This window comes from Ceratotherium simum, chromosome 1 (genome assembly GCF_057802395.1).
Source record: "Ceratotherium simum simum isolate JZ-2026a chromosome 1, ASM5780239v1, whole genome shotgun sequence".
Classification (NCBI taxonomy): domain Eukaryota; kingdom Metazoa; phylum Chordata; class Mammalia; order Perissodactyla; family Rhinocerotidae; genus Ceratotherium; species Ceratotherium simum.
The window spans coordinates 6,459,212-6,590,090 of NC_141900.1; the positions used below are offsets into that span (position 1 = coordinate 6,459,212).

At 44.4% G+C, this 130,879-nt stretch overlaps 1 protein-coding gene across 3 annotated transcripts; it reads left to right on the forward strand.

Moving 5' to 3' along the window:
* Window positions 1-20,893: 20,893 nt before the first annotated feature.
* Window positions 20,894-117,187, forward strand: IKZF1 (IKAROS family zinc finger 1). 3 transcript variants are annotated; one of them, XM_014793656.2, is made up of 8 exons: window positions 20,894-21,022; window positions 35,152-35,205; window positions 43,277-43,396; window positions 89,247-89,507; window positions 95,380-95,547; window positions 100,141-100,266; window positions 104,379-104,513; window positions 112,726-117,187. In XM_014793656.2, exons 2-8 carry the CDS (start codon window positions 35,166-35,168, stop codon window positions 113,433-113,435), a joined length of 1,560 nt encoding a protein of 519 aa, XP_014649142.1. In that variant the 5' UTR covers window positions 20,894-21,022; window positions 35,152-35,165; the 3' UTR covers window positions 113,436-117,187. The 3 variants fall into 3 exon arrangements, with proteins under 3 accessions (XP_014649142.1, XP_087288200.1, XP_004438412.1); XM_004438355.3 differs by lacking the exon at window positions 20,894-21,022 and adding an exon at window positions 24,930-25,089; XM_087432074.1 differs by lacking the exon at window positions 89,247-89,507.
* The last annotated feature ends 13,692 nt before the right edge of the window (window positions 117,188-130,879 follow it).

The window sequence follows — 130,879 nt, forward strand, 5'->3', positions numbered from 1 at the left end:
GAGGACAGCCAACGCCATCTGTCACTGGAAAGAAAATCACAAAGCCCAAGCACTCTGTATCATCTTTGCTTGTAAAGGTGAAACAAAAAAGTACATTATTACGCGGAAGATGGATGACAAGCAGAATATAAAGCCATAATTATGTCTAGATTTCAATAGTATCTTAATTCAGCAAATGCATTGTCTTTAGTCCCTTTGGGCTCCTATAACAAAACACCACAGACTAGGTAGCTTGTAAACAACAGAAATTTATTTTTCACAGTTCTGGGGACTGGAAGTCTGGGATCAGGGTTCCACATGGTCAGGTGAAGGCCCTCCTCCGCAGACTCCTCACTGCATTCTCACATGGTGGAAGAGACTAGGGAGCTCTGGAGGCGCTTTCATGAGGCACTAATCCCACACATGAGGGCTCCACCCTCACGGCCTACGCACCTCCCAAAGGCCCCACCTACTAACACCAGCACATCGGACATTAGGCTTTCAACATATGAATTTTGGAGGGACACAAACATTCACTCCATAGTGTGCATTTGTAAAGAAGCCCCTGACTTCCTTGGGGCTTTCAAAATATTCATCTCCTCTTCTACATAGCATTTATCATCCTGAAGGGCATTTGATTTCATGTTTGTCTTCCTCACTAAACATTGGGGTTCTTGAGTGAAGGCCTCATATCTTAGTATGTCCTAGGCGTAGGCCCAGCCTAGTATTTGGCACGTAGCAATAAACAGGAAGCAACAGGTGGATGAATAAATGATGGATGGAGGAAAAAATTTAGGAATCGAAGGTTGGAAAGAAAGGAAGGAGGAAGGGAGGGAGGGAGAGAGTTCAATAACAAACGTGACACCACAGTAAGCATTGGTGGCCTGCATCCTGTGGTTCAGCTCTCCAAGAAGGAGTATGCCACCTCCCAGACCAAACAAAAGATCCACACAGAGCTGCTATTTGGCTTCACCCAAGAAGCTAACAAGCTGGACCCATGGCTAGAAGTTCTAAGTGTCATATTGGTGGTGAGAGTTCTCTATCCCTCCTGTGTACCCCTTCCTCTACTCAGGCATAATGCCTACAATAGCATTCTCCCAGGATCAGATGGAGAAGACACTACCACTGGTCATTTGCTCTTGTGAGGTTCTACACTTTAGTGTGAATGTGTTTGTCAACTTTAGCCCAGTGGTTCTGACCCCTTTTGAGGGGAACAAGGGGCAGCTGTCTGGGTGCATCACAGGCCTGCCCTGACATCCTGATTAAAGCTATGGATCCTCTCCTCAGGAGAGTGCACCACCACTGTCCCTCTAATGCACAAGCTCAGACACTGTGGCAGGCAGTTTCCAGGATTCACAGCCGTGAGATCTATGATCAGGGGCTACTGGCCTCTATTATTTGGCTCAGTAGTTTTTTCTTTTTAAATTTTAATCTTCTGCTCTCTAATTGGAGAAGTACTTTACTTAGATGTTTATCAGGCACCAATAACCAGACAGGGAGAAAGACACTTCTTTGATCAGAATCAGACCTCAAAGTACACAGATGGAAGCCGTGTTAGTCCGCTGGGAAACTGGGAGAAGATAAGGTAGCAAGGTGATGTAGATGCCCATCCCCTCAGCTCCCACTGATCCTATACACACACACACACTCACATACACATGTGTGCACACAGGCACACATATACACACATGCACATACACACACACATACACACACACTGGTCACTGGATGGAAGTGCCAGAAACTCATTGCCTCTGGGGAGCAGCTCTCCATCAGTGACTGACATGAGTCAGTGGCTTAAGCACCAAACTTCCTTGCTTCACAGGTGGAACAAAAGTATGGTGTATGCTATGTCATGCCCAGAGGTCTCCTTTGGGGTTCAGCTCCAGGAGCCCACAGTGGTCACCTGCTCATTAATGCACCAGCACGGGCTTCTTCCCTTCCCTGGCTCACCTTCCAGCTCTGCCACCAAGGCTTCCTGGGATCATCTCCAGAGAAACCACCTACACACAAATCCTCATTTCAGGGTCAGCTTCTGGACGGACACAACCCAACAAAGGTGGTCATCCAAACTGTGAGCAATCAGATACAACCCTGAAAGGCCTTTATAAGATGGCAAACAGAGGCGAGATTTCATCATCGTGCTCAGTATCTGGCCTTCTGAGAAGGCTGAACAGGAAACAGATTAGGATGTGGCTGCGCCTAGAATTTTAGGAGGAAGAGAGGGTGTTAAGAGCTCACCTCAGTACACTGGTGATGTGGCCCTGATAGGAAGTGAGGTGTATCTTAGTCAGCTTGGGCTGCCTTAACACAATGCCACCAACTGGGTGGCTCAAACAACACACATTTGCTTCTCACAGTTCTGGAGGCTGGAAGTCCAAGATCAGGGTGCAGGAAGATTCAGTTCTTGTAAGAACCCACTTCCTGGCTTGCAGAGAGCAGCCGTCTCACTGTGTCCTCACATAGAGGAGAGAGAGAGGGCTCTGGTCTCTCTTCCTTTTCTGTTTAGGGCACTAATCTCATCCTGAGGGCCCCACACTCATGACCTCATCTGAACCTAATTACTTCCCAAAGGCCCCACCTCCAAACGCCATCACAGTGGGGTAGTTAGGTCTTCAACATATGAATTTTGAGGGGACATGAACATTCAGTCTATAACAAGGTGTATTGCTTATTTGAAAATCTTAAATTCTTTCAATTAACATTTAACCACGGTTTTCAGATAGTGTTTGCTGTCCAGTTTGTTGTTGTTGCTGTTGTTTGAAGTAGTGGTACCACATCTTCAGATGTCTAATCTTATGAGCTCATTTTCTAGGGGCACCGGCTGCTGGAGTTATGTGTGTTTAGGAAAGGCAGGTGCTGGGCTGCATTAGCCCCAAGAGTTTAAGGGGTGGGGAGAGAGCCCAGAGCGACACCACCAAAGGCCTCTTTGCAGATACTCTAGGTTAGGGTTTCACCTTTAAACACTTAGGAAGTGATTCTCGAAGGACATGCCCCTAAGTATCAGTGTCAGCAGCTCCTGGAACTTTTTAGACACCAGATTACTGGGCCTCACCCTCTACCTACTGCAGCAGAAATTCTGGAGTGGGCACCAGCAATCTGCATTTCAGCAAGCCCTCCAGGTGATGCACTCAGATGCGAGAATTGCTCCCAAAGGGTGTAGCAGCACTGAAGGGGCCGGCCTTGTAGGGATCATTTTCTAGCTTTGGGGGTTTAGAATCAGAGGGACGGGGAGTTGAATGCCTAAGGGTAGCTGGTCATCCCATCTGTCCATCTGTTTTCCTCAAGACCTCACACAAGGCCTTATCTCTGCCCCGATGTCACCCAACAAGTACTGGTATCAGTGATCTGGACCCTTGCTGTAGATTTATAAAGTAAAGAAAAGAAGCAGTAATTGCCCCCAGCCTCGTGGGCAAAAGGCAAGAGGAGAGGTAAAAATTCTTTCTGCCAGTCTGTCATCTCGCTGCAGTTTCTGGCCCTCCTCTCCCCCAGGCTATCGCCACCCATCTCCCCCTTACACACGAGTTCAGGACGGTCCTCAGTCTCCTGAAGAGATTGTCAAGCTTACTGTTGTTAATTTTTGTTAATTCCTATAGTTTTATCAGGTTTAATTTGAGGGTAGGGAGCCAAAACTGTGTTGATAAGCCATTTCGTCACCTACCCTGGGAATTCTAACCTTATAAGTTTCAAGACCCAGTTTTCTAGAATAATCTGCCTGTGGCATTCTAAACAAACCTACCACTTACATGCTCTTTTTAAATAGACTTTATTGTTTAGAGCATTTTAGGTTCACATAAAAATTGAGCAGAAGGTACAGAGATTTCCCTTATACTCTCCATGCCCACAAACGCATAACCTCTCCTACTATCAACATCCCCCACCAGAGTGGCACATTTGTACAATCATTGAACATACAGTGACACATCAAAATCACCCAAAGTCCATACTTTACGTTAGAGTTCACTCTTGGTGTTGTACATTCTGTGGATTTTGGCAAGTGTATAATGATGTATATCCACCATTATAGTATCATACAGGGTAGTTTCACTGTCTAAAAATGCTCTGTTCACAGCCTATTCATCCCTCCCCACTAATTCTTAGCAATCACTGATCTTTTTATTGTCTCCCAAGTTTTGCCTTTTCCAGAATGTCATAGAGCTGGAACTACACAGTATGTAGCCTTCTGAGCTTGGCTTCTTTCATTTATTAACATGCATTTAAGATTCCTCCATGTCTTTACTTGGCTTGATGGCTCATTTATTTTTAGTGCTGAGTAATATTCTATTTTCTGGGTGTACCACAGTTTATCCATTCACCTACTGAAGGACAGATTGGTTGCTTCCAAGTTTTGGCAATTATGAATAAAGCTGCTATAAACACCCATGTGAAGGTTTTTGTGTGAACATAAGTTTTCAACTCATTTGAGTAAATACTAAACAGCGTGATTGCTGTATCATGTGCTAAGAGGATATTTAGTCTTGTAAGAAACTCTCAAACTGTCTTCCAAAGTGGCTGCACATTTTGTATTCTCACCAGCAGTGAAAGAGAGTTCCTGTTGCTCCACATTATTTCCAGCATTCAGTGTTCTGATTTTGCCCCTTCTAATAGATGTGTGGTAGTATATCATTTTTGTTTTAATTTGCAATTCTCTCTTTTTTTTTAATTTTATTTATTCTTTTCCCCCAAGCCCCAGTAGATAGTTGTATGTCATAGTTGCACATCCTTCTAGTTGCTGTATGTGGGACGCGGCTTCAGCATGGCCGGAGAAGCGGTGCATCGGTGCGCACCCGGGATCCAAACCCGGGCCGCCAGCAGCAGAGCCCGAGAGCTTAACCGATAAGCCATGGGGCCGGCCCTAATTTGCAATTCTCAAGGCTGGCCCTAATTTGCAATTCTCAATGATGTGATGTTAAATACCTTTTCATATGCTTATTTATCATCTGTATCTCTTCTTTGGTGAGGTGTCTGTACTTTCATGCTTTTTATTCTACTGGTAATGAAGTTTCTGACAGCATACTCTGCCATGCTGTGGCAGCATCCCATATAAAGTGGAGGAAGATGGGCACGGATGTTAGTCCAAGGTCAATCTTCCTCAGCAAAAAAGAGGAAGATTGGCATCGGAAGTTAGCTAAGAGCTAATCTTCCTCACACACACACACAAAAAAACAAACTCTGTAAGGATGTTTCTGTGTGGAATTATTGCAGTGCTTCCATGTTGGTTTTTATTTTGGCTCAATTTTCTCCAAAACTAAGATTGCATCCCATTTTATAAAACTAAAAACAAAATGAGCTCAAGTATTTGACTTCTCACTAGTAATCCATCTGGTTACTATTCTTATAGTCTATGAATTGATATTAAGTTAATCATGGGATTTTTAGAACCATCCTGAATTCCTTTTTAAAGTTGAAGACTATGTTTTTATTTCTTTTCCTCAATGAAGAGTGATGGCTTAGTGCATAACCTCTTCTAATTTCTTAAGCATCAGAAAATATAAGCCATTGGATCCAATTGCACTGAATAAAATCATCTTTCAAGAGTACTTTTTGGTCAATTTCTTCCAAATTCTAGCATATGTTTCATCTTCCCAACATAGGAACCTCTAGTTTTTAGGTCATAATTTTTTTAAGAAAACTAAGAAAACCCATGAAAAGTTCCCAACTTCTTAATTTTACAATAGAGTTCCATATTCACCAAATAGGTTAAGAGCATGTATTTTTTGTTTTTTGTTTTTTGTTTTTTTTTGTGAGGAAGATCAGCCCTGAGCTAACATCTGTGCCAATCCTCCTCTTTTTGCTGAGGAAGACCGGCCCTGAGCTAACATCTATTGCCAATCCTCCTCCTTTTTTCCCTTTTTCTCCCCAAAGCCCCAGTAGATAATTGTATGTCATAGTTGCACATCCTTCTAGATGCTGTATGTGGGACACGGCCTCAGCATGGCCGGACAAGCGGCGCGTCGATGTGCACCTGGGGTTCTTGAACCTGGGCCGCCAGTAGTGGAATTTGCGCACTTAACCGCTAAACCACCAGGCCGGCCCTAGAGCATGTGTTTTTTAAACAACAACAAAAAAATGAGAACAGACATTTTTATATGAAATCCTTTGAGGAAAAGAAAATATATTTAAGTAAATAATCATGGATTATAAAACACTCCAGGGTTCCTATAATAGATAAATTTGAATATCTCAAAATGCAATGAAAATTACATTAAGATATGACACCAAAAGCACAACCAACAATAGAACAAAATAGATAAACTGGACTCCATCAAAATTATAAACTTTTGCACATCAAGAACACCACCCAGAGAGTGAAAAGACAACCCACAAAACGGACCAAAATATTTGCAAAGCATATATCTGATACAATTCTGGATACTAGAATATATAAAATCTAGTATATAGCCAGAATATATAAAGAGCTCTCACAACTTAACAACACAATGGCACACAACTCAATTAAACAATGAGTGAAAGTCTTGAATAGACCTTTATCCAGAGAAAATGTACAAATGGCCAACAAGCATATGAAAAGATTTTCAAAGTCATTAGTCATCAGGGAAATGCAAATCAAAACTACAATGAGATAACACTTCACAACCACTAGAATGGCTATAATCCAGAAATTAGAAAATAATGAGTACTGGTGAGGATGGGGAGAAATTGGAACAATCATACATTGTTGGTAGGAATTTAAAATGGTGCAGCTGCTATGGAAAACAGTTTAGCAGCTCCTCAATATGTTAAACATTGAATTGCCATACATAGTATACACTCCTAGGTGTATACACAAAAGAATTCAAAAAGATGTTCAAACAAAAACTTGTACACGAATGTTCACAGGAGCTCTATTCACAGGAGCCAAAAGGTAGAAGCAATCCAAATGTTCATCAACAGATGAATTGATAAACAAAATATCCATACAGTGGAATATTGTTCAGCTATAAAAAGGAATGAAATACTGATACAACACGATGAACATTATGTTCCAAAATATTGCGCTAAGTGAAAGAAACAAGACACAAAAGGCCACATATTGTATGATTCCATTTATATGAAATGTCCAGAATAGGCAAATCAATTGAGATAGAAAGCAGACTAGTAATTGCCAGGGGCTGGTGGAAGGGGCGAATGGGAGTGACTGCTTGATGAGTGATGAAAAAGTTGTGGAAATAGATAGTGGTGATGGTTGCACATTTTAAATGTCTTAATGCCACTGAATTGCACACTTTAAATTGGTTATAACATAAATTTTATGTTATGTATACTTTACCACAATAAATAAAAGACAATAAATGCTTCAAAAGCATAATTTGTTTGTTTCATTAGTTAACTTTATTTCAGAAACTAGTGCTTCCATTATGCAAAAACAGAATTTTTCTGTGTTTTAAGCTTCTTCTCTATGGAAGTGGGGAGTTGTAATGTTTTTCACCTTCATTTCATGTTCTTAAGGAGTATTTTATTCATTATAGTAGTTGAAAAGTACATCTACTTTTTTTTTCAGTTAATTTGGCCTCCACAAGTGTGTGCTAAATCTTTGGGTTCAAGTTGTGTGATAGATTCATCTTCAATGTTTTTGGAGACATATTTAGGTGTCTTTCTAAACTCTATAGGTCTGGATTTTACTTGCCATTGTGCAAGAAACTCAGTCTTTCACTTTCCTGATAAAGTCAATAATCAGCCTATCAAAATATCTGCATCCAACACTGACTCATTTATCTCTCACATTTAAATTAATTTTCAAAACAGTCTTTGCTTATTATGTATTTTCTTTCCCCTTAAGAATGAATCAATTATTATATGATAGTTTCCAACATAATTTTGACTCATCTCAGGTTCTTGTTATACTTTTTTAATTCAAGGAAGCAAATCACATGAGTTATCTCCACTGCATTTTTTTAATATACATAGCTTTATTGATAATATCAAGTATTACTAATGAATTATAATGCAGTACAGTCAAAGAATATAGAAAATCATCAAGATAAAATTATCAAGATAAAAAGATTTAAATTATCAAGATAAAAATCTCTCAAGAACCTCTCACCCACAGGTAATATTAACATTTAGTGAATAGTCTTCTAGATACATGTACGAAATACCTGTGAAATACTTAAAACTATCCTGCAACTTGAATTTTCACTCAACTATGCATAGTGGATATCTTTTCATCTCAGAAAATAGATATACATCATCTTCGACAGCTCCAAACTACTCATTCATATGAGTATATCAAATATTATTTCACCTTGTTATGAAAATTTAGTTTGTTTTCAATTTTTGTTTCAGAAAACCTCATTCTAATGAACAACGTTAAACATTCACACGCACACCTATTTCTTGAGCATGCATTCCTTGAAGTTGCAAAGTAAAAAGTCTTACACATTTTGCACTTTGATTCATATTGATATGAATGCTAACCTGACCTCTAAACCATCCTAGGAATGCCACCAACAAGCCCCAATTTCTTCAACCCTTAACAACGATCTTTGAGGAGTGGTAAACAAAAAGTCATATCTCACAATCTATTTTAATTTTCATTTTTTAACCTCTACTAAAGTTGAATATTTTCCTTGCATTAGTGTTTTTTGCATTTATTTTGTAAATTGTATAATTAAGTTCTTTGCCCATTGTTTATTGACATTTCTTTTTATTATTTTGTTAATTTGTAAAAGCTCTTTGTATATTAGCAAATGTAACCCTTCTTTCATAGTCACTGCAAATATTTTCTCAAAATATCATTTGTATTTAAATAACAGTCTTCTTGTCTTCCCTTTCTTTCTTTCTTAAAAAACACTATCAGAGAAATGTTCAAACATATGCAAAAGCAGAGATAATCATATAATGAATCACCATATAGCCATCACTCAACATCAACAATTATCAAAGTTACTACCAACCTGACTCCATCTCTCAACTGCTCTTTTTATTTATTATTGTTATTGTTGTTGCTTTGCTGGAGTATTTTAAAGCAAAGCTCATTTCACCCATAAATACATTAGTATGCATCTCTAATAAGGACATTTTGACACGCCATTTTCCCAACATATCCATCTTTAATACTAAGAAAATTTCACCTACCATGTAAAACCCTTTTGGACGATGCATATCTATTTCAAAATATCCCCCAGGTCATTTCCTTAGGGTGTGCTGCTTATTTAACCAGAGACAATTTCATCTACTTGCTTTGCATAGTTTGTCGAACATATTTTTATAATTCTTATTGGATTCTCTTTTCCTACAAAGGATTTGTGCTTCACTTCGATGTTCCCTACACATTCATCACATTCTCTTTTCTGAGCATCGATGATCGTAGGCCTTTGAACCTAAAGTCAGTTGTAATTCTTATTTTTACTGCCTCTCCCCAGTTGCAGCTCAATATTTCCAATTGAAGTGATAGTGGGTGCTGAGATCTCAAGGTCTTCCTGCTAATTTTCCATGTTGTAGGCATTTACATAGGCATTTGGGGAAGTTATGGGTTTTCCCCAAAGCATTCCCCACTTACCCAACTGCCTAACTCAAAGCAGAGTTTAGGATTTCCCCCAGATCGATATACTTATTTTAGTCCTCTATTAACTCATCTTCCTTAAATCTCCCTTGTTTATGCAGCAAGCAGCCTTTCCCAAGAGTCCTGGTCTTCGCCAGGTGTCTTTCTTCTTTTACTCAGGAGGACTTTCCAAGGAAACTCCTGTCACTGGCAAGAAACATAAAACTTCTCTGTGAGGGCACTGCACAGATCAAAGTCAGGTGAATCTTTATCTCCAGCATTCATCTGTTTTATTTGTGCTTCACATTAGGAGAATTCTTAACTCCTTCACTCCTATTCACACAGTCCTGAAGTCAAAACATCCAGGTTTGGCCAAAGGCGTTAATCACTATAGATTGGTAGGTGATCGGGTTGGTGGTGTTTGTGCATGTTTGAGGGTGTAATAAGTTCTGGCTGCTTTTAACAGAGTTAGCCCTCGTGCTTGGGGCCTTTTGGGATGGCATGGGGCTGAAAGGCAGAGGTAGAGTACACTTAGAGAAAATGGGGCAAGAGCCAGCAGAGCTTTTCCCCCAGGCTGTTCCCAGTTCCATGCCAGCCCACAGAAATATACTGCCAAAGCCAAAACCAAGACACAAAGTATCAGTTAGGAGACATCATCTTGTCAATTACCATCATCTTATGAATGAAGAAACTGGAGCTTAGGAAGGTGAACTGAATGACTTGCCCAAGGTTGGAGAGAGAAGTATGACCAAAACCAGGTCTCCTGACTCTTACTAGTGACCCTCTCCATCTACCAAACCATCTCTGGCTGGTGACACTCTCCATCTACCCAACTCCCACCAAAGCTCAGAAGGCCAGTGATGCCTCTCTAAAGCATCTCGTGTTATGGCTGAGCCTCAAACCACCTCAGTACGATTGACTGCCATTATCAAACTAATTCCAAGGGACTTGGAACATAACTTGTTCAATCTGGAGTCTAATCAATTGCAATTCTAGAATCCCTCATCTTGGACATCAGGAAGATGGAATTAGATATGGCCCTGTTGGATGAACTAAAGTCTACTTAAACAAAAGGGAATGGTGTGCATATGATTAAGATGAAAAATGTACTTCAAGTGAGAATAGATGACTAACACTGACGTCCTCAGGAGGCCCCGATACAAAGCTTCACTCCCATCCTACACTTGACCTGCCTTAGTCTTTAAATTACTTGGTCTTTTGTCTGTGAAAAGACAACAGGATTGAGTCTTTAAGCGAAGAAATAAATAGTAAGTAGTTCTCCAGGTTTTCTGCAGCTATGTCTCATATTTGACAACCTTACACTCACCGATTTGACAGTCTGCTTTCATTAATCCATATGCATATAAGGTGTATATTACCCCCATGTCTACGAGATTCTCACTTAGCCAACGACATCTGTCTTTGAACTGTCATGAAATGCTAGAATGATTCTTTTTCTTTTGTGGTGTCAATTCCTCTTTCTGTCATTATTAACCTTGCTAAATACCCTCTTCCCTCCCCTTATGAAAGGCATGAACTGAGTGCTAAGTTTCAAACATACCCCCTTAACACATCCAGATGGGAAAAAAAAAGCACATCTAGCTACTTACTTAATCAAACATCTACTTTTACTCCATCAACGGGGAGTAGGCCCTTTTGTACATTTAACAAATTCAAGCAATTTAGCAACTGGGTTAAAGTCTATGTAAAGTACTTCAACAACATGGGAAATAAAGACACTGGTCTTCTGTCTTAGAATTGGTTAATGGAAGATGTGAAGTCTCAAAACGTGCACAACAGTGGGTTCTTACAGAGCTGCCTAATGCACTGCTGGGAAAACCTTGAGAAGTTTTCCATCACGGGGGGAGGCGGGTTGACAGTTTTTGCCTTTGCTGTCAGCTCCACTGTGGGAGGCTCCTAAATTTATTATACCTAGGAAATGATTCTAGTGCAAGCCTATCCTGGAGGAAGGAAAGCAGCAAGGCATGCAGTACGCCCTTCTACATTTATTGTCAGGTATTACTGTAAGGCGACGGAGGCTGAGTCTTGGCAACTCCAAGGGCAGTGACCATGGGGCACTTCTCCATCTAACTCAGTCAAGGGGAGGCAGAGCGGGAAATTGGTCCCATTGGCCTTTCTACATCAACCAGCTTGCCAAGCCTCGGCTAAAAGAAAAAAAAATATTGAGAGAGTAAAATAGAATCATCACAGTGGGGCAGCAGTGTTTTCCACTGGTGAGCATCTCCATAAAATGCTATTTCTGCCGAGTAGTCAAAACCCTCAATACCACCTGCTAGAAGATCAGATGTCAAACATTATTTTCAGGTTCTCAAGAAGTAGCTTTATTGCTCTTTTTTCAATCTCCTCTTTGAAAGGCTCCTTTACCTCAGTTTCCTCAGCCACAAAATACGAATAATAATGTGGTCCAACTTCCTGGGGAGGAGAAGATTGATGAGCACTTTTTGCTGATTAGCTCAAAAGCCACACAAATATAAATCACTGAGCACTGCGCACGCCGCTGCACTGCTACCCTAGGCACCTGGAGCTCTCACTGAGTCAACGGGAGCTCCAGGAACGTACAAGAAATATGTGCTGGGAGAACTGAGTCCGGCGTGTTTTGGTGATGATTACTGACGCACTGGTGTAGTGGAGTAGCAACTGCTAAGTGTATGATTATCGACCGCTGCACTGGGATTGGCTCTGAGAACTCTGCTGCATCAGGTAGCCAGGCTCCAATGGCATCAATCATTTGGTACAACACTCTGTGTTTTATGGCCTTAATGGCATTGGAATCCAAAGGGCCAAAAGCTGCCATCAGAAGTGAGCACAGGGCTCTTCACAGGCTGGAGGGGTAAGAGCAAGACGGAACCAACTTTTGCTTTACAAATAATAATCTAATAATAAGGTAATTAAACTAGCATACAGGTTATGTTGATCTATAATATTGATTAAACGATCCATAAATGCATACTTGTGCTTAGCTAATGGAGCCAAATCCCTTGGTCCTATCCCTAGGTTAGTCACTTGGCTTGTCATCTTTTGATGACCATGGAATGTGTCCCCAACTGTAGTCAATTGTCTTATCAACACATACAAATCCCCTATCTTAACTTGCCCCAAAGAATGGGATCCTCATTCCACATGCTCTGTTTTCAAAGGTAGCCTTTGCTATCATCTGTAAATCAAGACAACATTATTCCTTCTCCCAGAATGCAGGGTCATTCAATACAATGTATTGGAAACATGCTGCTCAGCAGAAAATGTTTATGAGATATAATCATAGAAAATAAAGGCATATTATAATGAGAGGTCAATCCTTCAGTTTAATTGCAAAACACTGTTTAAGCTAAAGGAAATTGTGTCTTTGAGCTCTGAAGTAGAAATAAAGTTGCCAGTTCCTGAGATGCATATCACAGAAAATAAGTTCTTTTTCTTCATTAGAAAAACATATCTGCAAGTAATAAGAATATTATGAGTAAATATTAAAAGAATACATAGCCATTGGCCTGTGAGTAGCTACAGAATATATTATATCTTTAAATAATTTCTAAATCACCAACTTAGAGAAAAACTGACTCCTGGTCTTACCAAATTATAATCTGTGCTTATCCTGCAGAAATAAAGTGGTATCAGCTCACTTAGGATAATTGCCCCATACAACCAGAACAGGATTAGGGGAAGTTCATTATGATTCTGAAGTGCTGCATTTTTAAATTATTCTTTGCTTCCTTTTTGGAAAATGGCTTGAAAATGAACAGAATAATGCATATATAAGGATAGGGTGAACTAAATTGTCCATTTTTCTATAGACCCAAGAAGGAATGAAATGTGGAACATTCTGTGCTGAAGTCATCATTGCTAAGAGAGCATTAAACAGGTAAAGAAGCAACACTGCCACATGCATGAGCTTGGCACTCCAGACGGACAGAGAACAGAAAGAGAAGGTGGCTCCTTCCAGCTGTGAGGCTAGGAAAACACAGTTCCTGTACAGATTGGAAACACAATATGACAACTTCTGGTCATATGATTAAACAAAATAGTTTTTTATGAGCTAAAAAACGCAGATGAACCCTTCTAAAGTAATACCAACAAATGGAAAATATCTGCTGAGTGTCCCGGTTACTGTTCCAGGCACTGAGGAAACAACACAGGCAAAGAAAAAATCTCTATCTTCATAGAGAGTAAACAAAATAAGTGTTAGTTATACAGCATGTTAGAAGATGATAAGTGCTGTGGAAAAAATGTGAAGAAAAGAGGAGAATAGGGATGCTTGGGATGGTGTGGGAGTCAGGGTTGCTGCATTTTATGAAGGGTGGGCAGTACAGTCTGGGAGCCAAGATGACGTCTGAGCAAAGACTTGAAGCAGGTCAGAGGGCAGGCAGGCAGGTATCCAGAGAACAGCGAGTGCAGTGAGCCGTCCCGGGAGCTTGAGGAATAGCAAAGCAGAGCAAAGTGGCTGAAAACGGGTGAGCAAGGGGGACAGTGAGCAGCTGGACGCGAGTTGTAGAGGAGAGAGGTGAGGAGGAAGAAAACCTCATACGTCCTCATAGGACTTCAGCTGTTACTCCAAGAAAGCTGGAATGCCACCCAGCAAAGAAGCGCATGTTCTGACCTAGCTTTTTTCAGGCTTTCCCTGAGTGCTGTGAGGGACAAGGACAGAAGTAGAAAGCAACTATGAGGCCCCACAGTTTGCAGATGAAGATGACCGTAGTTTGAACCAGTGCGGCTACAAACAAGGTGGGAGGAGGTTGGATTATGGATACTTGTTGGAGGCAGGGCCAGCAGCAGGTTCTGACGGATTGGATGGTAAGAGAAAGAAGGTTTTTGGCCTCAGCAATTTCCAGTTGCTCTTGAATGAGATGAAGAAGGCTGCAGTGAAGCAGGTTTGAGGGGAAAGATCAGGGCTTCAGTTTGAGGACATGGTAAATAGGAGATGTCAATTAGGCCTCCGGGTGACAGTGTCGAGGAGGCAGTCAGACACTCCAGAGTCTGATTTCAGAGGCAGGTCTGAAGTGCAGATGTCAGTACAGAGATGACATTGAAAACTATCTTCAGGGCCTCGTCTGGGGAACTCTTGCATTTTAGGAAGGAGACTGAGAAGGGGCAGCCAATGACAAAGGGAAAAACCAGGCCAAGCTGGCCTCCTGCATGTCTACCTCACTGACATCATCAGGTTCAAATGAAATGTTTATGGAAGTTTTTTGTAAACTTTAAAGCCCTAGATAAATGCTCACTTACTACTCCTGGAACCAACCAGACTTTGCTTCGACCACTTTGAGATAATTTTGCAAGCTCTCTTTCGATAAAGAAATGATCTCCTTGCAGCTAGGTAAAGGTTAGTCCCAACTGTGAATCTGTGAACACCTTTCAGGTACTCTGTCTTCTTCCTTACCTGCTGTCTGCTAGATGTCACCTTCCAAGAATCTACATGGACATCTCTAATCAGGGGAATGGAAGGAAAGAGGAACCAAGACTGATTACCAGGTATTAGGACTAAAGACTTACAGTCACACTCCATTCAATCTTTATGCCAATCCTATGAAGCAGTATTGACTTTCCCTGTTGTAGAGATGAGGATGCAATGCTCAGGGAGGTGAAGTAACTCAACTAAGTGTCTACAGTGACCTTGTATGGGGCCGTCGATGGGGAGAGATGCCAAGATTTTTAGGACACTTGCCACTGTAGAGTCCCATAGCTCAATCCCTTCTCCAAAACTATCCCACTTCCTTTAAAGACTGAGCAGGAAAGACTTACAATTTAGTAATGCTGAAAAGAGAAAGTTGCTATAACAATACAAAAGTAACCAGACTAAATGTCTATGTACTGTACAGATTGGAAAGCCCATTCACGAACTGTAATCTTTCCTGGATGGGCCCATCTGATCCCTTTTCCAAGATCCGTGCCTCCAAGATTGGCGATTTAGCCTTAGGGGAAATACAAAATTGAAAGACCGCAGGCAGGAAACACTTTCCACCAATTGGAAAAGGATTTCTTAAAGGAATGAATCCTGGAAGGGATCTCAGTTCTCTGCTGGGAAACAGGGCATTGGCAGGGGCCACAGCTGAAGGAACTGACCAAGATTTGGATCCCAGCCCAACCACTTGGAAACTGAATACTTCAAATATCGAACGCTTATTCAGTGCTTAGTATCTGCCAGGGATCCGTCTAAGTATGCCTATGATGCACTAACTCCCAGACCGGGAACATTCCTGAGGAAGGTGGTCTTGTCGTTTGTTGTTATTATTATTACTACTGTTGTTGTTACTATTCCCATTTTACAGAAGAGGAAACTGAGGCACAGAGAAGCCTAGTAACTTGTCAAGATACCAAATCTAAATAGTTTGGCTCCTGAGTCTGTCACTTAACCTTCAACCCCAGGCAAGCCATCCTCTCTGAGCTTTAGTGTCCTATGTACAATTGGTACCACAATGCTGCCCTTGCTGCATTGTTAGATGGGGAAACTATGTCTGGAAATGTCCTTCACAGACCTGGGCTCAATAGTGGGCTTACTAGAATATTACCATTCGTCTTTGGTTAAGTCTGTCTTTTGAAAAAGCTCTTTTTAAGTCCCCGCATGTGGGGAAGATCAGCATTCCTTACGCCTCCTCTATGTTCTTCCTTCCCTTCCCTCCCTGTGTCCACAGAGCCTCTCCCACATCTGGCAACCACTTAGTGGCTTCATCCTCTGTGTTCCAAAGGCTGTGTCTAAATTTACCATGACACGTTTCCCACTGAAATGCAATTGTTTCTACTTTACTGGATTGGAAGTCTCTTAAGGGATAAGAACACATCTTATGCTTTATTGGGACTACTTGTCTCTCCAACGGCACCCGCAGTGGTAGGCTCTCAATGAATGCATGCTCCTTGAATAAATGAATGAATATATGCCACCAAAAGTTTTTATACCTCCACAAATAGTGTTCTAATCCCATTCCTACACAGTGTAATCAACTGGCGGATGACACCCACCTCTCTGTTTTTCTTTATTCTGGTCTGTTCAGGTCAGTCAAATATCTACTTTCCCTTTACTCACTCAAAGCATTTTCAAAAAGTTTTCATCAGAATGCTTGTTGGGTGAATCTGTCTTCTCCAAATCACTATGACTCAGTTTGTTTTTCAGTCTCTTCTAACATCTCTAAATCTCTAATCTCTTCTCATCCTCTAATTTCTTCTAATACCTCTGAATGATATTGATAGAAGTCACCATTTTGAGAATCTAAGTGTATTCTTCTTACAAATACCAACGGGAATAAAGTGAAAGAATTATCAAAGTGGGAAGAATTTGTTTGTCAGCTGCAGCACATCCTTAATTCAAAATCTAGAGGCAGAGATGTGAATGATCAGCAGAGCTATTGAATTTCTGTGGGTTTCAAAACCAGGATCCACCAAGGCTCTGTAGAAGGCCTTATAAATGTTGCAGGAAACGGAGTACCCTGAAGGGTCTCTTTCCGGCTCACTGGGCATTTCCCACCCAGGCACTGCCAGCTGGAAGTGCTGGCTCCAGGTGAGCTCCCCACCCCTCCCTGTGTCCTGTGGCTTCACCTCCAGAAGTAGGTGGGAGCCAGTGGTCTGTGCTTAGAAAAACCAAACCCAAGGAGTGAGCCCCAAGGAAAGGAGTTAAGAACCTTGCCCCAGGCCAGCAATGGCTAGTTTTCAAAAACAGCAGAAGCAGAAGCTGGAGATGGTGGAAACTGGGAAAAAGAAACCAAAGAAGCAGAGTCTTGGTTGCAAAAGTTTCATCCAAGTTCTAGGTCTTTCTCCTCAGGTTCATGTTCCTGTTCAAACAAAAGTACATGAGTTCTGCATTAGTTTAACCCTGTATAAGTTAACAGAAAAAAACTTTTTTAAAAAAAACTTTTCCTATTACTTAAAATTATTCTTGCTGTTTCCCAACTGCTGGAGGAAATAAAGGATGCTCCTTTATTGCTGTTTAACAGATTTTTTAAATTGAAGAAAAATACAATTATAATAAGAACGAATTACATGCATCATCTCCTTTAATTTCACCTAATTCTATCAACACCATTGTAAAGCAGGTATGCTCTGCAGATAACAAACTGAAGCTCAGAGAGGTTAAGTAACTTGCCAAGATTCACACAGCTAGTAAGAAACAAAACTATTCACCAGATCATATCACCTCAACCATCCTTCCACTCTACAAAGCCCCCTTTCCTTTAAAAATTCCGTCCAGTCTCTGCCAGAAGTGCCAGTAGCTGACTCTCTTATTAGAGTAAGCTTCGAATAAATAGCGTTTGATTAATTCTATAGATGCTCTTTATTATTTTGATATCATCTCAAAGAAGAAAGATGGGTAATTTAGCAATTATTCCCTGAATAAACTAAGCTAGACTTTATTAAACACTCTATTAAACACATTATGAAAACAGCAATATATATATATACATATTTGCTAAAGAAACAAGATAACTTTAGACTTACGATTTTTTTAAAGTATCACAGATGTTTCAATTGCCCCTGATGTTTGCCTCTCCAATGTGCCTACCCACAAACCCCAGGTTGTAACCTGAATTCCTTCTGCACCACCTGTTGGGGGGAGTGGGATGTGGAGCCTGACTCTACTCAGCTTACTCCCCGTCTCAACAGGACACTGGTAGTTATCAGGGTTAATAATAAGGAGTAGTTACTACTCACGTGTCCTCCTCTCTGCTAGGCATATGGCAACAGCTTTCATATGTGATCTACATGATCCACAAACAATCCTGTGAAGTACTTTATATTATTACCACCAATATATGCAGAAACTGAGGCTCAGAGAAGTTAAGGGCCTTGATCAAGATCGTACAGCCCAAACTGTCTGGGCTCTAAGTCTCATGCTCTTCTGCCTCAGGAGGATCTGCCTTGGCTAGAGGACCATGCCTGAGTTCTTGATTCTCACTCCTGGGGAGCACAGCACACATTTAAGGAGACACACGGCGGGCCGAGGGTGCTGCATGCATCCGGGAACCAGAGGTGCCTCATGACCCCTCCACTACATTTTTGGTCTCCCTAGGCCTTGAGCCTTGAATTTATTGCCTCGTTTAATCCTGACAAGGACTCTTTAGGATGAAGTAGCATTTATTTCTTTTGCAGATAAGGAAGATGAGGCTCAATAACTTGCCCGAGGTCATACAGGTAAGGGGAGGACTGTGAGTTAAACCAATGAATCTTTACTAGTCCTGCCCCCTCTGGCCTTTAAGCAGGGGGTTAACCGGCTCAGGCTCAGCACAGAGGAATTTCTTTCGGGACCAGCTGAGTAGTAGGTGTTTCATAAGTGGTCCAGGAAGAATTTGGCCAGATGCTGTTTTGGTTCATGGAAGGTAGAAGAGACTTCTCCTAGGATGGCACCAGGCGAAGCTGGTCAACCTGGTGCCTGGGACTGCCCCCAGCAGCCTCCTCAGCCAGGCCACAGCCTTCTCTGGTGGCTGCTGCCCCGGCCACACTCAACTGCTCTGAAGCGACATTTTCCGCACGTTACCTTTGTCCCCTGTCCTCTCCACCTGGAAGGCCTGCACATTGTGTCCCCCTCACGGCCCACAGTCCCTTCCTCACTCTCCTCGCGGGAAGTCACCCCGTCTTCCCCCAGCTAAGCAGAGGTCTTGTCTGTCCCGTTCACAGGGCCGCGCTGGCCTTCCCGATGCGTCCCTGAAAGTCCTGCAGGGCGGGAGCCGCGTCTCCTTCATCCCAGTCCCTCCTTTCGCGCCTGAGGGGCTCGGGACAGATCTGTTGAATTCATGATTCCTCCTCTTCTGCTCAGATTGAACACTCTTGCCTGGCTCCTGCTCGGGTGGGGCCCGGCTAATCAGAATGATGGGCTCCTTGTAGAGTGTGAAGAGGTGCGCTGTCAGAGCCGGCATTCCTGTTGTAACTGAGACACACAGCGCCATACACTCGCGCTTCGGGGCTCAGGGAGGGAGAGGTCTGAGCACAGCGCAGCGGAGCAGGGCTGCAGGACTGCCTTCGGTGTCACCTCCTCCCGCTGCCGCCCTTTCACACTTGCATGTGCACACAGGCCGAGATGGAAGGCGCGATCCTAACTTCTGCCGTGAGCAAGTGGGAGGGAAGAGAGACGAGAGGTATTCCATTGGTTGTCTGGGAAAATGAATCGCACCTTCCCTCACTTACGGAGGATCAACTTTTCCCACCTCCCCCCTCGGGTGGGCACTCATAACCTGGGGTCGCAGCCAGAACCTGGGAGCCAAGTGGCCCCAGTTCGAGGGAAGGGAAGCTGGGCTGGCATTGGACGCCCCCAGACACTGGGGAAAGTGCTTCACAGTGTCCCGAGTCCCTCGAGTCGCCCCAGCGGGGCGAGCATGCGGGTGCCCGGACGAGAGGCCTCGGGCGCAGGGTGGCTGGGCCCGGGGAGTGCGCACCCCCTCCGGTTGTCCCGCACGCGTCGCCCGCGCCGGGCCCCCAAGGGTTAAGCGCGGGTCCCCCAGCGCGGTGGTACACCCGGCCACCCGGCCCAACACGCAGAGCGCCGGCCACCGCCTGCCGCGCGGGGCTGCGGCGCGATGCGGCGCTGGAATGAGGAAGCGCGGCGGGGAGGGGAGGGTCCGGGCGCGCTGCGCGCGGGGGTGGCGGCGGCGCGCCGAGCGGGCCCGGCGCGGGCGAGCGGGCTGCAGCCGGCGGCGGCGCCAGCAGGTACGGCCCGCGCCCGCCGCCGCCCCGGCGGCCGTTGGGGGCTGAGGTCCAGGCCCGCGCCGCGGCAAAGTTTGTGCGCGCGGCCTCGGAGTTGCGGTCGGGACGGCGCCGCGCAAGCGGGCGACCCGGTGGTGGAGACGGGGGCGGCGCGCCCTGCTCTGTGTCCCGCTCCAAGTCCCGCTCCGCGCCTCGCTCTGCGCCCGGATCCATGTCCCGCTCCGCGCTCCGATCGATGTCGCGCTCCGAGTCCCGCTCCACGCCCGGTTCCACGCCCCGCGCCCCGGTCGAGTCCCGCTCCCGTCCCGCTCCGTGTTCCGGAGCAGCGAGCCCGGCGAGAGCCCGGACGTGCACGCGGGGCAGGGGGGCTGCGGAGCCGGTCGAGCTAGGACCCGCAGTGTGCGCAACCCCAAAGTTTGTGGAGCGCCGGACGGCGGACGCGCGCTCGGGCCACCGCTGCTCCGGGCGGCCGCAGGTGGCGAGGCGCTGGCCCGCGGGGGCGCGGCGCGGAGGGGCTCAGGTGCGCGGCCCGTGGGCGGCGCTGTGCGCGCGGGGCAGCTGCCGGCCGGGAGCGCGAAAGCCGGGTCGGAGCCGGCGGGGGGTGGGGAGTGTGGCAGAGAAATGGGGAACAATGCGAGTGAGCAACTTCAGGAAGTCATTGTGAAAGAAAGCTGGGAAGAGCTCGGCGGCCAAGTTAGCAGGGCACTCTAACAAGTGCCTGCGCGGCCCGCGCCCGGGGCGGCGACTGTGGCGACAGTGCCTGGGTCCCCGCGGAGCGCAGCCGAGCCGGGCGGGACGCTTGGCCTCGGCGAGGCGGCCGACCCGGGCGAGCCCGGCAGGGCAGTGGGAAACCCGGCTTCGAGGTTGCTCTTCGCACCCGAGGATCAATCTTGGCCCCCAAAGTGCGACGCACAAATCCACGTGAGTGTTTTCAAATTGAATTTCAGTAGGAAAACTTGGAGAAGCTGGTGGATTTAAAAAGAGTGAGAAAGAGAAGGAAAGAAAGAAAAGACAAAGCAGTAAGATTTGTAATTCCTGGTTTCGCTCAGATTCGTCTGTCTCTCTGGGAACAGCGTGAGCGTTGACTTTTGTCAAAGCTTTCGCCACTGTATGCTGTGACCGCAGGTGCAGGACCAGGCTGGCGGTGGGGCACTTCTGAGGCGCCCCGCTGTCACCGTGAGGAGGACGGTCTAGCTCCGTTCTATTTAAGTTGATATATACTTGTATAGTGAGATCACGGAAGTCAGCTTTTATAGTCATTCATAAAGAGCTTTGTTTTCTTATTTTTGAGATGAGAGCTTTTTGCTTATCCTGTAGAACAATTAGATCGTGTCTGAACTTGCTTTCTGCAAAATAGGAATTATGCCGGTTTGAAAAGTTAGTAGTACTTTTGCTGACTGCAATTTTGGCTGTCAGGTTACGAATCCCCTCGGTAATAAGGCATCAGGTTACTTGCGACTGTTTTTGAAATGTGTTTTAAAAATTTGTCAGGGATCCTTGGTGATTTATCAGGGATCCTTGGTGATTCCTCAGGAATCTTGTGAGGGTGTGATTATTTTTCTTCTAAGTTGGAGGCACGGAGTATGGCATCTAGAGAGTGAAAAGTGTGATGATTCAATAGGGTCTGATCAGGCACAGTCTTCAACAGCAGTTTCCCTTCTCTCTCTCTGGCTAGAGCCCGCCCAGAGTGAGTCTCAAGGCAGTGTGCTTCGCTCAGGTTGCACACTCATAATTTCCCACCCTGCTCCCGACAGTGTATTTCACCTTTGAGGTAACTAGTTTTAAACTTGGAGAGACAAACTGGTGTTGAAGAAATGTCTCCTTACTAGTCAAATCAACTTCTGTTAGAAGAGAAAAATTTATGGAAGTTGAAAATATTTAATATGCATAATATTTAAACTTTCATGGAAATTTAAATGATTTAAGGATTGGTTCACTTTGGTTATGAGTTGAGAGGAGAGAGAAACCTACAGGAAATGGTCTGAGCCCCTTGAATTTATTTCTTTGTTTGAAGATGTTTGATGAAGTTAGTTGGACTCATCTTTTATATGGGATTTTAAAAGTAAGAATTTAAGTATTATTTATATTAAATATATCAGAATTGTTTCAGTGACAAATCAGATTGTGTGGTACATGGCTTAAAATTTAAACAGTGACAAATATGTGACAAGAATATTACCTGCTTACTCCATAGAATGCTTATGGAGTAAGCATACTCCGTAAGCATACTGCATATTCTATGCTTAGTCCATAGAATATGCAGGACGTGTGAAAAAATAACAAGTACACACAGATGTAAATAATGATGTCACATTTTAAAATCCTATATGATTCTGGTTTGATATAATGTATCTGATTTCAAAACTTCCCATGAACATACATGTTTATATCTTTTTTATGTGGAAAAAAATGTCCTTCCCGGTCTTGAAGTCCACCAGAGCTGATGACCAAAACATTTTATTAAGTTAAATGGTCATGTTTCCCTCCCCTTTTGTTTCATGGGGATAGTTGAAGGCAGGAGTTTTAGAAGCTCCCTCATGCTTGTTTGTTTAATTCATCAGTATTTTAATTAAAGTGCCACATCTTGGAAAACCACCTGTCCTGCACAATTCAGGAGCATCAGCCCATCCCCCTGGTCTCGTAGGAGGAGCCCACGGGTCTGTCAGTAAAAGTGCCTGTGTCATGTTTGACCCTTTTGAGAAGTTGGTTCCCAGTCTCCTGAGAGAATGTAAAGTGTGGCTGTCCTTGAAGCCATTTATTTCCTCTGTTGAAAATTTAAGATTGTAGCGAATTTCCTGGCTGGGAGGTCTGAAGCCCAGCAGTGCTGCTGGCCACTGCGTCTTCCTCACTTGACTAGAGACGTAGGGTTTGAGGATGGTGGTTCTTTGCTTTGGGGATTTTTTCTCCTTGATTTGGATTTGTGTGTTTCATGTTTGGTTAATGTAATAGCATATTGTCAATATAGATGTCAAACTTTTGAAATTTGAGAGAACACTATGTGTATATGTGCTGTCTACTATGTGTCCTGCTATGAAACGCCCCCACCCCACACACGCACGCATTATATATATACTTCAAGCTTGCGTGTATTAATAGATAGAGGAAATAAAGAATTCTATGCGTGTGCTCACACACACAGAGCGTGTACACCGTGTAGAGAGAGATGCATGGGGACAAGGTGGGAAAGAGTTTTAACATTAGGCAGACCCAACCTGGGTAATAAAGCCCTTCCTTTCTGGTTTTGTTTATTTTTTACCTTTTACTAAAACAAGATGTACTTTCCTATTTATAATGATGAGTTTAGGCATAAGTGATGTTAGTACTTTGGGTGTCTGCCTAATACTGTATGTGCGTGCAGTGTACTGCAGTTAACCCAGAATTTGTCAAGGATAACAACATTTAGTGGCATTTTTCCCCTCCTCAAATCTGTGTAATTATGAAATAATTTCACTGTGACATAAGTATTTGTTTTTGTTGGCTTATTCTAACAGAGATTCATGTCAGTGGGTCCAGCTCACAGAGAGCAAACCAAGACCCTCTTGGGTTCTCTGGCAACCCTTGCTGTTTCTAAGATGATAAGCATTTTCGGGCACCGTGACTCCTTCTAGCCGCGAGCTGCTGCACCTGCTGCCCTGCCCATTAACGTTACTCCCTGTCCGGTGCTGGTACGTTCATATTTGCAGAGCCCTCAGACATGTGTGTGTAATGATTCCATTGCATAGGAGCAAATAGAACACGTAAAAGCCACAAGAAGCCCATCCTTTGAGGCTGACAAGAGGAGAACCATTGATCCAGTTTACGCCTTGAGACAGATCATTCTGTTTTGTTTAAAGCAAGTACATGTACATGTGCCATCTAGATCTTAGGAAGATTGAGTTTCGGAGCGTTGGCATTATACACACATGCCTTGAAGGTTCAGACGAGGAGGGAGTTGGGAAAGGGGTTCGTCAGGGACTTCAGCACCCAAACCAGACTATAGCAATAGCAACAAAACTGTTTTTATCATGGTGTCGACTAAAAGCTCGCACTGGTTTCTCCACGTAGACCTGTGGCGTTCCTGTTGTGCTTTGAAGTTTAATCTATGACTTCACACCTCACGTTATCTTTCTGCATCTCCTGTAATATATGTTCACGTCCTTCCATTTTCAGCGTCCTTGCTTCAATGGGTTGTGTGTGGCGTAGTTTTTAAGTGCTTGATGATATTCTAACAAATGTTATGAAACATTAAGAGTGAAGTGCTGTGTTATTACCCGTGAAACACAGCAAACAAGAGAAGCTTTGAAGGAAGTTTCTAAGTGGAGGAGTGGGCAGGGCCTGCTCTGCTGCACCGTGTGTCGCTGGGGGTCACTCCTGAGAAGGGTCTGAAGGGAAAGCAGCTGAAGTCTACACTGCAAGCAGGGCCCTGCTCAGTTCAGTTGACTTTTTCCTTCTTCTATTTTACTCTGATAAGTAGGTGGATGCCATGGGTGCCTTCAGTGACCTGCCTGGTGATTAACTGTTAAAAATGGTGAACACCCAGAGTCCCCAGCGTGGGGGCCACTGTCTTCCCCGTCACAGGCCTGGCCCTATTTCCCTTCTCCCATGGCCCTTTCTGCCTTTGGGGAACTCACAATTCCTGTTGACTAAAAGAGCTCCCTCTTCCACCACAAGCCTGTCAAATCAGACGTCCTAATAATCTCTGAACCCACTTTGGTCAGGACAGGAAGCACGGGCTCCCTTCCTGCCTGTGTTTTCCTGAGAGAAAACTATCTTCCCTCCTTTTTTGCATATTTGGCAAATGGTTCCACCTTTCTCTCCGCCCCAGTGGAGTGTGAAGGCGGTGGCGGAGGAGACAGACCCGCCACCCGGGCAGCAGGGTCCCTCCCAGGTGGCTGAGTCGAGAGGACTCTGGGCGGGCGGCCCAGGGTCCGAAGACCCCAATCCTCAAAGGCAGGATTTGTGTGGGAAAGGCAGCACCCCTTTGGTCTCTGGGAGGCACAGGCTCACTGGTGAGTGCCACACGGTTTCTTTGCTGTGCTTGCGTAGATGGGAATAGCCAGTGTGCCCTCTCTTCCCGGTGGCATGGTGTCTTGGCAGCAGGGCGGCCTGCGCCCCAGCACCTGCCCCACACCCCTCCTGGCCGACTGTCTCAGGGTGATGGAGAGCATCATTATGCTTCATTTGCACTCTCTGCTTTCGGGTTGTCCCACGCTCCACCTCCTGATAGCTCATGGCGCGAGGCCATGGCTTAACGAATGGCTGAAAATGGGGCCTAATTAGTGGGAAAGTGCCTTCTTCATATTTTCTCATCCAAGTGTGCAATGATTCATTTTTCTTCAGCAATCAGCTCACTGCTGAAGGAAATCTGACTCTCTTCCTGCCATTTTCGCGCCAAAAGTTAGCTATAATGGAGATACAGTTGATGCAGAGCTTCTAGGGTATGGTGAGAATGTGGAGGGGGACCCAACATCGTTCCTTCATCCTTCCTCCCCTCCCTCCCTCCCTCCCCTCCTTCTTTCCTTCCTTCCCTCCCTCCTTTCTTCTCTTCTTCTTCTCCTTCTCCTCCTTCTCCTTCTCTCTCCGTCTTCCTTCTTTCTTTCATGTGTGGGGTTTTTAAGAGCCGATTGAAACAACTAAGAGCTGAGCTGCATAAAGTATTTTTTAATGGCCTTATACATACTGAAATTGATTTTTATGCTCCATTTTTAAGATCATATACTAAAATCACATTCTAAAGCATTTTCTGTTAGTTTGAAACTGTTTAAAATTGAACAATATGGTTTGGATTAGAGTCCTTTTCTAAAGCTAGGAATTCTACTATGAATATTGATTCATTGGTTTTTGGTAATTTTTTGTTGGTAAATCAGATTTTCACTGGCAAACTTTGAGCAAATGAAATAGCACATAAGATACCTCTGTAGACCTAATGGGAAAAATGTTTAATTTAGAATCTTTAGGAGAAATGAAAATGAGGAATTGATCTTTTATAAGCTTACTGCTGAAGCACTCTGAAGTGTCCTCCAGTGCTTTTAATGGAAACGAGAGAGCCAGCGACCCCCTAGTGCAAACCCCACTTTTAACCTGAAAAAGTGACCTTTTCCTTTCATTTGTGCTGAGTTTTGTGTAGGGCAGAAAATTAAAGTGATATTCAAAGAGATCCACAGTGAAAACATTGATAAATTGTATATCCTACTTCATTAAATTAAAATCATAGTGCTAATTATCTCAGGTTGTTAGAGATAAGGCAATTAATTACCATTTAAAAATGGTTTGGAAATTTCTAGTGCTTTTCTACATGTGTTTTCTTGCTTCTGTCTGGAGTTGTATATGTTTCCCTGAATTTAAAGAATTTTCAGTTTAATTTAGAGTAGAGGAGGCTTTTATCAAGGAAATGTAATTTGCTAAAAAAAAAAACCACTTAAAACATTGAAAATAAATAATTTAAACTTATTTAAGGGCTGCAGAAAAATCTGACTATAATGTTTAAAGTGAATTTTCCCGTAATTTGCTCTCTGATGGACATGGGCATTTTGTCCCCGATTATAAATAAAGACATGCCGTTTTGTAGCCCTAAAATGAGGAAGTTGTAAGCTTCTGTGAGGCTCAACTGATGACACCCCCTCCCCCTTGGTTTGCATGAGGACATTGTAGGCTAAAGGTTGTGGGTTACAGAATGGGCTCCAAGCACTCCGGGTTGGGCCTGATAGTCACTGGGATGTTGTATCCATACGGACCTGTTACCTGTTCTGTGGTGTTTGACATTTTATCTTCAGGATCCTTCGAGGTTTGGGTTACAAGACAGCCAGTGCTGAGCTCTCTGTCCTTCATAGAATGAAATGGAAATCTGGAAATTTTTTTGCTAATTTGATCCAACTAAAGAGCCAATTCAAAATGTCAAGTGATATTCTTTTCTGTAATTATTTGGTTTATTGCCCATAGCAATCCTTTTTACCAATAATTGATACATTTATTCTTCCCTCTACCCTTGTCAGACACAGCTGAATTTGGCTTCAGCTGAGCCATTTGAAGTTGGGGTGAACAAGGTGAATTTCCAAAGTACTAAAGCTGCCAAGAGATTAAGCTATGATTTAAGGAAACCGATTTTTTAATCCATATTTGGTACACTGTGCACACAGTTTAAAAATGTGAACGTAGATGATTTTTTAATAGTTTTTATGAAAAGTTACCTCATTTTAATTGACTATAGTTTTCTGAGTGTTGTAAACAGAACTGAGCTCAGAATCAAGTCCTTCAGGGAGAATTTCCCGTTAGCCTGGAAACTGTGTGGTCTTAATACGGAGAGTCAGAGTCATCAGGATGTCTGCACCCTCCTCTCTGGAGCTAGGACCAAATATTCCATATTACACGTTGAGCCAAAGCAGCCTTGTTTATTGCAGGGAGTAAGAGGTAAGTAGATATCTGGGTACCAATGAATCCCATGATGTCTTTGCTCTAGAACATGTTTTCTCTCCGTGTTTGTATCTAGATTTGTAGATCTTGTCTCCCCAACAGCTAGACAGTAGATTTATCTAAATAAAATGAAAAAAAGTTACAGTACCTAAGACAGTGTCCTCAGTGGGCAAATCAACAATGGCTTTTCAGTTATTGTTAATAAATATATACGTATAAATATATACGTATGGATTTGTAAACAACTGGACATGCCTGTGAAGATTTGCATAATTTTACTCCTTGGATCTAAATAAAATACAGCTTTCGCCAAAGAATCTCACGCAAGCCCTTCTTTAACTACAAGTCCAGTGGCCTTGTAGAAACCTCATTATTACAGGTGCATTTTTTGTAATGATATGGGTATACAAGTGGATTTTTCTACTAGGTACAGTTTTAATTGTGACTTTTCACATGTCCACAGGAAATGATCTACTGGTATCTTAAGATAAATTTGCTGCGAAGAAGGCAAGATAAGATGCTGTATTCTTTGTGACAGCATATTGCCTTGCTGAATGAAGAACTTAGTTAATATTGTAACTTTGTATTTATCTATTTTTTTAAAAAATGAAAAAAAAATTGAAAAGCATAGAAACACAAAAACTGATCCTGAGGTCCTCTGTCTCTTCATTTTTTAATAATAAATGACAAGATATCAGCACTTTGGGGAATATCTGTGCAAGTCATTATTTTGAGGCAGTTTCTACCTTTTTCTAAGATATAGGTCTCATTTTTATTGCACCTCGTTTTGTTGCACAGTTGCTGGCCATGCATGAAGTCTTCTAAAATCGGGAAGAAAGTAGAAGAAATTGATTCTAAATTTAGATTTCCTTACTTAAGTGATGAAGTGTAAAAAGCCATTTATATTTAAGGAAGCTACTTAGGAACTGGCCTCTGATGATGGTCAAAATCAGGAAAAGTCCTATAAAAGCGTATGTAAATTTTGAGCGTGTGTGCCACCAGCATGGTGTGAATAAACAGGAGTTACTGTTAGTAGTTTGGGAAGCAGTGGTTTTGTGGTGCAGCAGGTCTTCGGGAGGAAGGCCCCTCTTTCTCTGTGAGAGATGCACGTGTGACAGAGCACAGATATAGCAGGTGTGCAAGGCCGGGACATTCCTGGGCCCCTGAAATCCAGCCCTGGACCTGTTGTGAGAGCAGGTGTGTGAGCACAGAGAACTGTCTCCAGCTCCATTTTCTCTAGTATTTTAAAATTTTTAGTACAGTATCTCGCATTTTTTTATACTTCACTTTGAGAAAGGTGGCTCCATTCTGGCATTTAAAAATATTCTCGTGGTTCTTTTCCTTCTGTATTAAATACCTCTTTCCTAAGAAGGTTTTCAAACAGCAGCGTTTCTGGCTGTATTTTGAAAAGGCTTCCTCAGTTCCCTCTGACCCTTCTTCTTTTGCATATCAGTTCCTGCCCCTAGAAAAAATATGAGGACAGAATTGCACATCTGAGCTAATTTGCCCTCACAAAGCAGGTTCACTGGAGAACCAACTGCAGGAGGAGTTCTCTGTGGCTCAGATAAATATGGGGGGGTGGGAGAGTGAAAGCCAAATTGGATTCCCTGCTGTCCTGTTTAAAGCTTATTTTTCTTTGTTATTTGTACCAGCAATACTCTGTGGAATAATCATGAAAACGTGTAGATTGGCAGCTAATTTTTGAAAACTGAAAAGAATTAGAAATGAAATGAGTGCTCCGAAGTTTTCATGTTCTCCCGACCTGTTTTGTCAAGTTGTTAGGAAAACCTATAAGATCCGTCTGACTAGACACAAAGACCGTGCAGATTGCCTCAGCTTTCTCTTGGAACATTTCTTTTTTTAAGATACAGTGTAATTCGCAGCGATATGATAGATTTGCAAAAATAAAATCTACCAGTGTGAAGATGAAAGAACTTTCTCTAGCAGGAATAATGGGTTTTATTAAAAAGGTCTGAGACCTCAGGCATTTTAAATAGATTATGGGTTTGGCCCACGTTCCCCCTTCTTACCCGCCCCCTTCAAAATAAGCGTCATTGAGTATATAAGGAAAAAACACCAAATGTAACGCTGGTGCAGCCGCATTCATCGGGGAGGAAAAAAGCCAATAGCATACGTTTGACCAAATAGCCAGAATTTAGCTATCTTGTAGAAGTGTTGTGATACAGTTTGCCCTAATTGCAGAGTATTACAAAGAGCATGCTTATTTTCTGTTAAGATCCAGGTAACATCCATTCCTTGTCTGTTATACATTTGAAATTTGGGGCCACTGCACTGGGGTGTGAAGTTCTAACAGGCAGGAGTGGTACTCCAGTGGTCATGGGTTCACCTCTCAGCTCTGTTGTCTCTCAGATATGTGGCCTTGGGCAGGCTACTTCTTTCTTAGCCTCGGTTTTCTCATCTATAAAATGGAAATAATAATACAGATTATGTGTAATAATAATACAGTTTAACTGTGAGGGTTAAAGATACACATTTAGCAAATGGGTATTGAATACTAGATCTACCTTGGACACTGTACCAGGCACTCAAATAAGATGGTGGACAAAGTGGACGACATTCATGGTTCTTTGAGGCTTACCAATTAAATGCCAGGTGCGTAGTAGGTTGCTTCAATAAAGCTAACTAATACCAGCATCCTGTCCTGTACCATCTTTTTCTGACATATATAAAATACTCAAGAAATGTTATAAAATATTACTGGACAGAAAATTCACCATACACAATAAGGCGAGAGGAAGGCATTTGTTAGAAAAAAAAAAAGATAGTGGACATTGTTTAAACCTCAGAGAACTAACGTTTTGTAAAGCTTGTAGAAATGCTCTGTGCTCCCAGTGAGTGGACTAATTTTGAGTGAACCTTAGTAGTTCGTTACAGCAAGTTTGGCTTGCTATGTACTATGCTTATGTTGTTAATAGCCATTAATTTGGGCAGCTTGAAAAGTAATCAAGTTGTGGTTCTTGACAAGCAGCTGGCTTTGAATTTTGACTTCATGAATCTAGACTCACCTTTTCAGAATTATGGAAAAGCCTGGGTATTTCAGAGCAAGTACTGTGAAGAGAGTTTCATCATAGAGACAGAGAGGGCACATGGGGAGGCTAAGGAAGGTCTGAGGACCGCCACCCAGCCCTTCCCACCGACAGTGGCCCTTGAAAGCTCTGGTGGCTCTCGCCGAGCTGTTCCTTGAGCCACTTGCTCACTGGCAGGTGGAAATGAGGACACTCCTGGAGCCTTGCCTGGACTCCTTGCTCAGAAGCCACAACTGCCCAGGGCTCTTGGATGTTTCTCCCCAGGAGACAGCCAAGTTCCAGTCTTGTGTGGGTGTGGAAGGAGGAAAGGAAAGCAAGGCCAGAGAGAGTGTTCCAAAAAGTCCACTGTCCCCAAGGAAAGCTCCGAAGGGTCAGCGTAGGCAGTAAGTCCACGTTTGTCTGGCCTGGCCGCTGGAGGAACGTTCTCACAGGCAGGAGTGGCCTGTTTTGGTATGCTCTGGACCTGCTCTGTTCCTGTTTCTCAGTTCTTGATCCTCAACATACCCTGTTCTCTGAAGTCATTGATATGCCAACTTCATTGAACTGAAACTAGGAAAGTCCTGTTTGATCAGAAGAAGGAGAGAGAGACATAGAGAGAGAGACAGAGAGAGAGAGACAGAGAGAGAGAGGGAAGGAGGGAGGTGTGGGGAGGGAGAGATAAAGGAGATAGAAGGAAAGACAGAGAGAGCCTTTAGACTTCCAGATCAGTGACCAGTCCAGAGTAGGAGAGGAGGGTGAGTCGTGATTATGACAACAGGCTATGTCCTCCTAGAGGGACGGCCATCGACAGCCTGTCACGTTGCCCTTCACTTATCTCTACATCTATTTCCCCTTGTGCAAGATTCAGAACTGCTCGCTCCAAAGAAACAATAAAAGCATTCATGGTTATAAGAACTGCACAGGTGACAGTTATTTACTGATATTGGTGACTTTCTACGATCAACATGTTGAGCTCTGGCCTAAAATTGTTTGGGTTTCCCATGCAAAATAGAAAATCACACTTTGTTTCTGTGAAATAATTATTCCCTGCAGTGTCTCCCTTTACAGGCTTACTGATCTTGGTTTTCGTTTAGGTGAAGGTTTGCAAAAACAAGTTATTAATTTGCTTGTGTGATGAACTCCTCTTACTAATTATAAACTCCTTTATAGCTGAGACCATCTCAAGCCTGAATTCCATTGTCTACTTGACACTGGACGCTGCTTCCACATGGGAGAAGAGGGCTGTCTGAAAATACAGAGCGTGGCCGTGCGTGTATTAAACGGGGGTAGGGTGGTATTTCACTGCCCCTTTTGAGACCCCCCCAGGGCTGCCTGGTCTTGGAGAGGGTGGAATTTCCTCTCCCTCAGTTTCCCATTGTTGCATTATTCCTTTGGTCTTTGCCTAAAAGCAAAGTCACTTTTACAAAAATGTCACTACTTTTTTATCCGAAAAGATGCAGATTCGGAGTTTGGGGAAGTTTGAGGGAGCTTGTCAAGTCACCCCCAGTGTGACATCAGACCAGAATTCCCAGGGCCCAGCGCAGACTGGAAACACGGGTCCTGTTCCTAAATTATTAAGAATGTCGAAACAGTGGTGACAACCAAAGATTAGTCCAAGCAAGTCCTCTGTGCACGGCCCCCAGCCACTGCACTGGCCGCACCCCCTGCGGCGGCCCTGATGTCAGAGTGGGGTTTTGAGAGTGTGTATGAAAATCTATCTAAGTGAGCTGATTACCTAACAAAGTTCTGGGGCGGGGGGGGTAGTGGTTATAGACATTTAGTGAAAATGGAAACAGGCCAGTTGACACAAATCCAGAGTCCTCTGGCTCGGTGTGGTCGGCTCCGTAACACACCCGCTGTCCTGAGTGTGCAGATGGCTGCTGAGGCAGGGCTGGTTCCAGGAAGGAGCCCTCACCCTTGCTCCCTCGGGACACGGAGACAGACGCGCTTGTATCTGTGAGATGACTGCCCAGGGCAAGGGCTTTCCCACCGATCCACCGATCGGAGCCTGCTCTGGGCACTAGCCACGGGCCTGGGCAGTTTTCTGCTTTGTGAGGCGTTCTCACCTCTCCCTGCCTGAACAGACTGGGGACTCGGTGCTGATCTATTCTGCCCCTGACGGCAAACCCAGAGGGTACCCCGGCGGCATGCAGGAAGGATGCCTTCTCCGGTAGTGCTTGGGTGGGGAGTCATCAGCTGGCCTTAGGAAACAGTATTTTTCCTTTTAATTGGAAATAACTTGAGTATACAAGAGGGTATTGGTTAAATCAGTTCCTACAACTGAGTAGCGCATAGCCATTAAAACACGGGTATTGATGTATATTTGTAAAATAAAAAGATATTTGTAATATTAAATGAAAAAATATTTTACAACAGTATATTTGGAATATGTTTAGTAGTGTATTTTTTTAAAAAGCTCTGTGTGTGTACACACACTCAAACACACACCCACACCCACATGGAAAAAATTTGGTAGTCCTAAGTGGTGAAAATTGTGGACATTTTCTTACCTTTATAAAAAAGTTGTAAAAATGTATCACTTGTGTATCGTAAAGCTCAAAGTCAACATTATAAAATTTTTGTGTTAAGAGTAGTACTTGTTGCAACAAGATTGGAGCTCTGTTATGTGTCTCAGCAATCAATACGGGAGACTTTTAGGACCGATTTGTGATATATCACAATAAAATACTGTGCTCGTCTTCAGAAAACTGAATCTCGTATTAATGCTGCACAGTGAATACCAAGATTTTTCTCATTTGAATCTGTCTTATTTCTTTTTTTGTGTGTGAGGAAGATCAGCCCTGAGCTACCATCTGATGCCAATCCTCCTCTTTTTGCTGAGGAAGACTGGCCCTTGGCTAACATCCGTGCCCATCTTCCTCTACTTTATATGGGACGCCGCCACAGCATGGCTTGACAAGCAGTGCATCGGTGCGTGTCCAGGAACCAAACCTGCGAACCCTGGGCCGCCAAAGCGGAGTGCGCGCACTTAACCGCTGCGCCACCAGGCTGGCCCCGAATCTGTCTTATTTCTTTATGATGGTTTTGACAGTTTCAGAAGAATCATAGATTTTTGCCTTTTTTACACTAAAAGTGTGTGAGACTTTGGACACATTGCATTTTGGTGACACGGGTGCTGGTTTGGTGTTAGCCTCTGGGGCTGGTGTGTCTGGCTTTGGCTTGCTTGTGGACCTTCAGTCTTGGGGCTGAAGCACATGTGGGCCGTGGGGCCTTTTTCCCTTTTGTGGTCACCTGCTTACCCCAAGCCACACACTAGCCTTGGAAATTTATGTCACAACTCAGACTAGTTCAGTGGCTTTCAGAAATAGATGAAAACCCCTACTATCCAGAAAAAGTGAGTGATGGTCATTCATGTCTTCATGACTGAAATTGAAACTATGTATTCCATATGTACCATAAAAGCTATTATATATATATATGTATATATGGCCTCTGCCCACAGTTTTCAGCCTAACTGGAGGGGGTAAGGTCCATCCATCAGTGTCCAGGTCTTTGCTGAAAACAGGCCTCACAGCTCAGATCCACACATCTGAACCAAAAAGACTGAGGTGCCCCCCCCAGAAAAAAGTGACCTGATTTAGATTCAACAAATAGACTCAGTTTGCTGGTCAGAGAAGGATCTCTTCTGAAGGCTGTCCAACAGAGCATAAATGAGCAGACTTTGTTCAGGCCACAGATTTCTCATCCATGGAGCTCCCAGATGTCATCTCCCGGGGCACCTGGGACTTCCAAGGTGTAGGCCAGGACCCGCAGTGCGAACACACATACCCCTTCCTTCTGCCCATCTGACTTGGGGCCTCTCCATGGTGTTCGTGGTGGCTGGCAGTGCAGTGTGCAGGCCGTTCACTGTCGCCACCCAAGGGCAGCTCTTCCCAATTGGTTTTCTCTTTTTAAACCAATCTGCAGAGCCCACCATCTGTCAGCAAAACAAGAAGGTTTGGGTGCTCTCTCAGCCTTGTTTTGCTGCCATCATGAGCTTCACTTCTCCTGCATAAGAGTGCTGGCAAAGTCTGCAAGGGCCTTGAACGAGTGGGGGACAGAGACGGAAGCACCCGTGTTGCCCATCTGCCAGGCTGGAGCTGTATTCATTATTGATGGAGGGAGTGCGGTAGCTGCTCAGATATGCAGCCCTGCCTGGGTAAATGAGACATTCTTCAGCAAATTGCTTCGTTTTTTGATTGCTGATTGTACGCGTGTCACCAAGCTGACTCAAGGTTCATCGATGCATGCTCAGTAAATTAGAAAGAACATAACTATGGATCAGCCAAGAGAATGAATTCTGTGCCTACAATGACCCAGGGCCATTTAATTTTCTGCTTAATTTTGTTGCAGTCAGTTTGCATTTTGGGTTATTATGCAGTAGGAAATTAACAATAAATAACAAATTTGGTCCTCCTGTGCTTGTAATGATATTTTTATAAATCTTTGTAATGCTGTTTTTAAAAGGATCAAGGTCTGTGCCAGTCTGATACTCCAGCAAGTATGTGAGGAGGAAAATGCATTATTCTTGGTAGATAACCTTGTTGTTAAATACATAGGGCTTCTCTCTCTCTCTCTCTCTCATATCTTATTAGTACTTTGCTTTAAACTAAAATCCCTCCCTCTCTTTCTCAGATAACCTGAGGACAATGGACGCTGATGAGGGTCAAGACATGTCCCAAGTTTCAGGTGAGACCTGTGAGACACCTTTACGGGGGAGTCCGTGAGGACTGCTCCACTGGGGGCTAGAAGTCAAGGTGCTCCTTGTGTTCCTGGGGGAGGCAGAAGGGCTGTTCTGCAAAAGGAAATACCAAGATGGAATTTGTATCGATGGTTAATGTCAACTCTTAGAGGTTATTCCAATTTGAGAACCTGAACAGAAAAATGTCCAAGATAAAATTATTTTTACTGTTAAATCTTGAGAGCAACTTGGAAAGGATTCAATATATGTTGGTACTCGTGGGGAGAAAATGACTGATTGATCTGCTCTAGACCCCAAACACATGCCAATGATGGGTTTAGAAGAGAGAGAAAAAGAGGAAGGGAAAGAGGGAGAGAGAGAGAGAGCAAGACAAAGAAGGAGAGAGAGGGAGGGAAAGAGGGAGAGGGAGAAAGAGAAGGGGAGAGAAGGAGAGACAGAGGGAGGGAGAGACGGGAAGGGAGAAAGAAAAAGAGAAGGAGAAAGAGAGAGAAGGAGAGGGAGAGAGAGAGGGAGGGAGAGAAGGAGAAAGTAGTTTGAAAAACATAGTTGGGGGCACAGTTCAGAATATTTGTTAAGTGTGCGAAGAGCGTTACTCCCCTTCACCATGTTATTCAAGCCGTATTGGACATAGCTTTTCTCATCATAGGAGACCCAGGAAGTAGACAGTAAGTATCAGGAGATGAGCCTAAGGGTGATCACAGACTGTCCCAATGGGTGATGCTGAGGAGGATGAACCACCAGCTAGTGTGGCAAAGCCTGCACAGCTCCCATATTCATAGGGGTAGGAAGCCCACCTTCTGTCTGACCATGGACCCAGAGGTGACAGCAGCAGTAGCAGCCTCCATGGGCTTTGGGTTTTCCATACTTTATCTTTTAGAGCCTCACAGGCTCAAGGTCAATCCCAGGCTGGCCTCAATGCAAAAATGGCCTGTCATTGTCCTCTGGGCTTGGCCCTCCTGCCCCAACTTGTTTACAAGTGTTTATTGAATTCTGCATCTCTGTCGGAGTCAGTCCTCATGACGAAGACCCAGAGCAAGTGAGTGGCTGCTGCCCTGCTTGGTGGCTGCTCACTGGAACTGTGCAGGAGAGGAGATGCAAGTCCCATCCAACTGGAGGCAGACGTGCTGCATATCACACATGTCGTCCTCCTGCTCTGTGCCAGTTACCCCTGCCATTTAGAAAGTTGGGACTTAAACTCTCCAGGCTGTAAAGAACAAGCCAAAGGCTAGCTTTTCCACTGTTACACTTAAGCCCTTCATGTACAGTTGGTGGAAGTGAAAATTGGTCCTCAAGGTTGGCACATCTATATAAACTAAAACTGTACTGAATGAGTTGACCATAGAGATACCCTTTCACGAGTGTGCAGAGTATTCAAGCAGATGCTCACAGCAGCATTGGTGCTAATAATTGAAAACTATGGTACATCCACGCACTTGTTCATTCAGCTCTTAAAAATGAGGATGATATAAGGGGCCGGCCCGGTGGTGTAGTAGTTCAGTTCACGCACTCCACTTCGGCGGTCTGGGGTTCTCAGGTTCGGATCCCGGGCGCAGACCTAGGCACCACTTATCAAGCCATGCTATGGCAGGCATCCCACATAGAAAGTAGAGGAAGATGAGCACAGGTGTTAGCTCAGGGCCAATTTTCCTCAGCAAAAAGAGGAGGATTGGCAACAGATGTTAGCTCAGGGCTAATCTTCCTCACCCCCCACCCCCCAAAAAAAGAGGATGATGTAAATATACTAGTAAGGAAAGATGTCCAAGATATATGTGAAAGTGACAAAAGAATGTTTCGGGATGGTCTGCAAAGTGTGATCCCATCGGTGAAAATGAAAACAAATTATGCACATACTCACACACTTTCTACATGCATATAAACTTAGGAAAATTCTGGGGTGATATTTATCAACCTGGACTTCCTCTCGGAAGCTTAGTGATAGAAAGAAGGGATGGATTAGGGAGGAAGGGGAGGGAAACCTTTGCTTTTCATTTTCTTCCTTTCAGCACTATTTGAATTTATTTTCCTTAAGCACATACTTTGTTTCTTAAACAGAAGTACAACAACACAACAACAAAAATACTGTTTAAGTGAAAAAAAAAATGTTGGCTCTTTGAAGCCTCTCATTTGGCTTGACTGGGGTTGGGTCACTGCTGGCCTGAAGAAGCCTGCTCTGAAGGAGACGTGTGGCCCTTCCCCAGGAAGCAGGTCCCATCCCCTGGGACCGTGGTTGGAGGTGATCAGTGTCAAAGCACCAGATGTTGAAAATTCCAAATGCAAAAAGAGACCCTTCCAGGAGACCACCAGCCTGGTGGTGTAGTGGTTATGTGTGCGTGCTCTGCTGTGGCGGCCCTGGGTTCGCAGGCTCGGATCCCGGGCGTGCACCGACGCACCACTTGTCAACCTGTGTTGTGGCAGCGTCCCATATAAAGTAGAGGAAAATGGGCACAGATGTTAGCTCAGGGCCAATCTTCCTCAGTAAAAAGAGGAGGATTGGCAACAGATGTTAGCTCAGGGCTAGTTTTCCTCACAAGAAAAAAAAAAGAGAGAGAGAGAGAAACCCTTCTACTGTTTCTCCTTGTTGCTTGTGGTTTTCCTTGTTACCTTGGGTAGCTTCCAAATAGGCATTTTGCATGAGGTGTTTGAAGAATAGGAGACCCCTTGGATCAGTTTGGAATCTACGCTCTGATGTCCCAGAGCCAAAGCTAAAAGCCCTAGCTGAGGCAGCATCTCTGTAATGTTTCATATGAGGAAAGCTGGTCAATAATCTGATCTCATATCTTGGTAACAAAAATAACAAAAGCCTCATTTTCTTCTCATCTTTTTCTTGCCCTTAACATTATGCTAGATACTCCACTTGTTCTGGATGCTGGCTTTTCAAAGGGGAGGGTAGCTGGGGGTGGAGACAAGAATGAAGGGAGGCCACATGACACAAGACTGCCTGAACAAGGAAACTCTTCTTTGTTTGAAAAGATTTAAGGTTTGGTCTGAAATTTAGTTTGTATACACTTAGTGAAGGAAACACTACTTCTGAAACATGACTAGTAGTTTGGGTTTCTGTTAAACTTGAAGCATTCTAAGCAGTGATTAGAACATCTGAAGAGTTGTGCCATTTTCACTAGAGATTTGAAGAATGCTTTTCTACTTCCTGTTGCTTCTCCAGTTAACACCTAATCACATCCCTTTTTCCTTTTCATTTCTAAGATTGAGGGAAGTGGCAGTTAGTTATGGAATAAGGATGTACGTTTAGCCAAACAGGAGTTGACATTCTTGATATGAAATCTGAGGAATATGCTACTAAATCATCCTCTTTTCCCATAAAATTGTTCAGTGCTGTCCACAGGAAAGAAAAAAATAGATTTTTCTAAGTTGAACCCTCTGAAATTGCCACTTTCATATGTAAAGAATGTTCCAGTATCAGCAATTTCATAGGGGTCAACCTGATAGATGTGAAATATTCACTTGAAAAACAGAGAAATACCCAATATCGTCCCTTTTTTTTGCAAACCACCTGGTTCTTTCTTCCTTGGGATTTATCCTAAATGTCGACTGAGCCCTGGTGAATAGTGTCTTTAGGGTAGCAGACACTCAGTAAATTTTACTGACTTGCATCCACTGGTTTTGGACAATAGTATTGAAAGCTGTTCTTTCCTTTTGGGCACATCTCATTCATTCTTTTGGTAAGGTTTTTTTTTCTTTCTCTCCTTCTTTGGCAGTCTTTCCAAAATACTTTTCACGCATGTGTGTTATTTTTTGTTTAGGTTGCCAAAGGAAGAGTCAGCCTGTGGGAAGAGAGAGGGATATGGGAGTTGAGAGACCTATATCAGCCTCCCATCTCTGCCCCCAGCTGTGGGACCTGAGATAGTTTTCTATGCCTCCTGGGCCACTGTAATGTCATCTGCAAAATGAGAGACTTGAGCCAGTTGACCTTTAAGGATCCTCAGACCCGAAAGCTACATTGGATGTTTTCTTAATGGTATTTATAATATTTGTGGGAACATGGAAACAAGAAATATGCACTGTAGACATGCATAATCTGCTTAGGGAAATGAAGCTCATCTATATTGACGTATCAATGGAAATATTTTCTCTCTAGTTAATCATAGTAAATCACATTGATTAAATGCTTTATATTTACCAAACATTGCCCTAAGAATTTTTCTCATTTCAACTTTACAAGCACCCAATGAAGAAGATACACGTACCATCCTCAATTTGCAGGGAGCTGAGACTCAGAGAATTTCAGTAACTGACCAGAAGTCCCATAGGGATCCAGACATGGCACTGGGATGCGAGCCCAATTTGGACCCTGGATGCAAGCTTCTCCACCGTTCTATAGAGCTGAGATTCTATATTCTGAGTTTTTATTTACCCCCATGAATTATGTTCACCTGGGTAATTGTGTATAATAAAAACTCATGCTTTAGGAAGATAAGGAATCACAGAAGTTTGCTGGGTGAATTATAATCTACCTGAGAAATTATTTACTTTCTGTTGATAAGCTAATTGTACAATTTTCTCATCTAATTTGCCCAAAAAACTTCTCATAGGTAATGCTTTATTTGAAACATAGGCAGTAGGTAAATGAAATGTAAATTGGTAAGAAGTTTCTTTCACTTTTCTAAAAAAGTGAAAATGTATTGCACCTCCCAAATTGTTCTTTTTAAATACTGGATTTCTGGCTGTCTGCATTTCTGTGTGTTGCTTGTCGTGGTACATGAATTTACGGAAAATATGGACACTTAGTGCTACACATCCCATATGTTTCGACAGTGTGTTACAGTTTACAAAGTAATCTCATGAGCTTATTTAGCATATTAGCATTCACACACATTATTGTTATTTTATCTTCACAACAATCCTGTGAGCTAGACCAAAATCATGGTTTTTAGCCTCATTTTACCATTGAGGAAAGAGTCTTACAGAGGCAACTTATTCCTCATTTCTGTCAGTCTTATAATTGGTCAAAGCAGAACTATATCCCAGGTCAACTGACTTCTAGTCACAGTGTGTTAATATTTGGGGTGTGTTGATTTACTAATTTTATTTTTTTTTATCTTTTATAATCTTTCTATAGTTTTGCATTTTAAATGGTTAACTGGGCAAATTTGTTTAAAATCAACACATAAAAATATTTTTGCCTAACATGAAGGTTTTCACGAAGTGGTAAATGTTCATCATGGAAATATCTCCAGCGCTGGAAGAATCCAGGGGTCACTGAGTACAAGGCTCATGTGAGCAATTAATGTCTCAGCAGCCACTGCTCCAACGTTGGGGGCTTTTAGGCAAATCAGATGACCTCTTAAAAACTATCACTGAGTGAAGGCGAGGAAAGGTTGAATTAAAGCAGAGCTCTTGGAGGGCACATGAATATATATCTAACTCTCTCTCTTCTAGTTCGACTTTCTACTAGATGCCACTGCACATGCCAAGGCTGATTTTTTATTCTCTTCTCCCCGTGTGTTTCTTCCGCATAAGGAGCTCCTGTTGATCAGTCTGACCCACGACATTTTAGAATCGTGATCCCTACTGTTTTCATCATTCCTTTTTCTCCCCTAGGTAGAAAACAATAAAAGTACTGAGATACAAGACGAGGGACACTAGAGAGGTGGCACTTAGTTCAAGTCAGGAGCCAGACCACACTGATAGAATTCTGAAGAAGCATGTCTATTATTATAGGCATCCTCAACAATTTGTAGTTGGTCTTGTTCCCTAATAAACAGGTCAGTTAAATTTTAAAAAAGTAATCAGGAGTTATTTGGGTGTATTTTAGCATGAACTGAGCAGAGAGATGGTATTCCCTCATCAGATAAGTCCTGATTCTTTGTGATCCTCCCTTGGTTTCAGTGTGCCCTGATGTCTAAATTGGTCCCACACCATCATGGAGTACTCCAAAGTTATCACAGGGAGATCATAATAAGAAAATATGTTCATAAAGTTTAATTTCTCAACCTCCCACCCCATAATAATGACAGCTGGTTAATCCCCAAGACATGCGTGCACACGGCCACACTCTATGCACATTTCATCACTGGATCAGTTTGTTAGGCCAAGGGTCTCTGCTGTCAATTCTGTGGAGGTTCTTCAGGGGGTCTTCGAGAAGACTGGGGGCTGGGTCTCTGATCTTCTAGCCTCTCCACCCTGCAGTGTCCCCACTTTACACAGAAGACTGGTTTTATCTGTTGAAGTTCTGTGTAAGATTATTCTTACAAAAAAAAGAAAAAAAAAAGACTCCTCTGACCATCTCCCTGAAGTCCTTGAAGTTTGAAAACCATCATTCTAGGCAGTCATGAGAAAAAAAGAGTTGTCAGTGGTTCATAGACTCCCTGCATTCTCCTATTCAGAGATTTTCCCCATTTATGCAACAGGAGAAAACTAACAACGGGGAGACATTTAGCTGTTGTTACTTTTAAAGTCTTCTACTTAGGGCAATGAAAATATTCCTGGTGTAACGTACATTTACAAGGCTTTAGTGTAACATGAGCACTTCAGTCAATTTCTCTCTGGCCTTTTGTTTTTCCTCGGGAAATTCTTATAATCCTGCCCCATCTTTAACTCTTCATCTTGCGTTGACTATCCAAATATACCCAATGATATTCTTTCCGAAAATATGCCAATTGTGGTAATTACCACTAAGCTGGAAGATAAATTTCCAGCCCCGCCAACAAACATGCAGTCCCAGCCTGCCGATTTTCTGTTAACCTCCCTTTAGGATCTTAATCCCAGCTGGTCTTCCGCAGCCGCTCTGAAGGCTTATTTGCATCAATTTAGGACCTCACCAGCTGTTTCTTGCGTGTGGTTTATGTCGTCCCCTAACTCAATTTCAAGTTACATCTAGAAGGTTAGAAGATACAGGGGTTTCAGTTTCAAAGGAAAAAGAGCATTTTCTACCAGTTATGGCTTCCCAGTGTTGGATTCCTGGGAGGGGGAGTGACTTCCCTATTGCTGGACCCTCTGGAGAAACTTAATTCTAATTTAGTCAAAATAGATATAGGCATCCTGTAGAACTGTATTTCGTTTGGTAGATCCTACTTTGTGAAGTATAAGCAACTTTTGTAGTTGTGTGGATTATATTTTGTTTTTATATTTCAAAGATAAGAATTCATGTTGGCAGACTCGCTGTGCATGTGAGGAGGGAATCATGCTCCTGGGAGGCGTGGGGGTCCCTGTTCATTCTCCTTCCAAGCTTCCTGTCCCCAGCAAGTTGAATCAAGTTAGGCAGCCACCAAAATATTCCCTGAGCCTTGAAAAGAAAGTGAACAGACCCAGAATGTGTAGTTCTGAGCAGAGGGCCCAGTCTGATGACCTTAAAACAAACTAATATGAAAGTGTGGGGAAGCAGGCTTATAGGAGGGTAAGCTGGAACAACTTTATAGGCGAAAATTTTGGCATAACACATGAAGAGCCTTAAAAATGTAGATGCCTTTTGACCTAGGCATAAAACTTCTGGAGATTTATACTATGGTGATTATTAAGAACATGTGCAAAAACTGACTATTAGGATGTTCACTACAGTGTTGTTTAATAATAAAAAAGATTGAAAACAATGTAAGTTTAAAAGTGGAAAAAGGATTTAAATAAATCCTAGTATACCCATGCAATGGAGTATTACCCACAGACATTGTAAATAAAGTTGTGAAAGTATGGTCACTGGCATGGAAAAGCATTCATGAGAATATCTAAAAACTAGTTTATTTTGATAAAGAAAATATATCACCATATGTTATCTATGATATACAAATATATATATGTGTGTGTACACATTCACACACCCACGCATACACCATCATTTTACTAGTGATAATCTCAAGGGGATTTTGATCTTTTTTCGTTTTGCACATCTATGTTCTCTCATTTTTTGGTGTGGTAATGGGATTATTTTATAAAAAGGAAAGTAGATTTTAATCCCCGCAGAGAAGCATTAGCTCAATCCAGTAACTGCCTCCTCATGCTGTCCTCTCAAGCCAAGCAAAGGTGAGGCCCAGGCACTTGGGGCCTCCCTGCTGGTCCATCCATGGTGACCATGCCCCCAGAAACTCAAGCTCCTACTTGTCTCCTCAGGAAAGGAAAGCCCTCCAGTAAGTGACACTCCAGATGATGGTGATGAACCCATGCCTGTCCCTGAAGACCTTTCCACCACGTCTGGAGGCCAGCAGAACTCCAAGAGTGAGAGAGGAGTGGGTGAGTTGGGTCATCCCGGCATCCTGTTAGCAGGCTGTTGCATGCTCTATTCCTATAAAACCTTTTCCCTTTGTATTCTTCCAGAGACGGTGATTAGAGGACATGAGTCATTTTATCTGTTGTGTCCCCTCAGCCACCGCGTTAAGGAAATACAGAATAAAGCTGAGCAGGATGGGGCCCTCTTGTATGAAGGAGGCTAGACACTCACAGCTCAACTTGGCCGTGAGACCCACGTGCAGAGCAAAATGGCAGAGTTGAGAAGTACCCCTGCCATGGGGGGCATGTTACTAGCATTGTCCTCTGTCCTCAGTGTGCTTCAGGAATATCCAATTTTATGGATTGTGGATAGTGAAAATTATACATTTTATGTATTATGGCAATAGGACTGTTTATTTTTAGAGCTTTGGATTAGAAGGAGCCAAATATGGCCATTTTATGTCATCCCTTTCATCTCTATTTCTTAAATGTCAAATTTAACTGAAAATAGAAAATTTGATAGAAATTTCTAAATGTTAAAAGTAATCTAGATGATCTCAGTTAGCATATATTTACATACCTTTTCCATGAAGAGGTGAGTATGGAAGTATCATCAATCTCTCCCCTGATTAACTTACATATGCTACAGTTCATCTTTAGGAAACCTAACCCACCCTGTTTATTATAAGAAAACAGAGGGCCAGAGATGTTCAGTGAATTAACCAACGTCAAATAGCAGAGTTCAGAATTAGACTCAACTTCTGACTCAAAGACTAGTTTTTACTCCATTATACCATGTTCTCATGAGATAATAAGTCAACAGTTCCTTGGAATACCTATTTTCTTGTTCTTTTTAAAGAAAAAACCATGATATTGAGAGCCACTTATTTGCACAAAAGAATGGCATGAAGGGTACACAGGTCAAAATGAGGTAGAATGGATCACATGTAGATCAGCTGCATAAGCTCCTGCAGGCAAAGAGGGCAACATATGTGAAGCTCTCAGGGTTATGAAAATCACACAGCTGTCTTTCTATAGGACATCCTGATGTAATAACTAAGAAACATATTGTATATGTTTACGTGTGTCTTAGGAGCCAAGTAGATTTTTGATATAATGGTTCTTTTGCTTAAATTTAGCTATACAATTAATTGTACAAACAGACAAGGATAGTGGCTAAAGCCATTTGATGTAGATGAACCAAGAAAACAAATTTGTGAATTCTTTCTCCCTATTAGAATATGCCTACTATCTGTGGGAGAGCGGATGGGAAAAGAAGCATTTGTGGATCTTCCGCTCTCTTCTGCACACATCATTTCAGGGTTTCCCAAAGCTGAGACACAGAAGAGCATACTGTACTGTAATTGATGCATTTACTTTCAAGATTGTCTTCTGTTTATTGCAAGTTATACTGGTTTATCATACACCGTACTGCTACAAAGGTTCTTTTAAAAACACATTTACATAAATTAAAAAGTTAAATTTAAATAAAAACATTAGGCCAGTGATGGTGCATGTATATGATAAAGATTTGCAGAGGTGGCATATGAATGGCTAATGTTGGGGCGACCATGCATTGTCTCATTTCTTTAGTCCCTGAAGCAACCAGTGAGATGGGTACTGTTCTCTGCACTTTGCATATTAATGAATAGATGCTCATAATTTACCCAGGACACAGAAAGAGGGGCTCAGGGACCAAGAGCAGAAGAAATTGTACAGAAACATATCCACTAACCATTTCAATGAACCGAGAGCCCAGACATCAGAGTTAGGACACTTGGGGACATTACGGAGAAACCGGGGAGCTCTCCCTGAAATCCCCACAGCTGCCCTGCAGCCTGTGAGCCATAGTCGCCATGGGCATCCTTTAGAGAACTGAAAGTCAGGCTGATTCCTGGAGAGTAGAGAACAGTGCACAGTTCACTTGGTATAGGTAAATAAACCATTGTTATAAACGCCTTCACAATCTTCTAAATATATCGCCCCTTATGAACTTCAAATTGTTGGTGATTTTCCTCTGGTAAGGTCATCAAGCCCTTGGCAGGCACTTCTGACTGGTTCCCAGACTGCATTCTCTTGGTTGAGATTTGAGCTCTAGGTCCTAGCAGGCGCCCCATGCAGGTGTGGCTGGGGAGCCAGGGCTGCTCTGTGGTTTCCTGTAGTCTCCTCCCAGTGTCCTCTTGTTTTCATGTGTGACACGATTCATTCTACTTCTCCTTTCAGGATAAAGTTTATCAAAACTGAATTTCAGAGTTGTAAAATTTAAAACACCTGAAAAACCTCTTTGCTCAGTTTGTAAATAGCTGTTGACGTAGCCATATGGACAGGCAGGGAAAGCCGTCTGAAGTGGGTGCTGAAACGCTGTTTCAGAGAGTAAACGCCCTCCTGGGGGGCTGGATCCAAAGGAGCAATGGCTCACTCCGGGGAATGCCAAAGCACAGATGAGAGGGGAGAGGTGTGAGGAGAAAAGTTGGTGAGCGACAGAATCCCAAGAGAACAAACAGTGGGAAGAGGCATCAAGGAAATCGACTACTCCTCATGGCAACAAAGTTTTAGAAACCATCCTTTACGATTTCTGAAGGGAATTAGTATGTGGTGATGGGTTGCTTGTTAAAGTAACTTGTTACATGTAGCAATATACAAAGTAATTATGCAGACAGCATTAGGAGACAATATAAAAAGACAAGAGACTCAGTAGATTGAAGGAAAAGGAAATACATTTGAAGCCGTATTTCATCAGCTCCACGGGAAGAAGCCAGAAGAGCAGAGGAGCGTCAACAGGAAACGAGAAGAAGCCCCTCCCTGCAGAGTGGTGAAGCAGGAAGAGGAAGTGCTGCTGATGGATATGGGGCAGGAGGCGCAGAAGGGGCGGAGAGGCCCTGTGGGGCACAGAAGACACATCTTAGAGATGGAAGGGCCACGTCCAAGCCCCTCCCCTAGCTGCCTGCCTCTCAGCAGGCTTTTCCTTCTCTGAGGCTCAGTTTCCTCGTTTTCAAGTGGCAGAAGTAACCAAGCACGTCTCACAGAATGGCTTTGAGGGTTGAATGAAAAACGTAAACATGCTTTGCTGAAGACAGAATAACACAGACATAAAGTAAAAAGGACAGTAAAAGGCAGAAAAAGGATGCAATTTGTGCAAAGCAGAGCTTTTAAAGATTTATGAGAAGGGTAAGGGAAGTTGCTGTAGCTTCGCTTGAGAGAGGGGAAGAGAATAGCAACATTTGTAGCACCAAGGATGGAAGAGGGACTTATTAATTAAAAGGAATTGATCCAAGGACTAGGCAGACTGAAATAGAGCCAAGAAGAGAAGGGAGGAACTAGTTAGAACAGGGCAAAACCAAGGGAGAGACTAAGGTGCTGGCCACCACCAGACCCAAGTTAGAGTCCAGGGTGCTCGCTGCTACTGTTGAAATATCAAGGAAGAATGGTGGGAGGCCAGAAGCTGGGAAAAGGCAGGAAGATATTTGGTAATAGTAGAGCGCTGGGCTATCCGTTTTAGGAGGAGGGAGGAATGCCTTTGAAAAGCCATGAGCCGTCATTACCAGTTTGACAAATCTAATCTCAACCAGGAGAACAGACCATCGTAATGAAAAGATTGGTGGGAAGTGATAGAAATCAACCCCCTAAGATGGGGGAGGCGGTGTTTATACTGATGATTGGGTTGTTCCCAGATGAGAAAAGTAATAACTTCACACCTCTTTGCTTCACCCAGTGTTGAAGGAACACCTACAGGACTGTGTAGAAATATGGTCTCCTGGATTTAAAAAAAAAATATATGGGAAAACAGATGTCAGAGAAATAAGGTCGAGTCCAGGCTATAACCCTTATTTGGCTCCAGTTCCTTCTAGGTCTGAATAAGAGGAAGCAAGGATTTGAAGTGCAGCTTGAAGAATTTAAGTTAGATGCAAAAGAGGACTTCCTGACTATGAGGGATTTTGTCATCAGAACAGTCTATTTAATGAGATGATAGCTGGTTCCTCTGAAGTGGTCTCTTTAAAAATAAGAGAAATCTCACCTCTCTGAAGTGGTTGTGTATGAAACAGCTTACAGCAGAGGATGTGCTCAGTGACCTCTTAAGGCAACCCCAAATTCACTCAGTCAGCCGTGGCATGCATACTAGAGCAGTGGAAAACGGGTCGAGATTTCTTCTGCCAGCTGTGGACCAGGGGCTCTTAAAAGTGTCTCCTGTAGGAATTGTGTTGGAATTGGCATCTAAAGAGCAGATAGGCATTTTGTATTATTAAAAAAAAAAAACCTAAAAACTTAGTTATTGTCTTCCTTTATTCAATAATCCTTAGATTTCTTCCTTCTTTGTAGCCTGAATTCTTGCCTCATTACTGCTCTGCCCTCCCTTCGCTTGTATTCCATGTTTCCATGTCCTAAAATTGAGGAGGGATCCTGGAGCTCTGGAATGCTGTCACTGAGCTCGCCGCCCGGAGGTACATCTCCCACTCTGAGAGGACAAGATGAGAGGAGGGACTGAGGCTGTGGGTTGGCTGGTTCCAGACACAAGACAGGCTGTGAGTGAAGGAGGAGGCCCCCTCCCCTGTGAATGGGGATGGCTGGCAGGGAAGGAGGCTTGGTGGGCTGGAGCAGAGGAGAGAGGGAGGAACCAGATATAGAGAAGAAAGATTAGAGACGGCTACCCCTGGGAAAGATGACCAGCACACTCAGTATTTGGAGTAGAATGAAGGGGAAGACCCAGGGGCACAGTAATGCTGTAGGACTGAACTGGCAAGATGATGTACACAGGCACAGAGAGCAGTTGAATCAGGGAAGGGCAAAGAGACTGGAGACTGATGTGGGGTTGAACAAGGCTCAGCAAATGGCTTGGCTCCGTGAACGGATAGTCGGGATGACCTTTTATGCAGTAGTTACTCTATGCAGAGGCAAATGTGCGGGTTGCGTGAGTTTGAATATGGGGTAATAACGTGTATTTCTACATGCCTGGTACGTCCTAGAACATGCTGCTTTTGCCTCTGCTCACTTACATGCCCTCCTCCCAGAGTTGGGAGGAAGTGGTAACCATTGTTTCATCCGTAGTTTATGTTAGGACTTATTTACTGTAGGTCGCACCTTGCAGTGTGGTGTTTAGAGCCCACGGCTCTGCGCTCGTGAGGTAGTGTTCTCAAAGCTGAATTAGCACACCTTGGGTCCTTCCCTTTGAGTAGTTTGACCAGGGTTTGATTCACCTTGGCAAAAATGGAAGGAAAAAAAAGTTGAAAAAATCTGGATTTTTTCCCCTCGAATCCAGGGAAAAGATTAAGTGTGTAAAAGCATAAATTTTCTTTTTTGATCCATTCACTCAAAGTAAAAATTGCTTTAGTCAGTCTTGAGTTCGAGGACTGAGGGAGTTGTGAGAGGATTCACATATTTTTAATTGGTTATTCCGGTGCCAAATCTCACCTTCATTTTAAAGTTTTAGGCGGAATACCCGGAGAGTCCTGAGAGATGGGCGAGTGGCTGCAGTGCTTCTCCGAAGGCTGGGAGGGGAGGGATGCTGGAAAGAGAAAGCGGTGGGCTGTGGTCTAATTGGAGATTGGGCAGCCAGCTTCTGAGGACGGATGCTTAGCCCGCTTATCTACTCAGCAGTTAGAGGAAGTCGTTTTTATCTGTGCAATGCATCTCTTCTGAACCGATAAACCCCATTTTAGCTAGGGAGAAATATTATCTAGCAGCATCTGAGCATTAGCTGCAGCTGAGCTCAAGCCTGTTCAGATGGGATGGGCTCTGTGAAAGAAGTCTCAAAGCAGAAAGCTGCTGAACTTAGGTGGGTGGGTGTGTTGGTTTTCGGTTTTTTATTTTCCTTTGTGGAATAACTAAAAGCATATCATTTGGATTCTTGTTCACCTCTGCATTTCAGTTCCTTTCTCCTCTTCATAGCTGAAGTAGTGTGCAATGGTTGTGATGGGGCATATTTTGAAAATTCTGTATTCTTCATCTTATATTCACTGTCTCTATCTTGGAATGCCTCGTGAAGAGAGCAGATATTGTCACCATGATGTATCCAAATCAAGATGATTCCAGTTGGAAAGACTCTTATTTTCCTGAATTTCCAAACATAAGACATAACATTAAAAAATTATTTTGCCTATCCTTTAAGTCTTTCAGGTTTTGAAGAGAGAGGCTCTTCAAAACTTCGTTGTATCCCATTTAAAAGTAAATGTTAAGTTTTTTTATTACATCTACTTTGTAGATCACTGCAAAACATTTGGAAATCATGATCTTTGCAGAACATCACGAGGTGTTGGTCCATTAAAATTAAAATAAGTGATTGTGTGCTGCATCAGGTACCATCTTGTACCAGGTATTGGAATAGACAGATGGGACCAAACAGCACAGGTTTAAGAATATTCCTTGGAGAAAACTGAAACTGGTATGTGTGTGTGTGTGTGTGTGTATGTATGTGTGCAGTGTGTATGGTATGTGGTACATGTGTGGTGTGTCTGTGTATACTATATGTGGTGTATGTGTCTGTGTGTATTATGTGCGGTGTGTTTATGTGTGTGTGTATGTGTGGTGTGTCTGTGGTATGTGTAGTGTGTGTGTATCTGTGGCATGGATGGTATGAGTATATATGTGTGTGGTCTGTATGTGTGTGGTGTGTGTGGTGTATGTGTGATGGTCCGTGTGTATGTGTGTCCTGTGTGGTAGTTGACAAGAGACCATAGTTGGTTGCTTGGAGGAATATCTCTGTGCCTGGGATAGGGCTGTAGGGATATTTGGTCCCTGGCTCTGCTGTTCCCTCACTTGCTGGCCCTGGCAGGTTGCTTCATGCTGTTTCCATCCCTGTGCAGCCAGGGGAGTCACCTTGCCCATCGCTGTGATATATGGAAAGCACCAACCGGGTGGGTCACAAGGTGGACAGTCACCCATGGCAGCTGCTATGGGTGTTATCATCATCTCCATCTGGTGTGCTGGCTGTAAGATATTCTGTGGCTCTGGAGACTGGATGCACATGTGCCCAGGGCATCTCCTAGCAGGGGACTTCAGGGAGAAGCCCTGATACACAGACCTAACAAAAAACCTAAAATTCCTAAGAAATAAGGCATACAGAGGAAGCAGCGCCTGGTCACTGTGGCAGAGCCTTAGAGTCTGAGCAAGCGTCAGGTCCTTACCAGCTGCTGAGACTGGGACACGAGGAAGAGGCCGGCCTGGACTGGAGGGCAGAGGCGTCATTTTGCCACCACTGGTGAAGGCACACCCATCGGGAGGATGTGCATGGGGACGAGGGACTGTCGCACTGCTGTGTTCTCTTCTGTCATATACAGGCCGGTATGTCCTTGCCTGCTTGTACTTGGAGGCTGATGACCACAACGTTTGGAAGTTTTCAACGTATGGCCCAAAGCAGAGCCACCGCTGAAGTCCCCCACCCTTCCCTCGCCTCCCCTTCTGAGTTCGCTTTAGAATTTGTGCAGATACCATTTATGCTGGCTTAGTGCTGTGTCCAAGCTTGAGTTTCTCCGACTCTTAGGCCGTTAGGAAATTCCATTCAACAGCAGTAATATCGACCAAGCCCTTCACTGTGCCGGACTGATTCAGTCGCTGCCTGTAAAACCTTAGCAGCTAAAGCTTCGAGACTAATGGCCAAATAACAGTAACGCACAGCAGAACTCACTCGCAGGAACTTAGTGAAGTTTTTTTTCAAGAATATAGAAAAGGCAGAATTGTTCCTAGCTGGGCTGGGGAGAGAAGGATTGGGAAAGATTTAGAGTTGAGGCTTGAGCAGGGACAGGAAGGGTGAGTCACATTTTGACTTGAGAAGAGTGGTGGGTGGGTGGACGGGAAGAGGGTGGGCAGAAGGACAGAGATACGAAAGGGCAGCTTGCTCTGGGAGTGAGGAGTGGTGTTCGGAGGGGATCCCTCAAAATGTTTCACCTGGGGAATGACCCTTTCAGATCTGTGTGCTGGAAAGATCACTCTGGCGACTGTGCTGATCCCAGAGGGCGTGGTGGGAGAGGAGGCAGGGCATGGAGATGTTCCCTGTAGTGGCCATAGCATTAGTCCACTTAGTCACTGTGGGCACGTGAGTTCAGTGGCTGCAGCTTCCACCTTGGTGATTGAATAAAATGGGAAATATACAAGGAGTTGGGGGTAACTTGAAATCCGTTCACAGTTGGTAGCCAAGGAGCTGTCTGGAAGGCAGTACGCGTAGGAGGTGCAGAGAGCTAGTTCTAGCTGTGTGGTGATATCACCAGGAGGGACAGCAGACCACCGAGGGCCTTGCGAAATAAATTTTCATAATTGTCTAGACGAGAAAGCAAGGAAGGAGGCAGAGAATGAGTTGTTTGATTCAGGTAAAATTTCCAGAAATAAATATGGCGTAAAAGCCACCAGAAAAGAGATTTTAACGAAGGCAAGAAGAGTGAAAGGGGAAGTGAGATGGTGCTGGGGAATGGGGCCTTCGGGAGATCAGCGATGAATTTCCCAAGACTACCTCCGTAGCGGTGGAGGCCCAAGTCACAGTGTAGAAGGTGATGTGAGTGGGCAGAATGCTTGGAAGGCAACAAAGTGGGGGTAATAGAGACATTAGGGATGACGGGAAGGAGAGAAGGAAGCAGGTTGAGGGGGGTGTAATCTGGAGCATTTTCAATTTGATCTTTGTAAGAGGAGAGTACTCAAGTGTATTTGAAGGCCTATAGGAAGGAGCTGGTGGAGAGAAAGGATTAAAATATAACAGCCCAAGTGGAGTTCCAGGGGAGGCAGGATTAGCCATCCAGGAGCTGGGTTTGGGGCTCTGCCTTGGCTACGTTAGGGCCTGAATGTGTCCCCCGGGTGTCCTCATGGCCCTGTCCCTCCTTGCATTCAGTCTCCATTCAGAAGGCCCACACAGAGGGGCCGTCCTTGACCACATGATCTAAAATCCCAGTGCCATCTTCTGGATCCTTACCCTGCTGTGTTTCTCTTCACGGCACCTGGCACCACTCACATAGAAGGCGCTGCTCTGGGATTTGCTTGCTGCTGTGTCCCAGCACCTGGGTGTTGCCAGCATCCAGTAGGTGTCCAGCACATGCCGACTGAATGAATGAGTGGAGTGGTGGCATTTCTTTCTCAGGTGGAGAGTTGGTAGGACAGTAGAGACAACTTCAAGTTCAGAGGAAGGAATTTAAGGCTGCACCTGAATTTAAAGTTCATCATGTGGATTATTTTAGGTCCCTGTTTCTCAGTGGGCACAATTGGTATTGGGGGAAGAAGCCTTTATTGGCTGAGACTGTCCCTCCCATTGGGGGATGTTTAGCCACCTATGTCACACCTTGCCCCGGTCATCAGGATGCCCCCAGTGTCTCCACATATCTCCTGGCTGAGAACCACATTGAAGCACCACCATGTAACCCGAACACCTTCGTCCTCACATGTTCATTCCATCCCACTCACAAGAGCTTTGCACATTCAGAAGGGCAATTTGTGGCTGATTATTTAAGATTTTTTAATATAGTCAGTAGTGTTCCAGAACCTGCCATATGAATTAAAAAGAAAAGGAATACCTGTAGAAAAACTGGGCCAGAAAAGTTTGAAAAACTCCAATTCTGGCATTTCCAACCATGCTTCCAGTTTTTACTTCATGTCTCCAAAGGTGCATTTAACTTTGAAAAGTTGTTTATTTTTCCAAACTGAAACCAGTGTTCATCTTATCTTCATTTTATTCTGACAACTTAAATTCAAGATCACGCTGAACCTAATTGGTTTACTAAGGGAAATAAAGATAGATTTGTATCTGTCAGAGTGGATAGATAAACAGTATTTCCTGTTCTAGGTTTTTGGTCCCAATTTTATTTTCTGCTTTGTTCCATCTGTGTTGAAAGAATAGTTAGCTCGGTGCGTAAAACAACCAACCGACATTTCGTTAACTTTCCTTCTACATGGGGTTTCAGAAAGAAATGGAAAAAAAAAAAGGTTTTGAGCTGTGGTCGCCACCTGTCCTCCTATCTGGTTAGGACATTTTCTGATTTGGGAAGTGTAAATATAACCCAGAAAAAAAAAAGCTTCCCCTCCTTTTATGCAAAAGTAGAAAGGTTGAAGCAGAGCGGAGCGCTACCCATTGCCCTGTGAAGTTTCCACAGAACCAGTTCAATTAGATGAAAACACTTGCCTGGCGGAGCCGGCCGCCCCAGGAAGCCGCGTTGCTGGCTTCCACAGCTTGGACGCCTGGTTGAGGCCGGGCCACTGTACCCGCCAGATAAGCCCAGGTTCTTCAAGGTCTTAGCAGGAACTGGAGTTCCCACATTACCGCAGATCTGCTCAAAATTTTAAACTCTTTGCCTGTTAGGATTTGGAAGATAACAGAGACTTATAGGGAACTCAGAAAAGTGTGTTTGAGTTGATGGTGGGCTGAAGCCAGCAGGGATCGGCCAACCGTTAAAGATTCGGAAGAGCTGCCGGGCTCTGGTTCAGCTGTTGGCAGCTTGAAGCCAACCACAGTTGGAAGAGTATACACTACAGAATTCGGTCAATGCTACAAATTAGGGCTTTTTTTTTTTTTTTTTTTTTTGAAAGCTGGTTTACCTGCACATCACTTGCTTAAATAAAAGTTTAATGTCTTGACAGCTACAATGAAATTTGAACACAGGAATTATTTTGTGGATAGCAGTGTGGGTGTGGGTGTGGGTATGCATGTTTTATGGAAGGGGTGTTGTGGAAGAGTGAGCCTGTTGGGAATACCGTGGGCAGTAAGGGTAAAGATAGGTTGTCCAACAAAAGAGTTGATTCCCAATGACTCTGTTGTCGATATCAAACACTGGAAATGTCGGACCAACTAGACGCTGTATTAGTAAATAGAAGCCTTCTCTAGCGTGTTAGTTTTGTTGCTGGGGTTATGATTAGAAAAAGATTCTGTGTTTTATGAGATATTGTTATTATTATTAGAAGAACTTTAAAATGCAAAGCGAGACTTGTCTGCATTACGTTAATAGGTTACTAAGTTACCATGATATTTCCGGGAAAGCATTAGCCTCACAATATCCTTCAAAACATGGGATTGAACTTGATCTTCTCAAAATAATTTTTTGTTGAGTTCCTTGGATTAAATACAACCCTGAGATGTGTGTACAAATTAGGAGGTAACTTCTTCAGTTGTCCCTGTGTATGCAGTGGCTTCATTAGGACACTTTCTCAGCAAGGGCTTAGCAGTATGCGAGTGGCTGGGGGAACTACCAAAAGCTAACTCGACTGTTGAAGGGCTGGAGAGGCTCTCCCATGTTCCTCCTTCAAGGCATCTGACACTTGCTGCACTGGATTCACTCACTGAAGGGCCGTTGCCTGCCCTACTTTCAGGAGGGAGTTAAGCTGCAGGGATCTTTGAGTGGCAGGTCTTGGGTGTGTCTTTGCAAGGCTGCCTGCCAGGAGAGTACTTCCCCTACAGGGGATGTGGCTGCAGGCTGTCAATTTCCACTGAAATCACCCGGGCATGATTCCGGCGAAGCCCTGAACGTCCGGTGTCTTTCCCCACCGGGTGGGGTGTGATGGATGGAAGGCCTCCCACCCAACCCAGGGTCCTGGCTGCAGTTACCAGGCTCGTGGCAAATGCAGCCATTCTCTTTTTCAGAATGAAGGACTGTCACGTTAGAGGCGAAATCCTGCTGAAATGAGAAGAGAACTATTATTACAGCCCTGCAGGCAGCTATATGATTATTATTATCATTCCTGGAGTCAGGCAGAATTTTACCATTTTCGCAATATTGCTACACTCTCCAGTTGAACACGATAACAGTAAAAATATGACTCCGCCAGTGCCCCCAGAGCATGTCTGTTGGCTTCTGCTCCCACCATAATGTTAAATAAGGACAATTAAGTATTATCCGGTGTGGCTACTACTTATTTAATCTTAGCATTACAGTTGAGGCAGTCTTTGGTGAAATTCGTGTTCAGTAGAGAATCCTGTGGTTTTAAGTGAAGTGGTTTTAGTCTTGAGAAGGTAAGAGTTATTTTGCCGTTATAAATACTACATTTACTCACAATTTAAAAATAGTACTATTATTACTAATCTATGGTCTCAATACTGATTTTTATATTGGACTTCGTAGCTGTAGATGTTAAAAATTCTGTTAAGGGTTTGTATTTGTTCATTCATTTGGTTTTCTTATTTCAAGAACTATTTTTTATTACTGATGGAGTATATCCTAAAAACTTACCCTTAAAACCAGCCTGCTCTGCGTCTACACACTGCTCGCATGCACACTCTCTAAGTGTTAGGTGTGGAGTCTTTCCAGTCAGGTCCTAGGCGGGCAGCCCTGGCCTTCTGCCCTATGAGACACAGCAGCCATGAACAGTCCTGGTTGAGGGACAGAGGTTTCATAGATGAACGATACCAGCATTTCTGGAACATATTTGCGAAATATGGGAATCAAATGTGCTAGGGTAGTACTGTGAATGGGGAACTACAATGAAAATATAATGAGACCTGCATAAGTAATTCTCAATTTTTTAGAAGCCACATTAGAAAAGAAAAATGGCACAGGTAGAATTAATTTTAATATATTTTATTTAACTCAGTGTACCCGAAATACTACTATTTAAACGTGCACTCAATGTAAACAATTGTTCGTGACTATTTTATTCTTTTTTCGTACTGAGTCTTTGAAATCCAGTGTGTATTTTATGCTTACAGCACATCCCAATTCGGACTGGCCGTGTTTCAAGTGCTCGGAAGCTACCTGTGGCTGGGGGCTACCTGTTAGAGGGGCAGATGTAGAGTTCTGTAGAAGAGTATGTCACTATATTATTGAAAAACATTTTAGATTAATCCTTTCTGGAATTTATCTAAAAACTAGTCATTTATCAGCTCTCTTTCAAAGTAGTTTTTAAATCAGTGTTCTCTTCAAAACATTTTCTCAATTGTCATGACAAGTGAATGTGAAAATTTGCTTTTTAGTTCTCCTTTATTTGGCCACATTTGATTTAGAGAAAATCTAGGTCCAGTTCACTTTTTACATCATTTGTATTTATTTTGTGTAGCTCTGTTATAGGTCTTGTAGCCATTTGATTAAGTACAAAGTAATGAGAATAAAGCAAAATATAAACGTGTAAAACAAATTAGTTTTCCAAGGTGTAGTAGCTGAATTAAATACAGAAATATATTATTTTTAGTTTTAGTTTTCATCTAGTCACGTTCTTCTCATGCACTCTCTATGGTAATTTTGGGGGGTTGGGAAATCCCTTTGAATTTTTTGAAAGAAGACAACTGCTTTATAGACATAAAGCACATTCCACGAGGACGCCATTGAGGACAGGCACTAGGAGAATCGAGCTTCAAAGATGGGCACCATCACATATGTGAAATTGTTTGCAAAAATTGTGGAGAATGAAGCTTTTTGATAACTTCCTAAAAGATGCTGCTGCAACCTGATGAAGCAATGGAGCAGAGGTGGTGAAGGAAAGGCTTTTTTTTTTTTTTTTTCAGGGGAAAAGGAAGCAGCAAGCTACCTGTTCTGCAGCCTGAAAGCACAAGCCTCCAAGTCCTGATAGCCTGTAGTAGCCCATGCATGAGGCACCCTGGCACTCGACCCAGCTTAGCTGTGTGCAACCCAGACCCCAGCCTTCCTGTCTGAGGGATGCCGCGTGCTTACTAACTGGTGCTCGTCTTGCATTTCAGGAGACAGCATGTGCTTCTGTGGCTGCTATATTCCTGAGCACACCATGATCCAAGTCACAGATTCAGCATTGTGGCTTTGATTGTGCCGTTATTGTCTTTTGATCTTTTTTCTTCCTTTACTCCTGTCTGTCTGTCTTCCTTCCTTCCTTCCTCTCTCCCTCCCTCCCTTTCTTTCTTTCTTTGTTTTTTTCTGTTTCTCTCTTCTTCTTTCTTTGTTTCTCAGTCTCTCTCTCGCTTTTCCTTCCTTCCTTCCTTCCTTCCATCCTTCCTTCCTTCCTTCCTCCCTCCCTCCCTCCCTTCCTCCCTTTCTCTCTTTTTCTTTCTTTCATTCCTTCCTTCCTTCCTTCCCCGCATGTGTTTCTTCCTTCCTTTTTTTTTAATATTGATCTTAACTACAGTTTCATCAAGATTAACTTGGGTCCAAGGACCAGTAACTGAAGCCTTTTGCCCAGAAATAAGCCATTTTTGGAGGCATAAAGACAAGGCTGCCCCAGTACCATCAGGTACTGCACACCTGTGCTACAGGTAACCTGAAGGAGCGGTACAGATAGCAGTGATGGGAAGAGTCAGAGCCACACAAGCCTCAAGGTCACGCTCTTACTTTTTGCTGCTTGTTAAATGAATTAGACAGGGATTACCTAGTTCAGGATTTGTTGACAACAAGAACTACTTCTTCGTACAAAAGAGTTGTACCAGGACAAAAGCCACTGTGGTGAAAAGGTTGCTGTCTGTAGCTGTGAAGAGCACACCTTCCTTAGCTGAATGTGTGTGCAGTGTGATGCTATGTAGCAGGACTGGGTTTCAGGACCACTGCACCTGAGCATGTGTGCCCAGGACTTGTCCTTGGGGGTCCAAATGGACACTCACACTTACTCTGCAACTCCCCACTATGGCTCCTTGCAGAGCCCCAACCACATACTTTTGAATATTTGAAGCTTGGTTTTTGTTTTCTTTTAGAAATAGCCAAAAGTCCATTTGGAACCTAGACTTTTACGTAAAGTGTTGAATTAACCTGGGGAATGCTATTTGTTCAAAAACAAGGCTTCATTGTAAAGTAGTGAGAATTGTTTTCTGGACTGACTTCTAAATTCACCCTAAAAATACACCTGTGGAAGATGAGTCCAGCTTGTAGAAGATTTTGACGCAGAAGTTTTGGGTTTAAGTGTGGCTCTCTGCCGTACTACAACCATGATGTGGGGCAGACCTCCCTCGGAGCTCCGCTGTCTTCATCTGCAGAATACACTGAATGAGAGTGTGCATTTCTCCTAAATGCGTACTGTGTAAAGTGGTATTTAAGAAATGCATTAATTTGCCTAATTGGGTTGGAAAGGATAAACATTTTGCCGTGTGTTTACTGCATGCATTTCTTCATGATGGATAGACAGGCCACATTCTTTGCCGACCGCTGTGTTCATTTCTTTGTCCCTTCCAATGAGTCCTTGATGAAGTCATTTGGCAGCATTTATAAGTTCCTTCTCTTTACACATCACCAACCCGTAATGGCCAGTTGTCCGAATCTCACCTTTACATTCTTTGTGCTCTAAGAAATGTATCCTGTAGCTTCCAGATTATTTACCTAAGTTCATGTGAGCACATCTACAATTCTTACACTCCTATGTATCAGCACTAAAAGTGCAAAAACAGCGTAAAGAGACTGAAACCTGTGATACACACACCTAGCAGTTGGATGTGAGCTACGGCAGGGTGCCCCAGATATTTTGTACCTGTCCGTTGAGCACAGCTAGACTGCAGGCTCCTTGCAGGCAGGAAGCCCTTCTCCATTACATGACACAACGTGAGGAAAAGCAGAAACGTAATGAACATCTTGACTTACAGGATACTAATTCAGTGTGTTGTGAAAATGCTCTTTGTGGTTCTCCTCGTGAGACTGGCTATAGAAATAGAAAATCGTCTCAAGAGGGAGTAGAAAGTCCAGAATCAACATTTGAACCACCAGATGAAAATAATTAAATTAAGAAGGGTAGGGAGCTATGCTTATACAGTTGAGGGGGAAAACAAAATGTGTCATCTAAAAATTTAAATAAAAAATAGATGGAAACAAATAAGGAAAATGAATATTTCCAGTTTTGCTGTATAATTAGAATTGGCTTTGCAGTCTAGAGTCTGTGATAGTCACCTCCTCTGGTCTTCTTCCAACCCTTAAGGGGACAAATCATCCAAATAAACAGCATCCTGGGATCTCAGAAATTATTAGTGTGCCCTACATTGAATTACCATCTTATTAAAATGTTCATAGGTATATATTATGAATTTTTTTTGTCTTATTCAGTCTTGAAAACTGAAAAGAAATCTGAATGCTTTTTGAAATGTTACTCAAACCATATTGTCTTCAAAGTGCAATCACTGAATCCATTCCAGGCTACTAGACTAGATGTTGTGGGAATGGCAGCTGTATAAGAACTGGTTCCCTCACGGAGTTCACTAAACTGCCTCTGGCCGCAGGGAACCCTTGTCCCACACTCGCTGCAGGTTTGGAGCTAAATGACTAGCACAGGTGTTGAGTGGTGTCAGCGTTCCAGAATACGAGGGAACAAGCTGGAGGCGGGGATTGAGCTGGCTTTGGAGGATCGATTAATGAGACAAGTGCTCATTAAGTACCTACTTTGTCCCAGGCGCCCTGCTAGGCACGGAGGTGACCAAGAAAGATAAGCGTCAGGGGCTCAGAGTTTACTTTCTGGTGGGAGAGAGGAAAGATGCAGCTGAGCAAAGAGAGAAAAATAGTAAAAAGAGAAAATATAGAAATAAAATATAGAATAAACTTTCTTGCCTCACAGACAATGCTGCCTGGTTTTGAATATCTGCTGATTTTAATTAAAATATTTAGCTTGATGCATTGAAGTTCATGGCTGTTTTTATTGGATGCACTGACTGCAGTATGCCCATCCCCTTGGTGAAAAGGTAAATCCTGGCTTCTGTCTATATGTGAAGGAAACAAGGAAAATTTAGGAAAGCTTCTAATGCTGACACCTTCCCCCACCCACACAGACCCAGCCGTGCACGCAGTTCGTTTAGTCACGAACTAACTAGTTGCTGCTGTGCAGAGGCATTCCCACTGCCACAAAGCATTCCAGCTGGGAGCTGCTGAGCGATCCTGAGCCCCAGTGCATAAACCCTTTAGCCTCCTAGATAGGCGAGGGGCCAGCCTGCTTGGACACCTCATGAGACAGGCTGCTCTAGGTTTCGAGAGACACTGAGTATTAGAAAAGCCTTGAACTAAATCTGCTTCTATCGGGAGCCATCCCTGCAGCCATCTGCAATATCAACGCTTTCTCTTAAGTGTGTGAGCCCTTCAAATCATTGGAGACAGCTATTCTAGGCCCTCCAAACATTCCCTTCTCCTGGCTAATGTTTACTGGTTACCCCCTCCCCCGCAGAGTACAACAGAATAAACAGGATAATGCTTTTGCTTTGCGGCTTCCCACAGTTCTCACTCTCCCTGGGCATTGTTCAAGGTGCCCTAGTCCTTCCTACAGCACAGCACCTGAAGGATGTCACTGGCCTTGGAGGGAACGCACGTGAAGGAGAAAGCCAGATCCCCGCCTCTCATGGGCCCGCCTTCGGCCAAATCGACTTTCTCCCTCAGGGTGTGATGGTACACAGCAGCGAAAACTAATGTTGTAATCCCATGGGACTCACCTCTGTTAGTTTATAAAAGCATGGATGTTAAACATTTTTTTACGTGCTGTTGAACTTTATCTAATGTTCTAGTTCTGAAGGGCAGAGAGCCCAGTAAGAACGAGCCCTCCTTGCTCTGGACGCTGGACACCTCCTTATGCAGCACGTGCACACACCCAGTGTCAGATTTGTGCAGCCACAACCCATGTTAAGTGTCAACTCAAAATTCATGCGTCAATTTCTCGGGAACAGCTGTTAAGACATATCTCCCTCATCCCGCATCTGTGCCTTTGATATTTGGGTCTCAGAGTAGGATCTGGCACTTATCGTCGTCTTGTTTGATGAAGTGTGTTTCACTTCGGCCTGGGAAGATCTTTTTCCTTGTGCCAGGTGCAGGGACAGTGGTGAATAAGAGAATTCTTTCCCCTGGAATGCTTATTTCCACGGCAACTTCGTGAGGTGCCCAGCTGAAAACTTTTTTTTTTTTTTTTTAACATTCACATAATCTGTGTGTTTTTTTAAAAGATTAAATTAGCATATGTGGGCTGCTAAGGACTCCACTCTGTCTGATCCCTGACTCCTCCAGGATTCTTGGCCTCGCTGTCAGTACAGCCGCCTGTAAAAGGGAGCAGTTCATGGTAGTTTGTCAGTGAACCAGGCCTACAGTCACAGTCACACTTTTTAAACCATTGAAAACTAGTTTTTGCAAGTTCCTTAAAAGGATCAAAATTCACACCATGCATCAAAGCAAAAGAGAAAGACTGCCGCCATTCCCGCTGGAACGCTCCGCTGTGCTTCTCTGTTCCAGGTGACTCTAGACCTGCAAGTGCTGTGTCTGTCAGGTGTTTAGTTGAGTTTAAGTTTTACTTTTGTAAATGGAAATGTTATCTTTAAACAAATCAGTCTGTTCCTTCAATCCAGAATTTCCAGAGCTCGGGTTAAATGCCTCGTGTCGTGTCACATAATTTCGTGAATCCTGCAAGGGCAGGTGGTATGCCGTAGATATTGGAAAGATTTCTTAGAAAGTCTAAGTGAAAGGGAAACAAGTAGAAAGTGCGCTTGACAATGATGGGTGTGTGGATGGTGCTCTTCGCGATGGCTTGTGTGTCGTCAAGGTTTGTCAGACGATATCGTGTTGCTCTTGAGAATGGATTCCCTTTCCCACTTTGCCAACTCCTTGAGTCAGGAAAGCTCACATTCCCAGATCCACAGAGAAACGGGGAACCTAGAGGGAGGGAGAGATGTTTTACTGTAATCGAAGTATGAGGTATGTTCTTTTCTTTATTTAGAAAGAATAAAGAAAATCCCAAGATTTTTATATGATATGCCAGGGGCATTTCCAAGAGAGTTCCCATTTCAGAGAGACATATCAATTGATTTCCCATCAGCTGGCCATAACTTCTGAATTGTTAAATAGGGAAAGAAATTCGTTTTTTGAGTTTGTCAGAAAAATAAATTCTTTGAAGTCTTCAATTGCTGCCATTGGAAATGACATGTCTGACTTTTCAGAATCCATGGAAAGAGCATTTGAGTCCTGGACAAGAAAGAAAAAGAGGAAAGATTACTGATAAGTGATTTCGTGAGATGCCCCACAAATTGGCTGTTAGCAAAATTCTCACCTCAAAAAATATAAGAGTGGGATACGTACAGTGAGAAACAGTTATTTTTGGCACGTTCTTTGAGGTAAAACACCTCTGTAAGGTGCTGCTTCCTCATTACTATGGCACCAAGATCAGAACAAGAATGCTGTGGTTTTGAAACCATGGACGTCATTCATAGCAACTACAGAGGCTCTGCCTGCTTGAAAAATGAGCCCAGCCGCCATTTTGTTTCAGGAATAAACAAATGGAACCACTATGCAGATGTGGTCAAACGCAGGCAACTCTTCTGAAGATAGACCTGGAAAAAAGTAAACCAAACAGAACTTGAGATAGTCCGTACATAACAATTTCAATTAGTGAATTATTATTTTATGTAACAATAGTACCCATTCATGTAATAAAATGCAGTGGAATTATGCGCTAAAGATGCCAAGAGCTTCTACTCTTACATAACTGACAGTCAATTGAAAGGAAATAGAGTGCCCTGGTCGTGGTGATAGGTAGGCATTGCTCTCTCTGTTTTACAGATGACAAAGGTTCCCAGACCATGCCCAGACCCTAGCACCACCTAGAATAGCAGTTGGTACTTAGAGTCCTCAGGCCTCCTTCTTGGCTATATGGTTGGTTACAAAATTAATAAGATTAATTAACTAATCTTCAAATCATACAACCTATATGAACCCAAGTTTTCTGATTCTAAATCTTGTGTTCTTTTGATTCTTAGTTGTTACCATTTTTTAAACTTGTGTGTTTATGATTTTTGGTACCATCCAAAGAACAAGCTGAATGGCATATTGAAAAATACTGGTGTTGTATTCTAAATGGCATTAAGAAACTGGCAAGGAAATTCGATCATGATATCTTCTGTCCCGTCTGGCTTCATTCATGCAGTATTTGTTGGGCATTTAATGAGGAGTAAGGAGGATGAGTAAGGCACACCCGAGCCTCCCTAAGGAGGCTGAATATACAAAATGCTGCAGTGGAGGTATAAAAACCCACAACATAGGCAAGGAGCAAAATCAGTTTTGATGAAAAGTGTATAGGTTTTTAGAAGACATGACATATACTCTAACCCTTCAAAAATGGGTAGAATTTTTAGAGATTGATGGGAGAAAGGAGCAGGTATGGGGAACAAAACTGAGGGCAAAGGAAGTGAGATGGCGGCTTTAGTTTCTGCGTGGGCTGAGGAGATCCTGGGAGGAGGCCTGACCTCCAAGAATACCAGTAAATTCCCTAGGAAGTCATAGCCATGGGGCTGATGAGAAATGGATGGGGAGTCATTAGCATGGCTTAACTTCCAAAAATGATCGCTAGTTTGAGCCATTTATTCTATTGCCTTTCATCAAGAAATCTTGTAGCATGGATCACCCTAATTGAAACCCTGTCACATTTAGGGCATTAATTCTTGTATTTTAAGTCATGCTATAGGATCTGTGAGAAATAAGTTTGGGGCAGATGGGGACCCTCCGTGCAAAAATTGAGTCAAAGCTTTGGAAACAAGACAGCTTCTCTCATTTATTTACAAATTCATTCAGAAAGCTGTAGATTTGAAAATACCAAAATTAGATACAAGAACTCATGTCAGAAACAAATGAAATGATCCCCAAGTCAGCTAGGTGTTTGAGCAGGGAGATGAAGCAGCAGTGGGGGGCGGGGGCGTGGCCCTGGGGTGGGCCCTGCCTTCAGGCAGGCCTGGGTTTGAATCTCCATCAGCCACCACGTGGCTTTGAGCCAGCTGCCCCTCCTCTCTGAGTAGCCCAGTGCTGATGCCGTTTACTCCAGAGGAGCCTGATGGCAAATCTTGGTGGGTCCAGCCTCCTTGATGAGGGGCTGTTTCTCAAGGAGGCACTACAGACCTTCCCTCCTTGCCACTGTCGCCGCCTCGGTTGGTTTTCACGGTGTAGAAGCCATGATTTTGATTTTCAGGGCCCATCTGGGAATTGAGTGAACTGAACAGGTGAGGTTTGTGAACCCACCAGCAATTCATGCCATCGTCCTCCCCCTAATTTTGAGAGAGACTTTGCTTTTTGGTGATTTTGCAGCTGAGTAGAGAATCCTCGGGCAGGATTTGGAGGCAGGCGGATGGGAGGGTAAATTGGGTTCTGATAGCGTGTTACACCAGTAGACCCTGACGATGGCCTTACATCACGCACAGATAACTGCCTCGTTCTTAACCGTTAGAAATGTGTCATTGAAGTGTGAAAATATTTATGCTGTTAGATTTCCCATCATTTTCTGTTCTTTCATTCCCTCTCATTTGCATTTGTTACTCGTAAATGTAGATCTTTGGTGCGATTTGTACAACCGCTCTATGTGTCAATCTGTGAAAAGAAATCTCCGGGCGAGCTGAGCTGTTGGTCCCCTTTATCCCTGCGGGCTGGGTTTCAGTGGTTAGCTCAAAGGGTGTCACAGCCGGCCCTGCCTGGGCTCTGAGGATCAGCCAACAGAGAACGGAGTGGGCTTCTGGTTTACTTACTTACTGCTTAAAACCTACTTTTAAAATTACTAGCTGTGCTTTCTAGCACAGGGCGTTGATGTTTTAACACAATCACTGTAGTTGTTTAATTCAATTCGTGTATTACATCTCTGAACAAAACCAACCAATTATAAACTTTGTAAGTTCTGATTTGAGATCATTGAAATATTCACCACACCACAATTGTTCATTAGGTACTTTCTCTTTTTTTTTTATTATCTATTAATAGAAAATACCCAAGCATCTAGCTCCTTGTAGTTTTATGATAGGGAAGGGGGGTGGATTTAGCCATTATATTAGTTGGGTTTTTTAATTTTAAAAAGTCATTTATCTTGATGAGAAATCATATGTCTTAATAACCTTGATAAACTAAGTTTTGCATGATTACACCTTAAGGTTGAAACACATTTCATTTCATCATTTCCCAGAAGGGGCACTGAATTCACCCATTTCCTGTTTTTAATCTCAGAATGTTCTGTATTTCCTTCATGTCTGCTTTCCTGGCAGCAGGACCCTGGAAGCGATTGACACCAAACTCTTTTACCCCTACCTAAGATTTATGCACTTTGCACATAGTTACAGTCAAATCTACAGTATCTTTGCACAGAAATGGATATGAGAGGCAAAATTGGCTGTCTCAATTATGTATGAAATCGTTCAGCAAGCTGGTCACTGAGCTCTTCCTTGCAGCAGACGTTTCTTAAGCCCCTGTGATATCTGGGCCTGATACCAGGTCTGACAGTCACGTTCACAGTTCATATTCAAAGTTCACCTTAACCGACGTCTCATTCATCTAGCGTTTAGAGGGAGGGAGCATTTCTTCATGACTAAATTTTGTAAACTACTCAAACAGACCGATTTTACTTTTGGCGTATTTTAACCCTTTTGGATAAGGAATCTTTCTAGAACCTGCTAGAGCCCCTGAGATTCTTTCAAGAATATCTTGAAAGTACTTTAACCTTTTCTTCTTAACTCAAGTTTACTGTTGTAAATACTAACTCTAGCGTGATGGAGAGATCATTTGGGGGTACACACGTTGCACATTGTAAACCCTGTAAGCAGGGAGGACTGTGTTCTCACGTCATTGCTTGTTCTTTCATGTATTCATTCCTTCAGCAGACATTTGTCATGCCTCCAATGTAACAGGATATTGGCTTCCAGATTTTCCATAACAGTACAAATTGCAAATATGTAGTCCCCTTGCAGTCAGAAAGTGCACTTGGATGTGTCTGACCATATAGGTCCTGAACTTCACTTCAGAACAACTCGTTGTGCCTATAGAGCTTATCGCGTCTCCCTAAATGACCCTGGCTTAAATTGTCTCATCTGTTTGGATAGTATTTTCAGTCTCTTCCTCTACTTTCTAATTTGCAACTTCTAATCTTTCTGGGTATTAGGATGAGAAAGAACCATTTAATCATTTTCACAAGTGTGCATAAGGTGAGGGCACAGAAGCTCCCAGTGAGTGTCTCAGGGACTCGCCCATGAGTAAATGTGTGAATTTTAGTTCAGAGGTTTTTTACTTCTCTTTTAAAGTTGGTCAGTTTTACTTTCTTTCTCATTCTTGACCTCTTGTCACCAGTTGATGCAGATGGATGTACAGCTTCTGAGTAAATGTAATGTCAACGGGATGACGTCAGCCAGGGATGCTCCCGATTTCCCCAAATTTATATTTTTAAGTTCAGCAATTCAGATGAGGCAAAGGGATGACATTTTCAGTGTCTTTGATCTTTATTCAGATCTTTCCAATTTAAGTTTTTGTTGTGCTTCTTTCTGTCACTTAAACCTGAAGCCTCCAAGTTGAAATGAAAGGCTAGAAGCAATTCTTTATCTAATGTGCAAATGTGTCTTATTATTACTTTATTAGAAATTTTATTTTACGTGGCCCTCAACCATGACATCTCTTGGAATAATTGATAACCTAAATCCGAACGTTTTGTCATTGTGGAGGGTAAAACTTTCTGTGAATTCCATGTAGTATACATTTTTCCCTTTTACATATGTGTAGAATTTTTTAATACTTTGTTTTCTGAAAATAAAATATTGCTCATAAGCAAGGTTATGGCTTCCTAAATCTCTTTTCTTTGCTTTGATCTTATGGCAGAATCGCACAATAAAAGACACGCTGAAAGAGCTGGAGGCGGGAGGGGCTGCGGGGGGAGTCGCTAACGATGCCGCGCCGCAGGACCTGCGTCTGGGGCCCCTTCTCTTCTCTTCCATCCTGTGGGATTTGCAGTTCCACCTTTCCCAGACCTCCAGGGCACTAAACAAGAGCGAGAGAGACCTGCCTTCCTTTCCCCTCCATCCTGCCAGCCACAACTCTTGCCATAACATACTGTTCTAGCCTTCAGACCCTGGATGCGCCACCACACCTCCCCAGAATGGCCCTGATGTCTGGCTCCCCACTGTGCATACGTGTGCTGGTCTTTCCTTTTTCCTTGGCATTTGAACTTAAGGCTTAATTTCTACAGTGTTTGTGCTGATGCTTGTGAGGAAGAATAGAAAAAGAAGTTCGCATCCTCCTTTTCTTCTCACCTCAGCCATAACATTAGGGGCTTGCGGACATCACCAAAGGGAGTGACTGGCTGTCGAAGCCAGTCCTCTTGTGGGCACACGGAGGCCGGGAGTGTCAAAGCTTCAATGTGGGCTCAGGTCTCTGGCTACAGAGACTGTAAGGAGCCTGATTCCCAGGGGCCCAGTGGATGCAGCTTTGGCTCCATGGTCAGTCTTCAGCTGTGTCATTTTTATTGAAGGGCATCTTGTTAGTGAATCTCTAAATCTACCAGCAAGTTGCTAAAACTTTCATTTATTAAAAAGTATCAACAACCTTTTACATGTTTCTCGCACTGCCTCTGTTACAAAGTGGGAGACCCATTCACGCCTGGGACCCAGCCTATCCCAGAGCCAGGATGCAGGAATTGTATTAAAACTCAATAACAAAAAGATCAGAGAAGGCGGAATTCCCTCCCAAGAGTCTGCCTTGGATGGTGCTGGTTTATGGATTCTGTCCGTGTTTGTCTGCAACTCAGGACTTAAAAACACCAGGTTTGCCTTTTGTGCACAGGAGGTGCTGCTTGATCAAGTCTGCCTCACTTGGAAGAGGTTGGTGGTTCTCCCAGCGTTTCCCTGCAGAACACGCCCCACGAAAGTGCTGTGAGCAGATGTTCATTTCATCTAAAGGTGGCCCTGGGGGCAGGAGCGAGGGACAGGGAGAAAGAAAGAAAACCAATGCAGAGGTGTACTGCCACCACTGTGCGGGACGGGGCTTTTCTCAACAGAGGCGGGAGGAGGCATGCATGGTGCCCCCCACTGGCCAACGGCTGCCTTGCGGAGGGTGAGGGCTGTGGTCTCCTGCTGCCCTTTCTGCAGCCTCTGAGGCCCAGGGCAGAAAGACAGAAAGCGGCACAGCTGACAGGGGTGCTCTGCGTGACACTTGCCAGGGGTCAGGTGGAAGGCAGGCTGAGGGAGGCAGGCAGGGCAGTGGGGCAGTATAGCACCCGAAGTGGGGATCTTTGCCACCATGTACTTTTTTTAGATAGGAAAAGTAAAAAAGAACAAAGTTCAGAGATGAGAAACCAACTTGCTAAAACCGAAGAGAAAAAAAGAGCTCAGACATTGTGGAGTCACAGGCCTTCAGTCACCCTCTCCGGCATTCTGCTCCTCTTTTTCCTAGTATTGGAAAGGATTTTAAAAGTAAGTAGTCAATACCCTTGGTAACAGGCCTGTGGCCGCAGAGGTGGACACAGCATCCTCAGTGGCCCAGAGCTGGCACTGCAGGTGTTCAGGAAAAGCTTGTTGAATAAACTGAAGTTTATTTGTGAAGGAAAACGTAAAGCATCTTGGTTTATGTGGCATGCTTCGATGGCGTCAGGGTCACACTTCAGTGTCTAAAACACCTTGTTGGGGTGGAAACAATGTGTGATGCATGGAGAGTCATCTAAAACATTCGCCCAGGAAGCCTGGAGGGTGGAGTTACTGGGGTCCTGAGGAGGGTGGGCCTGGGTCGTGGGAGATGGAGATGCCTGGCCTGGCGCCTGTCTCCTCAGCAGCCCCTGGCAGTCAGCGAAACTTACCCAGCTCCTCGATTCTCAGGGAAATGGCTGAGCCATCGAGAGCTCTCCTTTCGCCTCAGAGAGAAACTCACTTAAGGGCAGTGAAGTTGAAACTCCTTTAGGATCCCTGCCAGCAGTGGGCAGTGGCAGAGGGTTGAAGGGTATAAGGAGTGGTCAGAGCACCGACCGACCAGCACCCGGGAGGCTGGACAGCTGCACAGGAGGGTGGACGCACAGGACAGCCCTCCCCAGGCCTGTAGCCGCGCTCCTGTGCCCGGTGCACCGGGCAGTGTGGGCAGGGGTGTGGTTCTGCCCTCTGCCCACAGGCTGGAGGTTTGCCCAAAGTCTACTGGGGATGCAGTTTCTCTCATGTTAGATTCGTGGCAAATTATAATGTGTTAGCTTTTAAAGAATAAATTGAAGGAACAGTCCTGGGAAGGTACTGCTCAAATGTAAGGTTTCAACAGGTATTCAGTAATTTTCTATAAGAACAATAATAGTTCTTGGGGTTGCCAATGTTTTTCTTGGAAAATGAGGAAGAGGGAAAACAGTACATTAATTTTAAAACCTGCACCTGTAAGGGAACTTTCCATCTGAATTCAGTGACCTGAGGAGGCGGGATAGGCGGGAGGGCCCTCCTCAGCCGGGCCCACCACCCTCTGCCACATGCTCGTGGAAATGCTAGATAAGGGCATTTTCTAAGCGACCTCCAGACTCCTCCGGTGGGAATGCCTGGGGCTGGAGCTCTGCTGCTGGTTATCTCCACAAACAGAAATTGCCGCAAACGGGTTCATTCACAGTTTCTTTCTCCTTTTTCCCTAGATTTCAGGCTTTTCTCTCTTTGCGTTCTCATTTTTAAAAATGATATTTAGAGGTCCCAAAGAGGATCTCCCCAAATATATTTATGCTTTCTGTTCCATTAGTTCATTTTTTGGTCTCAGCCCTAAAATTAAATGTTTTATTGTAATGAAAGGAAATTTTATCGTATTTTTACTCTGGCTTTTTAAATACAAGAGAAAAATAACAGAATGGCCTCCTAGAATTATTAGGAATTTCTGGATCTACTGCCGTTGAGGACAGACATGGAGGAACACCTGGACTATATCCCCTCAGCCGGCAGAATTGCAGAGTCGGCTTGTCACTCTCCCTCCGAGGTTAGGAACCAGGAGATCACTCTCTCTTAGAAGTTTGACTTAGAGCAAGAAAGGCTGTGAGAGTGTGTGTGAGTGTGTCTGCGTATCTGTGAGAAAGTGTGTGCATGTGTGTCTGTGCGCATGCGCACTTTGCCAAGCCATCAAATGCAATTCCTTACTCTTGCTTCCCTTTCTGTCACTTCTCCATAATTCTTTGTATTTCGGTTGGGCTGGTGTCTCGCAGCAGCTTCCTCTTTTCCTGTATTCCTATATTTCATTATTCACCCTTGTTCCTCTTCTAGGGCTTTTACAATACAGCCAGGAGGATGTGGAAACCCAGTTACAATATGACACACAAGCTGCAGTGTCACAATCCTGTTCTCGGGGCCTGCCTCCTGGAGGCATCTGGATGAGGTGGGAGTAGGAGGAAGATAAATGGTGTGGAGAGGGAAGATGACAGAATGCAGAAGCTGGGGCTTCTGGAAATCCAAGGTCTGATGATAGCTAGGATGGTTTTCCTCTAAAGCCTAGAGTTTCCCATTAGCGGGCCAATTCCAGACTAGCCTGCAGCCTCGCCCAGCCGCAGGAGACTGTGGGGTGCGTGTTTCTGTTTCGGGAGCCCAGGGCACCTCAGAAGCTACTTCCCAAGTCCAAAACCATGATCCCCTTTCTCCCAGACCAACCACTGGCTCCCAATTTCCCTCTGTCTGTGGGGTGTGAAGGTAGTCTCCTTTGTCCAGTGTCCCCTCCTCCCAGCCATCTCCATCCTGTCGCCTAACCCAGTTCCCACCAGGAGACCCCCCTGAGCAGGGACCTAGAAGACTCCCTGTGACCTTGGGACTTCATCTCAGCTTACAGATGCCTCTTGAATCTGGCCCCTTTTTCCGCCTCTGCGTCCCCACTGTCTGAACAGGCTGGAGGACCACCCGCCACACACACTGCTGCCCCTGCATTTCCACTGGAGACTCCCTCTTCCCTCTTCTCGTTTTGAATGTTGTCCTGATGGGAGACCAGACCTCTGTGTCACTTCTTCTACCAAGCTCTCCCTGCGGTAGATGCAATCTTGTGTCCCTGAGAGCAAGGACTCTCTTTGATGCTGTGTTTTGCTTAGGCAGGGCTAATGTTCTGCTATGGATCTTTCTCCTCATAGACTGCACACTCCTGTGGCCAGAGACCATATTTTTCTTTTATAATTTATCTCATGACTCTCTGGGGCTTTGCACCCACGCTTGTGCAATGCCTGAAATATAAATCACTCCTCAAATGATATGTAATGTGGCTTATTCAAGGGCCTCATTTCATAAACTCGTTAACTGCTAGAACTGGAAGGTTTGCAAAGTCAGTTCAGCCCTACTAAGGTGGCTGGAGGAAGATAATCCATTAACTCCCTTCTTCAATAAAATTCTAATCTCAGTCACTATGTTTTATTCAGCTTTCAAATCAGGTTAACATATACGGCGGCCTTGGACTGACAAAAGTGAGCTGGGGAGTGGATGCATGGGAGTGAAGAACACGGGCTTTGGAGCCTGGTGACCTTGGGTTCCAGTCCCTGCCTCACCACGGTCCCAGCAGGCGGCGTTGTGCAGCTCAGGTGACCCCTCTGGGCTTTATTTCTCTCTTTTGTAAAGTGGGGTCATATTTTTCTGACAGGGCTGCTTTAAGAATGAAAGAAGCTGGGGTGCAGGAAGCATTTCACACGGTAGCTGGCTCCTGGTCCAGCTCATGGATGACTTGCAGACAGCTGTTTGAACCAAGTAGCCTTGATGTGGACAGTGCATGCTTCATATTGCTCGGATTTTAAATGGGAAGAATGCATGACCCAACCTGGTCCTTTTCATGTGTTTCCCAGTAAAGGGTGTTGAATCATAAAACTAGAGAGAGGGGGGAAAGAGAGGGAGGAACCTCCCTTATTTCAAAGAAATGTTGCTTAAGGGAAGGACAGGACTTTTTGAGATACTCTAATCCTAAGAAACAGCTGATATCTACTAGGAAAAAAGTGTGATATTTGAAGGTTCTTCCCAAGAGATGTGAGATTTTGACAGAAGTGCCAGGAAGCCGGAGGCTGCTGAGTGAGAGTGAATACCAGGTGGTCAGGAGAAGAGGTGCCACCGTGCTGGGCAGGGGTCTTTGCTCTGTGACTGCCATTTCCTTTGACCCTCCAGGTGTATGGTGACATTTTATTCTGGCGTCCTATGTGAAAGAACTGAGACTTGGTGAGGCAGTACGATGGTCTCAGGTCTCAGAGCCTCTCCGAGGCTGAGGGAGGGTGGGGGCAGGGCCTCCTTCTCCAAATCCATCTCCATCGCCCTCTTGTGGGGTCAGAGCCCAGGCTGGAGAACCAGTGCTCGTAACAGCATCCCAGAGCTTTGTTGTGAGGGTTGACAAAACAGCATTTGCTTAGCATTTATTGAGCAGAGTGCTAAAAGTTAGGAAATAATGAGAGAGAGAGAGAGAAAGAAAGAGAAGAAGAAGAGGGGAAAAAAACTTTAAAGAATTCCTTAAGCAAAGAACTATAAAATGCAAAGTATTTCGAGTTTCTTTTGCCGGGGTTAGCAATAAGTTCACACTAGATATTAAAGAGTGTAAAGCAGCCACATCTCTTGCCTTATGCCTTCCCACAGTCTCTGTGTGAGTTTATTATCAAGATGTAGAATTCTGTCCATCACAGGCCACCGTTCCTTACCCAGAAATCTCTACAGGAGTGCTGCCCAGTTAAGAAAGGGAGGGAGCAGGGACTTCATTGTGACTTCTAAGTGTGGTGCAGACCAGAGTCAGACTCCTGTTGCTGGGGGTGGTGAATGCGTCCCGGAGCAGCGAGGAGCTCCTCTGATGCTCAGAGCTGTGGGGACTGCTGTCTACCTGTCTGCATTGCTGTTCTTCCAACGTAAACGTCGCTGTGAGTGGCAGGCTCTCTACTACTGATCTGTTTTACTGAGCTGCCTTTGTAAATATGTGTGCAAAAAGAGTGATCTTTACCATTTGCACATGCACACGTGCACACACCCATGCGCACACACATGCACACAAACGTGTGCACCTCGGTCCATGCCAGGTGCACCCAGCACAACCACGTGCCTCAGTCCCAGCCACGGCTCCCAACCTCAGCCCTCTCCTCCCTCTGTGGCTGGCCGACTGGGTTACAGACAGCAGAGGTGTCTTATACTTTCTGCTTTTTCCTACCCCCAACTCCAGCTTGCTGCCTGAGCTGGTGCCTGAGAAATATGCTTTTGGGTCGAGAACGAGAAGAAATGAGAAAGGCAAGAGTGAGGCTTCTTGTCCACCACAGTGTGATAAAGTCGCCAGTGACCTGCTGACTGCCCCAGAGGTTTCGGCACGCTGAATCCATGAACACTTTCCTTAAAGGTCAGAGCCCCTGAGACAGGGGTGCTGCTGTCCCTGGGGGCCCAGGGACCAGGGCCGTGCAGCGCTGTTCTTCCTGTCCCCCCTCCTCCTTTGCTGAGTCACTTCTGCTGGGAATTCTGGCAGGGACCCCTCAGAGCTTCTGGAAGGGAGGGACAGCAGGGGATCCACCCTCTGTGTGTCCTGGCGGAGATTACTTTATCTCTGGCCTCCCTGAAGCAGGGCCTGGTCTCCTGGGATCTTTGGGGCTTGACACAGTGCCAGCTGTGGCGATGGGAGGGAATGGCCAAGGGTGTTTGCAGAGACTGGAGAGGAGCCGCGTGCGCTCGGCATCTGGAGGAAGGGGGCAGAATTGGGTTTATAGTTCTCAGCCCTTCCTTTGCGTCTCTTCCCCATTTTCAATCAGGAGCAGCACGTCCTTTGCCTCCTGCGTGTGTTAAAGACACACAGCAACCATACTTCAGAAGGCCAGGGCACGTTTAACAGTCAAAATATTTCCTAATTTAGTTTTCAGTGCTTCATTTTACCAAACTCCTTTTTACACTGGTAGCAGCAAGCAGTTCAACCTGTTGTTTCAATAAAAACGTGCTACCGGGAAAACCACATCTAAAACATGGGTACAGTTACATCAGCTGAAGTGCACGCCCAAACAGTTGATAAATGCCTTGCTTTGTGGCCCACGCTGCAGACACTCAGGCGACTGCAGAGCCTGTCGGCCCCACATCCCTTCCCTGGCCCTCCTTTCCCTTCCTCTCAATGTTGCAAGTGAGTACAGCCATCCATCACCATGGGGAGCACGCCTGGTCTTCTCCTGTCCTTAGAGGACTAGACACTGAAAGGTGGCCTCCATACACATCTGCTGCTTTGGAGACACCTGGGAGGCCACCCCACCCATTGGCCTCGGCCACACCCTGTGTGCAGCCTGAGTTATTTACTCGACTTTCCCTCCCTTCCTGTGTGGCCTGGGTGATCCAGTATAAATGTCCTTCATTGGAGTATGATTTGGAAACGAAAGATGAAGTAAATTTTCACTTACATAAATTTCACGTATCAATTCTTCACTTATTTCCAGGTCCAATAATATTTCACTATTGCAGCCTTGCGAGACCTTTATATCTTGTCACTATTTCTCCAGCCACCTTAATTTTCTTCAGCCCTAATTTATTGCTTGAAAGTGTCCCTTTCCCTCTCTCTTTTTAAAGCTTTGAATTAAGCTCTCTTACTCTGTTTTTATTATTATTTTTCTATTTTCTCCTTTTCACATGATTTTGTTTAGATTATAGAGGTGAATTTTAGAAATTTCATCTTGGTACTTCTGTATACTTTAGATTTTTAGAATAGGCAAATATTATATTTACCAAAAAAAGATAATTTTCCTCAAAAAAAAAAGAAAAAGCAATAAAGACATAACATTCAGAAAATATCCCTAAACCTGTTCTTTAATCTGTTGAATGTTTTGCCTCCAAATTGTGGTGAACTATGCGTAAGAGGGTGAGTAAGGGAAGATCGCAAATGACACCCAAATAATGACTTAGAAGATAGTCCCATAAGTAGAATCATCACTTTTGAACCCATTGTTTTCTCAGTTGTACTTCTCAGTAGAAAAGTCTTTGCTTGTCCATTTCTCTCTTTCTAAATTATAGCTTTATCAGGCAGAGCTTTCCCATCCTACTTAGTTCAATATGAAAAATTGAAATTATATTAATAAAACATATATAAAACTAGGCTGGGTCCCCAGTTGTGCTACATCAAGAGAGAGAGGGTCAGAAATTGGTTTTTCCCAATCTGTTAATCAGGCTGTTGTTTAGCTCTGTGTGCTCTCTGCTCTGGAAGGCGGGTCTGAGAGCTATAATCTGAAGTAAAGCAGAGTCGACTTTGGCCATCTCTGTCATGTGCACTTGAAGCAACCAGAATTGTCCCACAACCTGGCAGTGAGCCTGAAATGCTGTAAGAGTAATTCTCAGATGGAGGTGGGTACTTACTAGGCATATTTGGCTTGGAAGGGAAGCCTGCGTAGACTCAGGGTTTCAAGGCACCGTTGGCATTTTCCCAGAGGGCATTTGTCTTTACTTGTCAATGCCAGTGGTCTTGCAAAGCACTATCCCTAGTGTTTTCCTTGTTTGAAACACTTGGTTAATGTTAGTTGGCTGTAGCTAATCCCATAGGCCCCGAAGTCTTTGTTGACAAGAATATAGGTGTTATCTTTATCTGTCCATGGCTTTCCACTAAGAAAAAGAGCTACAGAGCGTTGAGTGCCTGCCGAGGAGCAGGGCACTGCTCATAAACATCACCATAAATCTTCACATGAACCTGACAAATGGATATGATTATTCTCATTTGGCGGATGAGGAAACTGAGGCTCAGAGTAGTTGGCGCTTGACCCACTCCACACAGCTGGTGGGAGGCAGAGCCGAATGCCATACTCTGCCCTCTGACCTGGCCTGCGTGCACGCCACCATCCAGCAGCTGCCCCTTCCTTCCTGCAGGTGGCTGTGACCCAGGTGGAAGCAGCCAGAGGACCCACTCAGACAGAAAGCCATGTGTGCTGGGTTTATATAAACTGAAGTCAAGTACAACTCCGAATGAAAACGCAAAAATGACTCTCCCCGTTACTAACCTGCTCTAAATGCACCACGTTTCTTGGGAGCCTCACTCGTAACCAACATAAGAAATAAAATGCTTTCTGCCACATACTATGCAACTTCTCGTTTAATGTAAATGGATTTCTGGAAATGTTCGGATACAAGTGTTGTCTTCAAAACGTAATAGTAAGAAGTTTGTTGATTCAGCGACCCTGTAATGATCACCCTGCATGTTCTAGGTACTATGCAGGAGGAGAGGAAGTGGGGAGAAGGGATGCAAAGCCTCTTTATCTGAGCACAAAATTGAGTTCAAGACCACATCAAGTTCCAGAACTGGGCACATATCCCAAGGATACTGGAATGGAGATGGTAAGGGCTGGAATAGCCAGGAGAGAGGGCTGGTTTCTGAGTAGGCATCCCAGGGATGGGGGAGAGGAACAGGCCCTGTGGGGTACACAGGCCTGCGGAGGGCTGGGAAGCATTGCTAGCTGAGCAGGGGGATGAACAAGGCTCGAGGACGGGGGACGACCCTGACATCTGTACAGGACACAGAGGTCTGCTGAGACTTGGAGAACACGTTCCTACTGTGGCTGAGGCTTAGTTAGGAAATAATTATATGCACAGCTGAATGAAAACTGCGGGGTATTTACAAATGAGGTGTAGATGGCAGGTTTGGTTTTTCTTACATTTTTCCATAAGGTTCATCCATTTGATTATCTAAATAGGATTACCTGCTGAAAGAGTCCTTGTCATTACTGACCAGTCCTAGTGGGATTTTGATACAGGACTTGGGATTTTTGTCTCATCATAACAGTGCAGACCAGTGGAAACTCTGGAAGTAGATGTGACCTGATAAAGGCAGCCTTGAGGATGGCCATCTTGGGGCAATAGGCAGGATCGAACGGAAGGGGTGACAGAAAGCAAGGTCCGCAGGATGCAGACCAACCCCCCTGTGCCAGGCGCTGGACAGGAAGCACGGGCAGGACATGGGGCAGGCTGAGGCAGCCTTGCTTGGTGAGGTAGCGACTTCGTGAGCATGCTGGGATGTGATGCAATTGGAAAACAGTAAGAGAGAAGTCTTGAAAGAACACAGAGAGATGTTGGCTGTGGAAGGCTGGGGGTGGAGGTGAGACCCAGATGCCTTAGAACTTGTGGAATCCAGATAAGAGCACATGTGGGACAGAAGGAGAACTGGGTCTGGAGGAAGACCTTGAGTATGGATTTGGATGTGCTTGTTTGCGGCATGGAGGGAAGAAAGGGCAGCTAGGTGGTGACTGAGCCCCAGAGAATTCCCACAGTCAGGAGACCCCGGCATAGCTCTGCTTGCCTTCTTTTACAGACATTTTGTGTGCATGGCATTGTGCTGGGGCCATGCAGCATCTAGGGTTGATTAAGCCACCATAACCTGTGCACAAGGGGCCTTGAAGTCTGGAGAGAAGGAGCTAGTGGAGTGGGAAGCTGGGTGTGGAGTGGAAGGAGCAGCTTAGGAGTGACTCTATTTGGGTGTGAGACCTCACACCAACACTCCTCGGCTCTGGGTCTGTGGGTCAGACTTTAAACTTGTCTGTATTTTAGCTTCCTCTTCTGTAAGACTGGAATGCCAGTACCTTCTTGGAGTGAGCAGTCAGGAGATGTTGGCTAGTATTCTCTTCCCCTGATAAAACCCAGAGCTTTCTAACTTAGAAGACGGTTTAAGAACAAATATCCATCCCAGAAATGTCTAGGTATGGAAGAATTTCAAGGGAAGCTGGATTTGCCAGAACATAACTAGTTCTCTAGCAGGAGTGTGGCCCTGCTGTTCCATCTCTGGGGGGTACCTGGTCCTCTCCTCCACCTTTCTTCATGTCCCAGTCGGGGACCCTCTTGCTACAGGGTGACAGGGTTAGGATGCAAATCCATGAAATTCTACATCTGTAGGCATTGCAAAGGTCACTTCAAACCACTCTTACACAAGTTAATGAGACTAATGATCTGACCATGCCTGACAGGCTAGTATGATGTAAAGATTATGTATAAAAGTCAAACTCCAGCATATTTCTAAATTCTCCTAAATACAAATCTAAATGTGTTTCCTACCCCAGAAAAATTCAGTGTCCTTCTTTGACTTGAAAGTAGACCAGACTTCCTCCCTCCTGTGTTGAAAATCTCAAGTATGTTTTAATGTCTCCGTAAGGGAACAACAGCATGGAACTTGATATGCACAACTCAATGCAAACTGTGAAGTGTGGTTTGTGGACATTTAATCTTTTTTTCCAGAATGTTCATCAATTTGGCAATCTGAATAGAATTCGGAATCTGAGGGATTAACAGCAACTTATATGAAAATGTTAGTGACAATTTGCAGAATAAAAATTCCTACCAAATGAACTCAATTTGCTCTTAATAAGAATGTATTTCATGAAATTTAGAAAACTTAACGAGGTGCATTGAATCTTTTACTATCTGCACCCTTTTATACAACAATGGCCTAGAATAGGGGGTGGAATTTACTAAAGAAATGAAGACAAGGCTGAGCGTCGGTCAAGGCATAACCCCTTCCCTGCTCCCGTGGTGACCGCCTCTAGGACCAGGACCAACCAGGGAAGGGGTAGCTATGCAGAGGGGGAGCCAGGGCGGCCACCCCTTCCAAGTGGCTGGAGGGTGACCATTTCGTGTGTGGGGGCCTCTGCTGGTAAATGCGCTGTAACGCCCATGTGTGAGTGTGTCCGTGTGAGTGCAGCTGCAGTGCTTACACACTCTCAAGCATCGTAAAAGAGAAAACACAGCTTCCCAAAGGCCCCTACTGCACGGGGAGAATGTGTGTTTGGAATACTGACTATAATGTGTTAATGAGATATGGTCTCAGATTCATATATTTACATGCTAACCACTAAGAGGACAAATTCCAGAACTTCCTTTGAGCCCCAGGCTTCTCTCTGGTAAACCGGTGATAGTACCTGCCTCTAGGACCACGGTGAGGATTAAAGGCAGTTTATGGACAGTGCTTCCTAATTACTGGCATTTACAGACCTCCCGGTGAACGCCTTCCACAAAGTGCCAGACTGACACCGGACAGAACAGGACAGGTTAGGAGAGGACAGAACTGGATAGGTTAGGACAGGACAGGATAGGACAGGACAAGACAGGACAGGTTAGGGCAGGACAGGATAGGACAGAACAGGACAGGACAGGACGGGACAGGACAGGATGGAACAAGACAGGCTAGGACAGGATGGGACGGGACAGGTGGGACAGGACGGGATGGAACAGGACAGGATAGGACAGGATGGGACGGGACAGGTGGGACAGGACGAGATGGAACAGGACAGGATAGGACAGGATGGGACGGGACGGGTGGGACAGGACGGGATGGAACAGGACAGGATAGGACAGGATGGGACGGGACGGGTGGGACAGGACGAGATGGGAGAGGATGGGACAGGACAGGACAGGATGGGACAGAACAGGTTGGCACAGGACAGGACCGGGCAGGACAGGGCGGGATAGGACGGGATAGGACAGGACAGGACAGGATGGGACAGGACAGGACAGGACAGGACAGAGTAAGTGTTCGCATTTTTCTGTTGTGCATAGTTACCTGCCCATGCAGAATACCATGCTCTTCTTGTTCTGAACTCAGCAGCCGATATGTGCATGAGCATGCTGCTGCACAAGCAAGAGTGAATTCTTACCAGTTCAGCTATCCTCTGGGGAAGCAGAACAACTCCATAGCTACAGCCATGTTTTGTTTTTTAAACTTTTTGTAATTTTTAGGGAATCAAATATTAAAAGAAAAATTAAAAAGTTAATTTGAATTATACTAGGCAAAGAACTGATTCCTCTGAAAAACAATTAACATTTAATGTCTAGTGATGTATTATATTATTATTTTATTCAACGGTAGCGGGTGAAATGGAAAGCATTCTGACAAAATTACATCTTCCAAGACTTACACTTTGATTACTCAAGACCTGTACAAGTCTACGTTTTCTGATGGTGAGACAATTTGTAGGTAAATTGTATTCAGTCCTAATCCCCCTGCTCCTTTCCTCGTGTGTTTCCCGGTGCACACGAGCCCCTCCTGCCTCTATCTTCCTCATCTCACACACAAGCTGTGGCCTGTGGCACTGAGGGACACATTAGGAAGTTCCCTTTCAGATTAAGTCCTGCTCAAGCCCCAGATCAGCAGTGTCAGCACTATCTCAGGGAATTGTGGCAGTTATGTTATTTAATCAGAGAGTTCTATGTTATATCACGTATTTGTAATGTCCCCATCTTAAAAAGATAACACATACCTTACAAGACATCTTTGACTTTTCTCCCATTACCTGAGATGGCAGCACCCCCATGACACAGAGGGGCTGAGGTTGAAACAGTTGATATGAAGGGTTGGGGCTCAGGGAAAGCAGCAGAGCTGCAGAGGACACTGTAAAAGCGACCTCGCCTGGGCTCCGCCGGCCATCCAGCTCGTGTGCACCCAGGCAGACAACTGCTGACAGCAATGCCTGATGGACACGTGAGCGTGGCTCCTCCGCTAGATTTGGACGATCAGGGAACCATATAAATAGAGGAAGACTGAGGGTTTGTTAGAAAATAATTAAGGTAGTCACTTCAAGGAACAGCCTTGGAAGTGTCTGCCAAGCTATGTTTTCCCATTATCCCAATATTTTAATAAATTTTTCATGGGAAAAAAGGGAAGGTCTGTGGTCAGATAAGTTTGGAAAACAGTGGTTTAAGCCAAGTTCAGGAGGTCTGTTTCCTGCAGGACAACATAGAGCCTTTACTCTGCTAATTCAGAAGTTCATCCAACAAGTGTAATTGAGCAGCTACGCTGGGCGCACATAACTCTGATAGTCACTGAGATGCCACTCTTGCAGAAGAAACTGTGTGCATGTGTTTGTGCACATGCATTTGCACGTGCAGTAGCTACTAAGTCTTGAGGCATAGGCACACACCGGGAACCTCTGACCTACACAACGGAACAAGAACTTGAAGATCTGAGGTGGTGATAACACTTGGGAAGCAGCTGATAAGTAGTGCCCACAGAAATTGGTAGCTCTTTTTGAGGTAGGGGAAAACACTAATTTTTCCCCACTCAGTGTGTTGCATGAACATTTTCTAATTTTCTCTGAACGCTTTCTAAGAAAATGTTGAATGCTGAATAAAGAACATTTGCTGTGCAATCAGCCCATGAAGAAACACACTGCTTTTGTGTAGATAAGTGCTCTCTCGGGTGAAGCTCTAGTGTGATGCTCAGATCTGGGATCTGTGTGTACCAATTCTGCTGGAAGGTTTCTCATAGTTCTAGAATGTTTTAGGTTACTACCCCTGAGATGTTTAACACACCAGCAGTTGCTTCAGAATACTCTGTATGATCTAATGTCATGAATTGCAGTCCTGTTTCTGAGGAATCACTGTGTCACCTTTTCAGTTGCCTGTATGAGGGCTAACAGTAGCTGATTAGTAGCTAAATAATGGTTTTGAGCAATAATACTTTCTTTTTAAAAAATAATACTTTCTTTTGAATTCTTACTATATCTCTCAAATGGTATCACAACCCAGCTTTCTTTTTGCCTTCTTTATTGCAGTTACATATGGGGCTGATGGCTTTAGGGATTTTCATGCAATAATTCCCAAATCTTTCTCTCGTAAGTATATACTTTGCTTCTAGAACACAGAAATGCATATTCATTTCATACTCAGTTTCCATAGAGTCAATATTGTGAATGCATGTTTTTTCATCACTTCCCTTCATCCTTGGAAAAATGAGATAAATTAAATATTGACCATTCTGTTCATTAAACAGCTACCATCAGGGACATCACTTCTACAGTAAAGCCATATGTGTAATGTTTTAGACTGTTGAAAGATGTTGTGTGGAGCATGCCTTTTGTGGTGGCAGTGGAATAATAGTTTACTACCTTTAGGTGGAAGTAACAGTAGTGTTAATGCGATTGTTACTCTACTAATGGTGTCAAACAGTTTTGTTGTTAATGTTATGATTATCTCCTTCTTATTGAGTATGATGATAAAATAGCCAGACTTTCTGTCACTGTTAAACAACCCAACATGTTTTCAAGATAGTTTTTACAATTTTCTAGGACAGGAGAAAGATACATACTCTCCTTCTGTTGCTCTGAAGTATTAATTTCAGAACTGAGAAGAGAAAAATCGCAGGGCTTCAAGACCGTTAGTCTGTGGTGCCTCACTGCCTGAGCAAACCCACTTAGTGCGGGACATTCCTGATCTGAGCTGTTAAACCAAAAACAGATGTTAATTTCATTTTTCTGTTTTAGGTATTGAGAGATGATAAATGATAAATATATTTGGGCAACATCCTTGAAGGAGTATTTTAAGGAATGGAGAATGCTTTTTAAAAATATACAGGTAGCTGAATATTTAAAGTGATACAAGTTCGTTGCCCCCTTAGGACTTAAGTCTTCAGAGCCTGTATTAATAAATTTTCTAATATTGGAAAACATCAGAAAACAAGTCATGCTTATTAATACTGTAACAATTATTAATACAGGTTCTAATCTAAAAGGTGTCAGTAACAGTTAGAGATAGATTTCTGACATCCTGGTTATCAAAAGCTCTTTGGTATCTAAAGGATTTAGCGGTGTCAGTCTACATGTACTCCTTTGCTCACAGCCTAGATTGATTGACTTTCCGGTATATCTGTACGAGTTACAGAAATCGCCCCCTTACTAAAGTTCCTTTGATTCAACTTTAAAACAATAGCTTGATATCTATTTCTGTGAAATTTATATGTATGTATATGTAAATGTGTGTATATGTATGTGTATGTGTGCTTACATGATATGTAAAACATGAAGTTACTAGGACAGAGAAACAATATTAATTTTGAGATGAACAATCACATTGTTGAAATGTCGAAAAGCCACAGGCACTTGAGAGTAAGGTGATGCATTCTAAGATATGTTTGCATTAAAGCTGAGGAAGATTTAGGCTCAAACATGTTGTAATGTTGAAGCAGATCCTTTGGTGAAGTCTTCAGTATGTAAAAACTTGCAGCATATAAAGATACATGATGCTTGGAGATTTTATAAGATAGATGATAGATGTTTTGATACACTTCCTGTCTATATATTTATACAAATGGTTCACAAAGTACTAGTATCTCTCTCTCTTTTTCTTGCCCAACCCCTCCCTGGTAGCCAAACTGCAAATATCCTCCTCTCACAAATGGCTGTTGATCTTGACTTCTCCAACCAAACAGCAACCCAGCTGTTCTGGGCCAACATTACCACCTAGTGGTCGTGGTGGAGAATTCTCCTCCTCACCCCTCACCACCTCTTTTCTTCCTTAAAAATGAAAAATATAACTTATTTGACCCCCTCTACTTTCCCTGTCCCAATTTGTGTCCCTAGGTACCTGAGGAAAACGTAAATATGCTTGTAACTTGTTTCTTTTTCATATTCTTCCTCTTTTCTCTCTCCCTGACTTCATTCCATTTAAAGGCTTAAAACATCAAAAAAGGATAAAAATATTTCTAATCACACATCTTGACAAGGAAGAAAACCCTGCATTTTAAATATGTTATAATAAATAGTTTCATTAACCTTACAAATCCTTGAAAGTTTTCATAAGCCTCTTTTAGAGGCAACACAAAAACATCTCCGTATCCCTTCTTTATCTCAAATTTTCATTTACTTACCCTCATTCAAGATACATCTTAAATATTTTTATTCCATTTGATTTTTACTTTCTAGTCACGACTTGCAGGAATATTTCTGTCTTCCATTTTTCATTTAAAATATTGAGCATTTCAAGCTTACATGGCTTAAACTCATACTAAACTGATGATTCAGAATATCTTTTCAGTGGAAAAATGCAGTCTGAGAAGCAAACATTTACCTTACCAGCAAATCTAAAGACACGTTCTAAAGGGGAAAAGCAGATGAAGAGAAGACAACCCATTGTGAGGTGGGGACTGCCAGTGCGCGTTATACCTGTGCATTAAGATGCTTAATCATTCATGAAGGCATACAGTGCTTGGCAGAAGATCCCAGCCTCTTGGCCCTGTTGACCCTGAGTTCCCTGGATTCTCCAGGTTCTTCAGTGCTAAGCTTGTTTCTGTGCTCAAGTCAGCCTTATGTTCAGGGGACTGGGGTCTCTCTCAGGACTGCTGTGTTACTAGTAACATAGAAGACCTCTAAAATATGTAACAATAACATTTTAACTTTTCCCAATTTTAAAGAGCATCTAGGAAGGAAAGTAGCTTTGACTCAGGGTTTGAAGGCATCCACTCTTAATATAAGTCATCTTTATTCAGTAATAAAATTGGGCCCCTGTCCATTAGCCTTCGGTAGTCAATTGAAGAGCTGCAGGGTTAGGCCTGAGCCAGAGTGTTCCGGGATAAAGAAAAGCACAGGTCTCCATTTCACGTTCTATATTTAATTGGTTCAATTCAGCTCCTTACTGGGTTCAACATTTTTCTAAGTGGTGGGGGATGGAGTTACAAAATATTTATAAGTCCCTATATTCAGGGGAGTATAACATTTCATAGAAACAGTACTGCAGCTGAGCAGTTCCGGCTCCGAGGAAATGGAGCAGATGGAGTGATTTAGGAATTCACAGAAGGGTGGGCCAGTCCACATGAGCCCGTGTTAGCTCTCCATAGAGACAACGTCCGTGGGGTGGACTGCAGCACAATAAATGCAAATTAGGCAAGGCCAGCTATTTCCTGGAACTGATTATGGGGCGGGTCTGATCTGCACCGTTCAAGGAGTGCCAGTTATGGAGACAACGAGAGGACTCGCCATGCGGCGTTGAGAGAGGAACGTAGGCGTCATGCATATCCCTCCAGGTGGGCTCCAGGGTATTTGAATGTCAAACTTCCAGAAATGGGCAGCTTAAATAAGTGCCGGTTATCCATTCCCCCCTCACTAGTTGAAGCATCTGCTGGTGCCGTTGACTTCTGCAGGCTCCAGAATTCAAGATAACGGGCCCACGAACTCTCAACCAGACCCGCTGAGCCTCCCTCACAGGTGCATACAGAGGTGTAGGAACAGGCCCTCCGCACAAGTGCGCGTCCCTTCTGGCTCCTTGAGTGACAGGCCACCCACAGAAGGAGCTCACCAGCCGCGGTGCCCGCAAGCTCCGGGCATCACCCCTCTGCTCCTCTGTGCTGGGTGGAGGCCTCTCAGGGCAGGGAGCTCCCCTCTCGGAGGAACCCCTGATCCCTCCTGTGCCTCTCCTCCTGGCTTCTCTCCACTCAGCAGCCAGACCAGGAAGTGCTGATCCCGTTCGCTCAAGGGGCTTGAGAAGGCGTCTCAGCCCAAGGTTTCTCTCTCTGAGCCCAGCCTGTCCAGTCCCATCAATGTCCCCATAGGAATTGGTTTCAATCCCCCACTCACTCCCTGCCTTCTCACCCACTCTGGGCTTTGCTTGCCTTTTTTAAAGGAAGCCTGTGGCCTGGCCAATGCAAGGAACTCCGGATTCCAATCAGTGCGAGACCCCAAGACTGCATCTTCTGGTTTTCTTTTTTCTAACATGTCACTAATGGAACTTACCATCAGCTAAAACCCCAAAAGCGTTTTTCACACCTACATAAGTGAAGCCAAGACCCCCCCTTCTCGAGCTTGTGTTTTTAAAATGTGAATTTTAACTTAAGTGGACCTTACTTTTATATCTATTAGATTTCAACTTTTGAGATCCAGTCTCTGTTTGCCACTTGTTAAGATAGTTTCATGCCCTGATTTCTGTCATCTACAAAAATGGTAAGCATGATGCCTGTGTTCTCCTCCTAGCCAGGTGAGAGACCCCTTTTTCATGGACACCCTCTTTGGGTATGCAGAAATCTCTCCATCTCTTCTATGCTGCCAGCACCCGGTTTGCATTTGTCCCCAAAGAGATGAGAACTTTCTCCCCATATTTAGAGAAAATCACACGTGCTTGAATCTGACATACCCCGTGGCTGACAGTGTTGCCCACATTGTTCTCACAGATCCCACTCGCCCCCACATTCATCCTTTCCCTCTCTTTGTCCCCACAGACCTTTCCTGTCCTAATGTGACCTAGACTTTGTCCCCAGAGTGCTAGCAAGCTTCCAGGTCTAAAATGCTCGACATCTGCCATCTGACTCCTATTTCAAAATGTGTACGGTGCTTGCTTACATGGAGCCCCCTGTCCAGGTCCCCTTCCTCATGGTTCCTTGATCTTGCCTCCGTGCTCTTGGATATTGTCTGCATACTTTTTTTCACAAACCTAGAACATCACCGGATGTTGAATTTTATTCTTTGAGCTTTGCCTCTTCTGCACCTGGGGATCCACAGTGATCTCAGGATAATTTATGATAAGCTCTCATGCCCTTTAAGCCTCCTGGTCTTTTGGTTCTGTTACAGTTCTCGGAGTAAAAGTCACCTGGCATGATAATAACAAAATCCTGCCTTCAAGCACCGCTAGTCAAATTAGTGACTGGCATCCAGTCTTCTGGCTGGAGGACCTCTGTGGTGTTTAAGGGTATCCATCCCATGCCTTCCCCTCCTGCTATCCTCGTCCCCTCCCTCCTGACACAGCTTGACCTTCTCTGCAAGCAGCCTCCTGTAGCAGAGTATGTGCTCCTGATGTCAGGATCCTAAATGTCACCCCCGTGCTTTCCTGCTCTTCTGCTCCTCCCTGGGAAGTGCCCACACCATCATCAACAACCCAAGCCACAGAGCCTACCAAAGGGTGGCAAAAATACCTGTCTTTCTGAATAATGCAGAACAGGTGAGAGTTTCTGGCAAGTGCCATATGTGTATCCTTGGGAAAGACAGAGTCAGTTCTGTGTAACTGGTTGCCTCTAAATTAATGAAATGGAGCCGACTGGAGGAACATGCTAAGGGGACTATCCCAGCCCTTGTTCGTCTGTGTGGGTTCCCCCTTCCAGCCACGGGTGCCCTTGACCTGCACCCTGCGCCGCAGCCCTGTGTCTCAGCTCCAGTGTCTCAGCTCCCGTGGTTGGAGAACTGACCACACCAGCAATAATTTGCTCCACTGTGCTCTGGAATGCCTCAATCTCATTTAAAAAAAAAAAAAAAAAAAAAACCATGCAATGCATGATTAAAAATAATCCCAGGTTAAGGAGCTCAGAGGTCTTTGAAACTTTGTTGTCGTGTTTCCAGAGCATTCAGTGCAGAACCTGCTGGGCAGCGAGCCCTAGGGAATTAGCTTCCACCTGAAAAGATACACGCACATCCCTGAGAACACCAATTCCAGAGCTCAGGGGTCACCCACCTCCCCTGCTGGTCTCCTCTCCTACACTCACTGTGTCAGGACTCTGTCCCTTGTCTCTGGCAGCTGGGAGAAGTCAGCAGGAAGCTGCCTGGAAACAGGGTGCTTCTGCGTCTCTGGTCTTCGGAATCTTGTAGGGAAGTGCACTTGGGGACGGTCTCTTACTGGATTTCTCAGAGTGGTCCTGAGTAATGCTGGGTTCTGATGGGAAGAATACTCCCTCATTTCTGGGCTCTCAAAGTCCACAGTGAGAGCTGTGGCCCATGTTCCATTCACTTATTCGTCTGTAAGTCTTTTCTCCAAAGAGCTAATGAGAACGCCTTGTCAGTATAGTGGTTAGGAGTGTGGGCACTGGAGCCAGGCTGCCTGCAGTACCTCCCAGCTCTGCCACTTCCTAGCTGTGTGACCTTAGGCAAGTTGTTCAACCTCTCTGTGCCTGAACTTCTTCGATGATAAAATAGGATAATAATAGTACCTCCTTTATTGGGTTGTCATGAGAGTTAAATACTACAGTGCAATTAAATTGCTGTGTGCCTGGCACATGGTAAGTGCCGTGAACATTATTGGGGTGAGGCAGGGCCCTCCTCCACGAGATGGCTCTATTGGGAATGACCTTCCACTTGCCATGCCCAGTCACTCTCCTGAGCTAACTTCCCATCTGTTTACCCACTAAATCCTTAACATCCCTGTTCATCCAGTGCTGATAGTTCCTGTTTTTACAGGTAAGGAAACCAGGGCACAGAGAAGTTACGTGACTCACTCAAGATCTGAGCTTAGGAAGAGTGGAGCTGAGATTCCCATCCAGGAATTTTGATTTCAGAGTCTGGGTGCTAGACTTCCAAATCAAGAGGAATGTGTTGAATACAGTAAACTTGGAGTGTTATTAACTAAGTTGGTTATTTAAAACAGTTGTTCTCAGACTTGAGTGTACACAGAATCCCCCGGAGCACTCGGGCAAACGTGCGGTGCTGGGCGCACCCCCACGCCTAGTTCAGTGGGTCTGGGGTGAACCCGAGAATTTGCTCTTCTAACAAGTCCTCAGGTACTGCTGATGCTGCTGTCCAGGGACCAAACTGTGAGAACCACTGATTCAAAACATCTGGCAAAGATTTGGTCCATCGCGACCGTCATCTGTCTCAGCGATCATTTTACTTGGCAAAATTTCCCTACCTCCTCTTGTTAATCTGTAGACTGTGATCAAAATGATGGTTTTCAGTGTAAGTGCAGTTTCTCCTGGTCATTACAGTGCTGGATTCATCCGTTCACGTCAGTCAGCGTTTCAGAAGAATGCAAGCAAAATGTTTCTGATTTTCTTTACCAAGAAAAATATGCAAATAACATAAATAATTACCCTAAATGTGACTTAAAGGAAAATGATAATGCAGAGTAAATAGTGTTTGTTGTCGTCATTAACACCAGCCCTTCACCCCGCCCCCACGCATCTTTCTCTTTGCAAAGCTATTCTAGATCTCTGACATTTACACACTATCGCAATCCACCCTTCAGCAGTTGGAAGAAATGTAAAAAATTATGCTTCTACTTTAGGACACAGGTTTTATTATTATTGTGAAATAAAAAGGAATTAGAATGATCCTATACTAAAGAAACAAACAAAAATCTTTCCAGAATCTGTGGTCAGAAATCTGAGCATGTGTTTGCTGAGTTTTATCCCAAAGTTTATTGATACGTGAAACAAGGAAAGTTAGCATTTTAAGTAGGAGACTTTTTCAGCCTTGATAACCAATTACAAGGAGTTTCAACAAACAGGGTCGCCCTCCTTGGGAGCCAGATTACCTGATCAAGTCTCACCTTCTGGTGTGAGGGGTTCATCTGTGGGTAGGGTGTAGGATTCAGCCTCACGTCCCTCCGGAGGTGCCACAAGGCTGTCACCGTGGATCCGGTGACCTTAACCTGCTTAGAGTGAGGGCCCCACTCTAAAGTGAGAATTTATAAACAGCTGTTTCATGCATTTTCGGACACTGCCACTCGGACCTGTGGAGAGGGCCGGCAGGCAGGTCATCCCAAACCTGCTCTGCTTCCTGTGGCGCGACCTGGAAGCCCCTGCAGGCCACACGTCTAGAGCTCAGGGCTCTGTCCCCGTGGTATAAGCCGCTAAGAACCTTCTGTTGAGGAGCACTCAGCTTCTATTTGGTTGTCTTTTTGCTGCTGTGTTGCTTTGTTTTGTTTTTTGCGATGACACTGAGTGGCACCCTGTATTGTTTCTTTCAGCCAGTAATGTTAAAGTAGAGACTCAGAGTGATGAAGAGAATGGGCGTGCCTGTGAAATGAATGGGGAAGAATGTGCGGAGGATTTACGAATGCTTGATGCCTCGGGAGAGAAAATGAATGGCTCCCACAGTGGCCAAGGCAACAAAGCTTTGTCGGGAGCTGGAGGCATTCGACTTCCTAACGGCAAACTAAAGTGTGATGTCTGTGGGATAATTTGCATCGGCCCCAATGTGCTCATGGTCCACAAAAGAAGCCACACTGGTAAGGCCTGGCGTAGTTCCTCCGTTAGTGGCCTGGCAAAGGCCCGTGGGGTATTGCAGGAGACGCGTATCCTGTCCTAGCTGACGTTACGGGAGGAAGATATCCTGTCTCAGTTGTGTGTTCTGAGCCTGTTGCAGATGGACTGGCAGAGCTGCAGCGGCTCCAGGTCATAGCGGGGCATAGCCTTCTTATTCTGGAACAACCTCCAACAGGACTTCTAAACACGCACCAATTCCGCCCTGTAAATTAAAGCGATAAAACAGAAAGGAAAAGGTAACAGCCTCATGCAAGTTCTGTCCAGGGCCTGAGGTTATACCCTCTAAATAGGGGCAGCCGAGTTGTTAGGCTGCAGGTGCCAAGTGGTTCACCCTTAAAAAAGCAAGACAATGCAAAAGAAAAAGATGGATACACCAAAATTTACGCCTCAAATTTCCTTCTGAGAAACCACGAGTAAAATATGCATTTGCTAGTATTCGGATTAACAGGGCTTGATTTTTAGAAACATTAGTGAATGGTGAAATAGCAGCAAAATTTAGTCTTTCAGAAAGAGTTCAGATCAGTTTTCAGATGGCTTACCCTCCAACAGGGGAGACTCTGAGCAAGATTGTTTGATTCCAGCTAGTTTTCACCTCAAATTGGTAAAGAATTGAATATCAAATCCTTGTCTATTGGAGCCTTTAGAAGTATAAAAGAATATAGTATTCTCATCTGCAAATGAAGGAGGGAGAACAGTCTAGTGTCAGATGGCTGTGCCCCAGCTCCTGAGACGTTCTCACACTGGGGGTGGGGGAAGTGGTCCCAGTTCCCCGCTCCATGCTCCCCAGGACTCGGTCTTGGCGACTGACCAGTCACATATTTTTCCACCAGAACTGTCGAGTCACCACTAATGGCACTAGAGAGTCTTCAAAATACAGTGTTAATGGGATGCATTTCACCTTTAACTGTATGCATGAAGTGTCTTTTGAATTGAACAGAAACTTTACTCTTTGCCCACCCTAGGGGTGGGCAAAACACAGTAAATTCACAAACTCTAGTGGCCACTTAAAGTTTGAACATAAAATGGAAACCCTGAGTCATCACTGTCTAGGGGGTGGCACCTGTAGGTCATCATAAAGCCAGTATCTGCCACCACACTCCACAGGAGGAGAAACAAACCAGTCAGAGGAAAAGCATACTTTGGAGGCACAGCAGATTTCATAAGATATCTCAGGGAAGTGAGGAAGAAGACTTGAAAATCATGTGATTCTTACTTGGGGCCCACAAATATAGAATTATCAAAAATTAAGCAGGAATTCAGAAAATTCGTTGAGCAAAAAAGGTGTCAGAGAATGCAGATGTTTGTGGACTTGTAATTTTTATATCTGAATCAGGACAGTTTCCAAAATGATGTCTTCCATTTGTAATACATCTGGAAAACCATGAAATATGTTTATTTTCAATAAACATTCATTTTCAATAAAATGGAACTTCTAAAATTAAGCAAACTTTGCTTTTCCTAATGTGTCCCTTAATCCTCACATTATCCAGTGAAATAGTCCCATCACCTCGAGCCCTAAGTTAGGGTTGCCTGAGAGTTGTCACACTCGCCCCTTTCGTAGTGAGGTGGGCGCGGAGGTGCAGTAGGATACCTAGGCGATTCATGGATGTGCTGGGACCCGTGGTATTTCACCCCTGCTGGAGGAACAGACGTCCAGATGAGTTGCTTTCCTGCTAATTCATGTAAAGCCTGACTATACAGTGAAAATTCTCTTAAATAAATATTTGATAAATGAATCAAATACTGGCATACTAAATTGCCAAAATATCATGACTGCCTGACCTGACAAAAAGAGTAATTGCATTTAATGAATAAACCTGCCAAGTACAGATATGCAGGGTAGCATCAGCTGTTAGCCACCCACCTCTACCCACAAACAGTGGCTAAGTGCCAACTACACACCAACAAAGAGTTCTTCACTTACAGAACAAGTACATTTGAGAAATAGGGACAGAGAGACCATCAGTTTTATAGTTCCTGCCTTGACTTTTATTTAAAAACAAAACAAAACACCTGAAACAATGAACTCATGGATTGTCTTCATAGTGCATTTCCACTTGCATAAATATAGAGGGTCACAGGCAGATACAGAAACACATTGGCCAAACTAGGTTTGAATAACTAGACATGCTAGAAAGGTTTTCATTTTCCTGGGATCTGAGTGGAATATGTTAGAAAAGGCATGCTTTACTAACCACCGACTCCGCCCTGAATTCTCTAAGTTTAAAAACATTTCTGGTGCCTCTCAAACTCCACGGGCACACAAATCACTCGGGGATCCTGTGAAAGTGCAGACTCTGATTGCAACCCCGGAGTCGTGGGGGTGCTGGAGCATGGACCCCGAGCATCTGTAGATGGTAGGATGGGCAATGGAGTAGTGAACTGTAGACAGTGCCCTTTCAGAGGGCTGTTCATCTGGGAGCCGAGGTACGACCTAACAGATTTTCCACAAGCAGGACTTGCCTCTGCCTGTCACCGAGTGAGCCGGCTCCCGGGGCTTCCTCCCCTGGTAAACTGCGGCTTTCAGGGGCAATCTCCCCTGGTAGAACCCTCGCCTCGGCCCACATCACCCCCTTGGTGGGGGGCCGTTGGTGCCATTGTCCAAGTGGTTCGTTGATACCACCACTTCGCTTCCCTAGTTTTGCTGCTCAGTTTCATTTTTTTTAACTCAAGCGTAATAGTGATGGTTTCTCCACCTCCATCTCAGGGTTAATGTGAGAACCAGAGGGGAGAGTGGTATGAAGGAATCATAAAGTGCAGAGAAACCCGACCACGCAAATATGCAGCATTATTATTCTAAGTGGTGGGAATTTTAACAATAAAGATCAGGAAAAGTACCTGAATCGTGGTTGTTCTGTAAGGTCCTGCGCCTACTCTGTTCCCATCTGTGGGGTGAGAAGGTGCTGTCACTGTGCTGCATAAACACAGCATGGAACTGGAATGCTGCTTCAAGGTATGGTCACAAGAGGCCCACGGGAATTCTTGCAGTTTAGGTATATTTTTTTAATTCACCTTCTTCTGATATACCCTCTGAAATTTTATGATGTAGGCATCCATGAAGACTTTCTTTTTTACCCAATTAAGTTATTAAAAGGGGCTCAAACGTTCTTATAGAGTCCCAGAAATGGCCCATCTATAGAGTAACTGAGATTAAAAACCAAATTTTGAATTAATGATATTCAAGTCCTCATGCCAATTAAATGAAAGGAAATACAACCTTGTTGTAGAGAAACTTGATCTCACTTCGCTCCAGTAAGTGAGCTATTGACCTGCGGGAGGCATGCAATTGACACTGGCCAACAGAACACAAATAATGGGGGCTATGTTCTGTCCCCCAGCTCCCGGCTCTTCTCCCTTTCCTGTCAACACTTCCAAAGGGAGACTACCTTGAGTTGAACACTCTGTGTTGTCACTCCAGGGAATGCTCTCTTCAAGAGTCCCCATGCCCTGTATTACATATTCATGCCGGCACAGGCAATCAGAAACAAATAGATTTCCAGGAAAGCTTGCCAGCAGCATTAAGACACCAGGCACAGCAGGACACACGATAACCGTTGACTCAAACTGGAAGACAGATTTCACTCTTGAAGAAACGGCCTCCTTTCTTTCCTTGCTGCCCTGTTCTGTGGAAGAGGGACATGGCTCTAATGATCTGTCCTTTCTGTCTCCACTGACTCGCTACTCCTGCAGAGACACTGGCTCCACTGCAGTATCTACCTGGGTTTTCCTTCCAGCCTTCACACCTCAGGAGAAGCGGAGAGCTCCAGCACCTGGTCAGCGTGGAAGGGTACTTCACACAGCCTCGGGTTGGGCTCGCTAGCTTTGGGTCATAACACAACACATTTATGTCACCAGGAGTGCCCTGCCTCCTTATCATAAGCATTTTTGTGGCATGAGATCTCCCAACTGACTGTCTTTCCAGAACACCCAGCCTGAGGGTCCCCCCTGTCAGAGTGCCAGCTGCGATGGGAGATATATTCCTCCCCACCCCGCCCCCAGGTCTCCCTCCACATGGTGACCACGTTACTTCTCTTTTTCCTTTTCTCTGCTTGGAGTTAAACATGCACACTCACGCACATGTGTCCCGTGAAGGCCCAGAAGTGTTTCTAATAGATGATTAAATGATCTCTCTCTATTGGACGCTCCTCAGGGCTACCTGCTACCAGCTATTTTAATCTCCTCATTCAACATGGGCTTGTAACTCAGAGATTTAGTTATAATTAGTTAGTTGTACCAACACCTTCCCATTTGCTTGTCTTTAAACCCTTTCTCTGCTCAGCCAAGTCCAATCCAGACATAGATTTGGGAAAATACTGAATATATCCTGGTTAGTGTCAGGATCCCTCCAGTTGGTCTATAATTGAATATCATTGTAAATTAGTTGCAATTTTTACAGTAGCACATCTACCCTGCCCACTTAAAAATAAAAGTGTTGATAATCATGAAATTCAGGTGCCAGTATAGATTTTTAAATGTAATCTGGTGTAGATTTTACTAGTACCAGATATGCTTCTACGTAGTCCTTTTTGATAAGTGCTATCTTCTTCACCAAAATCGTGTTAATCAATTGGGAAAATTGTTAAATATAGACTTTAACACATTCTTTTTTTCCTAAGAAAAAGTTGTTACTAGGAGACTGCATTTTCACGGTATCTCAACACCAGATATTGTGGTCACCTAGAGCTCTTCTTCTAAAAAATACATTTGTCTTCAAAAGAGCTTCAGTGTTTACTTAAACATGATGAATGTAGCACTGTTTTCAGAGAGAGCTAAATGAAATGTTCACCGATTTAGATTCTAGGACCTATGACTGCTCACTAGCATATTTCTTTCTCAGAGATACCTGGGTATCCCTTTGTGGGATCTGGAATGGAGGGAGGTGTGCTGCCACACGCAGCAGAGCTTCTGCTGTTTCCTTAGTCACGGCTCCAGCAGTAACACCCCTGAAAGCATTCCTAATAGCACCTAAATTGCACCTGCTGGAGTGTTTGTGCTGAAAAGATAACTTGTCTTCTATGAATATAGACCAATAATAGCTTAAAGATTTTAGAATTGGTGGGGAAAGCAAAAAGCTAGAAACCTCGGTGCAGCTCTGATGCTGAAGCCCTGCCGCAGGGAGATTCGGGACTGTTCTCTGGACTATGTGGAGCTTCCTTCACAGTTTCTTAACTTCTCATTTTATTCAGTCTTTCTTCTTCTCCCGCTCTCTCCCTCACACTCCCTCCGTCTGTCTCTCTCCTGATTTGCCTGCGTAGGGACAGACAGGTAATGGAGAAGAAATTGAAAGGGAGGATACAGGGAAAATGTAAATGAAAAGAAGTTATTATAACTGTTATAATGAAGTGCCTTTCATTTAAATATAAGAATGTAACGCTGAAATGAACTTGTGATCCTGAAATGCATTTTTAATGAGTTTCCTTTTTATTTTGCTGCTTCAGTGGCATATTTTAAAGACCCTTTGAAAAAAGCCACATTAAAAGCCCCACCAAATGCCACAACACGCAAAATTGGATATTGGTTTATTCCAAAACTGCTGATCAGGAAGAGTGGCTCTTCATCACAAAATGTTGCAGTCACTTTATTTAAATGAGTTTGAATTTGCATTGTGATGTGCCATTCTGATTTAGGGAAAAAAAATTAGATTTTCAGATCAAATTGACCCAACCAGTGAAGCGTTAAGGAGCTGGCAGGTTTAGTCTGAAAGCCTCATGTTCTATCAAACCTGCAGCCGGTGGAAGTCACACCGGGCCCCGTGGGAACCAACTTTCTCGCCGCGTCCCCCTCTTGTCTCCACGCCGAGTTTTGTCTCACCGACTCTCCCTCCTCTCCTCCCAGGAGAACGGCCTTTCCAGTGCAATCAGTGTGGGGCCTCCTTCACTCAGAAAGGCAACCTGCTCCGGCACATCAAGTTACACTCCGGGGAGAAGCCCTTCAAGTGCCACCTCTGCAACTACGCGTGCCGCCGGAGGGACGCCCTCACGGGCCACCTGAGGACGCACTCTGGTAGGTGCTCTGGGCGCAAGCCCGGGCTCCTAGGGACTCGGAGGCCACCCAGGTGTCCTGGGGCCCCGTGTCGCACGTGCACAGGAGCCTTCCTTGTCGGCTGGCCTGATCCCAGGGCACAGCCCTCCCTCGGGGATTGGCGGCCACTGACTGTGGCCAGTGTCCCCCTCTCCCCCTTGTATTCTTGATTTTCCACTGAACCAGAGGAGGTGGGTGGGGAAATCACACACACAGAAGTCTCACCTTAGTCAGAGTATTCAAAAGCAGCCTCCTCATCCTATTTTGTCAGGTAAGTGGTTTTTTTTTAAAGGATTTTGCCAACTGGACTTTTACTGGGTGTGCTACTATACCCAAAAAGTTTCCAAATGCATTTCTTTATGTCAGCTGTTAAGCCGCACTTACTATGGTTTTATACAGAGTGTTTCACTGGCGATCACTGGGTTAGTTTTCTTTGCAAAGGTGATTCAGGGCCTGCTGTTGCCTGTCCTGACTGGCTGGACGCCTGTTACCCGAGGGCACACCGCTCCGCCTGGGCCCCAGTGTAACTCTCACACCAGAAGCCAGTCGAGGCCTCAGTTGGAAAGGCCAGTTTGAAACTATTACCAGATTTTAATAAACGCATCCCGAATAATCCAGAGTCTCAGCTAGATCATAATTAGCATGAATGCTCAGCAATTCTCGAAACACTCCCAACCTGTGAAGCACAAATCCACCTTTGATTAGATAAGATCTTCTGCCTCCTGAGAAGTCTTCTCTGGTATTTCATTATCAAGTGGCCCTATAATCTTCCAGGTCAGAGGAAGAAAGTGTAGGTAGGGCCTGCATACTGTGCCAGACATGCCATCCAGCAGGGATATTTGGCGTAGTGCCCTGGGAGGCTCTGGGAGCGGGAGGTGATAGGCCCTCTCTCCTGCCCTCATGGAGCTCACCATCCAAATTATCTGGTCATCAGCGACTTCTGCCAAGCAGGGCACTGTGGGAGAGAAAGAAGCTTCAGACCAGCTCCTTCCTGACATCCCCGAGGCAGCACTATAAGGAGACACCTCCCCCCAGAGAAGGGGACGCCATGTCCTTGGGGAGGGCTTACCTGGGCTCAGGCCGTCTCACCCAAATGTGATGAGTGTAGTTAACACTGTGGTTTGAGAGCCCTCTTCCTTGTGTCCATTTCTGGGTCATGCATTTACTGAGCACCCCAGGGACAGGTAGAGTACAAGTGCTATGACACTGGCATCCAAGGGGATGGTGGGAGCACAGGGAGGGGGCAGTCGGTCTCAGGGTGGGAGGTGTCAGGAGAGACTTCCGGTAGAAGGAGGAACTTGAGTCAGTACCGAAAGGTGCATTTCTAAAGTTTGCCTTCGGAGAAGTTCCAGATGAATGTGTAATTCTGTGAGTGATCCACATTTTAGCAAGTGTTGTCGAAATTTGGTCTTCTTCTGCAAGTGGTACCTGGGAGTGCATCCTGGAGGGAAGAGGGAGAGGAGTCACGGGGTCCTGGGAGGGCTAGTTCTCTCAGGTGTTCAGCCAGGCAATCTCCTTACATGGAGGAAGCTCCAAAATGCTCCTAATTAGAAAACCATGATGATTTGGGTGAACTTCCTAAAATCTTCCAGAAGAGGAGTTGCTCCTCCCATAGAGTGGGCAGGTCAGCAGCGGGTAACAAAAGGGCCAATGCCACTACCTCGCCATCAGGAGCAGGGCATGTGCTCAGGGTTGGGGAGGGCTTTGCTGCAGGGGACAGGGAGAGCAGGTTCCCGAAGTGGGACAGTGACAACGTGACTGTGAGCATTTTTAAATGTTTACGTGTGTCGATAATGAGGAGCATGTATGTTGTCCCACCTAGAGGTGAAGGTGTACAAGGAACTAAATGACAAACAAGGTCTGTATAGGCTTCAGATGTGACAACTATATGATCTGTGTACAGTCCTAACAGGGCATCTAGGACAAAGAAACTTCACATGTATCATTTATAAGGAGTTAACTAGACATCAACACAATTCACAGTAATACCCCAGTGGGGTTAGTAGGAAGCACAACTTCCCATGTAGGTGGAAAACACCAGGCTCATCCTGAGCTTGGCACCAACCATATCATCGTCATCCCTGGATTACTGTGACTTGCAGCAGAAATCCCTCCTGCATATCAGTCCTTAAAACTTAAAGTGATGCTGCTCTTTTCTTTCCTGTTGTGACATTAGGAACATATAATGTAGTATTTTAGGTTGTTCTGGCTCCATGCCTGCTTATTTCATTCGAGGCATGATGGTATCCTTCTCTCTAAGTATGCCTAATTTCTTGAGTAATTATATATAACAGTAGTAGACTTTGGACAGTTTATTTCTATTATGGATCCACTGATGAGCAAGTAGATAATACTGTAGTGAGAAAACCATCATTGATCCAGGGCTGCTGGTAATTCTGCCATCTGAAAATGCCATTGACACACAGCTCTTGGAAAAAGCAGTGATTTAGGTTCTACAAGATAGTTACACTGGAATGACAGGAAGACTTCAGCCTTTGTTTGCAAACTCAGATGTGGCCACATTCTATTCATTGTGAAATGGCCACTCCTCCATTCCACTATAAGTCATGATCGACTTTATAGCAACTGGTGGTGGCCTGAGGTTCCAAAGACCAACACATCAGTGGTGGTAGAACTATAGAATTTGTCCCATACTGATAACAAGAGGAGCTTGGGAGGACTGGCAGGGTAGGGAAAGGATCGCCCTTCCTTCACTGCTTTCTCTGGAAGTTGCAAGCGTAGCTAGAGACTTTCTTTCCTGCAGAATATTGGGCTATGCTTAAAGATATACTTTAGTTCTTATGTTCCAGAGTTAAAATCAATCATATACTCAGAAAAATGGATATTCTGACACCATGCCATGTATACAGGAATTTGCTAAAGTTATAGCTTTTCCAAGAAAGGATATTGAGTGGTTATCTATTAATTTCTAAAGGCAGTGCTCAATAAAATGTGCAATTTTAGGAAATATTGTATATTTCAACATTATTTACCTGATGTTAGGGGTACAACATTATCTGCATATAAAGAAAAATCTCTTTCTTCCTCTATTAAATGTTCCAGAAGTCAAAGTTTGGTTTTCATCTTAGTCTTCTTAAACCATAGCTTCTTTTGTCTAAAGGAGAGATTTAGCCAATACAAGCTTTGGTTAAACATTCCTATTTGGGTACTATTGATTTTTATATAACATTTTCAAATATGTGAAATCTAATAATATGAGAAGGAAGTAGAAGATTTTGGTCTTAGGATGGAAATTTACTTTCCTTATATAAGTAATTGAAGATACTTTATCCATTTCATCTCTTAAAATGTTATCTATTAAAGTCTTTAAACTTAGGCATGATGTGAATTCATGCTAGTCATCTTTTCCTAACGTACCACTCAATAAAATGCAAGAAGAACTAAACTCGTTGTATAGAACTTCACTGCTCAATACAGTACCCACTAGCTATATATTGTATTTAAATTTTAATTTTAATCAATTAAAATTAAACAAAATTAAAATTGCTGCAGGGGACAGGGAGAGCAAGTCCCCAAAGTGGGACAATGACAACGTGACCGTGAGCATTTTTAAATGTTTATGTGTGTCGATAATGAGGAGCATGTATGTTGTCCCACCATATGAATGTGTGCAAGGAACTAAGTGACAAACAAGGTCTGTATAAGCTTCAGATGTGACGACTATATGGTCTGTGTACAATGCCTAACTGGGGATCTAGGACAAATAAACTTCACATGTGTCATTTATAAGCAGTTAACTAGACATCAACACAATTCACAGTAATTAGCTATAATTAATATTAGCTGTAATTCAGACACTAGCCATACTTCAACTGCTCAATACCCACACATGGCTGGTGGCCACCGTACTGAACACACAATTGCTACCGTATTGGACGGCACAAGAGAGAGAACAATTCCATCTTCATAGTGAGTTCTGTTGGACAGGGCTGATCTGGAAGCCACGCCATCCTAAAATTCTTTGGGGAGAAAACAGAACTTTTCTAAGTTAGAACAAGAAAATACATTTTGGAAATAAAAAGTTTATTTCATTAAAGTTTGTTTATCTGCTGTGGTTTCTTAGAGACCTCAGATTTAGCCAGTTTAGCACCCTGGAATTGAATTCACTTTGGTTACATTAGATCTGCACCAATGTCATGCCAAACCTGGCCCTCAGCATAGACGTGGACAAAAGTCCAACTTTAGAGGTGAATCCGGATATTATCCGGCACCAGAGGCCTTCCTCACGTATCTGTCCAGTTTTTCGAATCCACATTATAGCGCTGCAGTGGTAGTCAAAGGACAGACTCCTGTGATTTAAGTAGGTGAGAATTTGGTAGTCAGGACAGTGGACAAATTAAGAAGAAACGAGTCACAGGAGTTCTTAGTACAATCAAGGAAACCCCTGGGCATTAACATTTTTAAATTCAGTAATTTTGACTAAGTCCATAAAGCTTTTAGCTCTCAAGAGTAGAGTTTTTTTGACTTTCTGGTAATAATTGTATTGCATGCATTCCCATTACACATAAGGCCGATATTTAATTGGGGTCTTGAACTCAATTGTGTTTTCTGCAGTTGGTAAACCTCACAAATGTGGATATTGTGGCCGAAGCTATAAACAGCGAAGCTCTTTAGAGGAACATAAAGAGCGCTGCCACAACTACTTGCAGAGCATGGGCCTTCCAGCCACGCTGTACCCAGGTAAGCGCTGAAGGCACGAGCGAGCCTGGCACTGGCTCTCCCTCCCCAGCACGCGGTGGAGAAGGCCTTCTGCACGCAGCGCTGGGAGCAGAATGCAGGCCTGCTGTGCCGCCGCCGCTGGGATGGAGGGAAGATTTTGGCCACTAAAATCACACAGTTTCACTAGGAGCACACCATGCTTCCTTCCCGACTTTCCATGTCCATGTCGAGCTCGAGAGAGCTTGACCTTAAAACCCCTCCCTCTCGACATCTGGGGAAGCTTCTAAGACAGTAGTGACCCTTGAAAGTTCTAGGATTTTTTTTTTGGTGGGGAGGGGTTGGTAATTTTTTTAACCTGGAGTATCGATTGCTTCTTTGTGCTTAGTAATCAAAATAAGATGTGAAATCCTGCTTTAAAAACTGGGTCTTCATGAAGTTGATCAAGAGCTTTCAGGCGGTGTTTTCCTTTGTGGGCGTCAGCGCCCGCCTGGAACGAGAAGTGAGCTTGTTGGAAAACCCTGACGGTCGGCAGTATTGCGGCTGTCGGAGGATTCAAGGAAAAGTTGCTTTTTTCTTATGAGCTTTGATGCTTCTCTGCATATTGCATCACGAGAGAGCACTTGACTGCAATCTTAGGTAATATAAAGTGACAGATGTAAAGAGATGGTGCGGAAGGAGGCTGAACTTACTCAGGAGGACGGCAGTGTTATAAAAGGCACTTTTTTAACTTTTTAAGACATACAAATTTATGAATAGATGAACTGAAGCTAACCTCTTTCAAAACACTATTCATTTAGCACTAGCACTAGAAAAATCATCATTGGACCGAGCGGTAGAAGTTAAATTAATAGTTGAGAATTTATTGGCCTCATTTAGCTTTCTGACTTTAATGAATGGCTCATAAAGGAAAATCTACCAGGGAACGCTCAGATTATTGTTTTTAAATTTTAAATTTTATTTTAATTTTTTTATTGTGATAAAATACATGTAACATAAAACTTACTATCTTAACCATTTATAAGTGTACACTTCAGTAGTATTAAGTACATTCAAGAACACTCAGCTTATTAATGGCAGATGGGAGCAGGGGAAAGAATGGTCAGAACGAAGTCCTAACAATCGAGTGGTCTTGGCAGTGAGAGGCAGCATGTTAACGTGGTGTGTGCTGTCTCCCCACTGACCTGCTGTCGGTCCGGGGCTGACAGCTGATCCCTCTGGGCCTTCATCTTCTTACGTGTAAAATGAGGAGATTCCATTAAGTTGTTGTTTAGCTTTTTTCAAAGTCTAAGGTCTATTTCTAGAATGGAAAGGTACTGAAGGTTAGAGGAAGAGAGAAAACTAGATATTAAAATAATAATAATAATAACTTATGAGTTATCAATTTGTGGCCAGACCCCAAGGTAGGAGATTAAGAGATGAGAGGAGGATTATAATAAAATAAAATAAAATGTAAACACTCAGATATTGTATTTTTCTGTGAAAACTAAGTTAATGGGTCTTGGATTAGTGTTTAAATGAGCCATTTATCTACTCAGCAAATATTTACTTAGGACTTATTGTCTACAGTACCAAGCCCTATTGAATATGATAATATGAATTTCCCCTTAAAACTATACACGTGGAATTGAGAAGACAAAATGAACAAGAGACACAGACAGAGTCCGTTCGTTTTCTCCACCCTTTTCATTACTAAAGAAGCAAGCCGTGAAGTCACAGCAGGCTGAGAGCTGCTTCCCGGGAAGAAGCAGCAGCCCTTCACCTAGACCTGGGTTCCAATTTCATCTCTGAATCTGGTTTTAGATGTGACCAGGGCTCATCTCTTAATTGGGAGTGATAGTCCCTGCCTGGCCAACCTTGCAGAGATGCTCTGAGAGAAAGGCGGGAGGAGGAGATGTGAGAGCAAGGACACCTGAAACCTCATTCTCCTCTGTCGGCTGCCCGTGTCAGTGAGCTTGTGTCAGTGATGTGTGCATTAAATGTTAACCCTGTGGTCAGAATCAACGTGATCCTAAAATGTTCATTTATTCCCTTTGGTGATCAGATTATTTGGGATACCACACTGATGGCTTTATGTTCCTGTCCTCAGCGGATAAGAAGGCTTCTCGTGTGCAGTCAGTGCTGGTTGAAGGGAATGTTGAGGGAATCCATAGACGAACTTAAACAAAGTCCTACGAGAGTACATGTGGGACACAGGGGGCAGGCAGTGGGCTGGGGGTCTTGGCCACTTAGCTTTGCTGTGCATCTGTCATCTCCTGTCCTTCCCACACCCCCTAAGACCAGCCCCCATCAGCCCTCAGATGGACGCCCAAGGAGCTTCTTCCCTCTCTGATCCCCCTCAGATTGGGGCCATTCTCTTGGATTAGGTACAAACAAAGCCTAGCTTATAGGATGTAGAAAAGATTAATTTTTCTGAATATAGTTTTATTTGGTAAAAGGCTTTTTTGTCATCTGTTATAATTTCCTAATGTCTTTACGGAAAAAATAAGTCTCTCTTGAGCCTTAGGTGCACAAATTGTGTTACAGGCCCTTAAGAGAAATGCGTCAAGGGCAGAGTACCAGCGATCCGGGAGCTTTGGGCTCATTTGTCCCTCACTGTGATGACTCTGAGGATGTCAGAGGGTCTTGTGGGCTAGCAGAGGTGCTGTACACACCCTGGACAGGCGACGGTGCCCTGCTTTGCAGAGAAAGATGGACACCTAAGGAAGCACATTAGCTGGATAGGTCATATGTACAGCCAGTAGAATTGGACTTTATAGATCTTACCTGTCTTCCTCTCATAAATCAGGATGTGAGCTATTATTTTTGCCCATTTAATAAGAAACACACATTGCAGATGTTAAAAAATTACATATACCAGCAATAACAATTTGAAATATGTTTTCAAAGTGGCATTCATAATAGCAATGAAGACATAAAATACTTAGAAATAATTTTAGCAGGTAATATGCAAGCCATAATGAGGATACCTACCAACCACACTGAGGCAGGACAGAAAACACGGAAGGTTGAAGAGGGAGAGAGGGCTCGACACTGCACGTGTGTGTCCTCCCCACTCAAGGCATGGTGTTCACATAAAAGTGGTTTGTAAATCTTAGTGGAATGTCGTGAAGTGTATCTGGAAAAAGAAATGAGGGAATTGACATGTTTTTAAAAGAAGAGTAATATCTAGTGCTATAGTGAAATGTAACTGTAGTGTGGGACTCTTTGAAGAATAGACAGGCAAATCAATAATAGAAATGGATGAACCTCCAAAGACCTGTAGTAAATCAGCATGTCGTATCTGAGAACGAAGGAAGCATAGGCGGTGGGGTTTAAATGCACTATTCAGAAACGGTGTTAGAAGAATTGATCAGCTATTTGGAAGATAATCGGTTTACATTTTCATCTTCTTGTATGTTAGGATAAATTGCAGGGAGATGAAAGAGTTATATTTCCAAAAAGCAACCATAAAAACTAGAATACAGATGAGACTATGCAGGATACAAAGTTGTATCTTCAATTATGGAAAGAAAGAGAAGATGTAGAAAAGTAACAATCAACTAGAAACCGTCCCTACAGCAACATTTAGCTCCACATTTCTAGATTTCCACAGTCTGCAGGTGTTAATTGCTTTTCTGAGTTGCTGTGTGTTCGGGAATCAGAGCTCTGGTTCTCTCCCCATGTTGTCAGGATTTCTGTAGCATCTTGAGCGGCCGTGTTTCTTTTGCATCTCAGATCGCTGTGCCAGTCGATGAAGTGGGTCCCTTAGATCATTTCCGGCTCTGACAGTTCTTTGATTCTTAGAGGGCTGTTGTCAGGATTGACTAAGTTAGTGGATTTGGGAGTATTTTGAAAAGTTAAGAGGACTCATCAAAGGGACACAATTACTTAATTGCAGTCCAGGTTCTGGTGACAGTGTTGGGGCGTGTTCCTTTGGTCTTGGGGGATAACGTGCAGTGTCCAAGTGTCATTTGCAGGTGGCTATGGTTGGCCTCTGTCCGTCTGGCAGATTGCTGGGAAGATTAGAAATAATTTCCTCGAAGGGCCTGGCTCTTATAAGCGCTTAACAAATGTCTGATTTAACACTGGACACAACTGACTCCTTTCACAGTAAGCATTTCTAAACTGGCCTCTCTAACTGTCTTTGACTTTAGTCATTAAAGAAGAAACTAATCACAGTGAAATGGCAGAAGACCTGTGCAAGATAGGATCAGAGAGATCCCTCGTGCTGGACAGACTAGCAAGTAACGTCGCCAAACGTAAGAGCTCTATGCCTCAGAAATTTGTTGGTAAGAGTTAAACGTTTGCTGTCTCTTAAAAAAACAACTACGCGGGTGTTTTAGACTCAGGTGTTAATTAGTTGAGGGTAGAAGAAAGAAAAAAAATCTCATTTTTAAAAAGCAAAATTTGGTAAGCTTAACATTTGTTAAAAATCTTGGAATTTTTCCAATAGGCCTCTTAAAAATAACAAATCTTCTACTGGCAGTTTTTCCTAGACGTGGTCTTAGAGCACCCAGGGCACTTGGTGAGATCTGCCCGTGGATGCTTCATGTCCATCTGGGGGTGGCTGGGTCAGTGTGCACAGGGTCAAGAGTGTGGGCCTGGCTTGGCCGGGGGCTCACACGCAGCCCATACACCCTCTGCCTGAGCAGCCTCTCTAAGCTTCAGATGCTCATTTTTCACGTGGAGCTCATAATACTCCCACACGGGCTGCTCTGAAGGTTTAATGGGCGGAATTGCACAGCAACTGGCCCACAAGAAGGGCCCAGTGAAGAGGGGACACAGCTAAGATTGCTATTGTCACCATTGAGTCTCTACCTGTGCCAGGTGCTTTGAGGGATAAAAGGAAGAGTGAGGCAGCCCTTTCCTCCAGGAGCTTGTTGTCCAGTGTAGATGATAGACAAATGCACCAGTAAGCATGGTCCATGGCCAGACACTGTAAGTGCAGGAAGAATGACATCTAGTCAGATGTAAGAGTGGAAATGCACCAGATTTGGGGACCAACCTGAGAGTGTCAGTACACAGCCAGGCGTTAAGACTCTCACCTTGGCGAAATTATTTGACCTCTCCAAGCCTTGGTTCCATTCTTCACATATCTCACAGGGTTTTCTGAACATAAATTAACACCAAGGTTGTGAGAACATTTAGAAACCCTCAATGTGAAGGTCAACTATTATCACAGGGTGATGTGGAAAGAGGACCGTGGTGGGAGGGTTATGTCTGGGAAAGAGACCATGGAGGGAGAGTCATGTACAGGAAAGAGGACCATGAGGGAAGGGTCATGTGCAGGGAAGAGGACCATGGGGGAGGGTCATGTCCAGGGAAGAGGACCTCAGTGAGAGGATCATATGCAGGGAAGAGGATCAGTAAATGCTTCGTGAAGCTGACAGTGACCTTGAGGGAGGAATAGGATTTCAGCACATTATTGATAGTGGAAGAATGGGAGAGGATTCTAGGCAGATAGATAAAAAGAAAGAGAAATGGTGATGCTGGTTGTGGGGGCTGGAGTGGGGACATATGGGACATGATTGAGGAGCAGGGTGTGTTCTGGGCTAACTCGCCCTCAGGGAAGCAATAAAAATGAAGTCCCACTAAGCTCTGGGCACAGGATGAATGGTCTTTGAATGCCAGGGTGAGAAATGTATTCTTAATTCAGTAGGCAGAAAAAAGCATTGACATATTTTTAATTGGACCAAATCTTGGAAGATAGAGACTGCAAGTGCTGACAGTTGATTGGGAGAAGGAGAGCAATGGGGTGGTAGTGGTGGGCATGGAAAGAGGAGGGTGTGGAGGCGGAAGGCTTGGTGAGAGAGGAATGTAGGGGTCAGCACAGGAATTGGGTGACGGAAACCATGAGTCGTGGTGAGTCTAGTAGAAAGTATGCCATTTGCAGAAGTCATAAAGCCAGGTTCTGGAAAAAGATAGAGTTCTGGCTTTGATCTGCTAATTTTCAAGAACTTCCTGGTATAGATGACACATGGGAACCTAAGAAGTGTATGTTAGGAGAGAAGATGAGTCTAGAATGGAGCTAATGGTTAATGAGGCTTGGGATTCCAGAGGGTGCCTGCTGTCCTACAGGACAGGACAGTAGGAAGAGGACAGGACAAAGGAGAGGCCAAGTTCTTGGGGTTCTAGCCTCCCTCTTGCACTGAAAATAGGCTCCATTTTGATCAGGTTTTAAATAGAAGTTTGTCGTAGGTTGGGGGTTGGGAGGGGTGGGGGAAGGAAGACTTTAGTTAAAAAAAACTTTTGCAAACCACTGTCTGGAGACACCGTGTGGGGAGTCGCCCACATAAATGTGAGCTTTTAGATGGTGAGAACAAGGGAGACCTTCCATTTCCTGAGCAGAGGAGGAGTGAGGTCAGGTGTGGAGAGTAGGCTGTTGGTGGTGGGATTTCAGTAGCACTGGGCTGAGGTGAGAGCGGGGCGCTCACCCCAACTCGTCCCTGACAGGCAGCGTGCAGTGGGGAGAGCGGTTGGCGGGTGAGTGGGGAGGTGGAGCAGAGACGCAGCGGCACGTGTGTCCGGGGATTGTTAAGGGTCGCTGACCTTGGGCAGCTGGGTACAACTTCCTCCTTCAGGTTGGGAAATTGGAGAATGCCAAGGGCTTTGAAAATGAACATGTGCAGCCCCTTGTAGCTTTTGGAGACTTCAATCGAAGTAAGACCCTCTGTGAAACTCAACTGTAGCCACCTTGAGTGAGACCGCAATTTAGTTGTTGTCTTGAGATTTAGATGCTTCCATGTTAAAAAAAAGAAAGGCAAGAAAACCAGCTCTGATTAAGCAAAGCTAAGATGAAGAAGCAGTCCCTGGGGAGAAGTGGCACACACACACACACACACACACACACACAGGGGAAGTGTATTGGGAACAGCAGAGCGAGGACGGCAGAGTGGAATTTGGAAAGAAGGGCTCCCAAGTGGCTCTGCATTCTGCTAGGTGTTTCCCCAGAGTCTGCTGATTGGCAATTTACTTCTAGAATAATGCCTCTCCTTGCCCCCAGATGCCTACCTTGCCCTCACTTCAATTTGATGGGATTTCAATCAGCCAGTCCTAACTCGTTCACAGTTTCTCCATTTCTAAAATAAAAAAGGAGATGGATCTCTAAGGTCCCTCTTAACCTCTAGATGCTGAGTTTATCCTTTATAAAGATTCAGAAAGAGTGGTAGGAATGCAGCTATTATAATACATACATGCTGGCCCAGTAGTGGTGGAGTAGAAAGTGCTCCAAGTTTGCATCTAAGAGACCGGGGTTCAGGGTCCAGCTCCAGCTATGACTGGCTGGTGACCTTGAGCACAACACTGGACTCAGCATCCCCATCTATGAAATGGGTGTGATGCCTCCCGCCCTGCCTCCCTCCCAGTGCTATTCTGAGGATCAAAAGGGATGATGGGTGTGGCAGTGCTCTCAATGCTAGAAAGCACCTTAAAAATGTGAGATGATATTATTTTCATGTTGAATATTGCTCAGAATGGCATATATTTTTGCTTAGTTGATATGTAATCTCTGATTAAAATTTTTATATTAATCTTTGGCATAATTGTAAATAAGTATTTATTTTGCCAGCAACATTCCTCACCGTTATGTCATCAAAGATCTCATCCTCTGAGATAATCAGGTACAGGTCAACAGGGTCAATGAAGCCCATCAGAAAGGGGATAATATTACATAGCAATGCCAATCATTGTTTTTAGTCTGTTTGGTGATTGTAGTGAGAACATTTTTAAAATACGGAAGAAGAAATAGAAGAGGAAAATTACAATGATCAATATTTCTGCTACCTGTTATGATTATCTTGGTGCATTTTTTTCTTTTCAAGAAAAAAAAACTGTTGTATTATCAAAATGACACATGGTTAATATAAAGAATTTTAATGCAAAGATGACTATTTTTAAATCACCACAAAACCCAGCATCCAGAAATTACCAATATTACGAGTAGCTGAGCATCATTCTAAATATCTTTCTATTCATACGTATGTGAGTGGATAAGATGAATAGGTGGATAGATGTGTGAAATAAATACTTCTATAAGATTCTATCATATTATAGATGCTATTTCAAATGAAAGTATCACATTTACATGTCTTAAATTTAAGAGGTAGACAAGTACCAAACAAAACTGGAGGACTGGCTTATCTTCAAGTAAATATTTTCTCACAGAAAGCTATTACTTTTTAAAGGATTTCTCTAGGACTAAGAAGATATGTTATGAAAAACATTCAGACCTTCAAGTGATTTTTTAATTTGCTTCGATTTAGGCGGTATCTACTGACTCATTGCTTTGAAAAATAAGGACATTATGGCACTTCCGAATGCTCTGTTATATTATTATTTTTACATTTTCCAGCTTCATAATATTCACATTCTATTCTGTAATCATAATTCTCATAGTAGCTTAGCTATGTGTTATTAACTCCATATTTAAATAGATTCGAGGCAGACCCAGTCCTTCTACTACTATTTCTGTTTATTTTGAGGCGTCTCTACACCAGTCGGACTTCACATTCAAGCAGCTTCTTTCAGGAAGGTTCTGTAGGTGTTCTGTTTCCACAGTTGTTTGTGTTGGAGGATGTCTGCCTGTTGGCCTTTCTTTTTGAGGAGCATCTTAAGGGAGTGTGGTGTTGGGTCTCTCTTTTTCTCCCACTGAGAACTTTTTAGATCTTGCCGTGATAAGTGATGGTAAGATATCCATTTTCTCCCTGAATGCCTGAAGAGTTCTTTCTCTAACCTTAACCTTAAATACCTATCTAGGATGTGTCTTGGTGTTTTGCATTCTGAATAAAAATTCCCTCTCATTTTAATTTGGAGATTCCCTTTTTTTCTCTTTATTTCTGGCAAATTCTCTTTTTTATGTATTCAGCTTTTATTCCATCTACTGTGATCTCTATTCAGGGATACCAGTTGTCCTGATGTTGAATAATTTGTCTTCCATATCTGTTAGCATTTCTTTAAGTTTATTTTTTTTATCTTTTTCACATTTATTCACTGTTATTATCTTGTGTTTTTCCTCTATGTCAGTAATTCCATTTTTAGTAGTTTCTATTCTATTGCTTGCTGCCTCTAATCCATATATGAATTCTGTAATAATACTGTTTTGGGCCTCATTATGTTTCCTGAGCTTTGAAATCTCTTTTGTCTCATTCTGTTGTCTTAGCATGCTGTCTTTCAGTATTGTTTATTAATTGAGTCCGTATCACAGAGCCACTATGTGACATTTCCTCTCTCCCTTGAATTAAGCTTTTTTCCTAGGATAGGCTCAGTGGTCTGTGTTTTACTTCCTTTCTTCCATTGTATTGCTAGAAAATATTTTCACAGTAACCATGACATTTCTCTTCATCTTGCTTATTCTACTTGTGCTGATATAGCTTGGTTGACATTTCAACGTTCTTCCCACTGTACCTGAGACTTTTTTTTTCCTGTGAGAGCTATCGACTTCTGTAAATCCTGAAAGAATACCAAAGATGGGGTGGGGGAGTTCAGGTGAGACAAAGTGGAATCTTGGTTAAAAGACTTGCTGTCTGTTCTCCTCCCTCATCCTGCGATTTGGTTAAATGTCCTCCCTTCTCCCTTGGTTATCACTGCACTGGTTTGGAGGGTGTCCCAGCCCCACAGAGAAATACTCTGGGATGCTGGGCCGTTTCCCCTCAGTGTACAGCATCGAGGACTTCACTCCTGTCTAGAGAGCTCACTTGTCCAAGTTCTTGCTAGCAGAGGTTCCAACTGCTTTTTGATCAGAAGTGGAAAAAGACACCTATTTGAATTGATTCTCTACAGATATGAGGATATTACAGAAAATGCTGAGAATTTTGTTGATTCATACTTAATGTTTTTGGTGATGAGATCAGTAGCCAGGCTTTGCCATATATCTCTCCAGAATTTTCTTTCCTTGGTCCTTTATTTTTTTAAATAATGTAGTTCATTAGAATATGTTACTTTCTTTAGCTGATTGCCAAAGTGAATTTTGTGGGTTTTTATTTTTCTCACTTTTTGGAGTATTAGGGAAGAAAAATTCTGTGGGCAGTTTCAATATACCATGGTAATCTGAAATATATGTTGTTTTTTTTGTGCATCCATTTGTTGTTGACACCAAGTTTAAAAGAAAGATTTCAATGGTTGCTTGGGAAACCACACACATGACTTTGGGGAGAAACAGGATGATTCAGTGGGAAAGCACCATTTTTGGTGGGGCTCTAAGCACTTTTATGTTTATCAGAATTGGCCACAAAATCCACTCCCCCTCCTCTGCTTGCCAGCTTTGGTAGAGGGATAGACTGGGGTACAGGCCAGAATGCATTCATTCTGCTCTGTGGTTAGTGTGACAAGATATTTAGCACCTCAACACAGAAACAGAAAAAAATGATATGGTTTCTGTAATGCTATCCAATTACTTCTTCTAACTTTTAATGGAGAAACACCACTTTTGTGATCCCTGTGCCCAGCCTACATAGAGGTTCCCTTCTGTTGCGTTTCTGAAGAGGGTGTGGCTAGCCACCAGCAAGAGTTCTTTCTGTGGTCCAGGGATCATGCTGTACTGTTATCAGGGCATGTGCCACTCCTGACCTCCAGCAGATTAGAATGAGTGGAAGCCAGGCCGTTATATGATAAATATCTTTTACAAAGCAAGAAATGAGACTAAAGATACTTTATAGTAGGATGGGGCATATTCCTGGGCAATTATCAATGGTTACAGAATTTTTTTTTAAAAAAAAAGGGACTATTAATAAGTCTATGAACTACAGAGTAGTTTATCCTTCTGTTGCTAAGAACTAGCAGGAGATCTCCATGTCAGGTGTCAGCATGGGGGGTGTGGGGATCCTCCCTGCCACCACCCTTACCAGCTGCCATCAGCCAAAGCCTGGACTTGGGACAGCCTGAAAGTAATTCCTTACTTTTGCTTCTCCCCAATCTGTTCTCCCCGCGGTGACTGAGAAGGGCCCTTCCTTCCTTCACATCCTCCAGTAGCCTCCACTTCCCTTTGGACAAAGCCTCGGCTTCTCCCGTCCACCAGCCCCAGGCTCTGTCTCCCCTTGGCTTTCTCTTGCTGCTCTCAGAGCCGGGACACCAAACCCCACGCGCCTGACTGACTCTTCCTAGGTCAGAAGCCTGTGTGACACTTGAAGCAAGCCTTCCTTTGCCTTCCTAGGGCTTCTCAGACTCGGATGCCCTGTCTGTGTGATCCTGCTTCAATATCTGTCTCCCTGTTAGCTGTGTGCTGAGGAAGATGGGGGCCGTTTTGACTTGCTTACCTCTCTATCCCTCCTGTCTGGTCCGTGGTAGATGCTCGATGAGCATGTGTTGAAGGAAAGAAAGGAACAGAGTGATGAAAAATGTAGACAGTTTAGACATGCCCAGTGGATGGCCTCATGTGCTTTGACTTATTAATTAACCAGCACTGAAAGAAAAGCAAATCAGTAGGCCTGACAATAAGAGTGCAGAGTTAATTAATGAATTTGCTAATTAAGCCATGGTTTCGTGCTGAACTTATAACCAATATATCGAGAAAGTATATCTTCAAGGAAATTCATTTTATTTCTTAATGAAAATGTTTACCCAAAAGCTAATTACAAGAAGCAAAATCTAGTCTCAGATTTCACCTTTCTCGGGGAAGCGAGCTTGTCTACTCCTACAAACCGTGATATTAGATCGTAAGTGTCTTGAGGCAAGGCTCCATCGCTGACAGCATCACTCGTGCCCAGTAATCTTTTGAAAGAACACGTGCATGGCACGCCTTCCCCCTGCAGCTCCCCTGGTTTGCCCCTGGCTCCCCACCACGTTATCTCTGCAGCGCAGCTCCAGTGCTGCCAATGATTGACAGGCAAGTGGGACTTGGGGCGCAGGAGCATGTGGAGACTGTTAAGTCTGAGTATCCTTTTAACTCTCACTGCAAGTCAGAGCCAGCTTTGTGTTATTGATGAGAATGATATTGTTTTATTTTAAAGAATATATAATTATATATTTTGATTGTTTTATTCTAGAGTATTAAAGTTATGAATTTAAAATATCACATGATATTATTTTAAATATATTGCGCATTATTGTGAATAATCATATAGTTATGTATTTTAATTAAATAAATTTATGGTAAATTGACTATTTATTTTAAGTTACTTAGAACACCGTATTGAAAAGATTTTGTTTAAATATTAATCTTAAATTAAATACAATAATGTTTAAGTATACCATCCATAGTAAAAGACACAAGTATTGTTTTAGTCCATTTGAATGTGTGCTGTTTAAATTGACACACACTGTCTTTGGTTCACCTATTCATTTATTCGTTTGTCCAACCAGATTTCTTTAAATGCCAACACTGGGCAGGCCCCTGTGCTCGGTGCCCACAAGGCGGTGATATCTCACCTTCCCCTATTTGGGAGGTATTCATGTGGCATGTCTGCGCATACCCCGAGATTGGGTGCCCCACCTTGGTGTAGACTTTAGCTGTTGCTGCCGCACACTTAGGAAATCCAGGCCTCACTCACTTTCACCCACTTCCCGCAGGGGACAAGTGCCTGTCAGACATGCCTTATGACAGCAGTGCCAGCTACGAGAAGGAGAATGAGATGATGCAGACCCATGTGATGGATCAAGCCATCAACAATGCCATCAGCTACCTGGGGGCCGAGTCGCTGCGCCCCCTGGTGCAGACACCCCCAGGCAGCTCTGAGGTGGTGCCGGTCATCAGCCCCATGTACCAGCTACACAAGCCCCATGCCGAGGGCCCTGCAAGGTCCAACCACTCCGCCCAGGACAGCGCCGTGGAGAATCTACTGCTGCTCTCCAAGGCCAAGTCGGTGTCCTCTGAGAGGGAGGCGTCCCCAAGCAACAGCTGTCAAGACTCCACGGACACCGAGAGCAATACTGAGGAGCAGCGGGGTGGCCTCATCTACCTGACCAACCACATCAACCCCCATGCCCGCAATGGCCTGTCCATCAAGGAGGAGCACCCAGCCTACGACATGCTGAGGGCGGCCTCTGAGAGCTCCCAGGACGCCTTCCGGGTGATCGGCACCAGCGGGGAGCAGATGAAGGTGTACAAGTGTGAACACTGCAGGGTGCTCTTCCTGGACCACGTCATGTACACCATCCACATGGGCTGCCACGGCTTCCGTGATCCTTTTGAGTGCAACATGTGTGGCTACCACAGCCAGGACAGGTACGAATTCTCGTCCCACATCACGCGGGGGGAGCACCGTTTCCACATGAGCTAAACCCTCCTCTGCTGCATGGACCCCGCAAAGAAAAGCATACAGGGCCACTGCCCTCCCCTCCCGCCAGCAGCACGGACTGGACGAGACCGTTGTGCTTTGATTCCTAGGTGGTGTTTTGTTTTGTTTTGTTTTTTTAAGTTGGTTGGTTGGGATTTGATTTGCTTTTGAAAACAAAGAGATTTTTATGGTTAGATGCAGGGTTACATTTCAAGCCCCCAAACTGCCGTGTTGTTAGACGTTTTCCTAGACTGCTAGCTGAAAGCCCCCACGTGTTGCTTCCTAGAATTCCCCTCCTCCAAACAACTCATCATTTTCAGAGAGAATTTTATAAGAACAGGCCAAAACCCGGGAAGGAAGGAGCCGGTTCCAGTGCTAAGTATGGGATTCACAGACCCAGTGTGGTTTCCAAGGCCCCAGAAGCAGTGGGCGCAGCCCCTGAAGTGTGGCCGTCCCCGCGAGCAACGCAGGTGAGCAGACCTGGGAGGTGCCCCAGCACAGCAGGGCCTGCGAACTGCACATGCACCTAGGGCTGAAAGGCTGCAGTCAAAAGAAGGTATTATTCTAAGTCATATTCTGCAGGAAAATAAATTGTTGGGGAGAAGTTGTGACTATTGGGCTCCCTGGGCAAGGAGAAGGAGAAGGAAGAGCCTTTTAGACTCATTCTCGATTTCCACACTTCTATGATGTTGCTCGGAAAACTGCTACGCCTTCTGGGCTTGTCAGGCGGAATGAACTCAGTATTCCTGGGGGCACCCCTGGAGACCACTGTGCTCTGCTTTGTCATCCCCATGCCTTTAATAGCCACAGGAGTCCGTCACTACATTTTTAACACCTAAAATCTGAACCTTAATTCCTTTTGAACCTCTCAAACGGTAAAATTCCTCAGAAACCAAAGCTTTATTAATCGAATTCCACATTCGTTTCTTTGGTTATCTGTTCCTTCCCCGGCTGGTTCTACCTATGACCAGAAACCTATTTTCCTGCAGAAGGCCCATCCTAGACATCGTTTGAACTAAGCATACCTTTTGTTTCTAGCTGCAGGCCTACAGATTTCCTGCTGTTGGTAAATTTCTTTCCCTACCATCACTGTATATTTTTCTTGTTTTAAAATCCATAAAAGAAGGACTCAGAATGACCATTAATTTTCAGACCAAGGAAATATGACAGGTGAAGCGCAGCAGACGTTGCTCACACACAGAACCTACCTGTTTGAAACTAAACTTTCAAACAATCTGAAACTCCCGTAAAGACAAAGCAACAGCCGTGTGCCCACGCGTGAATAGCTGGCGAGGCCCTGCACCCTTTCTCCCTGGGGGATTGGACTGTTCGGGGCAGCCGTCTGACAGAAGGAGGCAGTGGCACTGGAGGTCAGGGCCCCTGCCATCCATGCTGAGACATGGAGTGCTCTCTGAGGCCCCACTGAGGTGTGTGGAGATCCTAGTCCCAACCAGGAAGGGTCTCCCTCAAGAGTAATCCTGTCATTAAGGACATTCATCTCAATCACCTAGGCAAGGAAGAGCATTCAATTTCAAATGTTTACAATGCTTGTCTTCACCAAAACTGTCCCAAGGTGAACATGAAGAAACAGGAAAAATGGTACATAAGCACCTCCAAATTTAATCTAAATCCAGGGTTCTTAGTCTCAGTGCTATTGACATTTGAGGCTAGATCATTCTTCGTTGTGGGGGATTCCCCCATGCATTGTCGGATATTTAGGAGGATCCCTGGTCACTACCCAATAGATGCCATTAGCACTCCCAGTTGACAAATAAAAATCTCTCCAGACATTGCCACATGTCCCCTAGGCAGATCACCCCTAGTTGAGAATCACTGCTCTAAATAAATTCTAAACCAGTCAGATGTCTGGGAAGTCTTCCAAAGATAAAAACACTGGAAGAATTTTCCCAGTCAGCAGTCTGGAGCCTGATTCATGTTCCTTTGGAGTCATTATAAATTCTGTAAATGAATTATCCCCCTTCAGTCTTCAGAAACATACCTTATCACGTGTATTTGAGTTTTGTTGAAAGGATGGAGTCCACAAAGATATCATTCTTGAGTCATGGGTTCCTTTGCTTACAGAACGGTCTGGCATTTTTGGAAACAAAGAAAATAGTAATCATTTAGACTGTGGCACAGCAATGCACTGAGTAAAGGACCAGGTAGAGGAGCGGGGCTGTTGACAGCTGTAGTTCCATATGCAAGTACAAAGAAAGATAGGCCTCATGTGAGTGAACATAATTGAGGTGAAGACTGCTTAGAGTTCCAGTTTGCTGGCCAATTCACCTGCCCTGTTCTTTTCCATCCACCCCACAGAGTCAATTGGTTGAAAGGAGTTATTTTTCCCCATGGCTTCAAACAAAACTTAACCCAGAATTGTAAATAGTGGCTACAGGAATTCTTTTCCAAAATGCTTTCCCCTTCTTTTCACTGCCTTTTATAGCCAAGATAAGTGTCCATTTACACACCTTTTGTTGTGGTTTTATATTGTAACACCATTTTTCTTTGAGACTATTGTATTTAAAGTAAGGTTTCATATAATGTCAACAAGTAATTAAATTATGTTTGAAAGGTGGCCATATTCTGTACCAAAAGCTGTTACTGTTTTTCTTCTACCTGGTAAAAGTAGGATTTTGCATGACCTCACACCTTTTTGTTCCATGGTTTGTTCTATTGCTTGACGGTGTGTGTGTGTGTGTCTTGGGAACTGCTATGTACTGAAATGTGCCTAGGTTTCATGCACTCTCCTTGTGTTTAAAATAAATATCAGAGAAAGGAGGGTGATTAGGAGCAGGTTGAGCTGTTGATCACAATGAGAAATTGCTATGTAGCGTTCCTGCGCCTCCCCTGTTACCCAGCTTCCCTCAACTCGGAAAGCCTGGGCACCTGCTCCCCACCCAGGCCCCTTCTGTAATGTGTACCTTAGTGCATGGGCTTGTCCTAACTGAAGAGTCACTAAAAAGAAGTGCATTATCGTTGCTGTGTCTCCAAAGGGTGTGTCCCGGCACCGCTCGTTTCAGATGCTGGTTTAGGACCAACCACATAATGAAATCTTAGAATCTCATTGAGAAAGAGAGCTACCTGTTATGCAGATGTCAGATTGGGTTTTTTTTTCTTTCTATTTTTGTGCTTTTTCTTGTTTTGTTTTGATTACTTCGTGACTCTTATAGTGTCATCTTCTTGCCAAAACAAAAGCGAGATGAAATGGATTTACGTAGATAAGTCATGAAGCAAATGTATTTCTCTCTCCCGCACTTCTTAAGTTCCAGCAATAATGAAGGGTCAACTCTACTTAAAATCCAGATATCTCTCATTCAGTTCAATGTGGGTTTTTTTACTTTAAAATGAACCAAAATCAGATTTTTTAAAGATGTACAGGCGTCAGAAAAAAGAAGCACATGCCGTTGGTGCAATAGCATTCACTGTGAACACGTGTACCCAGATATTAATATGCAATATTGTTTCCAATACTTTCTAATACACTTTTTTACAATGTTGTGTGTGGTGATTGGTAAAGTCCAATTTATTTGTATCCAATGCAGCTTTAGGTCTTTAACTGCCATTCTGGCAAATACATGTACAGGATTGTAAATGAGAAAATGCAGTTGTATTTCCAGTCTGCCTCTATGATGATGTTAAATTATTTCTGTTTATCTGTGAACAAGAGGTATACCCCTGGAAGAATAGAGTCCTTTTGTACACATTTTGAAATGCTTCTTCTGTAGTGATAGAACAAATAAACGCACCAAATCCTCTGTCTACCCCATCACACGAAGTCCACACAAGTGTGAGACAAACCCCTACAGAGTAGCGGTCTGCTGCAGATTCCCCGGGTCAGAGAAGGCAGAGGCGGGCCTTGAGACTGTGCGGCCTGAGCTGGGAATCATATGTGATCATAGGCGTACAGTGTTTCCAGCACAGCAGTTCAGTTCAGCATTCTGACTGCCTCCTGTCTAAGCTGTACTGGGCTTGGGGCACTAAGTCTCGGTCTTTGACTTCAAAGTGTGGATTTAAGGGTGAGTGGAGGCACTGGGCAACAAGAAACATTCCCGGCTCTTCACAGCACGCGGCAGAATGCCGCGAGCGCCAGGCCCACGGCTGGGGGAGCCCAGAACACAGTGACCGACCACAATAACCACCTCTCATGGTCCTCACGCTGCAAAGCTGCACACTTAGGCCAGGGCTGGGCAGTACCAGAAGGCTCATCTCAGCTCTACCGCAGAACTGCATTACTGCACACTCTCTCCGTGTGACAATGCTCTGTCCATTTTGGAGAAATAGCCAAACATCATGTGGGTCCAGATCTAGTAAATAAGCGGAGGTGCCAAGTTTATATGGTGCAACATTTGATCCAAATGAGGTGAAACTTGAATGAAATAAGCAGATTGTACTGTTTGACATCAGGTGCTGGCATCAGCTCCCAAGGGGACTTTCAAAAATATCATTGGCCAAGGCAGCATCTTTCGAGGAAGGTTTCAGCCTCCTTAGGTGACCTCACTGAAAGAGCATGTTGCTGGGATAGATGAATGTGATGATACACCCATTTGAAATTGGTTCCACCATTTTACAGCTACGCCTTATTATTTCTCAGTGATCACAGGTCAAAAAAATAAGGAATATCTGCATTTACTTAGAAATAACCTGGGCTCGAACTCAAAGGGAAAAGTGACTCAATCGGGTGGGGGTTGATGGTGAAGGTGAGGTATATGCTTGGGTATATCTTTGCAGCTCAATTCCTTATGAAACTTAATAAACATGTACTGAAGGAATTGTGATAAAAGGAGTTGCTTGCACTAATCACTCGCAAGCCTGCCCGGCCCTCGGTGGAGCACACAGGAGTGCTCGTCTGGATGTGGTGACTGGATGAGGGCGAGGTTTCAGATCTTGATTTCCAGAGCCACCAGTAAGATGATAGACTCCATTTCTTGGTTCTCACTAACTTTTATTTCAAGTCAGCATAAAAATGATTATTCTCACCATAGCCTTTTGACACTTTAACCCTCAGGGTCCATATACCTTCCTCTGGTCCCCTGCAAACTCTTGGTGAGTCATGGTGCCTCCACTCAGTGTGCCCCGATGATGGACCCCATTCTGGGGAGGCTGATGTGGAGGGGGTGCCCTCTTTGTGGGTTGATGGTGAGGACCACAGCAGCTCAAGTGCACTCCTGGGAGTGGGAGGAGTCGGGAAAGGTCTGCCTGGTGGGCCCCAGGAAGCACCGGATTCTGGGGGGGACCTACCAAGGTGAGAGGAGCCAGGCAGCAGGCTTGGAGGACCCAGCAGGAGCTGAGTGGATGCAGTGCTGTGGGCCTGCCACTCTTCCCAGCCTGGAGCAGCCCTGGAGCACCTGGACACTCCATCTGTGATGTGTCCCCCTGGGGCAGCCCCGGAGGTCACGTGCATGCATTTTATCGTTCCTGCTGGAAACAGCTGCCCTGGTGCGTTTCACTTCTATTCCAGATGAGTGCTGTAAATTTAAAAGTCATGCTATATTTTAAATGTTAGTGTGAAATTTTGGGTGCTAAAGATCAAGATTGGGGGCTCAAAGATTCCTGATCCCATTTCCAATTAATTAGTCATATCTTCTGTCAAAATAAAACATCTTGGAGGTTTTGTGACTCCTTGGTAAAACCTTCTTGCGTTCTCATCAAAAACACATGGATTCTCAAGGAACAGAATCCCGTGGCTGTTTCCTAACGTCACGTTTTTGGTATGGCCTGTCAACTCCAAACACAGAACTAGACACAAAAGCGTGCTTGAGAAATTGGTGAAAGACTCAGGGAATTCTCGGACCCCCAGCATAGGAACTCTGTGTCCTTCTAAGCCAGGGCATCACTCTGAACCCCTCTGGCCTTTCTCTGCACCAGAACCCAGAGCAGCAACCGGCAGCACAGCTCTTGCGCAGAGCTGGAGCCAAAATCTTGCTGTTGCCTACACATCATCTGTCTTACCTGTCTTTCCCCAAATAGCTCACCCTTCACTACCACTAACGAGGAGGAAATGTATCCCTTTGGCTCGTAGAATAACAGTCCTGCCTCAGCAGCCCAGGCTCCTGTCCTCTCCTTGGCCCCTCCTGCCATTAACCCACATTCCCAGTTCCCAGCCTTAGGCTGCCTCGAGATGCCCTCACCCACTCCAGCCTTCCTCCGGTGCCAGTGCTTCCAATGACCCCCCCTCACATGACCTTGGTTCTCAAATGCAGCTCAGAATCACCCGGGTGGGTAAAAATGCGATTTCCAGAGACCCACTCCTGGTCGTTCTAGAGCTGGAGGTCTGCCTGGAGTCCACCCACCAGGTGTGGAACCAGCTCCCCAAAGTAGGCTAAGCTAACTCCTGTCCTATTCCTCCTCGAGGCAGTTAGAGCCTTAACCCTCTTCTCCAGCCCATGCACTTTTTTTTTTTTTTTTGAGGGAGGAGGAACAATTAATAATGTCTCTCTCTTCACCTCTTGAGTTTGAAATGACTCAGATATAAACAAGAGAATCAGAGAGTAGGAACCAAAATACTAGCTGTGTTACCCATGAACACAGCTTCAATGCGTGACCACAGCTTCAATGCGTGACCAGAGCAGGCTTGCCAACCCCCACCCTGCACTGGACAGACTGGCTCGCCCGGACGCAGGCAGCACTTAGGCTCAGGCACCCCCTGAAAAGGCTGAGCCCCTGCCCTGCAAGATGGAGGAGAGGGGACCAGAAGCCCCGCCGCCCGCCTGTAAGCAGCAGACCCCAGGAGAGCAAGTGGAAGCATGCTCAGTTCCTGCATCCAGAGGAGTGGAAATAGGTAACTCAGCAGGTGGTGGGGAGCTGCTGGAGACCTGGAGGAGAGAGTGATTGATGCCTTGAGAGCTAGGGAGAGGTGTGGAGGGACCCAGCGGGAGTCCTGGCAGGGAGACATGGCTTTAACCTGTGCATTGCTGCTGAAACTGGAGACAAGTCAAGATTAGAGGGAAGCAGCAGGCAGAGGACTTGAATCTCTGCCGCTAGAAGGCAATCTCCAGGAGCGGGGTTTGGTTTCTTTAATTTACTGCCATATCCTCGGTGTCAAGAAGAGTACCTGGAACGCAGTTAGGTGCTTGCTATGGTCTGAGTGTCTGTGTCCCCACAACATTCAAGTGTGGAAAACCTAACCCCAAGTGATGGTGTTAGGAGGTGGGGCCTTTGGGAGGTGATTAGGTCTTGAGGGTGCAGCCCTCATGAATGGAGTCAGTGCCCTTATAAAAGAGACCCCAGAGAGCTCCATTGTCCCTTTCACCATGTGAGGACATGTTGAGGAGTCTGTGATTGATCCAGAAGAGGGTGCACACCTGACCCTAATCTCAGACTTCCAGCTTCCAGAGCTGTGAGAAATAAATGTCTGTTGTGTATGAGCCACCCAGTCTCTGGTATTTTGTTATAGCAGCCCTAATGGACTAAGAAGATGCTCAATAAATATTTGCTGCATAATGATCTATTTAAGATGATTAAATCGATTGCACACTGGAGGAAGAATGAGGAGTTGACCCAAGTCTCAGATCCTACATGAGCCATTAATAGGAAAAGGGGAGACAGGCTGAGGGTTTGAAGAGCTCGATTTTGTTTAATTGAAGCAATTGGATGAGGAGAACAGGTGAGCTTTAGAGCAAGGTGGTAGATTTGAGAGTCATCAGCACGTGCATAACTGTCAGAGAAGCTGTGACAGACACCTGAAGGTGCCTAAGGAGAGAGAGGAGGGAGGGTGGGAGACAGCAGAGGAAAAGAAAGGGATTGGTCCAGACAGAAGGAAAGCCGGTTGAGGGCAGCATCCCAGATCTTCTCTATGCAAGAAGAGAGACCATAAATAGGACCAATAAAGCAGATGAAATGAGGAGTGGCTGAGAAGAAGCCACTAGCTGAGTATCTAGGATGCTCACAGTGACATTCAGGGAGTGAGTCCATGGAGGGGTGGCAAGTGGGTGCCAGAGACGCTGGGTGGAGGCGGGCTGGGGCCTCGAGAGAGAAGCTAGCAGGGAAGAAATGGGGAACTCAGTGCACCATGGCCGCAGACCTCAGCTTGGACCCAATGCTTCAAAAATGCCAAGTTCTGGGCAGTATTTTCCTAGGGAGGAAGGCAAAAACCTCAGTGTGACGTCCACCTGCTGTCTCCGCTTTTTGGCAAGGCCAGGCTCAGGACAAGGCCGACATCCCTCGAGCTCTGTCTCCTGCAGCCGCCCCTTCTGGGGCCGGTGGGTGCCCTGGGGAGCCGGCTGCTGGTCCCCTCCTGCTCAAGGAGCCAGCCCCACACCTCCTCCTGGGCAGCAGGGCGCCGCTCGGCCGAGCAGATGGGCTGTGGCTACCCGGTGAATCGGCACGACGGGAAGCAGATGCACCCACCACATCCCCGTGCACAACTGGGAACCAGCTGCTGGGGGAGGAAATTTGCATAACTAGGATAATTTGGTACCAAAACTGTCCCCTGAAGTGAACTGCATGGATCTCGGTACAGTTAACAAATTTCACTTCTTCTTTCCCATGTTTTGTCAAACCAACTAGATATGACGTTGAGTGTGTGAATTGTCCAAAGATGTTTTGTTTCTCCCTTCATGAGTCAGTCCCAGGCCTCTTCTCTCTCTGCTCTGCCGTGGACTTAGGCTCACACTCACAGGGGTCCTCTCCCGGCTCATTCCTGGGCACACACGGATACGCCCAGCAGTGCCCTCCCTGCCAGCAGTGTCACCCCGAACGCCCTCCCAGGCGGGACCAGGCTCTCCTCTGGGGTGGCATCACTCCTGGCATCTCGCACCACTGTCCTGGCACCTGCGGCAGCTTCCTCCTCCTCATCATCCCTCCCGCTTCCTGCGGGCGAGGGCGGGCCCAGGCCCCACGGTAAGGAGGGTCTGTGGTTTCAGGGCCCTCAATTCAATTCCCCTTTCGGGGCCCTCCTCCCTTCTAGGCACTGCCCTTCACAAAACCCGCCATGGCTTCCCTTTGCCCACACCCAGATCCCACCCCTTTAAGCATCATGATTCCTTTTTAAAATTGCTTTCATACCATCCCACGGGAAAATAGTTGTACGTTTATATCCACCGCTACAAAAATAAAGTAGGCTTGCGTATGAGTTCAGGGAGGTCTGCCACCATCACTGTGACTCTGAGAGGTCAGGGAACTGGTCTAGGGTTCAAGTCCACACTCTCCAGAATGGTGTTTGTCCTGATAAGGCCTGACTCCAAGTGACCGCTCTAACCTTGCGGGCTGCTGAACTGGTAATGTAGCGATGCTGAGCTCACCCTACCTAACTGATTTCTGGAGATTTCTCAGGACCAGGTCTGTGTGTTCCTAGAACCTTTGTTTAAGTCTATGTTGGGGCTCTCACAGTGCTGTGTGTTAAGCGTCCACCTCCTCCACCCGACTGTGAGCCTCTGGAGGGCAGAAGCTTTGCCTCAGTTGTCCCCAAACAGCGAGCAAGAGCAGGTGCCCGCAGCCTTGGAACAGTGTGTGGGGTGTAGATAGACCCTCCATCCTGTCCCCTGGGCTCCCTGTGGTTTTATCTCGGTTGATAACCAGGATCGCAGCCCAGGACTCTTCCTTCTGAAGCCCCCTCCCATCTTTCCACTTGCTTCAGGGCCAGCGTCACTCTCCCCAGAGAAAGGCAAGAGGCAATAGAATGCAGGCCCCTGGTTCCCAGTCTCCCTGGGGCTCTCCAGAAGGGTCCTCTCTGTGTTCTGGCATTCAGGCCCTCATGGGGGGTGGTCTCGTCCAGGGGACAGTCTGAGTAGTCCTGGGGGGAAGCTGCTGAAGTAGAGTGAGAAGGACTGAAAGGCAGAGAAGGCAAGCCTGCGGGGTCCCCTGGACCAAGTGCATCTCAGTGAAATCTTGAGAGACTGAACAGAGAGGAGAAAAACGGAATCATGCAAAATACTCAGTTAAAACCAGAGAAGGGGGAAAGAGTGGGAGACAAAAACAAAACAAAACAAAGAACAAGGCCAGCAAATAGAAAACAGTAACAAATGTGGTGAATACTAATGCAACTGTGTCAATACTCCTTTAAATGTCATTGGTCTAAATGCACCAATTCAAGCACAGAGATTGTCAGAGCAGATCCACAAACAAGATCCAACAGTGGTTGTCTACAAGAAAGCCACTTTTAATATATTTAAGACATATATAGATTAAAAGTAAAGGTGTGCAGAAAGATATACCTTGATAGGTATAGAGGTCAGGGAACCTGACCTTTGATTAGTGAATCAAAAGAAAGTGGGAGTAACTATATTAATTTCAGACAAAGCAGACTTCAGAGCAAGGAAAGTTATCAGGGATAAAGAAGGCCACTACATAATGATAAAGGGGTCAATACCCAAAGAAGACATAACAAACCTTAATGTGTATGTGCCTAACAACAGAGCATCAAGATATGTGAGGCAAAAACTGATAGAACTGCCAGGAAAAATAGAGGAATCCACTGTTACAGCTAGAAAGTTTAACACCCCTCTCTCAGAAGTGGACAGATCCAGTAGGCAGGAAATCAGTAAGGACATAGTTGAAGTGAAAGACAGAAGGAGTTATTTGGGTGGAAAAAAAGTAGCAAGAAAATTTGAGGCAGAGGGACAGCATGAGTACCGTTGCAGAGGATCGAATGAGGAACCTTGTATTTGAGGAAGGCCATGCCATGGAGTTTGGCTAGAATGTCCTGGGAGAGCTTTCAGGGCGGGCAGCCTCTGTGGTGCTGAGGGGCTGGCCCACCAGGAGGACCAGCAGGAGGTGGGTTCATCCAGAGAAGGGCTCTCTCAGCATCAAGACTAAGGGGGGAAGCAGAAGATGAGCCCCTGTCCTGGTCCTGGAGCTGCTGGGCTGTTAAGTGACAGCTTGGGCCCTCTGGAGGAAGGGCGGAGATGGGTGTGAGCATCAATTTCAGGTAGTGAAACTAAAGCCAGGGAAGCAGAGTGGCTTTTTCAAGGTCACAGAGAGTCACCCTTGAGCCGCATTTCCTAAAGCCCATTATGCATAATACAAAAAGGAGAATGGGGCAAAGTGGTTCCGGAAAAGCCACACACTCCTGCCCCCTTTCGGAGATTCACACTGTACGTTAGCATTTGAAATGCTCTGAGAAGAACAGAATATAGTTTATTTAATCCACCTTCCCACAAATGGGTTTAACCCCCCAAAAATCCCCATCACACTTTTTATTATCAATATGTGCATCACTCTAGGAGGGGAAACACTTTACGGCAGGGCAGAACAGCACCCAGCCTGTCCCCGCTCTAGGAAGAGCTCCCCAGGCTGTCCCCCAGCACTGAGGTCCCTGACGGCTGCCCAGCAAGGCCATTCTTGTGGCACTAGGTCCTGTGCCAGGGCCCCTGCGAGTTCCTCATGTTGGTCGCATCACCCCATTGGGTGGTCATTAGCACCTGCGACATGGATGAAGACAGAGGCTCAGCTTGGTGACTCGGTGGATGTCACACACCCCAGGGGTGAAGTTGGGGTGAGAATACAGGCCCCTCGCCCTGGATGGTGCCCCCCAACCCTCCATGGAACAGATTGGTGTCTCTACCACAGAGGGGACCTCGTGTGAGCTGTTTCCTGCCTTCCAGAAGTTAGCCTTTCTGTGAGAGCAGAACCATCTCGGAGGTTGTCTGATTATTTCCAACAGGGGTGTAGCCAGGGAATTTCAGAATTGAAATTGGGGGCATGAGTCATTCTCTTTATGACAGGAAAAAGAGGCAGGATTGTCTCCTTCCTTGGCCTTTCATGCCTCTACTCGATGTTGAAATTTAGGACCTGATTTAGGGCCCAGAGAATTCAGAACAGATTTAGGTCCTGAGTACCTGTGTTGACGTGTGAAGAGTAGCAGCATATCATTTCTGTATATGTTTTCTGGTTCATGCTTTGGTGAAAAATACCACTAGACTAGCTGTGAAATGCTTGGAGACTTGGAAAAAAAATACCACTGGCTGAGCTGATATTGTATACCAGGCACAGTGCTAGGAACCCTACGTAAACACTCCTGTGATTCTTACGAGCTTCCATTATACCCATTGACAAATATGGAATCCTCAGGCTCGGACAGGACAAGCGATTTCCCAAAGTCATACAATGTTCACAGATCCCAGATATCCAAGATAATGCAATTTACAATAACAAAATAAAAGCAATATGCCAATATTGAGGTATAGAATGTCTCAATAGTATATCTAATATGTTGTTTTTAATGTAAAGGAAAAGGAAACGTATCAGTTAAGCTAATAAATTATCTTTGTTTTCCAAATAGTTCTCCCTGCCTGGATGCCTTTATGTATCATTCTCACTTACATTTGCCAGTATACAGACTTTCCAGTTTAGATTCAGTCATTTTTTATTTTATCCATCACCACACACAGTTGCAAAAATTTTTTCTTGTGTGATGAGAACTTTTAAGATCTACTCTCTCAGCAACTTTCAAATATACACTACACTACAGTAGTGTTAACTATAGTCACCATGCTCTACATTACATCCCACAACTTATTTATTTTATAACTGGAAATTTGTACCTTTTGACCCCCTTCACCCACCGGCTTTGAGGAAGAATCCTCAAAATTGTTTCTCTTGAGTGGTGTAAAACTTGCTTACAATACTTTAAGTGGGGAGGTTGAGGCAGGGAGGCAGGGGGCAGGCAGACAGAATAGTTTTGGGAAAAAACATGATAAAGAAACGTGAAAATTCACTTCTGTGGTGTGTGCCTGAGTTTTAATGATGGAATGAAGAAATGTGCTGAAAACAATTGGTAATTCAGAAGGGAAATCAGAAGTAGTAGAAAACTGAGTGGAAAAAATAGCAAGGAAAAAAAGGTTCAGCCACACTAAACTTGTTAATATGTAGGGATTCTTTTCGAAGTCTTAGCCAAGTATCAAACAAATACCCAGCACGAGATGCCAAGAGTTCACCTTCTTGGATAAAGTGAGGTTCAGAAAGAATTTCCTCGAAAGACCCTGCTTTATATTACACAAAATCCTTAATCCAATCTTAGGATAAAATTAAATCTCCCCATTGGATGACAATCTCCGTGTCTTAAAAAGGACATTGACAAAGCCACAATTGACCACGCAGCCTTCCAACACTCTCCCAAGCACCCCACGGGGCATAATGCTTAACTTAATAGCACACAGTAGGTGTTCAATAAATGTTTGTGAAATAATTATAGTCCCTCACTTCACATTCTAATATCAGTGTTTCTGTTGATCTAAATATTTCTTAATACAAAGAGTTGCTGAAGACCAGGACATGATGAATGTGAGACTTTGACTCTGCCCTAATATCCAAGAAGGTAGGAAACTACCCCACCTGAATCAACAGCCTCGTGCAGCATTTCCAACGTTGACCTAAAAGGAAACCATTTCTCAATGCCAGGCCTTCCTTACGAAGGCCTCTGCACCCAGGACTTGAATAGCCTTCCCACCTCATGGTTGAATGCAGCATTCCTCCCAGGGGACACGGATACACAGTCACTGAATGAATATTTCTACACATAGAACAAAGAATACTGCAGGGGCAATGTGAACAGCAATCCTGAGACAGCAGTGTCATTATCCCCCATATCTTAGAGACAATGTGAGAGAGGCTTAGAGAGTCACAGACCTCCCCTGGGGTCTCCCAGCTGCTGGGAGCCACACCTGTCATCACACCGTGGGGCCAGGGGGCAGCTCAGACTCCTGATGACTTGGGCTGGAACTTGTGTACAGCAGGATCATGTGAAGCAACCAAAAAGGAAAATGATATCTTACCCTTAGGATTACTTGGTCACTGCCACACTCTCTGGGTGCATACATACCCCTGTTTAGCTGTATTGAGAGATCAAATCTAGCGTAGCTGAAAAGGCATGTCTTACAAAAGCAAAGAGCAATTTGACTTCTTGACTGCTTGGAGAAACAGCATCCTTTCCACACCTGTAGCATGGAGATGCCAGAACCTACATCTCAGAGTATTTGTTTCATTCCTCAAACAGAGGTTCTACGTAGAACAGTGTTGTTCCATACAGTAGCCACTAGCCACATGTGGCTATTATTTAAAATCATTAAAATCAAGTAAAGTAGAAAATTTAGTCCCTCGGTTGTAATAGCCACATTCCACGCTTTCAATAAGCCATGTGTGGCTGTGGCTACCATATTGGACAGTGCAGACATGGAACCTGTCCAGCGCCATGGAAAGCTCTTTAGAGAGTGCTGACGAGACACCCATGTCTGCCTTGCTGCCCAGCCCCCAGTGTCCAGCACTGCACTTGGAACAGAGTGGCTCCCTGCAAACATTAATTCCCTCCCCATTAAACCATGCGCTCCCAGCTTGTTCCCGAAGCCTGCCCTGGGTTACTGAATCCTGAAGGCTGCCTTCAATATTCAAATTATGCAGCAACTTTCACTTCCCCTTTGGGGACTGGGCCTTTCACTCTGCCAGCCAGGGAAATCACATTTGCCTGAGGACATGTGCTTTTTATAAAGCAGGCTCACTGGTCCCTTCAAGGTGTTGGCTAACATGGGGACTGCCTTTCCCCCAGTGTGGTGGGACCCTCGGCATCTCCTCGACTTCCACCCCATTCCGCTGTGCCTGCCCAGCCTGGGTTCTTCTGTGACCTCCAGTCCCCTCCTGGCAGCAGCAACCTGCAAAACAGAAACTGTGATGAGCAGCGGCAGGAGGGTGGGATTTCCAGCAAATAGGGAAGAACTTGTTGCGCCTCGCTGGTCGATTCTTGCAGGACCATCCTCCTCCCAGGAGAAAAAGGGGAAAAAAAGGCAAATCACTTTCCTCTTGCTTCTGCTTCTCCTAAATAAACTGCTTGCCTAATTTCCTTTGCAGTTAGAGAAATGTTCCTTGTGAAAGCTGCTATTTCCACACATTCACCCAGTGTGCGGAATCCGGGCCTCCAGGACGCATTTGTGTTTCAGGATCCTCCCCTCGCCAGGTTCCCCACGTTCTTGGAGTTTAAGCTGTCCTTGTGTCTCGGCTTGAGGACAAACGCCAACTCAAATCGTCTGGTTCTTTCAGTGGAGAGTGCTGCTCTCTACTGGACCCCAGGGCCAGGTGGGATGCAGTTCTGGAAGTTTCCACTTGAGGACAGGGGATCTCCAGGCATAGCCTGTGACCATGTCAGCTAGCAGCAGCCACCCCAGTGCCCAGGCTTCTCTGTGCCCCTGCTACAAAATGCAGGCCTGAGAACACCTGCGCAGTCACACACTCAGGGGCCCATAAACAAAGTCTAGGTGGAGCCTAATCCCAGCTTCTGCGTGTGCTGGGCCGCAAGCGGGGTCCTGTGTGGTCAGTAACTCAGTGCCCCGCCTCCTCTGCAAAAACAGAGATTAAAAATGCTTACGCTAAGAGGAGTAGGAAGGATTCCATGAGATAATATATGTGAAGAAAGTACTTGCAAAATGTGATCACTTCATGACTGAGCATCACTTCGTGTGTGCTCATCTCTGTGCTGAGGATTCAGGAACACTCTGGTAGATAACAGATATTTTGAAAGCACATAGGCTGAAAGGAAGCTGGTCACTAGGCTCCCCCTGCATCTCACTATTTCATCGTTTCTGGTTGACCCAGGAAAGAGAAGTTCACTTAAAAGGGATTCAAGGCACTTTTCACATACATAGAAGCAGGCGTCAGTGAAGGCTCTGCTCCTGGTAATAAATACAGGCCAGAGCAGTTTGAAAACCCAATTCATTAAGCATTTTTTTTTTTTAAATTTAACTTGCAGCACATTAAAATTGAAATCCCAAATTTGGGCTTCTTAGCAAATTAATTAACTGAAAATTTTCTAACATCTGAGTTTGAACTCCTTAAAATGGTATCAGAATTCAAAGAGATGTATATAACCGCCTCCGGGACCTGCCCAGAGCCTGGGGAACCCTGAGAGTAGCTCTCCATCTAGTGGTGAAAGAATGTCAGCTGGGACAGAGCAAATGAAGCTGACAACCAACCTCGTGTTTCAGGGAGGAGGTCTTGCTGCACCAGCTGGGGGAGAGCCTTTCTACAGCCCCACCTAGCCCAACTCCTGCACCGAGAGAGGGAAAAGCTGAGCCCCGGGGTGGTAAAAATGTACCACAGTGACTTAGCCGGTTACGGGTGGAAACAGGCTTGCAACCAGGTAAATTTTATCCGTATCATTTGCTTATGGTTTGATTTTTCAAATTACCCTTTAAATCTGTTATTCAGTGATTATGCCTCCTGAAATCAATCCTTGCATAAACTCTGTTAATGCCAAGAGTAGGGATCTCCCCCACCGAGCGGTGCTGTGGTGAGGTCCTCACTCTGGCCCAGAACCCTGCTAACCTTGATGGACACTCCTATTCTATATCTACCTGGCGTCCCACCTTGACCTCTATTGAGCTCCGCCCTGTCCTCAACGAGGAATATAAGGAGCTCACCTGCAATAAGGACGTAGCTCAGACTACAATGCTTCTTACTGCTGGCTCCTTCACCCCTTGGCTTCCAGGTTCCTGGAGCCAAGATCTCTGATGTCTTGATAGGGCAGGAAAAATTTCCCTCTACCCTCTTAAGTTTAGTAGTTGGCTCTGCAAATTAAACTGACAATAGACAAATCAACCTGAGAAAACGCATACAATTTTATTTGATGTTAAAAGTTTTACATGGCATTGGGGGACTTCATAGAAAGAAGAGAAAACCCCCAAAGAAATGGCTAGTCTTGGAGGCTTTTGTACCATTCAGACAAAGGAAGACAAATTTTAAGAGAAGTAAAGGACAAAGGAAAGGACTCTGAGCTTCTAGGAGTTGCAATTTGTGAGAAGGCAAATATATGAGGAAACAGATGGTAGCTAAGGGCTAGTCAGTGAGGTGTGCTTGGGTAGACTCTTTCTTGCTGCCATGTCATCCCCAGTGATATGATTGTTATCGCTTTCCTAGCATCAAAGGTGGGAGGACACCTTCACAAGGAGAATTTATGTTCTGCTTTCAGGTCAGTAGGGGGAGGGCAGAGAGCTTGTTCTGTATCTGCTTTTTCTCAATTGCCTTCAGCTCAAAATAATCCTTATGCCAGAGGGGGACATTTTGGGATGGTGTATTCTGATCTGCTATACTTGATTCTGCCTCCTGCTGCTGCTGCTACTGCTTCAGTCTCCACTGACCATAGTCAGAGAGGCTACCCTGTAGAGTGTGGATGAAAGAGAGTGACCACTGGGTGCTGACTGGTCTGGGCTCACGTTCCAGACTTAGGTGAGCTTGGGTGTGCTACTTACTGTCTGCGGGCCTTCATTTGTTCATCTGTGAAGTTGGGATGATAATAATTCCTGCCTTGAAAGGTTGTCGTGAAGATGAAATGAGATGGCTTAGGAAACGCCTGGTGCCCAGCACAAAGAAGACACTCAAGGAGAGGTAGGTTCCTTTCCAATCATTTTTCAGCCTCCTACTCTTTTTCACACCCTCAGAGATATTTATATCCTGTCATCTAATTATCAAAATTGGCCTGGAATTGAATCAATCTCAGCTTTCAGATGGAGATCCAACTGTGGAGAGCT

What these genes read in the sequence shown, in the direction of transcription:
- IKZF1 (XM_014793656.2), top strand. Translation starts at nt 35,166, where the DNA reads ATGGACGCTGATGAGGGTCAAGACATGTCCCAAGTTTCAG. An exon ending in AGACATGTCCCAAGTTTCAG is followed by an intron (nt 35,206 to 43,276) that starts GTGAGACCTGTG and finishes TTGTCTCCTCAG; the next exon opens with GAAAGGAAAGCCCTCCAGTA. An exon ending in CCACCTGAGGACGCACTCTG is followed by an intron (nt 95,548 to 100,140) that starts GTAGGTGCTCTG and finishes TGTTTTCTGCAG; the next exon opens with TTGGTAAACCTCACAAATGT.